General features: G+C 41.6%; 1 long non-coding RNA gene across 4 annotated transcripts; it reads left to right on the top strand.

The window, feature by feature from the left end:
- Positions 1 to 24,967: 24,967 nt before the first annotated feature.
- On the top strand, positions 24,968 to 129,916 carry LOC112944827. Of its 4 annotated transcripts, XR_003248852.1 has the most exons (4): positions 24,968 to 25,061; positions 34,527 to 34,643; positions 108,407 to 108,583; positions 115,477 to 115,972. It is a non-coding gene; the product is annotated as an uncharacterized LOC112944827 (long non-coding RNA). The 4 variants fall into 4 exon arrangements; XR_003248853.1 differs by lacking the exons at positions 24,968 to 25,061; positions 34,527 to 34,643; positions 115,477 to 115,972 and adding exons at positions 104,753 to 104,813; positions 129,894 to 129,916; XR_003248850.1 differs by lacking the exons at positions 24,968 to 25,061; positions 34,527 to 34,643 and adding an exon at positions 104,753 to 104,813.
- Positions 129,917 to 144,179: the final 14,263 nt, after the last annotated feature.

Below are 144,179 nucleotides of genomic sequence, written 5' to 3'. Positions count from 1 at the left end.
CAAATTTATTATGTAGAACAGTTGGCCCAAGATCAGCATTCTCTTCATTTTGAGTAGATCTGACCTTAAATCACTTTCAGTATTTGATCTGAAATTCAGAGACAATCAGTCTAGGTAATTGGCTGCCCATCAAATACACTGGGAATTTAGAAAAGGAAATTGCATAGGTAGTCTCTTTGTGGTTCTGAGGGCAAATGAAAAAAGTCATCAAGAGAAAGCTTTAGAATATTCTTGTTGGCTTAATTTTGACATGGGATTACTCAAGAATATTCAATTTTGTGATAAAACTTCTTTTTCAGACTGTTTCAAAATTGGGAAAGGGGTGGAAACTGTAATATTATATTCACCTGTGCTCTTAGCTCTCTGTGACCCCAGTGCTGCATCTGGGTTGCAATTGGACAATATTCTCAGCGTAGGCTAATGATTAAAACCAGACCTGACCTTCTTGTCTGAGGGAGAATTGTGTTAGCTTTTATTAGCTCACCATTATTAATTTCCCAGGTTACAAAGGAACTATTGATGTGAGACTATATTTTTAGATTTCAAAATGTAAATGCGTTCTAAGCCTATGCTCCACCAAGAAGAGCACGGTAAATGTAGCTGTTTCTTTATTAAGCTTTTCATTAAGTGTGTGCCTTTAAAAAGATGGGTCCAGCCACCTAATGCTGATCATATGAAACTTTTCTTTGAGAGCACTCAAATCTGCTGCTTTTGAAAGGCTGCTGAGTGCTGTAGTGCCTATGGAAGTCTGAAGGGCCTTGGCCACCAGGCTGAGGGCCTGTAACTCTCTTCTGGCCACCTCCTTTGTGCCTCCCCTGGAAGAGGTTGCGGATGGTCCCCGAGGTGCTGATCTCTCCAAGAGCTTTTGTACCTATGCTGAAATCCATCTAGCTCCGGGGTTTTCTGCGAGTTCCCATTCCTATTTCTTCTGGAGGAGGCGGATATATCTTCTTGGAATGAATCTGGAAAAACTCCGTGAAGAGGGCTAACCCATTGCTTAAACACTGTTTATGAAGAAACTTCTTCAATTTTTTGTAGGCAATTATAAAGAAAACCGAACCGCAGAGAAAATAGTGTAGGAAATAATTAATTGACCAACTTTTTCCACATCTCACAAACACCACCTCAAAAACACCACCACGTTTGAGGGAGTTAAATTTTCTCATCAAGCTAGCATGACAACAGTTTTCTGTTGGAAAGAAGAAAAGAAAGAAATTTAAAATGAGCATTTAATTGTTTATTATCTTAACAAAATTCTCCATGGAAAATGCCTACAAAACCACTCTTCTTTGAACTGGCTTTTCTGTCAGTGGCCAACAATTTAATTTCCCTCCAGTTTCAAAGGGTTAGATTAGGAGGCTTCGAGTTCAGCTGATGGGAGAGTGTTGTCAACTACTGGCCAGGACTGGGGCTGCTGCCTCCGACAGCGGCATGAAGCTGGCGCAGACAAAGACCCGTGTCCCCACCGCCCAGCAAAGTGACCCTGTCTGATGTCCCCCCACCAAATATTGGGCTCTGATCTCTGACAGGTGGCCACATAGGGATTCTGGTTTCGTGGGGCTTCTGGCCATCGTCTTTCTTTGACCTGCCTATCAGTTTGCATGTCAGACCACTAAGTCAAGTCATTAAAAAATGAGCAAAGAATTCTATAGGAAACACCAATTCTGTAGACAGCATGTAGGACATCAGGTACCCTTCCAAAATTAATGGGCTTCAGTAGCTGGATGCTTCAGGTGTCCAAATACCTTTGCGGGGAGCATCTACTTTGGTTCCTATCTACCAAAGGTCTTTTGAAAAATTGCAGTCTGGATCTTGGAGTAAAATGAAAGCTGCTACCTTAACCAACTGTTTCTAACCTGATATAAATGAACATTTTTTCCCTGTTATTTTTAAAATAAATTATATCCATAAATGCATAATGTGAATAAGTTGCACACAGAATTTTAGTGCTTTCGTATGAAAAATTACGATGCCCAGTAGCAGCTTATGTGAATGGACAACACTTGAAAGACTTTCAGTCAATATTGTTCAGCATGAGAAATTTATATGACAGAACAAGTGTCAACACCTTCTTGGGGCCTCGTTCTTCAGAGTTATTCTCAGTGATTAGAAGAGGGTGCTTGAGTGAAACGCCTGTCAAACCTCATCTGGAAAGCATCGCTCGGAACGAGCTGGGGAGATGATAGCTTGGCAGTCACGCAGCGCACGATGGACGTGGCGCTCCCTCGCACGTGGAAAGTGCCTGGTGATCGCTGCCACTGCAGGGCAGCATGAGAAAGAACAGAAGAAACAGACTTCCACAACAGCTTTATAAAGCTGCTGTGGGGCATTTTACCTGGTGCTATCCTTGCACTCAGTCTGTCTCAGTTACTTTCCTTCCCCTGTCATTTCCGCAGTCACTTTTTCTCCACAGGCCTCTGAGTTTGGGAATCTTCCTTTTGCCTTTTGGAAGCTGTTGCAGTTGCTTTGCAAGAGCAGAAAGAGCTCCCCAGGTCCTGTGCCTGGCCCTGTGTCCTGACGGTCCTCCCATCCACGTGAGTGGAGTAGGAGCCTCCCCCTCTGCCTTCTTTTCTGTGGGAAGGAAAACTAATGCAGTGACCAAGGGCCCACGTTTTCAGAGAAATCTAAGTACCTCAGTTCTGGTGTCTGATTCCTCCTTATTGCAGCCTGAATTGACACCGCATCTCAAACACACACGTCATGGAGCCAGTGATGGAATTATATCAGACTGTCGGCACGGCATCTTCTGCAGTAGTAAACCAAGAGGCAATGATGAAAGTTGAAAGCATAGTAGTAATGGGACTTGGTTACCGTGTTTAAAGCAAGAGACAAACATAGACTAATGAGAAACAGAGTGGCCTGCAAGGAAGGGCAAAACAATGCTTGTACTATGGGGGGAAACATGAGAAAGGCAAAGAAGTTGCCAGCTGCGTGAGCTTATTGCAAAGCAAAAAAAAGCCCCATTTTGCAAACAGTGACAGAAACAGTCTGAAAGCCTTTGCCAAGTGAGAGCGACAGTGGGATCTCCTTGGATGATATTGTTTTCACTGCATCCCACCACGCTGCAGCCTTGAGGAGCAAAGCACCAATCTTGTTTGTGCTGCGTCGAAGCATGTGTTTGTTAAGCAAACCTCACACCTGGGCAGCGTAGTGGGGTTTAAAAATCAATTCTTAGCGCACATCTGCCTTCCACGAACAGTTAGGACTAAGCAAACGGGTAGAATTTGGTGAGGCTGAGGTGCAGCCACAGTGTTTGCTACCATTCAGAGCCCTGCTCACAGAGCACTGCCTGCCACGGGCAAGAGGGGGGGACACAGAAGAACAGAGTGTGACCAAAGCAGTTCTGAACTACAGGCAGATAAATAAACAGATAGTGTTTACATTAGGAATCAGCGGGTGGCGTTCAGAATATGTGATTCCTGTAAATCCAGAAAAGATTTGTGCACTTTCTCCATGGGGTCCTTTTCACCAGCTCCCAATACCGCCATTTTCTGATATGAATGTTCAGAAAGGAAAAAAAAAAAAAAAAGAAAAAAAGGATTTGATCAATTTTCTTGCGTCCTTCATAATCTTAAAAGGTTTTGCTCAAGGTCCCACTAAATCTGGTTTGTATTTACCTCAAAGGCTTTCAGGAGGGCAGCTCCTTAACTGCAAGCTTCCTTATTATATTAGCACTTCAGCACCACAAGTGGGCCCACGGCTCCCTCCGCTCCCGCTTTCCCCTTGGAGCTGTGTCGTGCAGTTTCTATGTCAGTCCTTGTCAGCTGCATTTCCTCAAGGATCTTTCTTTGTTCAAATGTAGTCGCCAGAAGTATGTGAGTCTATTCCTTTAGTCGGAGCTATTATCATGACATGTCCTCAAAGGATGGAGCTCTGAGCTGCTCTGCTCACTCTCCACTTTCATCTTTTGTGCTGTCAAATTGTTTTCACCCATGATGGCCCTTGTCCATCAAACGTCCTCTCCCTGTAAATACCCTCAGGCAGGAAACCCATTAGTAGATGGACTCCTTGACCTTCTTCAGAAAGCAATGGGTTTACAGCTGTGTGCAGTATGCAGAAGCAAGGCAAGGTTTATTTATTTTGCTTCGATTTAAGATTTTGTTTTCTTCTGTGTGACATAATTCTTTGTGCTCTGAGGCAAGAATCATTTCTCTGCTTTCCTTTCTTCACCTGGTTATCAGCTCTTAGCTTAGGAACTGCTATGATAAAGAAATCTGCATTTCAGGGACCGAGCACTAACAGAAGATGCTTCTTCAGGGGTCCTATTTGAGGTGCTACTAAAACATAATGCTAGGATTAGTGTGAAATCCTGTATCTAGGAGGTGGAGAGCTGTCTCTGCTCGGGGAAAAGATGGAAAAGCAAGAATGCTTCTCTTCAAAGTACTCGGTGGCTGCAGTGATTCTGCTACATCTGAAAAATCTTTAGCCCATCCCCAGCTCCTCAGAGCTGCCTCCTCGCTCAGGTTTTCACCTCTGAAGCTCTGATAGTGCTTGTGTGTCTGCCCAACTTACTTGCGTTGAAACCAAGTGGGCAGCGAAGGCCTGCTGTGGGGCCGGAGCAGCACGAGCAGCAGCAGGGCAGCTGTGCAGACAGCAACGTCAGGGAGGGGCTGCAGGCAGCCAAAGCCACATTTGCAGCTGCTCTGGGAGGAAGAGGGGAGGAACAGTTTTTAGGATGGATCCTTGCCGGAAAACGTTTTGAACAGAAAATCTTGTCTCCTGCTGGTCGAGCACAATGGGGGAAGGGAAGCAGGGCTTTGTACATTCTCTTCAGAAAAATAGGAGCGCATCAGAGAAATATCTGATTTCTTCATCAATTACTTCTCCTAATGGAAACAACGTGTTTGTCCCCAAATTTTGGCTAACTGCTCGGATCAAAAATGGGTGGCAGTGCTACAATATCATCCCACGGAGCTCACTTTTCAGTGCTGCAGAGAGCCACAGACTTTGTGTTCTGTGCTGGCTAGGTTCGCTTATCCACAGAAGAAAGAAATCCCTTTATCCTGTTACTGCTCTTCAGCGACCAGACAGTGAGTGGCAGAATGACAGGAGCCAGGACGGCTCTGTGGCCGGGTTGCTCTGCTCTCCTTCCCGCTGTCAGAGCTGTAGCCGCATGGGCTGCTGCTCAGCGCTGTCGGGTCTGACACCTCCTTTTGTTCTGAGAAGCCTGTTTGGAGTGACACTTGTAGCCATGCAGGGAGCGCTGCACTGTATGTTGGCATGTGCATATGCACGTTACATGTACGAACGTGTGCATGGAGGCGGTTCCTTCTTGGGTCGTGTGTCCGGTTCCAGCGCTCCGTTGTCACTGCCGCTCTGCGGGTCCCCGCTCCCCCCGTGCTCGCCGCAGTCACCACGTGCTCGGATCTGCAGCAAGTTTCCTCTGAACGGTGCTTCCGACAGCCTGGCCCAGAGCCGTTTGTGCTCCTGGCCCCTTGGAGAGCAAGAGGTCACACACAGCTGCCTTGGGCTGTCACCAGGGAACTTCTAATGAAAACGTGTGCCCAGCTTTACACTGCATACATTTCACGGAAAAAAAGAAGATAGCATGGCATGAAGGACACAAAGGAGACCTGCTTCTGCCTTCTTGAAGGCAATGGGGACAGTATCTAACACAACATAGTTGTGTTATCTATAAAATATAACACAACATAGTTGTGTTATCTATAAAATATCAGAAAGATATTTTATGATAATGCATACGACAGTAAAATTTCAAATAATGCCCTTATTTAAATATACAAGATGTATTCAGGGCATCACAACAATCTAGCCTGATTTCTGTAAATTATAGTGGTATTAAAGTATTTGATGACCAATATTTTATTTTAATTTCCTCCTGGCCTCTTCCATGATAGTGCATGAATTACTGAAATACTGGCACAGCACGTTCTTTCTTAAAAAAAAAAGAAAAGAAAACTTGCAATTTAAACTGAAAAATATTGCGATGAACGGTTTGCTTTGTTGCTTTTTAACAGAATTCTGAACTGGAAGCTTTTGCAATAGTCTGTTGACAAGACACCCATATTTATTAGGAGCAAAGATGCTACCTAGCAGTCGAATCTCTCGTGCTGCAGGAAGGACAGAGCCCTGGGCCCCGCAGCTGCAGGCAGCAGAGGGCATCAGCAGCCTGCGTTTAGAGCGCAGCTTGGTGGGGGAGCCTTTGCTAGCAGAGCTTAACAGGACAATGTTGTTTTAACTAGTGCGTGGAAACCCTTAAAGCAACCCTCCAGCAGTGCCAATTTAGTGTGCTGAAGCCTTTTGTACTGCCGTAGCTCCAAAAAAAAAAAAAAAAAAAAAAAAAAAAAAAACGAATAGAAATGAAGCAAACAATGACCTGGCACCAGAAGCCAATATCTAATGGCTGTGATAAAGCAGGCAGGTCACTTTGCTGCACCATCGGGCTGCCTCTCCAGCTGGAGCCAAGGGTGCGCTCTGGATTAAGCAAAGCCATGTGCTGTTTACAATGTGGTTTGAGTTTGTGCTCGCGGAGGCTTGTAGTGCCCTGCTGGAACAATAGCTCGCTGAGCAGGGCAAATGCAGAACAGCTCACGAACAATGAGCAAACAGTAAGAGGGAACTGGCTTGTTTTAATTTGCATCCAAAACTCAAGGCAATTGATTTCTTAACGGAAAATAAAAAGCTTATGAAGCTGCTGGTACATTGTCACCAGGCGAGCAACCATTCAGCATTCTGGAAATTGGATTCAGATTTTTGGGAAGCTTCCTGGAATAATGGATGGAGCAACACTGGGTTGTGCCAATCTTCTCTCACATTGTGGTCTTTACTATTTACTTTAAAGGATTTTGTCAGAAATGGAGGCTCTAAAATGGCTGCAGTCTTCAACAGAAGACAACCCCACCTATCTAGCTCTGAGTAAGGAAGCCGGGAGAAACAAAATCCAGGAGAACTGGGACTTTCCTCTTCCATGAACGCCTTTTCTCATGTTTCATATCCTCGAAATTAGAATAGGACTTGACCATTTCAGAATCCAGTATTTCCCCAGTGCAAATTGCAACGTTCCCAGAGCCCGAGAACAAGCTTTGTCATCACCAGGAAGATGAGGAACCTTGACTCAGATTTGAAAGGCAGTGAAATTCCTCTTGAAAGTGGTGACCTTGGCCTTTCATTGCAATAGATTTATCTTACTCTTACGGGTAGAGATAGTTACTTACTTACCTTGCTTTTTTTTCCCCTGCATTTCAGAGAAAAGGCAAACGGGTTTGCTGGAATACTAACCCCATTGTAAGAAGATAGAGGTTTTAGCTTCTTTTTACTTTTTTTCTGATTATAAAACCCTAGAAACTGATGGCTTAACTGCAAAGATGATGCTCTGTGAGGAAACAAATTGGATTAAGATGTAATTAGAAGTGCAAATCATGGCTGAAATGCTAACTATCTTCACTTGCATGGAAGTTTGAAGAAGCTTCCATGAACACATGAATTCTCCTTACATTTCATATTTGAGGATCTCATTTGGTCACAAAGTTTACTTTTATCAACGATAAGTCCTGGTTTTCTTAAGAAGCTGAAGTGCCAAAGCGGGAGTGTAGAGGAAGCAGTAGTGTGTGGGAAGCTCAGTTAACCTTGCTGGTGTCTGTGCATGCTGCCTCTCTCTCTCACTTCCAATGGCAAACAGAAAGTCATAGTTTCAGGATATTAAGCTCCCTGCTTGAGGGTAGTACAGCAACGCACTGTAACAGCTCAAAATCATGCCAAACAAGCCTTTCACTCTGGGCTGTTTAGTTTTATTCCTCAAAAAGCTCTTATTCCAAGCTTATTTTTATGCACCTTACAAGTATGTAGCACCATGGCTTCCACCTACCGAATATAAATAGCTCCCTCTCAACTCATTAGCTGACAAACAGTCGTGTCTCTGCTTGAATGAGCTTCTCCCACAAGTTCTGGGCTGCCATGCAGGGCGTTTGGCTACCTGGCTGAGCCCAGGCCACGGCCTTGAGAAGAAGTTCTAAGATACTTGCCATGAGTCAAGCTCAAGGCTGGCACTTGGATAAAGCACACAATTTCTTGGATGTTTCATCGGGAAGAAATAAAGGCAGATGTAGGATCAAGAGCAGAAAAAGCATGCCAAGATTTGTTTCAGAATTCCAGTAGATCTTCCTTAGACACTTATTAACTCTACATCTTCAGGGCATGTGCGTACTTGAGTACTCTCCAGATTTAGAAAAAAAAAAAAGAAGACTTTCAGTTTTTTGAACACATGGGAAAGATTATGTCAGGCTGAAGATGTGGGCCTCACTGAATCCGGGAAGGAAGTAAAAGCCAGCATATTTTCCAGAGGTGTGGGGCAGTGAGAAGATTTCATGCAGTTCATGTCAGTCATTACCTTTTATCTACGCTGGAAAGCAAAGTGCCAGTAAAATGGATGTGCTAAGTTTAAACACTTTTCCAGAAAGCTAAGTTTATCCAGAGGGGATTTCTTTTTCCTTGAAGCAATGATCAGTAATAACTTTTGGAGGAATTTTTCAGCTCCTTTTATTGTAGCTGAGCCTTCTTCCTTTTTTTCTGCCACTATTTTCTCCAACAGAACTACATCTATAAAGACTATTTTGAAAGGTTTTCACAATGGATTTCTACAGAGGAAACTCCCCCATAGATATTCTAGTTAACTCCAGGGTATATTTTTATAGTAGTTTGGTTTGATTGACTTTTTCCTTCTACAGAAGGTAAAAGCACTGACTAGGGGAAGACAATTTTTGACCATGGTAATGAAAACAAGAGTTAAGTGGAAAAAAAAGAAAAGCTCCAAACCAGACGTTAGGTTGTGTTATCTGGGTGCATTCTGCTGTTTCTTCGCCAAATTATCTTGAATTCAGGTATTTTTATCAGGGTGTTTTAATGCTGGACTTCTGAAAGGTGCTGAGATCCAAAATCTGGGAGACTGATGTTTCCTCTTTCTTCAGTAGTGCACAGAGCACAGCCCTGAATTTGAGTGTGCTTCAGGCTGTAGTTGGAAATGAAAGCTCCATCAACAGCTCATTCACTTGTTGGCCCCTCTGCCAGGGTCCCCTGGAAGGTCCCCTGAAATTCCACTCAGGGGAACATTTACACGATTTTTTTTTTCATGTTTTAATTTAAAATACAAAATACAGTAAAAAAGGCTAAGCTGAACAGGCGTCAGATCTTTAGCTTTGCTGATTAGCAATAGGGTATTTTGCAGGATAACGATAGGACCTTGGTTTTGGACTGTGCAAAACCTCTGTATTCTGACCTCCCATCTTGAGAAACAAATCACTCTCCTTCATGAATTATCAAATCTGACCCACGGTGCGCCCCAGAATATTTTTAACAAAAAATAATAAAGAAAAGAAAAAACGGGGTAAAAAGAAGGCAAAATAAATTGAAATTCACTTTGCGTTATGCTGGTCTACTAATTTTTCTAGAAACAACATTGTGGATATGAATGGATTAGCACATAATTCTGGAATATTGTGACTCTGCTGACATCTCATTGTTTCTCTCGGGAAGTAGTTTGTCATTGTTACAAAAATGTAAGATGCCTGTTTCAAAGTTAATTGAATGTGTCGCAAGATTTTTCGAAATCTCAAGTAAACCCATTGGTCTATACACAGCTGTAGCCCCCTGCGTGGCAAGGCCTTCCCATATGGGAATGGGAAAACCACCAAAAAACTTGTAGATAAATGCAGTCAGTCTTAAAGTGTGGGATTAATGGAGTGCTTGTGCCCCAAAGGGCCACCAATACTGCCAGGATAGTGAGAGAAGCGGTCTATGTATTCGCTGTATGGAAGGAAACTGATAAAAAAAAAATAACAAAGCTCTTTCCAGCCCTCCTTGTCCCAGGCGGCAGTTCTGGATGGGTTTCTGGAAGCAAATTTCAGCATTACTGTAGTCACTGAATCTGAGCAAGAACGACTCTTTAATGTGATGCCACCACTTTAAAACCCTCTGATCCAGGCACTGTCTCAGTGAAGAGACCTTTAGGGCCTCCTTGGAGGCCGTTTATCCCGCCCCAAGAAGGAGGTTCCTGCTAGGCAGGTGGGTCCTAAATTGGGCAGAGGGGCCCTGAGTCTGACTTAAGCACAGCTCATTTGAACAATGTTAACTGTGTTTTCTAGGGGTCCAAGTGCAAAGCAGCAGCCCTGACGCCATGAAAAGGCCTCCTTTGCAAATCCAGCCCATGGTTTAAGCACAGGATGGGTGTAAACAATCCAGTGTTGTGAAAACCCAGTCAATCAGGCCTAAGAAGGAAGTTAGTTAATTAAGGACTTTGGGTTAAATGGCAGCTTTGGGAATTCCAGTGACTTTTAATAATAGTTGTAGTGGCCTGAGAACTCCTGAAGGAATCTCCGTCTCCTCTGGGAACCAAGCCCTGTGATACTGAGTCACCAAGAAGGTGGGGAGGACTTGGGAGAACTGGTTTATAGATTTAGCCTATGTAGTGAATTCCCAGGTGACTGCATCTCTTCTTTAAGTCTGCGAGCAGTTCAGAGCTGATCTTGTTTCGCTCTGTGCAAAAATTATCAGAACTGTTTACTGAACCTTTCAGTGTGTTTAAGTCCGCTGAGTTAAGAATCACTAGGTGCTCATTTCCTATGGTCTGTGGCAGGCCGGCCACACTCAAAATGTCCGGGAGCGCTTTCGTGTAGGCCCCGCCTGACCCCCACACAGGGCCAGGCCGCCTGCCAGGCGTGTGCCGTGGGGAGACACCTGCAGGTGCAGCTGGTCATGGCACCAGGAAGGGCTGCCCACACTGTGGGGAATGTGCTGGGATGCACAACTGTTGGGGGGACAGCCCGAGTCCAGCCTCCATAGATGTCAAGAGGGTGGGTGGCATGCTGCTTCTCTGGACCCTCAATGTGTATTTCCTTGGGCAGTGAGTTTTGTTGGGTCTCCTTTTCCATCTCTGGCTTAGTTTGCATGTTCTCTTCCTCAAAAAGTGCTAGAAAATTCTTACGCTGTGTAGTACCGTTCTACATTTTTCAAGCATCCAAACTGATTCTTGACATAAAAGTGTCAGACATAAAAGTGCCAGTGAGTTGCTGCTAATCCTGTAAGCACCCTGGCTTCGATTGCTCTAACCTCAAGAGGAAGCAGCAGTCGCCTTCAAACAAGATGCTTTAAGTAGGTTTTCCTCATTATTTCACAACTGAAGTGAGATTTGCTAGCCGTATTCAAAACATGCTCAATTCATCCAGGGGGAACTGCGTGTCTGCTCCTGGAAAATGCCAATGCTTAGCCATCAATATAAGCGACCAGGTTCTAGTCCCTTCTCTCCCTCATTTTCAGCGAGCATTTGAATGCATTCCTACATCCCAGGCGAATGCTCCAATGGTTACTTAGACTATTGGTTATTCAAAGTGGGTTTCTCTCATTGTGTTCTGGCAGAGACCGTCTGCTCGGCATAAATAAATGGAGTCCCATGACTAGGCATGTTAGCATATGGCTGAGGTCCAGTACATTGTTTGTTATGCAAAACTGAACGGCTCCGGGAAAGAGAGAAAACCAAGAGACAGCTGATCAGGGCCCTCACCTGGGATGTGAATCCGGGAGATGTCTTCCCACTAATGACACAAGGGACTGGGACTCTTTCGCATCCCTGTTAATTGCAGCTATCAGATGTCTTGAGCCTTAAATTTCTGGGCTTTTGGAAGACAAAAACCACCATAAAATGTCTCTGGCTTCCTGATCTGGAAGTTGCAGTGATTCTGAAATGAAAAATTGTAACTGACAGGGAAATCTATTTTCATATTTCTGTTTGCATTCAGATTTGTTAGGAAAATTAATTAACCCCCCTCCTTAAAGTTAGTAAGTATAAAAAGTATGTATTTTACAGGTGGGAAAACTCACATAAGAAGCTAAGTGGCTATGGAAGATACCTGTGTCAGAATTTTCAAACAACATGGCTATGGCAAAGGTAAATTTTAACCTTGTTTATTGTTTTTAAATGATATTACTCAAGTCATCACCATCATACAGATGGAAAATGTACGTTAAATGCAAAGTGGACATTTTGATTTTCTCGGTGATTAAGAGTGGCAATGAATGCTGAAGGCAGTTTCTTCAGTAACATTTAAATGCCTTCTTCCATAGTTGACTTTCATACTAAAATAATAAAAATAGTTTAAATAAAGAGGAGGACAAGAAGCTTTTCTTAGGTGGAGTATTATTTTGCTGATGATGTCAACCTGACTGACATCAAGAAGTCCTTATATCTGCCTGCCACATGCTGATAACCGGCCACTGTTCCTTCAGCCATGGCTAAAAAGAAGGAGTTTTAGTTCTATGCTTTCTGTATTGCACATGGGGCTGTAATTGAGATAAATGGTATGAAAGCGGGGCCTGACCCCTGGATACTGAATTAATTTGAATGGTTAAATGGACATACAAAGAAAGAATGGAAATCCATAGCAGCTAGGACATCTAAAACTAGGCGTGACACCATACTAATAAAAAACAATATGCCACAAAATGACCTATCATTCAATATTTATTTATACATATTTAATACATATATATAATACATATTTACATATACATAATACATATTTATTGTTCAATACAGAACAATATGGCTTGGGAGATCAGTACTACAGCAGCAAAACACACTTACCATAGTTTGATTAGATACATTTTACTTGCCAAATAGAAGGAGCTTGAGTTTTGTTTCCCTCAGAAAAACAGTGATTATTAAAAATCCAAGTTTGGGAGATGCAGGACCATAAAACAGCAAAAGGCAAAGGAGAAATTAGGTATTTATGCCTGTGTTAGGAAGCCAAGAGGGCTAGTGAACCGAACAGGTTGGCTGATGCTCATGCTGATCTAACTACAGGGAACAAGAAATACATGAACACTGTTAATTGTAGACTCCAGGAACAATGACGATTTTTTCTATTAGAAGCTGATTTGGCTACTGAGCAAAACGTAGTCATGGCTGCCCCTTGAGTTTTTAAGGGTTTTTGTTTTCTTGTTCTTTTTTCTTTCCTTTTTCCCTTTCCCTAGGGCTTCAGGGGATATTCTGTTCGGGGAGATTGCTTTGAAGCATTTCACATGGTCGAATCCTGTGGAAATGTATTGTAATCAGGAAAAGGGGTGGAGTGGGGAGAAGAAAATAGAATCACATGAGTTTTCTTCCAAATCCTTTTCCAGGTTTATTCTCCTGCTTTAGTTTTCATGGGAAAATCCCTCTATGTGGTTATGCATCTATTTTAGTGTTTTTACTTGTCAGCAATTTGTTTTTGTAGTTGAATTGGATCTTTTAGCTTAGAAACTGTTATGTTGTTTGTTGCTGGAGAAAGAAATGGCATTGGGCATTACAGTGATGTAACAGTTGGAGAGGCTGCAAGGAAGAACCCCGTTTCCTTCCTCGGTGCTGGTCACTGCAGAGACCAGGGTTACCAGTGCTCAGTGCTGAGGAAGCTGGGCGCTTTTCTGTCATCTCCTGGTATCAGGGAAGCTTCAGGATGGTTTGAAGCACGTGATGGGGTGATGGGCTAACAGCCTGCATGGGGTGTCCAAATCCCCCTGGGAGAAGGGGAGGCTCAAGGGTCGCTGTATCAGGCAATTTGAAGAATGAAATTCAGAGCAGAGGCTTCTCTCAGTGAGAGAAGTGAGGATGTAGGAGACACTCTACTTGCCTCAACATGGAGCATATGTTAAACCTTTTTCCAAGGGAACCTCACCTACTAAACAATCTGTTAAAGTGAACTTATTTTTTAGTAGCATGGCACTTCTTTAACCCCACCTGAGTATATGAGATTAATTCTTCCATTTTTCCCCCTCCACAAAAACAAAAGGGTAATATTAAATAGTTAGGCATTTGTGTTGATGAGAAAAGATAATAAGACTTTTTCCATGGGATCAAATGCCCAAGTTTAACAGTAAGAAAATACCAGAGCCCTCCATTCCTACAATTCATCACAGTGGAAAAGCTTACTCTGGCTAAGACAGTAACTGTAATTTTCTAGAGTGCAACTGAATTTAGGGGCAGAGTTGAATGCAAGCCTGGGCATTACTTAAAGAAGACTGAGAAATGATTCACCAATTGTACCAACATTTTTTCTCAAGGTCTGATCCCAGCTCTGGGGTGAATGTGGCTACGCTTTGGGGATTAGAAGTTGCTGAGGAGAAAGTGACAAGGATGTTTCGGGACATGGAAAATGCCCCTGTGATGGGAGATGGACTAGCATGACAGTGTTTGTGTTAGGAAAGAGAGGAATAATGAGGAAAATCATAAAGAAAGGAAAAGAACCTAAAGTTCAGAGAAGGATGTTGAGAATTCCTGAGAGCCTCCACACTCCCATTTTTATAACAGAGCAAGGAGGAGGCACTCAGTTCTGACGCAGCCATATTTTAATTTCACACATACAAATAAAGAATTTATTTTTTTCTGTAGCATGTCCATGTTTTGTTCTGTAGCATGGTGGTCACTGCCACTGCCAAGTCCAGAAATCAGAAAAGATGGTTTTGGTCAGTTCTGTAGAAATTATTTTGGAGTCACATCCTTTGGAGAAGACAGTAAAGATTCTAGAGGTTTTTCTAGAGGAATTTTTCATGCCTCACCATTAATAAGAAAGAGACTTTTGCTCAGCAAATCACCCATCTGGGCCCTGCATAACAGATTGTGAATATTGTGTTTAAGTATTTGGTGCTTGTCCAATTCCTCATATTATGAAAATTTCTAGGCCTTTAAATATTATTATTTGCTTCTGTCTTCATTGTATTCCTTGTAAAATCAGTGGGATTTTTAGCTCAAGAGAAAAAAAAGGATTAACTGGATTCTAGTTCATTTAATAATGATTTTTAAATGCAACAGCTTGGATGTTGCTTCCCAGCTCTTGTTTTGAAGTCTTTTATGGATTATATTCACTGAACAGATGTGTTTATACTGCAATTCTATCTGTTGTGGATGCCCCTTTACTGATTCATGCTGGGGTGAGCCTACATATGGCTGCAGATGATGGGGCAGCTTTCTACCTCTGCTCTCCTTATTTTTTTGCCTTTTAAATTGTAAATGGTGTTATTAAAGTGTGGGCTGAGTTCCCTAAGCTGTTGGTGGCTTGGGTTTGGTTATAGCACAACGGTTGTTGGACTGCGGTTGAATTTACAGAGATGCTTTTATCCTGCATAGCAGGTTTCTTTACCTCTCTGCCTGCTATTAAAATAAATGCAAATGTAGTACAGTGGTAGTGACAGCCAAATCCCACTGCGTGTTGTACAGGACGGCGATATGTGATTAAGTCGGAGCCTATCTAGTGATGATTAATGATATCTTCAGCATTCACCCAACACTGCACTTTAAGGCACACAAAAATGTGGTTTAAGTGATGGAAGCTAATTAATAATTGCAAGCTCTGATTACCCTGGCCCATGCCTCCCATTTGGCCACTGGAGTGATAATGTTTTTAACAGAGACATCTGGCTCTGTGAGAGCACAAATGAATCAGGGCTGGAGCCACACAGAGGTTCGTTCTCTTCTCCCTCCTTCCCATTCCCTTTGCAGGCTTGTGAAAACCTGCTCAAATTTGTAAGCTGAAATTTCTACAGTCAAACACTGTTGACAGGGATAGATATTGGGGAATAGAACTGGGGCTGACAGTTTTATAATCTGTTTGTGTTGAAATATAACATTGTCAGTTCTATTATTTAGAAGAAAATACGCAGTTTGACTTAGAAGATGAAGATTTATTGAGCAAAAAAGTTGAAATGTCAGTGTCTGAGAAGACAATGTGTGTAAGTGATACGCCTGGCGCGCTGGCGGGTCCTGCGTAAGTGAATGATTGCCTGTGTATGGGCTTCAGCAGAGCTCCGCATCAAAGCAGTGTTTTGGTGAGCTCCACCGATCAGCTGTTGCCCCCATTTTCAGGAAAAGGAGGAAGACAGAAACATTTCTGCAAGGTTTTGTTCATATAAGTATGAGTATCTTGATATGAATATGCATCTAGGAAGTGTTTAATCACAAAGTGCTCCGTCCCATCCTTGTAGTGGCACACAGACCCTTGGGTTTGTCTCTGCTCTCCAGAAGCCTCCAAGATGAGAGTCTCTCCACAGCAGCTCATGTGAAGCTGATGGGGCAGGTGTAGAGCTCCCTGTCTGGGACAAGGGGCTGAAACCTCTGAAGCAGGCGCAGACCTGAGGCCACATGCTAATCTCACTCAAATCCTTGGGGATTTATCTGCCTACTGTGAACACACCAGCACAGCAGGAGAAGAACTTGGCCTCTGTTTGTGTAGTAGGTGCAAAAGGTGTTGAGTTCTACTGCAGAAAGAGGAGAGAGTGACCTCTTTTCTAAGCCTGTACTACTGTTAGATACTGCTCAGTACCTCTAAAGTACACTTTCCTTGAAAGCTTATTGCAGCTATATCTGTATCTATCCATCTATTTATGTATAAGGACATACACACTTACAGGCTGACATTCACGCACCAGATATTATGACCGTTGCACCCTACTAAAACTGGTCCTGGGAGTTTTATTAAAAGATACGATAGAAGAGCTGTGAAATCCAGTAGTCCCTGAAGCATTTCTTGAACACACAGTATATCTGGAACGTCAAAATGGTCCTTGGAGATATGCAGACTAATAACCAGGCGGACAGTCATATCACATTTATGATTGTACATATTCCTCCATGAAATAAAACTGCAGTTGTGACTGGAGGCAGAGAATTATCAGCTGGAAACAGCTGTGCTGCTGAAAGGCCCGGTGGCAGCCTATGTAAATATTAACAGAGATACCCCAAACTCTGCTGTGTCTGTATTTATATATGTTTTGTTGCCAGCTGAGGTGGCTGTCAAGAGGGTTGACTTTGGGGGAATGGATGTGAGTTGGGAATTGGAGTTTGAAGCTTTTCTATACATTTTGCATGTCTATTAGCATATAAAAATACATATTGAAGGGATCCATCCGGCATACAAAGCTACATACTGTGGAAAGCCTCTTCAAGTGCCACAAGATGATTTTTTTAAGCAGGCTTTTAAAGATGATAAACAATCTGTTTCGGGGCAGAATGATTCTGAGTAGGTTTTATTATAGGGAAACTCTTCATTTACAAAGCTGTGATAAGTCAGAACATTACAGGAATACAGTTAAACTTTATGAGATCCTGCACAGGGACCGTCCCTTTGCTTACACTGGTGAAAAACAGGAGCATGTCCCCTGGAATGAATGGAGTTGTGTTGCATAAAAATGGCATGGAAAGAGACCCGAGCTTCTTGTGTCCCTGCAGCTTTTCTGATGGCAACAGAAGCCATCAGACCCCACCAGCAGTGCCTGCCTGAGCTCTAGCCCTGTGCGACACGCGAGCAGGAAGGCATGGGGCGCCCCAGGAACCCCAGGGATGGATCCGACTCTGCAGTGATGGGTGTTGAAAGCCATTTCCTCTCTCCTCTGTTATTTAGGATGTTTCTTAGCCTGAAATACAGGATGAAAACTTGCTATTCCTGGCTCTAGTTCATATGTTGAAGATCTATTCTCACTAGACGTGTTCTCTGCAGTTACTGGTTACAAACGCTTTTTTATCCATTTTGATTTTACAAGTGCCTCACTGCTCTATTCTTTGTGAAGAAAGGATTCACATTCTGCCCAGCTCTGATACTTTCCCCTCCCCAAATAACTGGCTTTGCTACTTACCCAGGGGAAGCTTGCTGCACATCACAAGGGGCTTCGATGTGTCAATATTTCATTTTATTGTGAGTAACACAAAACACTGAAAATTTTTGGTGAAGGACAATGATTAGAAAAACTATTTTGGTCTGCCTAAAGCCTTTTGCTCACACGATTTTCTTTCAGTTTTGAGCTTTTCTTGCTAACAGCACAAACAGTCCATACTAGGCAGTGAAATCATCTACTCTGGTAATTTCAAAGAGGGTACTTCAGTGTGGCTGGAGATTTTTGTCGTCTTCTACCTAAAATCCCACTTGATTTGTCTGAGTTGCTGAGGGGTTCCGAGCCGGGCTCTGCTGAGACTGGCTAATCAGCAGTCACAGCTGCATTCTCAGTGAGAACAAAAGCCCCTGATGAATTCCAGCACCACGCTTCAGGATAATTATACTCTTTTGCTATTAAAAAAAAAAGCCTGAAGCCCGGCTGCCTTTGGATTTCCACTCCAATGTCAGCATTTGGAGCTGCCAAGTAAGCAGTGTGAGAGGTGGCTGGCGAGGTGGACACCCGAGTAATGTCTGTGAGTGTTGTCAGGTGTCACATGAACCTTGAGGTTGCACCTAGATGCTCTTCTGGTAAGGGCTTGTTTTAGCATGAGATTCTACCCTAAGGCAGAATACTGTGCAGTGAACAGAGTGTAGGTGAAGCAAGAAGGAAGAAAGAGCTAACTCTATTCTTTGCATAAAAATAATAGTGTCTTCTTCTAGGAGCCTTCTTATGTGGCTTCTTCAAATTTCTTTTGGGTCTTTTATGATTTAAAATGCTTGGAAAACACTGTGGAAAGATACCAGTTGGTAAACTCTTACAGATACCAATATTGTCTTATGAGATACTTGAATTCATTTTGAGGTTAACGTGTATTTGGTTTGCCATTCACTTTGCTGGAGTTTGAATGCTTTCTAGGTTGAAAAATAGACCCAAATAATGTATATGGACTGTTTTATTAATATTATTGTTATTAATAAAAGGGTGTTGCATGTGGCTTTATCCTGAAGTTAGAGGGAAGAATCAGCCCCCAAAACATTAGACTGTTGAGCTGCTAGAAATTTTTTCTCACTTGAACAAGTAAGATTGTGATCCAGCAAAGACCCAGGAGAAAGCTTAACGTTCACTAGCCACAAATGCTTCAAATTAATTACATATTTGACTGTTCTGCATATTTAAAAGAGCATAAATGTGCTTCAAGAGAACAATTCTGAGAGTTAATTCTGATCTGGGAACTAGCACCACAGGAAAGTACCTTGACAACTAACTGCACATGAGTGACTGAGCTTATATGAAGAAATTATAACGACACAGGCTTGCCAGATGTGTGCTCCTGCTTCTATTCAAAATGATGCATAATTCAGAATTACACATAGATTATTTACACAATTCAGTAAAGATTAGTAAATGAAAAACAGAGACAAGAGAACTGAGACAAGAGGCCAAGCCTCTGACAAGCAAAGGTACGCTCAGGGTAATTTAAGCAGCCTGTATTAGGCACATGGATGAAGGAGCTGGCCGTGTTTCAAGTGTTTGCAAGATGTGTTTGTTTTCTCAAATCTCCAATTTACTCTAATAGGCATATTATGTTCAGGCATGAACAACTAAATCCCATGTGGGGGTTGTAGAATGAAAATGCTCAAAATACACGGTAGAGTCAGCTTGGGTATATTTCAGCGTATGACGAACTTGGGTTTTGTCTATTAAAGTTTGCAGTAAAGCCAAGGTTTACATGGAGTAAGTTTGTCCTGTTTAAACACAGATGTCTAGTGGCTGAGGTTACCCACCTCAAAAGCAAGGCTATTATCCATCTGGACGTCTTGATAGCCAGTAGAGACGGGGGCAATTCAACCCTTGGAAGATAGGTAGAAGGAATTCCCTTGGATCAAAGAAGGAAGGTCTTTGGATCGATGGCCTGCTTTTTCTATTGCCTAAAGAGATAATTTAGTTGACAGACACATTGCAGCTTAAATAGTATGAGGTGAATTTTACCTGGGACGTAAGTTTTGGGTTGACTCAGCTTCTTTCCCTCTTTTCTTCACTTGCTTTTGTCTGTGTTGTCCATCCAAAAGAAGTCCATTAGGGCTTGTATCGTCTTGCCCATGTTGTTGTACACTCAAAACTTAGTTATGCATTCATATAACACAAAATCCCAGGAATAACAACAATAGTTGTGCAAGGACTGACTCGATATGGGAGGAGCATGAGATGGAAAGTAAGCATGTGAAGACACTGGACAGCAGAACGAATGGCTGAATCAAGTGCTGCAGGTGCTAGTGCATCATTCCACGTCACCCTGTCATTGTAATTGCTCTGGGTTTTTATAAAAATAAAATTATAAGCAATTATAAAGCATTATAAGAAATATCAGTTCAGTTATGACTACTTAATTGCAAACTCAATTGCATAGAAGGCAACTATGTCTATAGAATAAAAGTGACACCTTACTCTGATGTCCTGGGAACCCTTAGAAGTAGAGAGCATTGAATTCTGGTTCTTGCTTCCAGGAATGGCTTCATAGAACTATTATGCAAAAATATGCATAAATAGAGATAGTAAAAAGAGCAGAATACAGATATGCTAATACTTTATTTTCCAACATAACACTGATTATTATTAGGTATGCTCTAGCAGTGAATTTTGTTAAGTGGTTTCTTCCTGCAAGTGTGAAACAATTACAGAGAACATGGTAGTTCTATGGTGTAGTTCTAATAGAGGATTTCAGGAACACAAGGAGTAAAAGGACCAGAGAGGTTACCAGAGAGGTAAAAGGTTCATGTGTGATGCTGTATAGGATTGGTCCTGGTAGGACCAGGAGAACAGAGTATCCTTGGAATTATGTGTCCTTCAAAACTCTCTGACAAGCAAATCTTTTGCTCTGTGATCATGAATGTGGATCATGGTTGACCATACATCAACATGGTTCAACCCATGAGTGGTAGCTCACTTAGTGAAACTGCGCAGGTTTACTAAGTACTAACTAATTTCACTTTCAGGTATGGTAATAATTATTTTCCTTTCCTTCCACCGATACCACTTCTCTGATACTTTTTTGTATCTTCTTCATTTAACTGGCATAAATGCCACCAGTTGTTACCATCTGGTCTGCAGTATAAAATCATCTCTGCTACCATTCTGTAATTACTTTTCATGTGTTAAGAACTAATGGAAATGATTTTAGTGTGGATTCAGGCAACAGTTCCAGCTTTACTAGTCCTAAGCTTCAGGTTTTCCCTAATAGTAGAAAAGAGAGTGGGCACTTTTGGGTCTGTCTAGACATGGCTCTCCTAAGTGCATGTCTGGTCAAATGAGTTACTCACTTTAGTAATATTAATAAATGAGACCAAGTCAAATAAAAGACAGTTCCATTAAATTCTGTGAGCTCATAGGGTGGTTATAAAGTCAACACAATGTGCTGTGTTAACATCTGACCAGTGAAATAGTGGTTTCCTGATCCCAGCTTTGGCTTTCAGCCACAAAAAACACCAGACAGATGTTATGCTTTAGTAGGGTCAGGGTTATCAAAGGGATGTGATTAATATAGTTACTTTGCTTTTTGACACTTTTGTTCTGTTGATTGCAAAGAACTCACAGCCATGATTTTTCGTTGATTTGGTGAACTGTAGGAGAGATGAGAAGAACAGAAGAACCACTCTGAATCAGAACTGTTCCTGAAAAAATATAGTCATAGGTGCAGCGTGGAGTGCTAGTTTGCTTAGGGCTTGTTTGATGTGGATGCTACTGATACTGGTATCTCAGAGGGCAAAGGTGCTAATGCCTCCTCCTGGAGGTAACAGCTGTAAATGCAAACAAGGTGTTCTCAGCTATTTAATGATTCCCTATCAGGCAAAAATGTTGGAGAACTGAAAACACTGACTTAAAAATGCATCAAAGTAGTTTGTTGGTCTTTGAAGTAGAAAGTTATTTATAATGCAGAGTGTTCTCTGATAGGATGATAAGCTTGCAGTGTACATGAGTGATCTGAATTTGAAGGAGGTTTATAAAAGGTTATCGGAATGTTGTAACTTGAGGTTGTGACTGGATTATTGCCTCAAATATGGATATGCTCTTGTTACTACTTTGATATATCTTCAGTTTTCCTTCTTATGCACATAGTGTCCCCCCTTAAAGGCAAACTGGGCAACACTGATTTCCCTGAAAATGAGCAACACTGATTTCGCTGATATGAGTGATGTGTGAAAAATAAGACCCTGAAGGGCTACACTCTCAATCCATTATCACTGTTGAATAGAAAAGATAACTCACCAGGCAGAACACTAGTGAATGAATTGAAAGCAGTGCATATTGCTTAGTTTGGATATATCAATAAGGGGCTGTCATTATATGAGGCTCTTCCAAGGTTCCCAAGTATTCGGATGAGTAAGGATTTGATATTGATGTTCAGAGTTATGCTGACTGCAGAAAACTGTCAAAGATTTAGCTTGCAAGTCATTCTTTTCTGGTATCTGCAGAATGCCAGAAGGATTGTTGCCCTTTCTTTTCTACTTTTATTGCTCTCCCTTTTATATTTGATACCAGAAAACATATATGGGCATTAATATAGTCTGACATAGGCTGTGCTGTGCCAGTGTTTTAGCCCTTCAGTGAGTGAACCCTGCTTTTGAGGCACCTCCTTGCCCTGACTGCTGTCTGCAGGTGGAATGAACATGGCAGCACTGGATGCAGTTGCCCTTTCCCTTGGGCTTCCTTTGCTTGCAATTTGCTACACCAAATAATAGGTAAGTAGAGAAGGAGGGAAGGCATGGGTGGCTTACTGACAACCCTGAAGAGCAGAAAGGTTCTGTCTAGGGAATCTTGTTGACTGACACTGAAGATTTGAACCAGACCCCTAAGCTGAGAGCCGAAAGTAGTCTTATTACCTATCATAATAATACCTATTACCTAGTAATATCATAACTCTATGTTAAATACAACAGTAGGTATTTTCTTGGCCTAGGAGATAGTGTGGCAGAAGTATTTTAATAAATATTATTTCCAAAGAATTTAAATAGATTGTTGTTTTCTTAGGAGGTTGGTATTTTCAAAAATGAATTAAGATATATTTGTGTAACTAACTGATCTTGGTATCTTAGAAGATTTCAGTTCAGGATTTTAATGTGTTATCTTTCACTTGAACTGTTTTGTGTTCACACTGTTCACAAACAAACACTTCCTGTGTTTGTTTGGTTTTTGTTAGGAGAGATTATCAGTGGGCAGAATTTTTCCTCCTAAGTAAAAATATGCTTTTACTAGTAATTGCCTGAGCTCTACTATGTTTGTTATGTTTGTAATTGCTGATCTCTTGATGCAGATTGTCATCTTTTTGGTCCTAATGGCCAAGAATGAGTCACAAGGACAACAAAAGATAACTTCGTGGTGATACTGCTTGGAAAGAACAATGATCTACAGAATTATTTTGCCCATTTGCTCTTTTCCCCGTCTTAAATTAGATAAAATGCTGATTTGTCACAAGAAAAGTTGAGTAACAGGTTGATCTGGATGTCGAGAGGAGTAATTTATAAGCCCCGTGGCTTGGACCTGGAGCCGCTGCCTAATCTTGTGGTTCCGCAAATGGCATTAAATAAAATTCATTTCAGTAGGTACCCGGAAAATGAATTAGCTTCAATTCTTGTGAATGAATACTTCAGATTTATTAAAAAATGGAAAAGGAATTTATGAAATAAGAAGAGATTCCTTTTATTTAACAGTGGGAGAAATGATAGAGAAAAATTAAAAAGACCCTAAAGTGTAAAGTATAAAATGTAAAGGGTTAAAAATTGAAAGAACTGAAGGAAATGTTAGGATATTGTTAGCTTATTTTGCTTGAAGAGAATAGTCTGTTGTGAAGTTAGGATTAAGTATTTGCTAAAAGCAATAATAGAAACCATCAGAGATCTGAAAGAAAAAGGTCCAAAATATTAGTAAAAACCTTAGGTTGCAAGGACAAGACAAAATGCCTATTCCAGTAATAAGTGTATAGAAAATAGGGTAGAGAAAAGTGGGTAGGAAAACGGTGCTTTGTAGGGCACTACACCAAGAGAGTTTTGCTTGGCCTGACCAAAGACTAAAAATGTATTTTATGGGCTTAAAGAGATTAAGAGAGTCAGATGGCATCTCTGTATTTCTAAATGGAAAAAAATAGCAGGAGCTGCTCATAAAGAGGAATCGGAGAAGAAGCCTGGGCTGGAGACGGTGCTCAGAGACACATGGCAAGCGCAGAGAGGCCTCGGTCGTGCCGGGCGTCCCGCGCCTCGGCTGCGCTGCGCAGGCCGCTCTGCGCTGCGGACGCTGTGTCTGGCGCTGCCCGCGGCCGCTCCTCCACACCCGGGGCTGGATCCGCAGAGCAGACGGACGTGCCCAGAGGCCTAGCTGGGAGCGGGTCTGTGCCAGGCACCGCGCGGGCGGCCTGCAGGCCCGGCGAGCGCCGAGCTCCCTTCCAGGCTGCCGGCTCTCTGACGGTGCGGGCGGCCTGCAGCCCTGCGAGCGCCGAGCTCCCTTCCATGCTCCCAGCTCTCCCACCCTAACTGCAGGTCGCTTTTTGCGGTTCGTACAAGGGGGCTGAGCGCAGGCAGAACTTGGCGCCCATGCGGTGAGATCATACCAGGAAAGATTAAGATCATACAAATAAAAGCGTCCCCACAGACGGAGAAATGTCTGCTGAGAGCAGGCCGTGGGCTTTCCTCTTGCAGCCAAACAAACTCAAGCGACTGCCCCTCGGGAGAGCTTAGCTGTCAGTAGGATTTTTAAGCAACAGTCAGCACTGGGAAGGCATTTGTCATCATCAGTGACACTGAATAGGCAGGAGCTGGGAGTGAGACAGAAAGGGAGACAGTGAAATAAAAGAAATGTCAGTGCCCTCACTGCGCTGCTGGCCGGGCTGCGGTGCTGCCCCTGGGGCTGGACTGCAGCGGTGGCTGCGGCCGAGTGGCCAGTGCAGCTGCAGAGCCTGCAGGCTGCTGGCTGCAGCTGCATCAGCGCTTGCCCCGGTGCAGCATCGCTGATCAAACCCTCAGTTCCCTCATGAGAGCCGTAGAGAGGCTCTCATGAGGGCAAGGAAAGCAAATACCCCACCTGATCTTAGCCTCACACTCGGCACCAGATGCTTTTGGTTGCATGACAGCACTGAGCCCAGCACGGGTGTAACGAGGGTCAGGCAGCAAGGCCCTGGTGTGGGGGCCTGGCCAGTAGCCCCATGTGCAGCTGGGGTGGTGGTTCTGCCTGAGCTGCAGGTGAGGGTTGATGAGACTGCCAGGTGCATCTCATACTGGTGGGCAGAAAGGGGGCAGGGGCCATAGGCTGCTTAGCTGAGAGGTAGAGTGGGTGGAGGTTGTTGCCATAGGTAGGGTCTTCTGACTAGAGCTGCCTGAAATGCTCTTGGGTGCCTCTGGTAGTCCCTTCAGGAATCCCCAAGGATGCTGAGGGTGCAAGTGTACAAGGTAGGTGTGTGAGGCAGCTACTTACCCTTGGTTGAAGGGGTCTGGGGGCAGCGGGAGAGGAGCAGGATGGAGCTGCCTGCCTGTTGGCTTTTTGGGCTCGTGCAGGTGTGGTGGTACTCTTGGCATTGGGAAGGCTGTCTGTCCTTGCTGTATGTTGTGTGAATGGGGAGTGTGCTAGGTATCTCAACAACAAAAATAAAAAAAACTTTAAGCAGGGAGAGACAAGAAATAAATGGTGTTTCTTCCCAGGCTCTGTGTTATCCTTCTATGTATCATTTTCCAGGATAAATATTGCTTGCTTTTTATGATGATCTGGAAAGTTTTGGTCCACTGTGGAGTAAGAAACACTGATAAAATCTGTTTATTACTGTGTCTGTTTGTGTCTGTTGCCTTTGTTAGTGGGTTTTTTTTTTCCCTTATGTAGTCTTTTAGCAGTCTGAAGTTCTTGAAAACAAGGAATCTAACTGCAGATTATAAGGTGCAAATGTATATCCTTTTTGGCCCAAAGACTTGATTGATACGTGCGAACCTGCAGATTGCCTATGTTAAGAAGCCAGTTTCAGATAATCTTCATCATCCCCAAGGAAGGGACACAAAACCCTGACACCCCAGCAAAGAAATGGGCAATTTCCTTGTTCAGAGATCCAAATCTCTGGACTGGTAGCTGCTTGTGGTAGCTCTGGCCTTTGCCTCCCTATTTAGGCTACACAAACACTTATTTTCTGGTGGCCTTTCCTGTCATCTGGACTCCTCTTTTCTTGTTCTCTGCTGTGACGGGAGTGCTTTGTGCTGGCACTGTGCAAGCCTTTGCTGGCAACAGCTTTGCAAATTCAGCCTGTGCCTTTCTGTCTATCCTGAGAACTAGTGTGCAGTGATCAATTCTTTCTTTTTTTTTTTTTTTTTGTAGCTATCATTCAAGCAAAGTTATCAAAAAGATGTTTTTCCTCATTAAAGCAGAACGTGTGGCTCGTGTATCTATTTCTGTTGTTTAGTAAGTGGATGTAAGGAACTGTGAGCTTGACCTAGTTCCTAGGGGCAGTCCAATACAGACAGATAACAGTAACAGATTCTTGTTGAATTTGAAGAGAAGTTCTTGGCTGGTGTCTGAAACAGAAAATGAGGTGTTACTACAAAATTCCCTTCAGGGGAGGGAAGGAAAAATCCCTCTTTTTCACCACAGAAGTAGTGTCCTGTCCCTGCGGTGTCCATGTCCTCTGCTATGAAACCCTCTGCAATGGCATACTGAGCTGGAGACAAGTGTGAGCAATCTCAAAAAGGGGATATAGGAATCCAGCAGATGCAAGTCGCTTGTTGTAGTTTTCAGTTTGGGAAGTCACACAGAGAATGAATTTGGGGAAGGTTGAGCTAATGAAGTATAATGTTCATATGTGTCCAAGTGTTTTGCAACACAGGCAGTTCCATCTCCATGTGAGGAGGAACTTCTTCACTGTGAGGGTGACAGAGCCCTGGAACAGGCTGCCCAGGGAGGCTGTGGAGTCTCCTTCTCTGGAGGTCCTCCAAACCCACCTGGATGCTGCCCTATGCCCCGTGCTCTGGGTGTCCCTGCTGGAGCAGGAGGGCTGGATTAGATGATTTCTAGAGGTCCCTTCCAACCTCAATGATTCTGTGATTTTTTTTTTTTTTTTTTTTTTTTTTTTTTTTAGGTGCTGCTGAGTTCAGGGTATTGGGCTCGAGGGTCCAATATGGCAATTCCTTTGCCCTGTGCGATGTTCTCCAATGTGGTTTGTAGCTGTGTCCCTACTGCTGCCATAGAAGTTGTTCTCCCTTTTTGCTGCCTCATCCAGCTGCCTCTAGTGTCTCTTCATGTGTGGCCTACTTGGATGCCAAAAGGGGTTAATCAGGCTGATGATGACTGGGTAAGTTTTAAAACTGATTGCCGAGAAATTGGAAAGGAAGTCAAGACATAATCAAGCTCAGCATCAAATGTCAAACAGAATGTAACAAACCCTTGGAAGAACATTCAGCCCACTAAGTTAGTTAAGGGAAAGGACCAAGTCTATGGTTTTTAACTGGCCAATGCTGATCAGACAGGACTGTAGTCAGCTCTGTGGTCAGTGGTGTGTGGCCACTGCCAGAGCTTGCTCACTGCTCAGAGGAGCAGTAGCCTGTGTGCTTTCCTCTGTTGTTCTTTGCTAGTCCTGGTTCGTGCTTGATCATTCTCTGCTCTGCTTTCCAAGGAAGTATTTAAGCTAGTGTCACAAGATTTACTCCCTTTGAAAGGAAGGTGATGGAGCTTCTGCTTTACGGCAAGGTAGAACTACTAGGAAGTGCTCCAGAGCAGGCTGTGCTGGGAGAATGATGATGTCATCATAAAAATCTTGTTTCTCCAGAATAAATGAACATCATCATGAAACTCCAGGAGGAAAAGTTTAGCTGTGGTGAAGTTATGGAGCTATTAAAGTAGCTGAGGCTGAGGTTTGCAGTTAAGTCAGGGGTTATTTGGAGGTTGTCATCTTGCACTTTTATTTGGAGTCCTAAATATGTATTTAAGTGCCTCGCTAAAATAAATCTGCCATAATGGGGTTGGTTTGCCTCCTCTTCACTGAAATATTATAAAATGAATGTGTTATTGAACCATGGCAAATTTTTAAAAATTCTAAAGATTTAGAGAAATAATTTCTCAGGTATATATTTTATAGTGTGTACAAAATGCAAGCTCTAGCATGAAATCAATGTCCTGAGATGGACTGTCTCTTCTCCCTTACGAGAACCCCCTTAGGTTCAGCAGCTGTCCATCCTTTGAAGCACAGCACGAGATTTGTATCAAAAGCAAGAATTTCCAAGATGCTTTTCTTAATACTGCAGTGCTGGCCTAATGCTGCGGTTCCCAAGCTCTCTAGTTAGGTGAATGATGACACTACATGCACTGCTTGTGCACATCTCTGCCTTTCTTTCACTCTGTGCTGTAGCAGGAACACAGTTTTCCATAAGACACTGGATGGTGGCTGCGTGTTGCATTTGACAAGCATTGCCTGTTGTTCTCTATGAAGATGTAGTTGAAAAGTTGCACAGTTTTATGTACCAGGGAAATATTTATATCCTAGTTCTTTTGAAAGTTTTAGATGTCCGTACTTGGGTTTCCTACTGATTGAAAGAATACTGGAAATAATCAGCTAACTTACACCTCTCAATATATCATTTAGCTAGTGCATGCTAGAGGTCTTTTCTTATTTGAGCTTTCTTTAGGTGCACTGTAGTTTCATAAAGTATCTTCTCCTCTAACAGTGTGAAGACTTGTGTTATCATTCGTAACTTTGAGTATCCCAGATATTAGCTGTTCTTTGCTTGTGTCTGTACCTTTATAAAACAGCAAACAGTTGTTTGTCTTCTGTAGCTGTTAATTTTATCATCAGTCACAGTTATAGGAAAATCTTTGCTTCCATTGAAACGATTATGTCTTTGGTGATTCAGTAGGCTTTAGATGGAAAACTTGACCTTGGATCATATATCTGGAAACAGTCATAAAAAAGCTAAATTCACCTTAAAAGAAGGGCCCCAAAAAAAGGGGGAAGGGGAAGGCTGTTTTGGAATACTTGGATGGTAATACACTATGTTTGTACATCTCTTCCAGTGTAGTGTTCAGGTTGTAGGGCTTCATGGAAACCTTGCTTGATCTTCTACTTTGTTGGCTTTCACCTGGATGATGAATTCCACACCCATCTCCTTCCTCAGCTGAGCTTTAATGGCATCTGATTGATCAACTAAGTTGCTTATTCTTATTTGGTCAGAAAAAAATCATGCCTAGAAGGGACCTGAAGAAGTCACTTAGCCTATTCTGCCCTTTTTAGTCCTCTACAAACAAGTGTAGCTAATATCCTGTGTACCATCTTATCCTAAAGCTGTCGCCAATAGGAATATGTGTATATATGCGTAAATATTTTTACTTAAACATTTATTTACATAATATTTTTAAGCAAGTTTACAACCCCTTGTTAAGCACTGAGAGAAACCAAATTTATTTCACATTTTCTGCATGTCTTTCTGTTTCTTTTTTCCCTCTTGCAGCAGTTAGTCACACCTAAAATTAAGCATTTTGCACTATCTGATAACTATGACTTAAAATGGTAGATCTGGACTTCAGATGCATCCTTTTGCTAGGTAAAGGATACCATGAGGCCCTTAAGGGTGTCTCATTCCTACTGTGTCCTTTTGCGCAATAGGATGGGAGTTGCAGTTGTGCTGTGAAGCGTTTGGAAGTTGTAATAACTCACGGATATGGTAAGAGAAATTGCTGACATGGTCTATTTTCCAAGCCTTGACAGTTTTATTGCCTTGTGGTTACCATAGACTTTTCTAGCAGTCTTAAAACTGTTTCTCTCCTGCTGTGTTCCTGTCTACTGCCCACCATTGTCCACTGTGTGTACAAAGGGGGCCCTGTTTTTGGCTCTCCTACCCAGTTCCAGAGTTAAGATTGGAAACCTGGGTAGGCCTCAGCTTAAGGAAGCTGGATTCTGATCTGAGATCAGTCTATCACCAAACATGGTGAACAGCCTGAAAAAGCAAAGCCCGAGTATGTGAAGTAACCGATGGGTTATAGAGCTCCTCATTTGATGGAGGATTCTTCAAAAACCAGACAAAATGCAGTCTTCTGTTAATAACCTCTTCTAGCTTGATTGGGCTGACGGAGACTGTGGTCCTTGCAGGCCACATACTGCATCTTGGCCTTTGGGAGGTTGTTGTAGGCAGTGGTGTGAAAACAAGCTCCTCCTTGGTGGTTTTGTTGGCTCTTGGTGCTGGGGTGCAGGAAGCCCCTTCTGAAGGGCTGTGTGCTGCCTGGTGTGGTGAGGGCTCCACGCTGCAATGAGCTTGGGGCACAGGGAGCTCGGAGCGAGCGGGATTCCTTGGCCGTCCCTGCCAGGGCTCCCCAGCTCTCCTGCCCTTTCTGCCTTGGCCTAGCTCCAACACAATCCCTCTTCCACACCATGAGCTTTATCCCAGTTTTATATTTCCTAGTTTTTGATGTCTCCACTGCTGACTTTATATTGCTTTCAATTTGACATGTGGCAGACAGGCAGAAGGGAAATCTGCTCGTAAGAACACGGAATAACGGGAGTACTTTGTGGAGCTCATGTCGCATATATTGGATGGTGGAAAATAGTCAGCTCCTGCAGTTCTTTCTCCCTCATCCATCTCCATGTCACGAATGCACACTTAGCTCATTGTTCATTTTTTTGGTCTCCCCAGGATTATGCATCTCAAACTTGTGCTTGGGATGATCTGTTTTTGGAGACTTAACTCTGCCTGGTGTACTTCAAACCCTACCTCAGAGCTGATGCTTACAGTCAACAAATCTACTTAAAGTTCACAGCTAGTTTTTAGGCAAAAATATAGGATACCAGACAGACCTCTAATATTAACTTAAAAAGTGCCAGTGATGTGATGACCAGTCTTGCAAAGCATTCGTCATGTGCTTGTAGCTACTGATTTGCTATGGGGAAATAAGAGATGATCTTGTCTAAACAAATGAATTGCTGCACACGCTATGTATTTGCTTAATACCATATATAATGAGAGAAATAGAACTTGATTTCTTTGGTAATTTTTGATATACATGGATAAATTCTATCAATAAATTTATCCATATATCAATATATATCAATAAATTTATCCATATATCAATATATATCAATAAATTTATCCATATATCAATAAATTTATCCATATATCAAATTTTGATATATATGAATATACTGCATTCTGTGTTGTGTAGGACCTGGCTTGTCCTTATATGGATGCATAATATTTTCCTAGGTTAATATAAGTAATTTGCATACATTGGTATATGTACTTTTATCACCATCAGGGATGAAAGGGCATAGGGAATATTTGGGGGCCCTCCAGAACCTGGGAGCATCAACCTTGGCAGGGATGAGCCGTGCCCTCCATAAATACTACCTCAGTGGATTCTTAGGAGAGTTGCACTGAACTCTGCATGCGACAGATGATGCTTCTTGCCAGCAGTGTGATTTAACAGTTGTGCTTCACATTCTGCAACTCTCCAAGACGGAAATTTGGATGATAAATGGTGCAATAAACACTGGAGAGGCATCACATTCCAGGGAAGTTACTATTGCTGCAATTATATAAAACTAAATGAGGAAAAACTATATTGCACTAACCTTTCCTAAGCTGACACCTAAGGATACACACTGAAACGTGGTTGGATGGCAGTCAGCCTTTCTTTCTAATTCTTTCACAGGCTCTTTTGTTAGGGCCGCTCAGATTAGATTAGAGCAGTTCTTGTAAGAATCGTAACTGGGCCCCAGTAGCCCCTTGGCACGGAGCGCTGGTTTGTGAGGACTTGGTCACTGTCCCTTTTCAGACAGGCGCTCGCCCATCTCCACCCACCTAAATGCACACCTGAACACGTGTGCTAACCTGGTCCAGCCGGGAGGAATTGTCCCTTGAAGCGAGGCTGGCTCTTCCTGGAGGGGTTGGGCACTGCGCTGCTCGTTGGCGACCAAGCCAATGGCTTTACATGGCAAATGGCGCCTGGGGTGAAATAACACAAATACTGAGGCCCACTTTCCACTATGTGTTCTTTAAAACTCCTCCCCGAGTTGGGAGAGTGACCTTTGGTGAACAAACGTTCTTTTACCTTCAGCGTTCAAAACTGTTAATGTTTTAATATGCTTACGTGATTAATTCACATACTTTCTTTTCAATGCAGTAATTTCCGGACTCTGCCTTTCTTGTGGCTGCAGTTTTGAGGCAATTTGTTCTGCAAGTCTGTCAATGGTTGATGCTGTATATACCTGTTTGAGTCTGTTGTTAATAGTTACTGAGCAAGGGTTACATTCAGCTGCTTTGGTTTTAGCTGGAATAACCTCTCCAAAGAGGAGTCCAGTCACGCTGTTCCATAATGCTGAACCCCTGCAGCTGACCTGGCTTGCTGAAGATCCTGTGGGCTAGGAAGTTTCATCAGTATCATATTGAATTGACAGCAGTCTGGGTCATTTGTGGGTTTGCGTGGCAATAAGTCTTATTATGAAGCCTTCTCTTATGTTCCAAGTACTGTAAAAGCTCCTAGAATGAAAGCTCCAGTGTAGTTGGGGTGTGTGTGTATCTATATTTTTTTTTGAAAAAGGACTTTCTTATGCCTGAGCCATAGGGGCAAAAGACCTGCCTAGCTAATGCACTAACTTTAGTTAGTGTAATATCTGCCCTGCTTCCTGTTCCAATTAGTATGAATCTAACTCAAAGTTTGCCTTTAGATGTGACAACTGTTTACTCTGTGACCGACTTGAGCATTTACTACCCATTTGGTAGGACAGCTGAAAGACAGGGTTTTCATACATAGGGTTTTGCCTCCGAGTTAATTCTAGACTAACAAAAAGATTGCTTGGGTTTCTTGCCATAGAAATCATTAGATTCCTTCTGAAAGCTCCCAGAGAATAGCTCAGAAAACTTCAACTTGGCCCAGATATTTTCTTTGCTGACTTATGTGTTGCCGTTAATGAACTCGCTCCTACTCTTTGGCTGAGGTGGTGATTACTCTGAGGTTTTTCTTCTGTGGAAAAAATCCTGTATAATTCCTTTCCTTCCCACAGCTTTGCTCAGGAGGGTGTAGAACACCTTGCTCTGTTCACTTGAGGTGTATTTGTGATGAATCCCCATCAACTGGACTGCTGGCTTTCCAGATCCTGTGTATATTCATCTTACGTGTATCTTGTATTTTATGGAGTCATCAGAGTCACTGGTAGATGTGGTGTCATTTCCCTCTTAGGAAACATTTGCATCTTGCTTAACCTAAAATCTGTGATGAGAAGATATCTGCAGTGTTTCTGTATATGCAATGTCAGAAATAATTCTGACTGTTCTGTGGGAAATTCTGAAACACTTCCAAATAAAATGGAACAGACCTGATCCCAGTATATCCCTTATCCTTTTAAGCCCTTGTCCCAGGCATCTAGCTGGTTTTTATTGCACAAGCTGGAGCCCGGGCTTCGAGATGTCTGGGCCCCGGCCTCTTGGTGAGCTGAGGGAAGGTGTCCCGAGGGCTTCAGCTGGTGTCCTGCGGCTCCCGGCGCTGCCGGCAAGGTGGGCTCCTGGACAGCGAGGAGGGTGTGTGGAACCAGGCAGCCGCCTCCTTCCTAATGGCTTTGTGGAATAGCCTGTACTGTGGGAACGTGCTGAGTTCATGGAATTGGCGGGGGGTTTTAAAAAGCTGAAAAGTTTAGGTTGGAAAATTTCTGTCCATCTCTAATTGTAATGTTTCTCCCTAGACCACAGCTTTCGGTTTTTCCTGTGGGAATGATGGAAGCTTCATCGTTGACAGAGAGGATAGTTTTAAAATGGAAAGGGCTAAAATCACTGCATACGTAATGTATGCTACCTATCCCCCCACATTCCTAGGATATGATGAATAGTTGTTATCCACTTAAGCTGCTGAGAACTTAAGGCCCTTAACAGTACTGCAGATTCTATGAGCAGAAAAAGCCTCCTCTCCTCTCGCTGTTTGCTCGAGGGTCCCTTTCTTGTCCAACAGCCATTCTAATCGTAGCGAGTGCTCCCTGCTCCTCTCCTCCCTCAGTAGGATTACTGAGCGTCTCGGCTCCAGCAAGGGCAGCAGGAACAGGGAGCAAAGTACACTGTAGTCCTGCCAGGCTATTTTGAGCTCTGGGCTCTGTGTGATGTTGGTAAAGAAAGGAAAACACCAAGTGTCTTAACAGCTGCCTTCGCTTCTCTTGCGATCCCCCTGTGCAGATGGTTTACAAATGCTGCAGGAGGATGAGGAAGGGCTCCGGCCTGACCTGTCTGCGCTGATGAGCAGGGTGGAGTGTCGTCCGCTCCTACGATAGAGCGGACTTGAACACATATGGAAACCAATATTTTCTGTTGGGAGAAGTTCAGCATGTATGTAGGGGATAGAAAAGAAAACTTAAATCGAGACGTTGTGTTTTGAGAGTTAAAGCTAGCTTCCTAGGTCAATATTTTTTTTTGTTTAAAAATGTAATCTAACTGCAGAATGACATTGAAGGGAAAATATGGTCCAAAGGGTGGTGAATGATGCATATGTTTCTGCTTACCTGAAAAGCTTTTTTTGTACTGTGAAATTCTGTCTCTCTTTCGTGAATAAAGTAGATAAAACATTCAAAATTGTTAGATGAAAAATGACTTCTTTCCTTTATCTGGTCTGGCTATACTTTATTATGTGTTCCTCTAAGAGTATCAGGAAAAGCTGTGTGACTCGAATATACCTCCCAGATGGAACATTTTTGGGAGTGGGATAATTTAAACAGAAATCCTGAACAAGCAGTATGTAAAGATGCATTCTACAGCAACTTCTCCAAATAGATGTTCCCTTTTATGCATGCACATGACGTGAAGTAGCAAAAGTTTGATTTAAAACTAAAACAGAAAGAGTAAAGTGTAATTGCTGACTCTTTCAACCTAATACCAAATAGGAATTGTCTTCTCACAACTGCTCTCCTCTCTGTTTAGGACAGAGCAATCTGTGCTTGGGGAAATGCTGGTGTGCTTCAGAAATGGGAAGATGCTCGACTTTGAAGAGAGGGAGTTTCCTACATCCTAGCCGACTGCTCCTCGTATGCCTTCAAGGTAAGCTGCAGATGTGCTCCCTCTGGGCACCTGTGTTCCCAGCACAGCTGGGGGCAAGGCCACAACCTGACAATCTGCTGGATATGAATCGCTCGTGGCTGCTCTCCATTGCTTGGGGTTGTTGTGTTGCTCAAGGAAGTGATTGATCCTTGAGGTGTTGGGGAAAGAAATCACTGCGGGGTGGAGTGAAAAGCTTGCAAAACTGAAATCCAAAATAATTTGGATTAGAATATGTAGTGTACTTAATCCATGAGCTACCTAGGCGTAAAGAGTAAATAGAACCACATAAAACTGGAGAAGTGCAAAATTCACAGATGATGCCGGAAGGCAACAGTTTTGAATGGAGCATGCACTTGGGGTAAGTTTGATCTCTGTTTTCCTTTAGTAGTATTGCTTATGTGAGATCAGTCCCTGAATATAAGGAGTAAACAAACATGTGATCCTGTAGCTGTGTTAGTACAGAAGGGTATGTAAAACCAACTTGTGAAATGGAAGTGCTGTGTAAATGTAAGAGCTTCAAGAAATGCCATCCTTTTATTCAAAGCATACATCAAAATAAAGAACATAAGCTGGAAGTCCTTAGTAGCCCTGTGTCTGGAGGAGTGCATTGGTGCCCCCAGGAATTTTGCCAGGCTCTGAGGATAACTGACATGGAGAATTTGCTGAGCAAACTCTTCCTTTTGGCTCTGGGGCAGGGTTAGTGTGCAGGAATGGCCTGCAGGATATGGCCCATGGGATGATCCCCCTCCTGAACTCTGCCTGGGAGACCTGCTGGAAAGCAGCATGTTCTGGGCTTTTCCAAGGGCTTAGCAGTACAGATAATAGAGTTCCAATGTCAGAATATTCTGGAACAATGTTTTATTTAGTAGTAGGCTCTGAAGTTTCCTAATCTATGAAACCCCACAGCCTCACCAAATGAAGGTAGGATTGGATCATTATGACCCTAAATACAGTAACTCTCAACTTGTGCTAATTGTCATTGCAACTTGCTTTTGCCGAGAAAAGTATGCAATAAAAATGCTGCCCTGGAGTGGCTAAGTGTTGAAGGCAGTTTTGATTTATGATTTTTGCTTTCTGTTTTTATGCAAGAAAAAAATGATGAAGCTCTTATGGGTAATAATATTTAAACCTTAACTTGACTGTATAGGATATTCTCCTCATGTTTGTCTTTCCCTTTTAACAAAGTTTCAGTAAGGAGCTAGAACTTGTGCTGTCCACTTCTTGAGCACAAAATCACTGCAGTTTCAAGACTTTCTGCTCCTGTTTGAAAGCTTGATTTTTTTTGTACATTAGACTATCTTTCTACAGAAGTATTTTGCATATTTTTAATTGTTACTTATAGCTTTGAGGTATGAAGGAGGCAGGCAAGCTTTCCCTAAAACCAGGCTCTACATGTCACTTTGTGCAGGTGGGAAGTGAGCCCTGCCCTGTGGCTTGATGTGTGCAAGATAGGCCCGTAGGGTTGAGGAAACAACATGCAATTTGGGGAACTGTGTGACTTTCTGTGATTCTGCCTACTAGGTGAAAGCACCAGAGGACTGTGCTGACTTTCCAGAGCAGCAACTGGAAGTTAAGGGTGGAGACCAAGTCCTTGGGTGCTTTTTTGGAAAATATTGCAGCAGTAACAGGATTACGTTTTCTGTCTGTGCTTACATAACCTCTAGTGTCCCTGTCTCAATTTTATCTGAACTTTTTTCTTTTTCCCTGGCTACCTTCTTTTTGAATAACTGGAGAAAGGAGGCATCTTAATTACTTTCATTCTTCTATTACCAGGAACAAGAGCAACTATAATATCATTATGACAGTTTCTGGGAACACTCTATTAATTCGTACAACTTTGAAGACTGAAATTTCTTTCATGGAAGCCAGTTTTCTACTCCTACTTGATTATTTTTATTTATTGTGTAGCAGTTGTGTGTTATCTAGGTATACCCAGGGGATCTAGAAAACTCCTAGTTTACAAAGGGAGATTAGTAAAGAAACTGAACAGTAATAAGGTCAGTAAAAATGCTGTGTTTGAATAAGAGTACATATTTTTCTCCTGGAGGCAACTGGTTTTAGAAAGAAAAAATATTTTTCTGTTTGGTAACTCACAGTTTTCATGGAAGACTGAAAGGTGCTGTCCTGAAAAAACACGAGCTGGAAAGCCTTTTGCCACAGTGCGTATTTGCTGATGTGTGCTGACTTGGGGCTTTTTCCACATTCTTATGTCTTACAAGAAGACAAAGGCAGCTCAGTGATGTTGAATATTAGGTTTGTTCTTTAATGTGCTGGTCCTCTTCGCAGTGTCCACACTTGCCTTTTGACACTTTCTGTGTAGCAGCAATTCTTATTCCTTAAGAGGATTTAATTCCTTCGATGCTGCTGTTATTGAGGGTGAGGGGAAGCTGGCCTAGATCTACAGGCCTGTGCCTGTTGGGCGGGTGTGGAGATGCAGCCTGCTTCAGGCAGCCAGGATGGCTGATTTGGAGTACACAGGGTGATATTGTGAGCCTGAAGGCTGCTTGTAGGCTTCCAACATGAGTTTTAGAAATGCAAACATTAAAATGCTTTTTAGATATTTCAGCCCTGGCAATTTGGGAAGATGCATCTGTTCAGTAACTGCTACATATCCTAGGGACAAAGGAGGCCTATCAGTATAAATCTGTAGGAATATTTGCAAACATAATAAATTAAAAATGACACCTCATAGCCTTTTAGCAGCAACAAAAATGGGACAATACTGGAGTTGTGCTGGATTCCTTTAAAACCCTCTTTATGGAATGATTCATGGTTTGCTCAGTCCTTCCTGCTTCAGTACATCTGGCACTAACTGTGATTTCTGACATTAAGTGTTTAAAAAGCCACTTTCCATTTTATATCTCTTTTTGTATCTCTTTCTTGTGGCTACAGAACAGCAGACTGCTTCATACCTGTTGCTTTTCATAGGGAAAGTGTCTTCATGATTCTTCAGGGTGTTGAGTATTTGCATCTTTGCTAAGATGGAGTTCAGCAACACCAGCAGCTTGCTAAAATGAAGAATAAACTTTTTTGTATATTAGTTCACATAGATTGCACTGTACAACTGCAGGCTTCCTGTCACTTCCATTCCTAGTCCCCACCTGCTTGTCAGTGGTGGCTAAACCCTATTTGGAGACCTGCATTTGAATTCTTGAACTTGACTGTGATCTTCGTGCTTATGAGCAAATGCTGCCTCTTCCATGGGTGGAATCCAAGCAGTGATGGGTAAAGCAGGTAGCTGATGTGCTATGCTGGGGTTAACACTGAGAGGTGCAAACTGCTCTCACACATGGTGCATGGAAGCCTTGAAGAAAGACGTTTAGAGACTCTACAGGGGCGTGTGTGCCTTAATGGAAGGGAGGGCTTTAGCTACAGTGGGGCTTCTTTCCTTTCAGAAAGAGCAGCATAGAGGTAGCAATTCTCCAGAGGCTGTGTCTCTTTGGACCAAGGCTGACCCTTAAAGAGTATTCCATCAATGAGTTTTGTATGTGGTTTATTGTGCAGTCTACGCAAGCGCTATTAACCATGTGCTTTTCATGGAGAGTTGCTGAGCTGGAGTATTGAAAGGTTGGAAATGTCCATTAGTGGATGTATTGTATAAAACAATGCAGTTATTCCTCTTCCATAACTTCCTAGCGTGAGGTGCCAGGTGTTGGGGCTGTAGGCCAGGAGGTGATCTCTGCCTTCCCGTCCCCATGGAGCGACTGCTGTTGGAGCAAAGGCTCCTGGCAGCGCTCCCTGCTCCTGCATCCTCCCCTCAATCTGTTGGGAAGATGAGCAGGTCAGGGCAGCAGAAGCCACAGAGGCCACACGCGTACCGTGATGTGGCTCTGCTGCTGCCTGTGGGGAAGGGGCAGCACGAGTGGAAGGCCTGATCTGTAACCTGTTCAACAGCAGCCTGCTCCAATGATTTTTTGCTTGTATTAGGCCATGTGTCTACTATCCTTTCATACAGCAACACCAGGGCACTACTCAGTCCTCTATCACTTACAGTGATAGTAAAGAGGAATAAAATTTACCTTGTAAATGGCTTAATCTAGTTAAAGGGCTAGGAGAGGAGTCCTGTCACCAGTTCTGTGCAAATCAAGTCTCAAGTGACACAACTGTTTGCAGAAGAAAATGTTTGAATGAATTTCTGCAAAGTTATATGCAAGACTATCATGTTTGCCTGTAGGGCTCTTAGACAGTTGATTTGGTTTCTGTGCCTATAAAAGAGGGAACTGGAATACTTGTGTGCCTTTCTCCCAATGCATAGCACATTGATTTCATGTGGAGTATGATTAAAAAGAAAAGCATGTGTTAGTTTTTTCACTCACTTCTAGGAGCATTGGAGTTTATTGTGGAAGATGTGTTCAATCTGGGCCTCTGGTGTGGAAATGAGGTCTTGAGTTCCCTTTATACTTGGTTCATTTTGTATCCCTTGAGAAGTAAACATGCCATAAAGTGTTCATAAATGTGACTACAGTGTTTAAGGCTGCTCTAAATATAAAAGTGGTAGCAACGCTTATGCTCAAAATACAAATCTTGTCCAATATCTTAGCTTTTGTGATTTCATTTCTTTTTAAGTATGGGAGAGCCATTTTTCTTCCCAGTTGAAGTAAGTAGCAAGGGATGGCATGTAAGAAAAATGGCCTGCAGCCTTAGGCTGATCAGATGAACCTTTTATGCAGATCACTCGAGTGCCCCATCCTTCTTTTCCCTCTCCTCAGCTACTCCTGTCTCACTCTTATTCCCCCGCTGTGTGCTCAGTTATAATACACCTGCACATCACTTGCAAGTGATGCAGAGGCTCCGGAGCTGCTGTGAGCAGCTCAGCCCCAGGACACGGGCTGACGGTGCACTAGTCATCTCGGCCGAGCGCGTGGCAGCTCTCGCCGTCAGGCTGCGCGGATTCCAGGAGTGCCCAGCAGCCAGAGTGGGGCCGTTGGGGCAAGTCCAGGCTGCAGAGCAGCTTCTCCTTGCGCTGATGTTGCTGCACGCTCCTCTGTGCCCTGATGGGATAGAGCTGGCATGGGGCTCCGTGCGGCAGCCCAGCTGAGGTGCAGGAACCTTCTCTGGGGCTTGTGCTCGTTGCACCTCTCTAACAGCAGAACTGTCGCACCCTTGTCCTTTGTGCTCCAGCACTTACGTGGCTGGGATCCTGGACCTCAAACAGCTTTTGTTGGATTCCCCCGGAGCAGCCTAGATGTTTTGGTGCACTCCCAAGTGCTTGGAGTTAACAACACTTCTAGCTGTCTAATTGGGATCAAAACATTCCCGACAAAGTGTGTGCAAAATAGTTATTTTTTCTGTTTCTACCCAGCATACTTATCCAAAACTGTCTTCGTTGTTTTGTTTTTATTTTGTTTCGGCTCTCACAGATGAGAAGACTAGGTTACTAGGTTTGCTCTAAGCTATCTTTTAAAAAAGACTTTCTGTGAATGTGTCCTACAGGGCGTGATAAATAAAATTTGGTATATCTATGCCAAAATAAACTCTGCAGCATTGAAACCTTTCAAACTGTTGGAATCATCACCGGAGAAGCCTTCCAAAAGTGCCAGAAAGTTTTATGTTTGTCAGATTAACCCTGCCTGAGCAGCAAAAGCATTAGAAGATGATTAGTTGCAATGCTGTTCTACACTTTGGATTTTGTTTTTAATCAGTTTTATAGGTGTATTATGATGTGCTAAGGTTATTTGCTATAAGCATCAGTGTTTCTGCATCAAGTGTGGAACCCAAATTTTTAGGTTCTTCTCTGTGAATAAAAGTCTTGCATTGTCTGTGCATGTCCTGCCTTCAGAGCTTGATTGCCTCCGTAATATCTTTGTGCCTGAACTAGTGGGAGGGATGTGTAGGAAGGGAATATTGCCCTCTCATTAGGGTGGCAAGTTAGGAAGTGTCCAAGCGGGTCTGGATTAGTACTTTTCCAGGATGTAGTGTGACAACCTGAGGATATTGATTTGAGTTTTTATTCTGTTTTCTGCATTCATTACTAAATGCTAAAAGAATGGAAATGGAAAACAAGATTGCATTCACCTTTAGTGAAAAGTATCTCATAGCTAAATTCAGGAGTGCTTTTTTTGTCTGGCATCTAGGGTGCTGTGGAATCAGTTGCACGTCTCAGAATGACATAGTCTCATCAATTTACCTTACTCTGTATGTTCAAAATAAGGGATTCTGGCTCTTTTCTGTGGTTAGACCAGTGAAGAAAATAATTGTTAACCAGGGCTGAATTTAACCTGTTTTTCATGCCCTTGACAGAGGTGTTGCTTGTTTGGCCTCCCTTTTTATTGGAGTGCTTAGTTTTTGTTTTTTGCAGAGTTTAACTTTGGGCGTACATGGCAATTCTTTAGTCATTGCTGCAGCTTAAAAGAGGAGGGCAGAAGTGGGAAATGGGAAGTGTATAAGCTCCTCACTGAATCCTTTCGATGGTTTCTGTCCCATTCTCTAGAACAACATTGCTTCTTCCCTATTAATTTCAACACCAGCACAAGCTTGATTTTTTTTTTTTGTACTCCATCTCGGAAGATTATTTCTTGCTGGGAAAACACTAATATTAGATGAACCATGTGTGTTTTGCTAGAAAAGTGTTATCCTGTTGCTGAAGGACAAGTGAATTATGATTGCTTTTCTTCTATGAAGGATTTGGAAGAAGAATTGTAAGTGTTGTCTTTGAGCGCAGATGAGAGGAGATATCAGAAGGTCTCACACTTAGGTGATGTTATTGTATCTTTCTTTTTGAGTACTTCTCATTTGGGAGCATTTTAGCTAATGAGCTAAAGCACCCTGTGCTCTCTGTAGCTGAGAGCAGGAGTGGAGGTTCTTAATTTGACAATTATATCCCTTTCCTAAGGGCTTCTTGCTGATTTTTGAAGTCTTCACTCACTTGGTAGTTTAGTGCCTACCCTAGCATCATAGCTTTATAGGCCTAAAGCACGAGACATCAATGAGAAAAATGAACTATTTGAGCTCAAATTGCAGTCTTTTCTCCTCATGTAAATGGTGTTATAGTACTTGGTTATGATTAAAATTCAGCCTGAGGTTTGACATCTGCATGCCGTAATATTGTGTTGTATCTGACACCGTATAATGCGAGCCTCCAGACAGACAGCGGCCTGGAGCGATAGCAGACTTTGAAAGCAGGTTGAAACTCTGAAATGAGAGACTTCCTCTCTTCGAGAGTACTACCAGTTTTGATAACAGTTGCTACCTGAAAACACTGTGTTTGCTGTGGAATTGTTATTTTGAGAGTGACTGTCATGATGGCAACAGCAACAAGAAAAGAGGCTCTCTAACAGAACTCAAACTTCTAGTCCTGTGAATAACGAATGAAACTTGTCTCTCCAGAGCGCTACAACTCTAACAGCATTTTTCCCATTTCTGGCTTGGAAATTGATGAAGATATTGGCAATATTTACTGAAAAGATCCCTCCTTTTGCTGGGTGCCAAACCTTGTTTTTATGATTTGTTGAATGGTTGCCTTGCTAGAGTATCACCTATGCTTCTTCTTGGGTTGAATAGAGTAAGGAAGTTCCTTTTAAAGGTAAAGAATCTAAGCCTCTGTACTTCACCTTGGATGACATTTAGTTTGGAGAGTTAAAGGACTTCTTAGGACCTTTCTGAGGACATTAATTTTGATTAGGATTCCTCCCGAGTTTCCAGCATGTGGATAGTGCCACACACAAGTTGCATAATTCTGCTGCATCGGAGTGCTGATATGAGCAATCAGTACTCCTGGATTTTCACTCCCCAGGGCCTGATAGTGAAAATGTTTTGCAGAAAATTCATTCATGAAGCCCTTTAGTTCAGGATTCTCCTGCTGCTTCAAGTAACTCTCAGCTTTTTTTCATCAGTGACTTACTCAAGGGTCTAATGTACCAAATGTAAGCTGTTGCATGCTGTCATTTGCCCATATTTTTTTCTGCCGAAGCTTAGCATTAATGCATTATCTTTACATAATTTAATATATATTATATATTAAAAAAAAGGAACACAGCCCCTAGGAAAGTAGACCGTGGAATTGGTGATGTTCTAAATTTTGTTTAGGATGGGAACATGTTTCCATGGATGTCAAAGTGTGAGAGGATGATTTGTTAACTGAGCAGGGAATGTCTATGCAACCCATTAAATACACTCCTGTGGCAGAAATTTGATGTGGAATAGGACCATAGCTAGGGAGCATAAATTTTTATCTCCAAAGGTATATGGAGTAAGACATTTCCTTGTGTTTCCTTTGGTAAGGTCCTGGTATTTAAAGGGGGCTAACATACCGAAACTTATGTTTATAAAGAGATCCAGATTTCTATCAGCAGGGCTAGGATCCTTCAGTTTAGCATAACTTCATTGGTGACATTTATGTGTTACTGAGTTTGCTAGACCAACTGTACTTCTCACTTAAAGTGTTTGTAGGTTTGGAGCAGTGGCAGTGAGTTTGGAAGGCTGCCACGGGCATTTACAAGTTAGATGGGAGACTTGGCCTTGCTGAGCTCTTTGTTGCTGTACAATCTTCATTACGTGCAAGATGCTGAAGTCAATGTCCTATAATCTTTGAAGCTGCTGAAAAAGGGAGGAATTCTTCTGATGACAAAAGCAGCAGCCCCAGCTATAACATTAATGTTTTTCAATATTAAAACTCTGTAGTCTACAACATAAGCAGCCCAGGTCAGAGTCATCAGAGTTGGGTACCTTGACAGCTGTGGAATGGGCTTTGGTAAAAGTGTGGAACTTGCCAACAACATCCTGGAGATAAGTGTATTTATATATGCAGGTATGGGGGGAAGAGCTAGAGGGAAAAAACATGTCATGGACAAAGAAGGAGAAAAATTTCTTGGCCTAGGATCCATTTTTTGTCATATTCCTTATGGGAGGAATAATGATCCCTTAAGACATAAGGCGTCTACTAACAAAGCAGCGGTATTGATTTCTAGGAGTATATGGTTGTAGACTCATGGAATGATCAAGAACTAGAGAGCATCAGGAGCAGTGATAGGATAGTGCCCAAGCTTGGGACAGAGTGAGTGAACGGATACGTAGTCTGATGCTCTTTGTGCTGGAATACAGAAAATTGCTAACTACTGAGCTGATTTTACTTTTATGTATACTATAAATTTGTGGTGGTTTTGGTGGCTTTTGTGGGGCAGTGAGGGGATGGGAGCTGCCAATTAGTATTTTCTGCTTTGTAGGAAAATTGATCTCCTTATGGAAAGTGAATTGTGGACAGACCATTCTTAATAAATGTTTCCATTTTTATAGGAATATTTATAACTAAAATAATATTTTCAAGCCTTTTTAGGTAAATACTTTTAAAATACTTTTAAAAACTGAGATTGCTGCATTACTCTGACAAAATACAGCTGTGGGCATTATACTCCTTTGTGAATAGTTCTCAGTATCTCTGAGACTAGTCGTTAGTCAAAAGACTAAGCAAGCTGGGCCTGTTTAAGCCTGGAGAAGAGAAGGCTGAGAGGGGATCTGATTAACATGTATAAGTTCATGTATAAGATTAACATGTATAAGGGGGAATGCAGGGAGGAAAGGGCCAAGCTCTTAGTTGTGGCCACTGACAGGACGAGGGGCAATGGGTGTAAGTTGAAACACTCAGGTTTGGACTGGATGTTCTCTAGAAGTCCCTTCCAACCTCAACCATTCTGAGAAACTACCAGAACTTGACTGATACCTACCCTTGTAATCCTTCTCCAGACTGGAATGTTCACAGGTTTTTCTTCCTCTACTTCTATCTACAGCAGACTTCTTGTAAGAAGATCTCTAATAGGTGACTGGCAACAGTCTCTTCCTTTCAGCCTTGTAAAAGCCTTTATAAATTATTCCTAGCATTTTTTCTCTAAGTTGTGGTTATTTAATTTAGTGTAGCTGTATGTATTTTTATACTTAGCGTTCTTTCAATTAGCAATTATTTATTTTCAAGTTTTCAAGAATGTTTTTAGGAAATACATGGGCCACAGTTAAAAATGCATTTACACTTGTGCTCATGAGCACTCTTCCATGTTGGCAGTAAGTGTTTCTGCCGTTGTACTGCTATGTCTTATCACCCGGTAACTCAGGTCATCCGTGTCACTCTGCTTTTATAAAGCTGCATTATATTTACAGTTTCCTTAGTAGTATGTCAGACATTGTTACTCTGCAGGAAAATTGAAGCTCTTTTCATGTTAGTGATTTCTTGCTAGCATGTGTGTTTAAGTCTAAACCATGGAATCTGGGAAATAAATGTTACTGCAGAGCAGTGGATTTCTTACTAAGCTGGTGTTGAGAGCCTCTTATGACTGAGCTTCTTGTCTCTGCCGCTAGCGTAGACAAGCAGTTGTAGTACAGAAAAATCTCATGTACTTAATGCAACAGGTAGTTGAGCGAGTGTTGTGCAGAATACTTAGAGGAATCTCTGAAACTGAGGTATAGCAGATGCCTCAAAGGCTAACTGCTATCTTGAGGAGGGGGGAAGGCAAACAAAAGACACCCCCTTGCTGCCCCCCACAAAAACGCTCCTGCCCCAAACCCTCAAACTAACCAGCAACTCTAATTTGTGTTGAAAAAAAATCCCTCTCTGTTCTATGTGGTAAATGGGTAATTTATGCAGAGTGCTCAAGGCTTTGTATTGTTTATTAGTTATAACTATTCTGTCTTGGGCAAGTGTAAATGACTTACCTATTTTTTGGCTATTTTTAATTGCAATAATATCTCTAAGTTAGAATTTTATAATGCACTGTTCAAAATATTTCTTATGATCTATTTGAAGAAACTTTGTTTATTAGAGTGCGTAGTGCCTTGCTGTGCTCTATATAGTAAGTTTTACATTGATTGTTCCTGTTTAGGTGTTTAAAAATTGCAAAAGGCCAGGAATAGGATTTGCAGTATCCAGATCATAAAATCCTGATTAATACTTGTCAGCTGTATTTCAGAGTGTAAGTCCTTTAACTTGTCAGAACACTTCGGCACCTTATAGTCCAAAATCAACAGGCTGTTTGGCCCTTCATGCATAACTTGAAAGCCAATGCTTTAAGTTTGTTAAAATCTGGTGGGCTGTGGTGAGTCACAAGAATAAACAGTACTTGGAATTTGTTAAACACTCATTAAAAGTTAATTCATATTAACATTAATATTTTCTTTCAATTATTCAATATTTAGACTTGAATTCATGACAATGTCAACTGAAATAAATGCTGAATATTATTTTTCTTTCAATAATGAAATATCTTGCAAGACATGCATAGGATCCAGAGATTTTTTGAGTTGAGATGCTATAAAAAGAAGTTTTACTTCTATGGGGCTTCATCCTGAGCCAGCCTGGGTCTCCATTGAACACAATGTCAGTAGGCCAGGTGTGTTCTTTTCTAAACTGATCTAACAAATTGCTCAAGTGTCAGATAGCTCAGCCCTGTGTGTGTCTGTTTTGGCTTTCCTTTCAAAGGAAGAAAAAAGTCCTCAAAGATGGACTTCACAGGAGAAAATAATGGTAAATATCGTGGCTGAAAAGGATATGGAAAAAACTTTTGGGGTTTACAAGGGTCCAAAGGTGACAAAGACCAGTGATCTCGGGAAGTTACAACTAGCCTTCTGGTGGATGTGAGCGAGTTAAACCACCACAATGGTGGTGGTTACTGTACAGAAGCTCTCATCAGATAAGACACATCTTGCTGGATTATGACTAAAAGTGACTGTGGTAGGTCACAGGAGAGTAACTCCATCCTAATTGAATAAATGGATTCAGAAATGAAAGACAAGACAAGGGGTTTGTGAAGATAACTCTTATTTTCATTTAGTCTAACTTTAGTGAGGCAGCTTACCACTGGAAATGTCATATTAGAAGCGAATATTGCAGCCTACACCCTCCATGTTGAAGTGTCCATCTGCATTTTGTTAACAAGACCAGAATACGGTTTTGGCAGGGTGCTTAGAAATGTTTTCAGCTAAAAGTGGAGAATACAACAACACATCATAAACAAAGATAATCCTTTTTCCTGTGCATGTTCTCTCTCCAACATAAAAGTGACAATTTCTCTCTTTTTATGTATGAGAATAGAAGAGTTATGAATTAGAATGTGCTACTTTAATAAAATGGTTCATAATTTTGAAGAAGCTAATGGTATTTCCTTTTGAGTTGTGAAGATTTAATTCATTCATTTTTGTAAAATGCCTTGGAAAACGCAAGGATAAAATGTAGAAAACCAAACTGTTCTTTGTGCCAAGGTGAAGGACTGCAGAGATGAGTTCAAGTCTCTTTGTTTAATGGATTGATATTTGCTGGCATGGAATCAGTTACTCTAATTGCTTTGTGTATCCATCTTTGGAATGGGATGGTGGGATAGGGTATCCTGAAGTTCAGTTTTCACTGTTAAAATATAAAATACAGTTTAGGAAACTCCTAGGCCTGAGATATCTATCTCCAAAGTAGATAAACTTGCCCAGGGTACTTCTAAGTTTGTATTGGCTTTCCAGTGTGGGAAACTAATATGGGCTGAAGTGAAAAGAGACAGATGTTACTGCAGTGGAGACTGGAGGATCTGACTGACTATCAGCACACCAGGGGCCAGAAAACTGATGATGACTGGAATGAGTTCCTGTGAATTTGAGGTTTGTCGTAGTTTGGCTTGGGTATGTTTGCATGTGCTCTAGTCTCGCTTTAAATTCCATTGCTTTGGGAATGGAACACTGGAGTGCTTTAGAGTAAACTGTTCCGAGGATAATCCTGATCTTAGAGAGTATCACAGGGACTGATAAAACTGGTACAGAAAAATAGTCAGATGAGAGGTCATCTGCTCAGTTTGGAGAGATAAGCTGTAAGTTCATATCTGGGCAGCATGTTGCCTGTCAGAGTTCTACCCTGAAAGCTATTTCTGCCTACTTCAAAGGCTGAAGGCAGGCTAGGTGGCTTCTTGGGCCTTTGGCCTGTTCACTTCAGCTTGGTCTTGAATTGCAGCACTATTTAATCCTGTGTGCTCTGTTTTGCCTTGATATATTTTATTACAGTAGCGATGAGTTTTCTCTGTGTGTGTGTGTGTATGAGATGTATTGCACTACTTGGGACTGGGGAGTGGTAAGAAACTTGAGTAGATCTTACTTTGGTCAGCTGAACAGGCCTTAAACAAGTATCTCCTTGGACCCAGTGCCTTCCCATGTTGGTGTTGTGCGTTCCCCATCCTTACCTCTGAGCTAGGCTGGACTCAATACTTTGCTCTTTAAGCATGGTATTGATGGACTTTTTTAAAATGTTGTTGAAGACTTGAACTTGGACAAATGTTTGCCTTCCCTTTTTTCAGGGTTTGAAGGCTAGTGTATATGGTAGGATGAAGGAAACTCATGCTATGAGGCAGTGCAGATGGAAGTGGGCTAAGGCTTAGCAAGAGTGTAGAATCTCTCATTTTACTGCAGACTTGAGATTTTTTGGTTTTGTTTGAAATGTGTCCGGGGGAAACAGAGTGGCTAGAGCTAGAAAATACAAGTAGCATAAATGGTATACTATAGTAACAGATCTGAAAAAGTACTCTAGAGAATGGAAACTAGTAATGTGTTAGGTGCAGTAAAATAAGTTATGGCAATGTTAAGACTTCCCTTTCCCTGTAACTGTTAAGAGTTGTAACAGAAAATGAGAAGTCTTGTATTAAACACAGGAAAGTTTTTGGTTAATTTATATAAAGTTATTATTTTGGAGGCTTTATTCTTAATGAATCCAAGATTGCTAATTATTGCCTAAGATAAGCCTGAGATCTGGAGGTTATCAAATAAATGGCCTGAGTGAGAAGAAAAGGTTGCAGAAATGGAGTTGATCTGGGCCTTCCTTGGAACTTGTTGATCTTGACCTCCTTGGCAAACCCCTGGCAACAGTTTTGGAGGGAGAAGAGACATTTACGACAAACAGGGTCAACTGCTTCCAAACCTCTCCTCCAGTCGGAAAATGGGAATGTCTGTGTTCCCTTCTGGTGCTTGTGCAAATCTGTCTGCTGCCTCCCAGCAATCCAGAGGCAGGCTTGTTGTCTTGGCTGCTTGAATGTGACTAAATCATGGGGTTAGTGGGTGAACTCCTGAAGAAAATACCTTCCAGAGCCGAGAGGGAAGGAGCATTGTCCCCCTTCCAACCAGTTACTTGAAAACACAACAAAACAAGAAACAGCAAAAAGCACAACCTGCGAGAGTAAAGAGTACTCTCGCTATGCTTGTTGGTTCAGTTTATTGAGGAGGAAAAAAGAAATCTGATTATGCTTTACAACCTTGCACTATGAGCAAAAGACAATTCAATTCTATTTTATCTTACTAATGAAGATCCTGTTCTTAGATATCTTGGCCGAAGAAAAGATAGGCAGTAGGCCTGCATGTTTCAAACATCCAAATGCTGCTCGCTGCAGTGAACCCTAATGCCTGACACTTGCAGTTGCCAAAGGGAAGTGCCAAGTCTTTAAGCTCTATAGAAAGTTTCTTAGCATACAGCCAGCTGGAGTCTCTCCTATGCTCTGGAGCTTTAAAAAAAAAAAAAAAAAAAAAAGTTTAAATGTAAAGGCTTGTTATTTTTAAGCCATTATTGTTTATTTGGTGTGCTTTGGGGGAAATGACAACCTGTCTCAAAATACATAAGACATCAAAATACTTTGACCATCAATTTATTCATATGAAACTTGAATGTTTTGTCCCTTTCTGAAGGTTCAGAGGCAGAAGGTACAAGTTTTCAGTTCTGTTCAGATGGACTGTTTTAAAGTTTGGGGTTAATCTGTTTCTGTGACTTGAGTATCAATGCTGGCACTGACATGTTTATTCTTCACAATGTAACCCCTTTGACACCTTGCAAGTTTGATTGTGTAACAAGTTGTCAGTTACAAGGATGAAAAGCAGGAGTGTGTTGTAAGGGCTGAGGGAGATCTGTTGACCTGGAACCAGTCACATCTGTAGAAGCATTTAGACAGAGATCTTCATAAGCCAGGAGTACTACTTAAAGTGTAAGTTAAACTTGGAAGTCATCAGCTTACTGAATGGTAAGGCCTGTCTAGAGTATCTGTGATTACTAACTTAAAAGCATTTAACGCTCCAAAATGAGGCTTGACTTGAAAGCAAGATCTCATGGCTTTTAAAAATGCGTACAATTCGGTTACAGCACATTGTTGTGCAAGTGCAACTTGCTGTACAAGTACAGTATCAGCAAGCCTATGAAAATCAGGGCCGACTTTGATACACACTTTCAAATTGTGACATGTAAAGAAACCTTATTGTTTCCTTTGTTATAATGACAGTTCACTTCTATGAACTATTAATGATTTATGGGAATAGACACCTTTAACTTACAACGTAGAGTCTGAACTTCTGATACCTCATGAATTATGGAGCGAAGATTTTGTTTTGGGGCTGTATCATTTGGGGCCATTATCTTGCATTTTGCAGAGGTCAGAACTTGGTTTGTTTATTAGCAATAGTAGTAGAACTGACTCTGATCTTAGTTCAGAAGACATGTTTCTCTCTCCAGTAGCCTATAGGTGAAACAAATCTCTGAAGACTTCTACCTTCTGAAGACTTCTACCTTGTTGTAATAAGGATTGCTGGTGGGCTATGTTGTCACAGCAGCTTGCAGGTAAACACATAATCACTCTCAAATGTGAACACCATATTTAGAGTATCTTTTCTTTTCTCTCTTCCCTCCTCACACAGGCTTGGTAGAAGTAGGGGGGTCTCAGCTCTCTACCTTACATACCATAACAAAGGTGGTTCTTTGGTGCCCTATTTGCTGTCCTGGTGCTTGACTGCTATTGATTAGTGAAGTTTTTGGCCATGTCAGGTCTTAATCCAGTTGCACTATCTGGATTCTGATGTCCTACATCCCCCTTCATCTCCAAACATTTGATGTCTCCTAGAGTAGTACCTGGAGTATGTACCTCTCTCGCCTCAGCCTTGCCTTGTTACTCATCCAAAACCAAAATGATAGTTGGCAAGCTCAGCCCTTCTAGGATGGGAGAATGAACACAAACTGCAACTACAGATTGCAGATTGCTTCCCTAAACAGATTGATGCTGAGTGGCTCTGTGCTAGGAGCAGCTCAGCTCTTGTCAGTAGGGAGCTGGTTATAGAGATAAGTTGCTCTGGGGCTGCAGGAAAAAAAATGGACTAGAGGAAGGGAGGAAGAATTGGGGGGGGGGAGAAGAGTTTTTATCTGCATTCAGAGGTAAATAGTGGCCAGCACCACTAGTTGTCCCTCGCTGCTGTCTACTAATCCACTGCCTACTGGAACAGCACTGGATTCTGCTGGGTCGTTTGTAACACTTCAGGAGTTAAGTGCCCTAGAAAAAACCCTAGAAAAGTCAAGTAGAGGTCTCTTGCCTCAAATTTAGGAAGGATTTTGAAATTACGATTTCCTAGAACTTTATAAGTTGTCTTCTGGAATGTGTTATGGATTCCTTTGGATATTAGAAGTAAGCCCTCAAGAATACATCTTATTTAAGATTAATCTTCTGTAGTGCAATTTGTAGTGTGGTTATAAAGGCTGTTTCTGTGCAGCTGATTGCTTCAGAAGGAGCATGTTGAGGATGCTACAGTTGATTGAACTGCAGTGATCTGGGATGGGGCGGGGGGGAGTCACATCCTTTGGCTACATGAACCTGCTAAAACTGGAGTGCTTTAAAAGAGAGGAAGGGGAGCATCCCCTTGTCCTATCTGTGCGAAGGAACCACTGGTTCACAGGGAGGCAGTGAGAGTTAAATCGTTCTTTCCAAAATGTTCCAAAGTTTTGGGGCAAGAATTGCTGTGGGAGTGGGACTGAAATCAGTATCACCTTAACAAGTCCAAGGTATCGATCTTGGAAAAGTGGAGATGGAAGGAGATTTTTAGAGTTGTTTGTTGTAGGTGTCTCCTCGACCTGGGAGATCCTGTTCCTGGTGCTTAAGGTTAATGTGTTTACTTTGTAGTAGTTTATATCTTTAGTATCAGTGAAAAATTAGCAAAGAGGAAAAGCAGTTGGTGTGTACCTTCTCTAATGTGTATACACATAATTAATCATTTTCTGCAAACGGAGGAAATTGCACAGAAAAGGTGCAGTTACAGGAACAGGAAATGGGCCATTTTAAGAGGACTTTGTGCTTTTCCAGTGTGTGGAGTGACTTTAAATGGGGAAGACTTATTAAATTAATAACTCAGGAAACAGTAAATAAATAAAATGTGAGACAGTTAATCTAAATTTAAGTGCCAGGGCTTGGATCCAACTTTGGAGGATAACACAGGAAACTTGAAAGCACGGAGCGCTTTTTGCGAGGCAAGTTTATCTCCATCCCGCTGCCTGGCAGTGAGGGATGGGAGCCCAGGGGCTAATGGCTCTCGCTGTCAGGGCAGTGCAGATGGGAGGGCTCCTCAGCGGGGCCTGGGCCGCCCTGCCCCGCGCCGAGGCCGGCGGCCATAGGCTGTGCGGCCTGCATGGCGGCCTTGGCGCGGGAGGGTTCCGGAAAGTTCCCCAGGCCCTGCCATGTGTGGGGTGCGAGCGCTGCTTGTGGGGAAGGGCTAAGGGAGGGCCCTCTGCTGGGGCTGAGATCACCTTGGCTTTTCCAGGATGTGCTTTAGGCAATAAATAAGGCCAGCAATAAAACATACACGGTTGACTTTGTGCTGAGAACATGAATGATGAACGCTTAATAGTTCAGGAGCCCAAACGCACTGGCTTTAATGAGATCTGGGCTTGTGCATAACAAAGCAAGCGATGAAACTTCCTAGAAAAAAAAATGTAATGTTCAATATGAATGATGCGTTAGCTAGAGCCAGGCACTTCTGAGAGCTAATTGCAAGTATAATTAAACTCTTGAAAGTAATGACTCACAAAGGACTAACCTCCTCTAAAGAGGAAAGATTTTACACTCCCTCCTCCCATTTAAGAAGTCTCAAGTATACTTTATATATGTCTTTCAGGCTGTTCTTTGGCCAGCAATCATATGTAATCCAGTACTCTTCATCTGATCAAGGTCTTTACACGGAAATGTATATATTGATTTGCTTTTAGACCATGCGTGATCTATAGTTATTGACTGAGTGAGGTGGTTCAAATGTGTTATTAATTTGGGGATGGCCAGCTGATGTTACCTGGACATTGGCATAATAATGAGGTTTCTGAAAATAATAGGAGTAGTGTAGTAAATAGGAATAGTGATAAGAAACTGCTAGAGTCCAATATGGATCCCTCAATAAAAGCAGATGATAAATATTTTGTAAAATACTTAAATATTTTGTAGATAACTTCATTAAAATAAGTATGTTTGAATGAGGAAGAAGTTCAAAGACTTGTTTCAATCCCTAAATCTGTAATCTCTCTCTCTCTCTCTGCCTCCCTCCCTCTCTCTCTCTTTCTCTCTCTCTCTCTCTCTATATATATATATATTTTTTTTTCCCCAAACTGTGTGGTATTTTTTAACCTCATCCAGGTTTTTCTTTTCTTCCCTCGATTTCTTGGATCAGTTATCCTTGCTTCCCACTTGGACTTTTTGGTTGATATTTTTTCACAGAACAAAATTCAAGTTCACTTTTTCTTTGAAAATGAGATTCCTTTTGGGTTTGCTTCATGGAAGTCTGCAAGGTGCTATATAATGAGTAGAGGAATGTGGGTCAGTAGACTTTCTAAAGAAAGGTTTTCAAGATCTAGCTATAAAGGTGCCACACAATCATGCCCTTTTTCTTTGTTTTTCTGATGCTATTTCTAGGTGACTTTGATTTTACCTATGTCCCCTATATTTGTGTACATTTATAAATACAGTCACAAACACTTGTTTATGCACCCATACCTAGTAAGTATATAGCATAGATAACATAAAGGGTACCAGTTATACTAAGGTATGTATGTTGTCTGTAGCTAAATTCAGCCTTGGACTTTTGGCCATCTTGTATATTCTACCTGCCTTACACAGACATTCTTTCACTATTGTTTTTGAAGCTGTAGTTGCTGTTGGATAATATGATTCATTCCCTCTCTCCTAAGACTGAAAGCTGCTTGATCTCTTGGAGGTTATATTTTGAAGCCACAGTAGTTCCTGAGAGAAAAATGTACTGTTTTGCTTTACAGATTTGGAACTCATTTTTGTAAAATATCTGCCAACACTTAATTAAAAAATACTTCAAACATTATGTACTGATTTTCTGGGACTCTTCCAGCTGATGTGAATGCTTTTTCAGATGCATTACTTCCAATTTTGGAAATATATTTCACTAGTGATTTTGTAGGTAAGATCTATCAGAATTGTAACCATAAGTGAGAATACACACCTTTCTGGCACATCTTGTTGATAGTAGCCCTATAACATTAGGACAGACTCTTCTATTGTGGCTCCCTTCCCCTTTTTCACCATAGGACTTCTGAGTCTTGAGTCACCAAGCCTTGATTCTCCTACAAAAAAAAAAAAAAAAAAGTTAGCCTTTCACTGCCTGTGTTCCTGCATGAAATAAACTTCAGGGGAACAGAAGCTGTTAAATGTGCTTTATGCTTGTGTTGGGCAGACAAATGTTTTTGATTTCCTTTGCTGTTATGTGACATAGGCCCAAAATAAATTTAAAGGGAAAGACTTAGCTTATTAGACTCACTTCATTATTTTCTTCTCTATAAAAGAGTGCTACTTTTTATTGAATCTAGTTTTTTTTTTTTTTGCTGCTTTTCTGGCTCTGTTTTCTGCTCTTAGGGACTTTTTTTTTCAGATGGACAATGAGAAGAATAAAGTGGTAATGCATAAGCATGACCCTGCATTCCCAGAGCTCCTTTGTTTGCAGGATCTCTAAGTGTGCGGCCCTAGTTTGATATCAGTCTTATTGTTTGAAATTACATTAGGGCTTTCCATGCTCACCAGAACTTTCCTCATTTTTATTGCAAGTAAAATGAAACAAAGCAAAACAGTTTCTCTTGGAAGAGAATTTAATTCTCATCTTCAGGCTGCCTATATCTTTGCAAGACCTATGACTTTATCATACAAAGCATAGATTGTTCTTTAGACCTACTCAGCTATAGGATCTGTCTGCAGTAAAATTGTTCCATGTGTGAAGTGTTTAAGGGCATAATTTAGACAATTATGTTAATATTTATCTTGAATAAAACTATAGGTTTAGTTTATGTAGACTCTTCTTTGTCAGATACTAAGAACATCCAAAGTAGGTTTTTTGTAGAGCAAAATGATTGCTTATGTAGAATAGTATCTCAGAGGTAGCAGACTGCTGGCAAACTACTTACATGCACTGTAAATTAAACTAAAAATTCCATGTACTCTTGTTTAATGGGTAAATATTGGCTTTATATAGCACTAAGGTTTGTGAGTCTACTACTCCCTTGTTAAATAAAGATTTTTCGTGGTTAATCACAGGGGCTGTAGCGAACCAGAAGTTGCTGCTTATCTGTTGTCGTTGCAATCGGAATAGCAGCAGTATGACAAGATCACATAATGAGGCAGTAGCAGCACTGGGGAGAAGACTTAGGCATCTCCAGATTCTCAATGATCTCCTTCATTTTTTTTCAAATTATTTGCAGACAAAGCAAATAAAAATATTAACCAAACCTAAAGAGCAACTTGAACAGAGTAAAATGGGAATATGACTAAAAGCATACATAACTGACACAAAGATGAAAAGTAGTTATGCTAAGTTGTAGTTGCCCTGTAAGCCAAGTTTTACAACGCTGGGAAAATGGAGGTGCAGAGAACTGAAAAGGTCTCTAGATACAAACTTACTATCCCATCTATAAATCAGTTGAAGACAAACTTGACCATCTGTTTAATGATACTATGAGAGAAATTAATGGGAAAAATATCCTTTTCTTGGTTTGGATATTGGGGGGACTCATCTAGTAGCACAAACTTGCATTGTGATAAGAGCTATGTAACTTGAGTTTTATACTCTAAAACTATAGACTAAACTTATAACTTAACAGCAGTGTAGCTGCTTGTCATGGCTGTGCTTATATGGATATCCAAGGCAATTGAGTCATTAGTTCCCTGAAACTCCCCATGTAAACATCTGAACAGAGGAAATAACTGCTGGTTTGAAATGGGGGACTGACTAGATATCAGATGCTAGACATCTTCCAACTACAGTGTCAAAATAACTTGAGGGAAGCTTTCCAGGTAGGCATATTGGACTGTCCTGAAGGTTCCCTCAGGGTATTGACACAATTAAGAATATTAATTCAGAAACTAAGTGGAGAATCTACCCTAGAGACCCCCTGCATAGTTTCTGGTGTTCAAATCGTGTTCAAATCGTGAAAGGTCAAAAACTGTTCCAGCAGATGCACAAGGAGTTATGCAAGATAATATTTTGTATATTGTTTGGATAGCTGGGAATGTTTTGTATGTAGCTTACAGAAAATCAGGTGATGCATCATGGATATGCTGTAGCAGTGATGTAAGACCACTCTCCACTTGGATTTTAATAATTCAGTCTAACTTGATCAAACTGAAGATGATGTTAAAAGGACTCTCTCTCTAAGTGAGATTCCCATTGTTTTCCCTGGAAGTCATTCTGTTTCAAAGACTCGATTTGCCATGTAAATATATCATCTTATGCTGTGATCCCAGTAAGTTAGTGCTTGTTTGCTTTAAGCTGCTGTTCATGAGCATCCATGCAGCAGTATAAATCATTCCGTATTCTAGAGCCTTAGTAAGTACACTGTTATAAGCCAGGGTTGAGATCATTGTGTTCAAGGGACAAATATGTAAATGGTGCAAAGCTTTATGCTAAGATTTGTTTTCCTCTTCAGGTATTCTTCAGTTGGAGTTGCAGATGTAGCACTGGAATATGAGTCTGTGAAATGGTTTAGCCAAAGTTGTAATCCTTCAGGAGGATGTGCAAAAGAGATGCTAATTAATGAGAGAGACTTTATAAAGCAAGTACCTGGAGAGGCAGATTTTCTTCAGAGCATAGTTAAGTATGGAGAGAGAGAGATGTGTTCCATGTAACAATATCAGATTTGTATAAGCCTGACTCCTGTCACTTCTGACATGGCCATAAGGCATTATGTTTCCACTGGCTTTTCTTGGAACTGGTACCAAGATGCTGATTGTGTGTTTGGGCTTTTTGTTATTTTTTAGTTTTTATTCCTCTTCTTATTGAGGAAGGATGAGGACTTTTCCGTGAATGAAGGTCTATATTGTTATGCATCAAAGCAAGGGCTAATTCTTCTCTCTGTATGTTATCTTAGATTATTTAAATAATGATCTACAGCAATTTTACATAGATGTCTAATATGAAAGCTGGCAAATATAAATGGTCTACTTGCAAATGTAGTCAAGGGAAGAGAATCTCTTTCAATAAAGTAAAACTATTTAACCTCTGTGGTGTTTCCAAAAAGTGCTTCCTCTATATTGGCTCTTCTAGAATTTTGGTTGTCAGGTTTTCACATGATTTATGGAGGCTTATTTCTTAGCTTACAAGTCATTTGTGGCTCATTGATGGAAGTGGAATTTTTATGTTCTATCATTGGCATCCGATTTCCTAGCTGTAGATGACATAGAAGAGGGAGCCAAGTTCCATATGTTCACCAGCATTAAGTGTAGTCTACTCCAACAATGGGAAAACTCTTTATAACACACAATCTATCAGTAGTCTTGTGTGAATTCAGAAACTTGTTACGGAAGTCTTTAAAGACGATAAGTGTTATATTTGCCTCATATCTTATTACAATTTTTTTCTCTGTTATATTTAAATTACTCAGCAAATTAAAGCATTGTAGTTAGTCATTGAATAAAAACTTTCTAAATAGATGTCTAAGCATGTATCATTTGCTCTGTTATCATATTATCAACATAGGCTTGTCAGATACTGAGAATTGCCAGCTATGGGGTGAGTGTGCTTAAAACTTGCGCTGTGTTCATCTTAATTTCTTGCTTTTGTTGTAATAGGGATTTGAACAACTGCCTTGAGTTAAAAAAGCTGATGAACTCAAAATTAGGAATGGATATATTCAGTTTGTTTAGTTTCTAATGCACCTGAGCAAAAGGAGTTTGAAAGTTCAGCTGAAATATGAATGTTCTTAAACTTCTGTTTTACATTAAAGCAAGTAAAAGGTTATATGCACCATCTAGTATGCAGATAAAAGTGGATTGGAAAGGTGATTGGGTGGGGAGGGAATGATTTTCCCCTTCTGCATAGAAACAAGTAGGAAGAAAAAAGATAAATTCATGGAAAATTAAATGTATGTGGCATTCTCTTTTACTGCAGCATAGCCCTCTTGAAGGACTATGTATGGTATTACTTACCTCACTTAGATATTTAGGCTTTTTCTTGGTTTGAAAATGTCTATTTTAAAATCAGACTGCTCTTGGGAAAGAAAAGTATTTAAATTAAAGGAATGCAATTTTATAGGCTCATACTACTTTGCAAACCCAAACAATTGTCTAATAGGATTGCAAGCCCTGGACTTTGTAGTGCTCGCCCACTCTGTTAGTGATTATTGTAAGCCCTAGGGAATTCAGGCATGGTCAGAAATACTAAAGGAAACCAGAGTTTTGGCGTAGAACTGCTAGAAAAATGGACAATAGTGACAGGGGTTGAATGTGGTTTATTCCTTTTGAAAATATTTGGCTATGTTTTTCCTCATCAGCTGACTCATCATTGTTGGTGTTAGAGATATCTCAATATTCTGCTGAAAGTGCTTTGTTTGTTAGGGCACAGTCAGCAGAGAATTTCAAGGCTGAGTGTGCCCACCTTATGGTGGTGGACAGCGTGTTGCACAGAATGAGATTACAGTATCTTGTCCTGATCCTCCCGTTCTCCTGACAAAAGCTGTCGCAGTAATCTTTGTTTAGTTTTCATTCTGGTCTTAGCTGCTGCATAGGCTTCTGATGCTAAATGTGATTTCTTTCCTAGCTCTACCAGAAGGAAAGGCAGTTAAACTGAGAATTAACTTCTGCATCTAACTCCTAATTAGAACTGGGCTATGAAAGGATATGCCCAAAAACATTATAACATGCTTCATTAAAAGAGAAGAGTTTGCTTATCCACATGTAAATGTCTTTCAAGTTTAGCAATATTACAAACTAGCTTCACTGAAGAAAATACATTTCTCTACAATAAGTTATGGTTCATGTAGTAGTTCTCATCACCACCCTCTTTGGATGATGACCACAAAGGTAGCCACAGCAGAGGAGGTGGAATGTGACTGCTGTCATCTGTTAGGTTTCGAGTGGCTGCTGTGAAGCTGCTGCAACATGGAACGGTTGCGTTTCCTTTCCAGAAGCTGTGTTCCATACCTCACGTACGGAGCCGGGAACGTTCAGCCAAGCACTGAGTTCATTGCTGCTCCAAGATATACTTTGGAATTTGCTGTACATTTCTTCTTGGCTATGGAATGGGTTTCAGAGGAGCAGTACTCACTAATTTTCCTCCCACAGTTTTATCTGTCTCTGCTCAGCAACCGTGCGGTTTCCCTTTCGAAGTCAACTGCTTAATTGGCTTTGAAACGGCCCGTGTGGGGTACTGAACGCCAGACCAGAGGAGCTGCCGCCACGACCCGGCTTTTGCCAAGTTTGAATGCCTTGCTCTGAGTGATACTGAGTCATGGGAAACAGCAACGTGATTTTAAGTTGGTGGTTGGTGGATAAATGGTTGTTTGTGATGCCGTAAAACTGAAAACCTCAATATCCCCCCACCTTGAGCCTACTTGTCACCTCTGTTCATAGGAGGCCTACCTGACACACAACCAGATGTAGCCAAAAAGGTGCCGTGGCCCAACAGTGGGAGCCTCGGGAGCTCCTCGGAGGACAGAAACTTTGTTGGCTGTGACAAGAAGTGCGGCTGAGTTAGAGATGAGTCTCTGTTGGTCTTTGGGCAAATGGAGGAGACTTTTATGTTTGCTAATATCAAATTAAATCTGGAAGGTAGATTTGGATCAACTTTGCTTTTTTTGGTTTGCAAAAGAACAGGTGATGAATGCAGATCAGATATGGAGAAAGGGAGGTATTTCTCAAGGATTTACTTTATTTTCTGCCTCTTTTAGCTGAATTCCTGATACTGTTGCAGTTTCACTGATTTAGTGTTTTCACGCTACAGGATTCTTACCGAAATCAGCTTTGGCAAGATAAATCAACAGAGTTGAGTCATTAATCCTATTGTCAACCACAAAAGGTATTGAATAAATAAAATGAAACTGCTACGTGAAGAGCAAAGAACATTTTAAGAGTATTTTTTTTTTGTTGTTACAAACCTAGCAGGAAAGGCTCAGAGCAGGGCCACCTCATACCCGAGGAAAACACTTGTCAGGTTCAAATAAAATATCAGCACGTCTTCACAAAAACATATAGCTCTTAAATTTATATTGTTGGTGAATAAAGTCTGTAACAACACTATATAGACTGATACAGAATTTTCCATGGTTACTCCTGTATTTTCTCCAAGACTCTTCATTCTGTAATTGTTCCATTCAACTGCTATACTTGGCCAAAAAACCTAATAGTTTTGTAAACTCAATGTCTTAGTTAATGCACTTTTGATAAATACCTATAGTTTCAGTCCTGTAATAAATTAATGGAAGTTTAAAGGCACCTATAGATTAGTAAGAGTGAATGCAATGTGGTTTATGCAATAGTAGTAAAGCCAGATAATTCCTGCAGCATGAACTAAATGCTATGATCTGTGTAGGGGTTGTGCATGTTGTGTATTTAAAAGAAAAAAATCATTTTGTTTCATGGAATGTGAGAGTAATTAATGAAGTCTTTCTAAATTGCATTTCCAAACCACATTGATTAGTGATATATTTGAGGTGTCTAGTGTTGGCTCATCACAACATGCCTGATGTTTCCAGTTCATAGTTGGTGATTTTAGAAAAATCCCTCATTGGAAGGATTCTTCTAAGGCAAAAGAAAATGACATTTAGACTGCAAACCTTTCCCCTGCTTTTTCAGTGATGTTGGAAGGCTCACTGCTAACATGTACTGTGGTTTGTGGCTTGGGTTTCAGTGCATTTTTGTGCTGCTTTATTTTTTTTTCTTAGTAGCCTTTCATGATTCTAGAAAACTGTATATGGATTTTTGATACTGGTGTAGGGCACAGGGATAAGAATGGATGCTGTCCATTGCTTCAGAAGGTAAATAAGTGGAATTTCATCAAATACACTAGACATAAGTTTTTAACAAGAATTGGAAGGTTTTGTCTATGAGAACGTGATGTTTCTCTAGCAAACGAGAGGTGGATGTTCCTTGGCTTGGATTAATTGGTTGTACCCACAGTTATGTGTCCTTGCATCTTAAAGTTACAAGAAAGTGTCTTAGTGAACCAGGGTTTTATTTACTTAGTCTTTATGAGGAAGATTTAAAAGTTACTTCTCAAGTTATTGTGAGTTACTTCTAGGAGTTTGGGAGGAATTGTAGGAAAATTGTGCTCATGAAGAGGGTGTGAGCCTGGAGAATGAAAGCAGAATCTAATGCTCAGGTTTCCAATGAGATCTACATGTGTTTACTCTTTCCTTTGTCGCACTATTTACTTAAATCATGGCTTCATTCTCAAGGTATGCATTACAAAGACTCTTTTGATATTTTCTAAATCTGCTGTTCTTAAAGTTCAATATTAAAATTTATTTCCTAAATTAAATTGCATTTGCAGAAGGTTTGATAAGAAAACTGCTCTCTATTTTTAGTGAAAATGTAAATACATAAAAAAAATCTTTTTATTAAGTATAACTCATATCCTTTCTTTCTCAGTTCTCATCACATCAGTGACTTGCCTGCCAGCAATCCCCTATACATTACTATGTGGTTTATAATGATTCTATGATATTTTCCTTCGCTTAGACTGACAAATGCCCCTTTTAAGATATGGAGGATTCAAATGAAGCATGAAACAAAAATGAAACAAAGAAACCTTTTGCCCTGGCTCCCCTTTTGGCCCCTTTTTCTCTATCTTTTATCTCCTAGATGGCTGTTGCAGTTGAGAACAATTGATATAGGAAAGGTGCAGGCTATACTCAATGATGAGAGACTTTGCTTGTAGTGTTAGGAGAAAGGAACATGGAAGTTAGTGTTTTTTGGCTTAAAATGAGAATTAAAACAACCTATAGTGAATTCTTACCATTTTTGACTGTGTCCTCTTTTGTGTGAAAGAAACCTTTAGATGTGGTAACACAGACAGTGGGTGTAAGTTGCACAGCAGTGCAACGTGAGGACTGTTGCTGTAACTGCTATTGAAGTTGTGATTAAAAAAAAAAAAGAATTAAATCCTAGTAGGTAGTGCTTTTTCATGCATTGAGTATGTAGCAATAAGACAGCTGTTGTAGTGGGTCTGTTTATAACATGCAATTATAGTTAGCTTAATCAGTTATACTTGTAATCTCAGTTACAAAATTAAGTTGATCTGATAAGATTGGTTTTTCAAAAGCAAGCTGACTGGCATTAATTATCAGTGTGGCTTTCTAAATGACTGCTGCTCATATCAGCCTTTCCAATATTTTATTTAAATCGAAACTGTGCTCACTGGGCTACAATTTTCCATGTTGCATATGCTTATGAAATTCTTAAACTATTATTCTTTCCTAAACATTAGAAATGTCATCAGGCAGCCTGCTGCACAGACAAATCATTGTCTATTGCATAAATAACTGTTATTCTGTTAATGATATGAACGTTGTAAAAATGTGTAACAGTTTTTTCTTAATGGCCTACATGACTTACGATAGAACAGAAAACACCATCTTACTCTCATTAGATAACATGGAAATCTTTCCCCCTGAACTGTGATGGACAAGAAATTGCCCTCATTTACAATTAGATGTAGTCATCAAGTAAGGCTTTATTTTAGAAGTCCCCAACCTAACCTACCTGGCTTTCTGCTTTTTATTTATTAATTTCTTAGTTCTTCCTGTCAACTGGCTACATCTTCCTATTGGCTATTGCTATCAGCACCCCGGTGTGTTAAAATGCTTATTCTAACTTCTCACTTATGTGGTTGTTATTTTAAAAAGAGTTCAGAGAGTTAAAAACATAGACTCTCTAAGTCACCTGGACTTACAGAAATGTGCAAATTCTTCAAACTCTAGCTGAAAGATCTTGGTATTGACAGGCTTTTCTTTTAGGTTCCATTTAAAAAAAATCATTTGTTTTAATAGAGCGTATTACTATATTTCTTTCCTTTGTTCACTGTCCAACCCTTTACAATAATTTCCCAGCTATGTCATGGCTGGGTCAGCTAAGACATTTGGGGCTGCATTTAGAACAATTTGGACTCATCTGAAAAACGTGCTGATAGCAGCTTCAAGTCCTGTATGTTATTGGAGCTGCAAATGATCTGCAATTTGAAAATCCAATAACATGGCAGAAATCTTCTCTGCTTTATTTTTTTTATTATGTCATGATGCTATAATAGCTCAACAAAACTTGGTACCACTGTGGCGGTGTGATCAGTAACTTGATGAGCTTTTGTACATTGCGTGAAAATTGCTGAGTTTTTTCTTTATTTTGTTTTGTTTCCCTCCAGAAAAATTTTTAAAAAATAAATGCTGAGCTGCTTAAGACTTTCACATGAGCACAGAATGTGTAGTATGGCTGGAATCGGAGCAGATTTCACCTTTTGGGAACTGTCTCAATCCCTTCTCAGTGTACAAGCAAATTTATTTGTGTTTTTCCATCGTAGCCATCTCTCACAGTAGCTCTGCTAATTAGCACAATGTCAGCTTGACTCCCGCGCTCTCTCTCTATACACACACACATTTATATATTTGAGGTATATAATGTGTGATTGTAAAATGAAATACTGTGGCATATACTTCATAAAGTATGCTTATTATTTCCGAGTCTCTGGCACTATTAAGGTAGGTACAGGCTAGGATGGCTTAGTGGCTGCACTAAGGACCCAGTGGCTTACAAACGGAGATGTAGAACAAGGTGGATGAAAACCCACCTGTGGTGTGAGACCTGATGATTTCTTTCACAGAAATGCAGCATTCCTGTGTTAGCAGGCATGCTGATAAGATCTATTAGCTGTTTTATCTATATAAACTGTCAGCCCATTTGAGAGCCAGCAGAGCTCAAATAACTGGAAAAAAAAACAAGACAAAACAACCCCACCTGTGTTTGCCACATCTGTAATCAGTGCATTTTGACCTAGGAGGAAGTGTACCCTACTTAATGAGGTTTTAGTACTATTGGCAATTTTGGTAGGTATCTCTTCTGCCTTATTATATTTTACTAGCTTCTTAAAAATCCTCAGTATTTCAAAACTGCTACTTAGTTGCCTTTTTTGTTTTTTCTCCGCTTTCCCTAAAGAGATGGCATTTCCTTCTGGGGTTGGTAGTGTAATGGCTTATTTGTTTAAATATATTCCTTCAAGATTAAAAGGGGAAGAAAAATCACCTGCAGGACAGATTTTCTGCCATAGCTTATATGAAGAGCCCTGTGTTAGGATATAGTTCTTGGTGCAAACTGGTGGCCCGGTCTCAGCAATTAGTTGCACAAGTCCCTTAATGAGCAGCCACAGTTGGAAAGAACAAGTGCACCTAGGTGTTAATTATTCAGTGAGAGAGATGTGATGGAGTAAAGCCTGTTGTGGAAGTAAGTTTCTGTCTTTCTGCTGTTTTGGGGTTAGCAATCTTTGCTGGGAATCTCATCCTTTCTGAAGCTGCCTTGCTCTGAGGGAGCCCCTAAGGCAGGTGCCGGAGCAGAGCCAGGCACACAGCTCTGCCCCCTCTGCCCAGCTCCCCTGCTTAATTTGCACATACTTAATCTGAGGAGCTGCTGAGGTCCTCTCTGTCACGGCATCCTGCACACAGAAATGGGGCAAATTTAAGCAGAAAGGGGAAGAAAAAGAAATGGCAGTCAGCTGGATGATACCAGGAGTGCAGGCCAGGCTAGTTAGTCCTCAGTAACGTGCTGATGTTGTGGTCTGCTAGAAGGAGAGCTGGAAGCTCAGCATGCAATTTGTGCTGGTTGGAATGGGGAACATCTATTGTGCCCTTGGAAGAGGGGAAAAAATGACAACAAAAAATCTGTGCAAAAAGCACAGATTCTGGAATGATTATCAACCCTGATTATGATATCACTCTTGCAAAGAAAATGCAAAATATAGCAGAAAATAAATATAGCAGAAGATAAACAATGGCTTCAGGAGTTGCTCAAAAAGCTAGCAGCTTAAAAACAGCTCAGTGTAACAATATAGAAAAAGAAAATCCGTTCAAATTGGAAACAAAGAAGAGGTGCGACACCTAAAAATCTTATAACTTCAGTTTTGAATTTGCAGGAGAAGTCTGTTATCAGAAGCGACTGCATTTCTAATATGGTTCTATTTAAAAGGTTTTAAAGAAGGTTATAGGGAAGAAAAAAGAAAGCAAAAGAAACCCTGCTACTCAGCTTGACCTCAGCTCGGTGTGTTAGCAGTGCACATGGTAGGAGGCCTTCTTGGTAACGAGAAGCAGCTGTTACTGCCCTCAGCACATAGTCTACAAAGCTTCTCAGTGGAAGTGAATAACTATTTATTATCCCTTTTCTTGCAAAACTTTTAGGACTAAACAGTAGGCTCATAAGCTTGCCAGAAATAGCACCTCATTTTCCATTCAATAAGGTCAGAACAAGCCATTGAAAACTGATGATCACCTACTTTAGGAAACAAGAAATGCATAAAATATCTGATGCAAGGCAACCACACATAGATATCTCACTGTCCTGTACTGCAAAGAGGGTAACTACTTGTACCCAATTGCCACTTGCTGTTGGAATTTTTTTGTAAATGATGTTGCTGTTGAATTTACCATTTGGTAAGTGGTACATCTCCTAATCTTGAAATTCTGCAAAGAAATGGCAGAGGAAAAAAATGAAAAGATGATAGACAAAACTGGCTCTCAGAGTCAAGACCAAGGGTTCATTTCAGCAAAGTCATAGACATACTTCCTCGGTTTTCCCTTTTCCTTGATAATGTAACTGAGACTTTATAATGTCTTGATAAAGGTTTAATAATGTTTAATAATGATATGAAACATTAGTCTGATGTTTGATCCACAAGCATTATACTCTGCCATTTGTAGTCTGTATCAAAATTGGGTCGACACGTGGGACTTTCCCATTATGGGTTGTAGCGCTCTCTTCAGAGAGTCACCTTGAAGCAATAGTTTGCCTTGTTCTGTCAGGCCAGGCTTCTTCAACCCAGGTGTAAAAAGGATGAAAACTGGTAAAATAACTGCTGATATCATTGCATGAAGATTATGCTGTCCTGACTTACAAATATTACAAATATTGCTCCAGATGAGCATAACAGTGCACTGCAATAGGGTCTAAGAGTCCTTAGCACACTGCAAATTACAGTCAGAAAGCAATGAGGTTTATATTGCTCATGTGCTGTTAAAATCCTCAGAAATATGCAAATGTCATTTTCAACATTTCATAAATTTTGCCTGAGTTAATGGTCACATTTGGGGAAAAAAAAATGAGACAGGAAATACCCTTAATGTGACCGATTCTCTATTCTATTATTGTTGAGTGTTCATTGGAGTCCAGTATACAGAGCTATATCAGCTGTAAATTTATTATCCAGTGCTGACTACTTTTAGAGGCAAGTTGTGGACAGTGTGACTCGCTGAGGAAGAGTACAAAGGCACTAGGTGGGAAGCCAAGTAAGAGGGGGGGATTTGCATCCTTTCCTGACAATGAAGCCGTCAGTTATAAGGCTTTAAAATTAGAGATGTGGGTTAAAATCACGATTATCCATTGCAATATTTGCTGCTTCTGACAAAAGAACATAGGTAGAGAAAATAGATTCCTCAAAGCAATTCTGTTGTTGTTTTCCTTCTAAAGTAAAGGAGAAAACTCACTGAAATGTAAGTATATTTCTGTACCTAACGCAGAGTAAACTTGAAAACATCTGCCTTGCGTAGCAATGTTCAAATACTCTTTGTGAGCAGTAGGGACAAAGTCTCAGATACAAGAGAATCTGGTAAGTCAGGTCTGCAGGTTTAAATAGAAAAATTTTAAAAAGACAACCTGCTCTGCAGACTCCTTATTTATCTTTGTTTTTGTTTTTGCTTTCTAGATTGCTGTTGACTTTGCACATCCTAAATCTGAAATAAATACTTAATGTATTTAAATAGTGGAGGGTTTTTTTGTTTTGTTGTGGATTATAATTATTATGAGATTTTGGTACAACGAGTTTGTTTCCACAGTAGTTACCACAGAAACATGACCCAACTCTAACCTTAAATACTGTAGAATAAGTATGAAAATCCTTAAAGACAGAGCAGTACTTTCCATTTAATAGTTCTGAGAAAATTGGAAGCATATGCTTAAGCTGGGCCACTTCTCTTTTTGTTTATCTGATAAAATTTAAATGAGAACAGGTCAGGCCTTATTAGGTCTTGCAACAGTTAAAGGATTCCTATATATATCCATATGCTTTTGTTTTCATATTTCTACAGTTACCTAGCTTAGTAAGAAGAAATCCCTCTGTGCGTAGGTGGTATCTCTACCTGCACCACTGAATTTCTGCTGGTTTTAGCAGAGCTGCTCTAGACTTAGCTCAGTGTAAGTGGGAGGAGAAATGGGTCCAAGTGCTTCAGAAGACACCAGGGTGTCCCTGGAGCTGGGTGTCACTAGCAGGAGCGCCCTGCGCCTCTCCCACGTAGGGCTCCAGCAGCTTTCCTAATGGAGCTGACTCATCCTGTGCCCCTGTTGGGCAAAGCACTGTCAAACCCTAAGGGGAATAAGGCGCCTTTTCAATTGTTATAGCTTTGTTTTGTTATAGTTACCTTCTATGTTAGGTTGAACTCTGTCGGTATTTCATTATTAATGAAGTAAGGTTTTATTCCGAGCTTTGGTGGGTTTTAATGATAAGCATTCTAGGGTATGAACAGGCTGTGTAGCTCCTCGGGGACTCCAGGGTCTCGTTAAGCTCTCTAAGGAGCATCAATTAGTGAAATAACAATTTGTGAAGCTGTTTAAGGGAGATGCCCATCCTCTTGTGGAAGCTCAGGCGAGCAGCGAGTGTTCCCGCTGCGAGAGCCACGTAGGGCTGTGGCCTTGGCCATGTCACGGCTGCTTCAGAAGCTGCTAACGGGAAAACCCTCTCCCTTTACTTGATCTCAATCCAGGTCGTTAATATAGAAGAAAAACACACCTGGACTGTGAGACGGGCCCTACTGTTATTAGCAATGTGTGGAAAAGGGGCTGTTTCTAATGAATGCTCAACAACTACCTTGACAAAAGTGCAAGAAGGAGCAAAGCCACGCACAAGTATTTGGTATGGGCAGATATTTTAGCTGTTGTTCTTGAGCTGCGTGTGCACAAGGGATTGGGTCCCCGCAGCTGCAGCGCAGTGCCCCAGGGCGAGTTTCAGCACTCAGTGGTTTGCCCCTCTCTGAGCTCATGGGGACCCTCCGTCCTCTCTAGTGAGAGGAGCTGGTGCCTCCAGTGCTAGAAGCTCATCACTTGTACACACAGCCCCAGTTACTCTGTGTGTGTGTGTGTGTGTGTAACTCACCTTAGCTGCTAGGGAGTTGCTGGCATCTCCTGAAAGTTTCAAAGTTCTGGGTGTAGGTGTCATGCTATGTGGAGTTGTCTTTATTCCTAATTTTATTTTTTTTGTGCCGGTTTAGAGACTATAGCACTAGGGCTACAAACTTTACACTTTTGTGCAATTTTCAGATGGCAAACTGATGGAATGAGTTAATAGATCTTTTCTTTTGACATGTGTCTGCTCTTAGAAAATGTTCTTTAGACAACTTTTTTTAAGTAGTGGGGGGAACATTTTGAAATCAGGTCTGGAGTTCTGGGCAAGATGCTGCATCCAGGAGTTTTGTCTGAGGGCACCACTACCTGCTCTTCTTGTGTGAATATAATAGATTTGCTGCTCTGTCTCCTGTTAGTCTGTCCACTAGTAGAAAGCAATAGAATTGCCTGATGTTGCAGATATGCAGTAGTCCAATACAGGTAATGTTTTCCAAGCAGGAGTGGTGTACAGAAAACCTGTTTTCTGTAGATTCTCCTTCAGCTGTTTTGGCACCACAGAGCAATGCACCAAACCTGCTCTGTGGGCCGGGAGCTGAGTGCCGTGCGAGGGGACGGGGCGCATGTGCTCCGCTCTCAGAGACTGTCAAAGTCACTACTGAGAGCTGAAGTTCTCTAAGGCTCTATCTTGTATGTGTGTTCTTTTTGTTAGTGGTATGTGGTTTCTTTGGCCAGTATTTATTTTTTAGATTTTGTTTATTTTTATTTTATTTCTGAGCTCTTAACTTTTCAGAGGAGACTTGACTGGCAGAACAGCTCAGTGAGCTGAGTCCCAAATCCCTCACACCGATGTCTGCTTTTCAGGTATCAAACAGACGCATGTTTAAAGAACAGAGCCCTTCAGGCTGGAAAAATAAACATTCAGATGAGACCCTTTTCCCTCTGCTACCACAGCCCTAACTCGTAGACAAATGAAAACCTGATGAAGGATATATGACAGGGTCTACTCCACTCCCCCTCAATGACCTCAATCTATCATGAACACAACTGGCCTCTATCATGGCAAGCAACCCAGGCAACTGTCAGTGGTGTCAATAAATCATCGTGGTCCTGAAGTTATGAACTCCCCACAAACGTTGCTATAACTCTTGATGTTCAAGTAGTCACATGCCTTGGGGTTGCAAAAGATTTGAACAAGGTTCACTCATGTTGCTGTTACGCTCTGCAGATCAAAAAGAAACCTTCTCTGCTCCAGAGGAAGGACCAGGAGCAAGTTTATTGTTGCTTTGCTCGCGGGGCAAAATGCCTCCTTTGTTCCCTTGCCTGTAACAAGCCCCTGCCATCCCGAGCAGCGTATGACAGATGCCTTTCATTCGTAGAGGAACAGAAGGTGTGCTGAAAAAAGCGGCGCTTGTGCTTCCTCTGAGGTGGTTGTCGTTCAACAGTGGCTGCTCGGACTCTGTGCTACAGGCAGCTTCCAGCCTGCTGGGCACGAGTGCTCGTGTCGGGGACAGTTTGGGGTAGTTCCTGTCCTCTTGGATATTCCGTCTCATCTTTCTCTTCCGTGTTATCTGCCGTGCAACAAGGCAATTTGCAGAAATGGTGAGGTTTTTTTCTTGCAGTTCTGCTACTGATTCCCTGTGTTCTGTGTAGAGAGGATGCACGTAGCAGTAGAGTAGCTTCATTCTCAGATTTCTCCAGTGTCAATACGAGGCCAGTCTGGTCAAGCACAGCTCTATTTAGTGCAATTGGGCCCAGAAAGTGTCCTGTGAAGAGGTGCAAGCAAAGTTCCTGGTACAATACGGCTTCACGTGATGGCACAGAGCCACGCAGCCTCACTTGGAGCAGTGGAAGGCCAGGAACAGAACGCTCTCCTCTTCCGTCATTCCAAACAGCAGCTGTTGCATCACAGATTCCCTTTTTTAAAATTTTTTTGCAGTGGAATGATATAGCTGTTACTTCTGCACTAAGAAAACAGGTGCCTGTGGCTGATACTGCTGATCAATTTCTTAATTTTTCCTCTGCTTTTCTATTTCAGAAGCTTTATGCTCAAAGACAGCCCATCTTTTGATATCCCAGCCCTGTGTGCTGACTGTCAGTTTGGTCTTTATACTTCCTTTGAAATCACAGATATGTTTCCTCTAAGAAAGCAAAGGCTTCACATCAATCAGTTAAATGCAATATTGCTTTGACTGAGTAAAGTATATGTTTGTTGGCACATCGCAGAATAAAAAGGCTAAAAAAAAGTTTTATTTTTACTAAGTGGGACTTTTTGGATCCTCTTTAAACACCTACGTTTTGTTAGAATCAGGAACTTACCTGCATTTTTAAAATGTGCTTTGAAATGCATTAGAAATAGGGTTGGGGATGAAAAATGAGTCCAAACTTGTAGGGAGGAGCCTTTCTTAAATCAACTGGTATAGTACTAAAAACAAACAAGCTCGAGGGGCAAAAAAATCCTTTTTTGGTTCTAGTCTGAAGGTCACGTACCAAGTACGAAATGCAGGAAAGATGCTCTGAATCTGACTTGATTTCAGTAATCGTTCTCCCATTTGAGAGGAGAGCTGCAACATCAGGGAATTTAGGTAGCAAAAAATCTAGTCAAATATTCCTTCTGGATGATCTTCTATGATATGGTGGTGAAATTATTGCACACAGAAGCTAGTGTGTAGTCCCTTGGTTTAAATATGTAATGAGTGTGTTATTTTTTTTAAGTCATCTTCCTCTACTTGAAAAGAAAACACTTTTCTCATGTCCCGTCCTGCAACAAAGATGTTATCAAACAGACTAAAAAAACCCAAATACAGAGATAACAAAATGTCATCTGTTCTGCTTCAAGACTCAGAGTTCCCCTTCTTCATGTTTTGTCTGTTTTTCTCACTTTGACTTTTGATTAATCATCGTAACTCTCCAAATATCTTGTCTTTAATCTCCTAGAAGGCCCATACTGGGATGGATGTACACATTTAACCAGAGGCCCTTAGTGTCCATGGGCATCTACAAATTAAATGTGTAAAACGCAGCAGGGTCAGGCACGTAGTGACAGCTGTGGCTGAAGTCTCCAATTGCTTTGCCCCCAACACATGGTTCTGTGTGTAAAAGCTGTGCCTTGCCAGCAATGGAGCCCCAATGAAGCTGGGATGCTCCAATATTCTGGTAGTTTTGGTGTGGGCCTTGTCAGGGATGCAAAGACTGATGGATTTCCCTGGGGTTGTGAGGCAAGTTGGTCCATAAAAGGCCTTGCTGTAGGTGAAAGAAACCATTTCCCCCAGCACCCGTCTTGTCCTATTCTTGTCCTGCTACTACTGGATAAAATAGTTAATTTTTACGCCTCTTGTTATTCAGATCCTATTCCATATGTCCTCATTAACCCTGTCTTATTCTTGGTAAAGATTTCTGTTAACACCTTCTTTTCAGTATTTCTTGCATGCTGAATAAACAGTCTCATGCACAAGGTCTCATTAACACGCAAATGCCTAAGTTACGCTTGCGGTTGAACTTCATTAGTATGGAAAGATGCTTTTCCCGATGGGAGCTCAGTTGGACAAGACTGTGTATAATTGCATGATTTTAGTGACAGCTTAATATCAGATGGATGAATATTGCAGCATTCACTCTGGCATGTTTGCTTTAGAGGAAAATGAGTTTTCTTTGAGCTCGTTTGTGTGACTTGTCATGTTAGGAAATTGCAAACAATTTTCAGTTCAACATAAAAGAATTAAGTTCATACTTTAAAATCTAAAAGATTTTTAATTTATTAACACAAATAAGGATAAATTGATTAATATTGCAGTTTTATTATTCAAATTTCTTTTCCATGTGTGTTGTTTATCATAAATTATTTGCTTGGTTGTGGGAAATATAAATCATCAATATGTATTACCTTTATTGTAGCTGATAGATGTTTACATTGCCATATTCATTTTGATTTGTTGTAAATAAATATTCATTTTAATCTGTGGAAGTTACAAAGAAAGTCTTGGTTTCAGCAGTGTTCTCGGTGATCAATCTACCAATGACCACATATATTCATGGGAAGTTAGGAAATGAGTGGTGTGCTAAATTAAGAGTTCAGTAAAAGTGGTTTTTGTTTCATAGCCATGATTTTTAACTTGCAACATGGAGCTGGACAGCAAGGTGAAAACACTGAAGCTTTAATTATACCTGCGTAAAGCTTATTTGAAAGGAGAGGTGGGGCTGGATGGCAGTTGTGGTTCTGTGTTAGGTATATTGAGTTGTGTTGACTATGGGAGTGGAGTCTGTTATGTTTCCTGGCCTTGTCGAGCTGAAGAACCACGTTCCCATAACTTCCTGTAGAGCTGCCTGAGAAAGCTTGTGTTTTTAGAAGTGTTTCTCTCAAATCAGGAGAAATAAAAAGAAGAGCAAAAAATGTGAGGAAGGAATTCTTCCTTCTTTGTGAGGAAGAATTTCTGAGGAAAAAATGGAGTGCCAGTGTGGAGAGCCACTCTCTTCCAGCTGCCCAATGGACAGGTCAGTGGGGCAGGCTGCTTAGGGGAGCTTGGGGCTTTCCCCAAGGAAAGGGGACAGAGGACCAGACTGTGGTTTGAGTGGTCGTGGCTTGCTCCCAGGATTCGAACCCCTGACAATTACGTTGCACAGACAGCAGGCTGCAGGTTATCACTAGCACCATCGCTGATAAGGCCTTCCTTGAAGGTTGCACAAACTATTCAAGTGTGGACAGCTACTATCATCCTATGATGATGATAGTGTAACAACTATAGCAACCCTAGACATTTTTGTTCCTATAGTCTCTTTTGGCTTGTTACCTTGTAACAAGCTTCATAGCTTAATTATTGTTTTGTGTAAAATAATCCTTTTCAGCCTGTATTAACTGCAATTCGGTCATTGAATAGCCTCTTGTTTTGTATACTGGGAAAGCAGAAAAAAAAAAAGAAAAAAAGACTTAATTTTTGGAAGTTTTGAGGGTTTGTTGGAGTCTCAGTTTTTGAAAAATGACTATCAGTTCTTCTGAGTGTTCTCTGTAAATAAATAATGTGAAGTATTTCCAGTTTCTTTGCTTATGGAAGTCTTTTCATGTTGTTGCACCATTCTTTTGAGACCCTTCTATTGTTACTGCATCTCTTTTGCAATAGCCAGCATTGCACTGATTTAATGAGTGTCTCTATAATCCTTTTGCTGTTATTCCAAGCACATATGCTTTATATATACTTAAAACCCACATCTCTCCCTGCACAGTACAAAATGCATATTTGCACAAACCTCTCCATAATGTCATCAGAGATTTTTATGAATGGTTTGGTTCTTGTAGAAGAGATTATTTCTTACAATATGCAGATTTTTCATGTGTTTTTGTCTGCCAGGTTGATGCATAGCTGTCTACCTTTTTCAGGTCTTCTGAAATTCTTCATGCTATTCTTTCACTTCAACTAAGAGAAATAATTCTGCCTGTATTTATCATTGTTTTCCTCTTTTCCTAACCCCTTATGGCATTGCTGAATTCCTGTTTGAGATGCTCTTGAAAAGCTCTTTATTGCCAAATGTAATGGATTTGCAGCACAGCATCTATTTCTTACAGTCATTTCTGGATCTATCTTGGTGTTCCTATGAAAAAACATCTGTATCTCTTAAAACATTAAATATTTCTAACATGTGAAATTAGATAGTTGTTCTGCTCAAAGTAGTTGCTTCTTTGTTTTATACCATCCATATTCCGATTTGTCAGAACAGCGTGTGGTATATGAGACATAAGAATTGTTTTCAGAAGGTGGGAAAAGGAGAGGTTGCTTTTCAAATAAAATACCAGTGTTCTATATAGAATGAAGATAGATTTTTTTTTTTTAATAGACTTAACTGGAAGCTCAGTATGAGGATGAAAAACCATCATACCTTCAGTATGATCAGTACAGGGATTTTGTAGTAAGTTGATGTAGTGTCTCGTAGAAAGGTTTGTGTTAAACTCTGTGTGTCAGGGCCAGAAAGCTTTTGTTTGTGGGCAGAATATTTGGACTGCTAGTATAAAATAGAGTTATCTCCTTAACAGAGCATGGAAATCTGTGCTGAATGAGGAAGCCATGGGAAAAAGATTGGGGAAAGATTGCAAGAACTCCCAAATGTAATATGCTTCAGTGGGAAAAGAAGCAAAGCTGAAGAATCTTCTAGATGAAAATGGAGGAACACGAGCATGTAAAATAAAATGAAATTCCATAGCAGACAAGTTAAGAAAGATCTTGAGGGATGCGTAGTGTTTGCCGTTTGCTCCAGTGCTGTGTAAACAGTCAGTTTAGTTGAGAAAGGAGCGGGTGCCCGAGCAATGACATCGTGAGAGGTTTTGGTGCTGTCCTCTTCACCGAGTCACACCTGCCTCGGCATTGAGCTGCAGTTATTGCATCTTTTGATATATTATGTTATTTTGATACAAGCCTCTGGAGTGTCTTTCTGTGTCTTTAGACTGGGGTTGTACCTCAGGTAGTGACAATGGCATTTGTCATTACCTGGAATAAATGGTCAGAATTTGGAGGCAGAGGAAAGAGAGACAAAGAGACAGAGGGGCATATCTAAGTTCTCTACTTAATTACAAGTTCTTAATTTAAAGTTGTTTTAAAGAAGTTCCGAATGGAAAGTCTGAGTTAAACTCTAAATCTGAGTTTAATTTTTTTCTTAAAAATACAAAAATTTCACACTAAGTGGTAATTTTAAATGCAGTCAATGTCAGAATCATAGTTATTGTTTAGGAAAGGGATATTGAAACATAGTGTGCACTGAAGGTAAGATGTTGGCATTTAATGCACAATTCAATGTGCAACTTTCCAAGGATTTTAGTAGGGCCAGGATTTCATTGCTACTTTTTAGGTTTACTTCTATTTTTTTCCCCTCCTTTAACAGATAAGACTAATCAAATTTCTGGAAAAAAAGATATGGGAGAAACCAGCCTCTGAGCCTTTTCCCAATCAGGCAGCAACAGCCCCACAGGGAGTCAGCACCGGTGTGGTTCCCTACTTGTCCCTGTTCCCTACTCTAACACAGGAGCTGCTCTAAACATGCTGCATTTGCAAGTGCCCTCTCCCTGGTAACACCATTTTCTTCTTAAAAAGCTGTTCAAGAACAATTTATTGATAACAACCTTGTCTGATGCATGGATAAAGCTAGTATAGAGATAAACCAAGATTATGAAATCAGCTTTAAATTTAATCTTCTCTATTTAGAAAAAAAAAAAAAATCCTGTGTTCACCTACTGATATGGCTCAGCATCTTTTCATTCCCATCAGGCTGGGTAGGTAGTATTTAGGTAGTAAGGTTCAAATGTTTGTATATTACTTAGCATACCTCACTGAGGTCCTCACTGTGCTTTTTGATGGTGGAGGGAAGAAGAACCAAACCTTTCTAAGTTACAGGAGCACCTTATTTCTATCATTTAATGTCATAATAATTGTATAATACATTTGTTTACTCTATATAATTTGCATTTTGAAGTGAATGAAATGGCATGTTCTGTTCTTTAGAGTCATTTGGCTACTAGCAGAGTATATATAGTACCTCATAACAGACTGCAGACAGGATAATATATTTGAATTACCATTTCATTTTATTCCATCTTTAAAATGCTATTTTGCCAAGCAGGGTTTTTCTCCCTTCACTAAGTATAGTGCAAAAATTTTATTCCTTGTAAAGTTACCAAGAGCACATTAAATAGCTTTACCTTTTAATAGATTTATTTCAGCTGTACAATATGGAAATTTGTATGAATTCCATTCAGCTTAAACAGAAAGAACAACAAACGCTTAGAATATCATATGGCGCTTAATGCTAAACGCAGTTGAAGAGAGGCTGACTTGTGCACTAGGGCAGCAGCCTGTGCTGCAGTCCTGCTGCAGTTTGGGCACATCATGTTCTGGCTTCAGCCGTCTGCAAGTGCGTAAAGAGCCAAAACGAGAACTTGGCCAGGGTACCTTGGATGAGCCTCCAGCTGAATCTGGCCTTTTCCATATTTCTCTGTTACTGTAGGCTTGGAATAGTACCAACCAAGCAGTGTCCGCTTCTGTGATTCAGCATTTGCTGTGCTAAGCTCTCATCCTGCCAAGGATTTGGAGGGGATCAGCTAGACCCATCTTCAATTCCGTGTGTGCCCTGCAATCTCAGTGTGATACGTGGGAATGAGAAGGAAAAATGGACTGGAGCTGGGCTCTGCTGTGAAGAACTGAGAGGTTGATTTGCCTTTCTGTGGCCAGGCTGAGAGGTGGCAGCCCAAAGGCTTTGCAGGCTCTGCTGACCTGAACCTATTTGAATATTTCAAGTGAAATGAGAAATCTGTTTTGTCTTAGCTCAAGCAGAAACTTGTGGTGTCTGTATTAAATGTAAAAGAACAAAACAAGAAGACAAGGGAAAATTTGTATTTAAAAGTGAAAAATGCATTTTTTTCTACTAGAAAAAGAAGTATTCAAAAATTGAAATTGTTTTTTTTCCTTTGCTTTTTATTGGTGAAAAGCATAAAATAGTCAGCATTAAACCGCATAATTTAACCCAGTCCTGTATTTTCCATTGTGTGTTAGGACACAAGTCTAGGACACAAGTTTAGTCCCACTGATGCACAAATTGTACAGTAGGAAAGGGGAGACTTGGACTATGTTTTGAGTGTGATTGACAGGAAGTTCTGTTTTAAAGAACAGAGAATCTGATCTGGAGGGACACTCAGTAGCCCGGAAACAATGGAAACAACTTCAGTGATTTGAACAAAATAAGACAGTTAACAAAAATTCATCTTATGGCCTTATGTACCTTTTGACTGGACAAAGGTTTTGAACCTTTGGGCCTGTGTAATGCTTACAAAGACACGTCTGAAATTAGCCTTTTTAAATGATTTTGAAGCCAATTGAATAATAGAATGTAATCCTTTGTATCCCCAGGTTTTCATTTAATGTATCTGATTTCCACAGATGTATTCTTTATTTATGCACTGTGACCACACTGGTGGCACAATGGACACAAGTTATAGGGGAAATATGACTATTGCTACGGATATCAAGTGTCTTTAGTAGTTTACATCACTCAGGGCATTTAGCTCCTTAACTGGCTTTTAAAAACCTATATATTTAGCCCTTCCTGTTTAAGTTATTGCATTTAAGCCCTCTTATGTTGTACAGTCAAAGCAGTAAGAAAGCATAGCATATAGAAAAAAAAATATTCCAAGTTTGTTACTCTAGCGTACCTTAAAAATTCAGGTTTGTTCTTTGGTCAAGTTGGGGAGTAACGAAGAGTCATAAGTTTTTGCTTTATTGTGCTTTGTGGGCCTTTATTCAAAGTTACAACCTATATGCTTTCTCACAGGCTTTCATCCAAGCAGCTGTCTCAGGACAATTAGTCAAGTATTCATTTGGAGTATACATTATGAGGCAATTAAATAAGAGCAGCCTCTCCTCGGAGAGGAGATGGAGTGAGATTTGGGACATGAATTACCAAAATGTCATGAGAAACTCGAGTGAAGTAAGTGATGTGGTTCCAGCTTGAGTTTGCAGCCAAAGTGCAAGTTCACCGCAACTTGATAGGGCAGCAGAGCTTCAGTGACAGCCCCGTGCTCAGCCCTGGGTGCGTGTGCTGGCTAGGGAGAGGAGGGAGAAGGGAGCAAGGAGAAGAAACTGTGCTCCTAGGAATTCTGAGATGTGGGAGCTGTTCGTAAGCCAATAAAGCAGTGTTCATTAAGCCCCTGGAAAGAAAATGAGGGGGCTACTGAAACTTCCCATTAATTTTGGTGCTAGTTACAGAAAGGGTCTAAATAGCTATTTGACATTATAAGTATCCAAGTCCTGCGGTTTAGTAAAGTTGGAATAGCTTTGTTACATGCACACACTGGTGTTATGGTTAATAATCTGAAATAATTGATTTGTTTCCTGAGTTAATCAGAATTTTAATTTAGTTAGTCTTTAGTTTAAAATAAAATCTAGAATCTCAATTTACTGAGAATTCCTGTCTGACACAGAGGTGTTGTGACTCCATGTGTCATGACTCCACCTCACCATGGTTCACTCCATGGTGAGGTCTGAAGCAATGAGAAAGCAGCTGTAAAACTGATTATTAATTTCATGCTTTCCAAGCCAGCCCTATAATTTTACTAATGAGAAGGATAGGACCGACTTGTGATTTCAGGGGCTTCTCACCAGGAACAGTGTGACAAGAGGGTGGCCGCAGCAGCCACCTGAAGGTGTTGGTGTTTGAGCAGGGGAAGAGATTGCAATGGATGATGCTGCAGTTGGAGCACCCGGGCAGGCTGGTCAGCAGCTCTTGGGATATGGGGGTAGGGAACGTGCTACAACTAACACACAACTGGTGTCAAGGCCAGAGAACAGGCTGCTGCTGCAGGGGTCTGGGCAGGATTCGGGGTGTGTTGCACAGGCCTCTCGAGAGGCCTTGTTTGTTTGGGCACCAGCAGACACATATCTGTAATGTCTTTAAGTGTCTTCCAGGCTTCAGTTGGCTTGGGTCTACCTACTGTGGAGATTTAACACTTGCCTGTCAGTATTTCTCCTTATAGGCTGTCTCTGAGGTGGAATGGGCTTAAATTAAGGCATGGACAGGAAGGGTACGTTTTCAGAAGCTAGGGGTGACAGGAGAAGGGCATGGTCTGGAGAAATGGACTGAGGAAAATGCCTAGATTATGGGCTGGAGCAATTGTCTAGGAAGGTGGGGAATTATCCATGATGGTAAAGGAAATTTAGCTGACAGGAAGGTCGGGGAGGAAGGAATTCAAGTCTGCTTGTGTTGGGTTTCAGTTGTGAGCTCTGTGGGCACCAGGCGATGCCGTCAGAGGGAAGAGCTGTGGAAGAGCAGAGCTACAGCAGGCAATGGGGGACAGGACTTGAGGAAGTAGAGGGTAGTACTGTTGCCAAAGATGCCTCATCATCTAACAACCTCTCCTGGACAAATGGGGACGTGGCTCTTGTGTGAGAACAGAGGGGAGCAGGAGCAGAAGGATAACGAAGAAATCTGCTCGATTCCTGTGTGTTTTGGTTTCCTTGTATTTTTGCTTACTGAACTTGCCCTGCACGTTGGGTGCACACAGAAATGGAGGGTTCATCTGAGAAATTTGCTGGGCCAACATCCTCATGTGTTTCTGGTTCGATTGCCTCTTGGTGCCATGCAGCTGAACTAAATCTTTGTTTGTAGGCAAATACTGTGAGAAGACTGACTGCAGCCCAAATCTGAGTGCGAACATATGATTAGCTGACACTGCCAGCAGAGCCAACAAGCGGAAAAGGGAAGAATCTAATGGCCTTTATTTAATGTCTGGAAGCTGTTTTCTATAAAAACCAGCAAAGCATCAGGAGAGCAGATGCATTTAACAGGCCCTGCAAGAAACAGCTTTCCCTTGTGGAGAAGCGCCTGTGCGCTACAGCCGGAGGTAGTTCCTAATTGGCGGCTCGGAAGTGTGATCTGGTCCTGGTGTTTGCTCTGCTCGCAGCCGGGGCGGCTCCGGCAGCGGCGCAGCCGGCACATTTGCAGTGCTGCCCGCCTGAGTGAGACCCATTGCTCCCACTGTGCAGCCCCAGCGTAGCCTTCGGGCCAGCTCTTGAGCCCAGCTGAGTTGTGTTTTAAACTAGGCTTGTGCTTTTTCCCTTGGGCAAGGCAAGGACAAAGCCAGGCTTGGATAAAAGTCAAGGCTGCCCAGAGTTGCTCTTAATCCGATCCAGCGCTTGGCTGCGCACTGGTGCTCTCATGACGAGTGAAGATGACTGTGGACACTTTTCTTCTCATTATTTTGGGACAGGGTGAGGGATCAACATAAAGGACTTTATGCATTCCTAGAGACACAAGTATTTCCCATATGAAGGAATATTCTCATTCTGCTGGAACAACCACTTTGGCAACTGAGGAATGTGCAGGGGCGTGATGGAAAAAGCAATGGGCTGAAGGGCAGTGAACTGGGGTTAAGGGTTGTGGGTGCTGTGAAACTCTGCTACCTAATTCTGCACCAGGGAGTGTCTTTGCTATTTTTAATTTTTTTTTTTTTTTTTTACTTTAAAGCAGAAAAATCATCTTGATCAGGTTTTCAGAAACATTAGCTGTGGGTAGCTGCTTACCCTTGTCCTTAAGCTTAATTCAGAGAGATGGATGGAAAAAAAGATCTTACAAGCTCATGGCGCAGCTTTCTCTCCTGGTAGGTTGGGGTAAAAAGAAAAGAATCTTGGAAGCCCACAGATATTTGTATTTAGCAATTCAGTGGTTTTATCTCTGCATGAAACCAGGCAGGGGATAGGGAATGCCTTGGAAACACAGAATAAAACAGTTCTTTAAATAGTGATTCCCAACCCCCTTCCTGAAAAATTCTCATGGCAATTTAATAAGAATCAGTGGAAGAGTCTAACACCTCTGAAACTCACAGGTGTTGCTGCCTAGATCTGATCTTTGTTTATGCAATAAGGCTGAATACACAGATTCTGAGCACAAATATAGTTTATCATTGTATCAAACTAATTAAAAATGTATTTTTTATTTTTGAAGTCTCCATCTAGGAAAGCCAGTGGGATACATTGCAAAACATTTAAAGCAGTCCAGAAAGTCCATCCAGTGAACAAGCAGCCTTCAAACTAAGCCTAAAACTAATTTGCAGCGTGACAAGTTATCCAATTAATTGCACTCTCCCTTTGCTAGCAAATGAGCTTTAAAGACATCCTTTACTACTTGCTGAGTAAATTTCTGAAGTCTGTGTAGTGTGTTACTGCCCAATATTGTGACTTTCAGAGCAAACCACTGCAAAATGGGCTGTTTGTCCAGACTTTTCGTAGCAAACAGCAGAATGTCAAAAACCAGCTATAGCCAGCACTGGCTGGGCCAGGTTTCGTGGTGTGAATTCATGGTGAGAGTTAGGAGCTCTGTGCTGCAGAGCAGCTAACGTATCCCGTGTAGTGGGCAGTGTGGCAGGAAGCGGGTACGGAGGAGATGGGCAAGGACCTATTAAGAGAGCTCTGTCTTAAGGTACGGGGAGTGCTGGGACTGCATCTCCCTCCCCTGGGGTTGTGGAGGCTGCTGGAGAGGCTGCTAATTTAGATAACTTGGGTGAGATTGTAACTGCAGTGGCCTAGGCTGGATGGGATTGAAACTTGCTCTCAAAACCTAAACCCAGCTTAAATTTAGGCTGAAAGGACAGCATAACTCAAAAGCTATGTCATCTCCTATACCCATAATACCCATAATATGTAAAAGCTTTAAGTGAGTTTGAATGAAAATTCATAACCCAGTATGACTTTTGCCCATCACCAACCTATTTTCTTTTCCTGTTTAATTTTCTTTTATTTCTTAGTTACATCCTAAGAAGATGGGGTTTGGTTATACAGAATAATGCAGCACTTCCTCATGTTTTCAGATGTCAGAATTTGTGTGTAAAATGTCATAGCCTTTGGACCACATCTAATGCTTTAGTTTTGTGTTGCTTTTTCTCAGGAAATTGTCCTGTGTTATTTTTAAAGCCGTAAGATTCTTTTAAAAGTGGAAATGACCAGTCTAGAAATAGAGGAAAATGTTAATTTAACAATATACCTTGATATAACAATGAACTTTGCCGATAATGTTCCACAAACAGAGTCACTGCAGTGCCATGTTGCTAATGGTTATATTTCAGTGGCTCTTTTAACTTGACACTTACCATGAATAAGTTACATATCAATTGGATACAAGAGAGGTGGTGTAAAACTTGGGATTTTTTTAATCCCGTGTGGAAAATGGTTAGTCACCAAAAACGCAATTTGTGAAAACTGAACCTGCCACCAGAGCGAGCCATGGACTGGTAATAAATGCCAGTGATGTAGCTTCAGCCTTGACTAATCTTGTTTGTAAGGATCTAAGACTGAGTTGAAAGAGGAAAAAAAAAAACTAATGGAAGTGCCCGAGGATTATAAAACTCAGGAAAAAAAAACTGCTGATGCAAAGGAAAATATGAAATTATTTCCACATAGATCTGTAAGGACATACATACAAAGGAACTGAACAATAGTGGATGTACTTGCACATCCAGTGTGAACAGTAACAAATAATTTTAGACAAAAAATGAAAAGCTGAAAAGACTTAAAAATGGGCAGCAGCATGAAACATCTTATTGCTTCAAATCCAAGCCTCTTTCATTAATAGCCAAAATACGTCATCATATAATACTTCGCTGACATAATAGGAAATTTTGACTACACTGAATGCTCTGGTTCCTGCACAGGAGGCAGAGAGAGAAACACACACAGGCTTGAACCCACAACATCCATTTCTGCCTTCTGTATTATTATTGGATTGTTATTATAATCTGACAGGAATTTAAGAAAACACACTGTAAAGCTCCTTTACTGAGCCACATAGCCTAAACAATTAGAAGTCACCAACCAAAACCATAATGGGAATATGCTGATGGAAAAGCTTTAATGAAAGAGATTAGTTTTGTTTCAAAAACATTTGAAACCCTTTTTCTCATTGCGAATAAGATTCACCCTCCTACCTCCAGATGCTGATGTTTAACATGGAATGGGAATGTCAAGTATTAAGCATCTTGAGTGATTTAAATTGGTAGTGTGAACAGAGACTGTCTTCTACTAAAGAAGCCATGACTTAGTCAAACCTTTGTAAATATATAGATTTTACCCAACTGCTATAACCAATGTTCATAATTTCTCTTATTCAGGAAAAGAAATGATTGACGATAGCATTTTGTTTAATCTCTTGAGCCAACAGAAGACATTATTATCATTGCTTCTTTCCCCATTAATTCTGGTGAGAGCAAAGTGAGAATATCCCAGGTATAGTCTTTATTAGTCAACTTCAGGATAATTATAACTATTTTTTTGTTTGTGTAACATGAGTGGCCAGGAGTCTTCCTCATTAGCTAGATCACTTTTGTTTGGAAAGCATCCCACACGACAGAATAAAAAGATGATCCCTCCTTCCAAAAGCCTGCAGCCAGGAAACAATAGGGCTGTGTTACTTGGCAGCAGCCACTGTAATCACAGCACTTCAGGAACTGCGTTCATAGCAAGTGACTTTTATGTGATTTCCTTAGGAGGAAAGAGTGTCTGTGAAGTATTAACAATCTATCTGTCTCCATTTACACTTTTTCTGTCTTGGCCAAACACATAGCACTCAGTCAACTTCACGGTACCTTGCTTGCCTCAACTGCGAGAGCACTAACACTTGCACTCTTCTGGCTCGTTTTGATAGCTCAGAATAAGACCTTTTTTAATTCTGGAAAAGAACCCTGAGTGATGTGAAATTCCTATCTGAAGTAAAAATATTACTTTGAGAGCTGCATTAGATCCTCCTTATAACACTCAACATTTCTCTGCAACCTGTTCTCATTTAACTTGAGCCAGTATTATCTGGAGAGGAAGTCAAGCTCCTGTCTGCATAGAGGAGATGCACATGTGTGTATGTGTTCAAACTCTGTGCGCTTCCTCCCTCTCTCTCTTTGGATTTACAGCAGGCAGATTATCCATTAAAAAAGCATTAAACATTATCACTGCCAGTGGAAAGCAGCTGTTAGACCTAGCTGTGTACAAGAGAAGGGGCTGTTGGAGAGGAATTCTGATTAGTTATATGGAAAATAATTGATGGATCTAAAAAGAGAGTCCTTTTTCACTATTCCAAAGAAACTTTAACAATTCCAAAATTCACTGCATAAAAATATGTACATATGATTGTAAAATAGAGAAAATCCTATTGCTTATCTCGCCCAAAGTTGTGTCTGAGCAAATAGGGGAAAAATGCACTGCAAGCAGCTCCATCTGCATGGTGCAGTCCAGAGAATTGGGGTGTCAGCAGAGCATTTTAGGCTGTAAATATGTGCCAGTGACCTTCAATACTGATATTTGCATATGTATGGGCAAGGTCAGCTTTAGCCAGGTAAATGTTTGCTCTGCGGGGACATAAACTGGGCTGTTCACATTGACAGGTGAGAAACCTTTTGTTCAGCTCAAATGGATGAAGGCTAACTTTAAAAATGGGAAAAAAAAAAAGTTGAAATCTGGAATGCTTTCCCTATTTCCTATTCTTCCTACAGAAAATTGGAATAATGTAGGTTGCTCTTGGTACACGAAGTCAAAACTTTGGCTATTGTATTTCAGTAAGTATTCCCTTTGGTACCAAGGACACTTTGGAAAACCGCATGGGCGGGAGTATTCTCACATCAGTCTTCAGCTGACTGAATAGGCAATGTTTCCTTCTGAAAGGATAGTTCTTTGCCCAAGTTGGATAGACTAAAACTATTAAACAATAGCTTTTGTTCTCAGGTACCCAAAAAAAAAAGCTGTTAATTTACCAAATTTCCCATTGAGCCTACATGGGTAGATATACAATACACATCTTTTTTTGAGGATTTACCTGTGTGAGAAATGGCTTTTTGTTATGATATAGATCTGAATCTTGGAGTTTGAGCTCTGTGTTGGAGTAAACAAAAAAAAAAAAAAAATTCAATTTTGGATCTCTCTATCTTCATCTTGGACTTGGTTGAAAACTCCCCTGTTTTGGAACATAAATGCAGCCTTATGAGAGAAAATTTAACAGAAGAAGCACAGGATTATTGGGAAGAGCTGCCTTTGTATTTCAAGCTAAGTAGAAAGCACTATGAGTGTGTCTACATGGGTCCTGCTTTTGAACAGTAGGGAATCAAACCTATATACATTTAGCCATATTCCTGTAGAAGCAGCTAATGTCTTGTTCTTCAATAATTACATTTACTTGGGCATCTACCAGTTTGTGTTCTATTCTAAAGCTAAATTTCCCTCAAGAAACAGAAGCCTCCCCAGTTCTCAAATGTGCTTACAATTTAGCTCAATGTTATCAATAGGCTGACTCTTCAGGCTGGCTTAAGCCTTTCTTTCAACCAAGCTATCTAAAATGGTCAATTAAATGCTACAAGCTAAAAGAATTTGGGAGCTGGCCTCCAATGGGTTTTTGAACCTGAATGAATACATTTTAAAATAATTTATGAAAATGAAATACAGTTGAAAAAATACTCACCTTGTTCTCAACTATACAATTTTGTACTCTGCAGCACATGGATATTACTCTTCTCTGCTTCGCTAAAATGCTCAGCGAGTTCAAATGACTCTCAAATCTACTGAGACAGTTGAATTATTGCAAAAATCTGTCTAGGGCTGTGGCCGTATTCCTTTGACTCCCCCTCCATCCTACTGAAAAATAAACTACTGTTCTTCATGGCTTATTTTGTCTCTGTCAGGGAAACTTTCTGCTCTCCTCTCAGGAGACTTGTAGTAGAGCAATCTGATCCTGACCTTTCTACCTCTTCCTTGAATAACAGATGAAAATTGGACAGTGAAAAGTGGTGTATGCTCCATAACTTGTACGCCAGACACAATCTAATGACACTTTCCTTCTAGTAAAAACAATAGTTGCCACAAAGGTTAAGGTAAATAAGTTAGCTAATTACCTCTTAATCAAATCCAGTTATAATTTACTGTTGTCCTCTGAAACTCTGTGCCTATTAAACTACTGAGAGTGGTTGGATTAGCTTATCTCTGATAAATGCAGTGTGATTAATTTCTCCCACAGTACAGCAGCATGTAAACATCAAACAGAAATAAAATATGACCAAATAAACCCGAGTCAGACTATCACAGCAGAACTCTCCAAGGCTCTCATGTACCAGGCACTGAAATTGAATCCTTTCTTGCAGGAGATGCTGGGGGGAAAGCCATTTTTATTATTTTTGTCACAGAGACCAAGACGAGAACATGAAAAGTGAGGTGCTGCTATTCTTGTGCTGCGGCAGGTCATACTCCATGCCCATAACATGCACCTTTGTGCGTGCAAATCTTCACTATAGGCGTGTAACCCACGTGCATGCATATGAATGCAGTCATCGTTTGTCATACTAAGTTCTGAAAATGTGCCTCTGAATGCCCAAAGTGACTCATTTTTAAGCTGTCTTTTCAGAAAGTGAACTAATCTGTTTTTCAAGTGGGAGGAAATAAGCAGAGCCTAATTAAAAACCCATTTGAAATGTTTATGTGATATCTGAAACTGTATTCACTTCTTGACTTTATACTTTTTTTTAAAGCTCAAACTGGCTTAATCAAAGCATTTGCCAAATTTTGAACGAACTTGAGACAGCTTTTTAAAGAAGCTACTTTATGGTGTGGTTCTATATCAAAATAATAAGGAAGTCTCAGTTTTCAGGGGCTTTTTTGAGCCGCATGAAATGCAATAGTTGAATATATAAAAAGTGAAAATCTCTCTATATTACTGGATAGATTAATAGTCACTACTACCCTTTGATTTGCTGCCTTTGTGTCCCTCTCTGTTTGTTCTTCCATTGTCTATTTAGTGAAAATAGACCTTAAGTCTAGGATTTCATGAAGTGGTCGGATTTTTCTCAAGCTATTGCAGTCCTACCTGGTAAGGAAAGAGCCCCAGACTACAGAGCAAGGTGATTCCATCACCACCAGAGCAAGGCAAAATGCTTAAGACAAACTATGAAGCCGAGGAAATCTGCAGCTCTGAATCAAATGGGGACCATTCAGGAATTCAATAGCATTAAAGGTGGATTAAGAGGCATTTTTAGAGCTCAGGATGCACTTCAATGTGTGTAAGAGATTGTTCATACTTCTTACAACTTGGCCTCAGGTCTTTTGTTCACTGATGCATCCAGCGTGAACTCTTAAGAGTGATTCTGATATGTGAATTTGAATTTTCCCATTTGAATTCATTTTACATAGGTTGTAATTTTATCAATGTGATTGCTACATGAAGTGATGTTGTTGGGAAATGTTTTTATACCATACTGTAGTTCAGGAAAGCATGGTCTGCTGAGAGCAGAGGTCTGGGCTCAGTGTGTTAAGCTTTTGGTAGCTGCAGAGTGCTGCATGGAGCTTTTGGAATTGCCTGCCCACCAAGGTAGACCTGACTGCTGCTTCTACTTCCTTGTATAGCACACAACAGTATATATAACACAGTACAAAACTTGTGCACACACTCAAGGAGCTGCTTTTTGTTTTCCCCCTGCAGGGCTGCCATCTCTCTGGCTGAGTGATACAAATCTTTAGATGGTTTAGACAGAAGAACTGTATCTTCTCCATAGCTTGTAGGCCTCAGATCAGCAGTTATTTAAGACTTGCTTCCATTCAAGGAAGGTCCAGGCAGCTCCAGGAAAATAGGCAAGAACATAAGCTAGCTTTGGGGTGAGAACAGCTGTGGGCCTTCACTGCAATTGTAATTTGGCACCTTAAATTCATGACCCTTTAAATTCAGTGTCATGTGAACCCTGATTACTCATCCCCTGAGGGAGAGGGGGGCTATTTGAGAATCTCTCTCACTTTCAAACTGCCTCGCATCTTTGTGGCTTGAAGCCACATTAAAGTAAAAATCATTCCATCAGCTATTGCTGAGTGGCTGTTGAAAAGTGCTTGAAATAGAACTTACTCAGCAGCTTCGTATACGGCTCAATCTCTTATTTTTACAGTGTTTGTGGATTGAAACATGAATGCAATTATTCTGTCTGAGACCTATGCCTCTCCACAATTCTTTTTAATATCAGATCTCAAACTCTTTGATTGTCTGTTGTGGATTGTCAGCTGTCTCCATTCTTCCAGGATGTAGTCCTGGAATATTGTTCATGTTTCAAAAAAGCATTTATTGTGTGTTTGCTTGCCCAGACTGCCTAATATACCCAGGCTAGATGATATGCAAAATGCTGACTGTTCTAGTCATGCCTTTGTAGATCTTTTTTTCCTAATGGAAACTGACTTATTTAATGATTCTACCTTAATTTAGCTTATTTAGCTTCCCCTTTAGTCAATGTATAGAGGAAGCTGTATGTAAGGGATTATTCAGGACCTTCAAGATCTATTTTACTGTATAAATGTAAGATGTTAAGAATTGATGGTACAGGACACTGTCAAACTCTGTGTGTCTGCAGGATGGATTTCTGTGTGTAAACTGGTCATTTTAGACATTTGATAGAATGAAGGGAGAGGAAAAGGTCGTTCATTTCCTGACTGACACTGGCGAGACAAATCCTGCTGTTTTGTGTCCCCAGGACACAGTGCAATGCACACCTGCAAGGAGACAGAGGTGTGAGGTGGCTGGATGAATCCCATCTTGGAGAGCCTCTGCTTTAGTCTTAGGAGCCTCTGTGCAAATCCTAAATTACTTAGGATGAGCCAAGACAAAGTCATCCCGGACTAGAAAACTCTACCTCTATAGTGGAATCAATTCCTTTAAGCAATATTGGGTTTGTTTAAATGATAATTTGTGAGGGATATTAAGAAAGGAAGTGTTGCAAACTGCTTGCATTGAAAGGTGGAATCTTATTGAGCTAAGCAATTTTCATCTCTTTTCATTAGTGCGTAGAGAGAAATTCTGTGCAGCAGAGCTAGCTCTATCTTACCGTTTTTGAAACATAATTTGTAAGATGTGAAAAGATTGTCAGCTGCCTGTGAAACTCTGGTGAATTAGGAAGCCCTAATAACTGTAAAGTGCTCGGGGAGGGCTGTGTTATGTCGCAACTATGCATTGAGAATTCCTGATTCACAGCCAGTTTGGAAGCCTACTGGCAGTGACACGAGCTCTGAAGGGTCTTTGCACATTTGAAAGAGAGTAGAATCTACTTCTAGTATCTCCTGTGAAAGCACCCATTAAAGTATAGAATTAATAACACCCACTTTTATAGGAAGGCATTTTGCTTGTAGCTTTTATGAGCAATGAGAGAAAATGCTGTAGCCCTAGCTGTGTGATACTGATCTCAGTCACTCAGTTGTCAACTGATCAAACCCACTGCATTAGTTGTGCATAGTGGTCAGTGCTCCAGAGAGAATATGGGCATTTTTCCTGTTCAGGTTCCCACCCTAGCACTGCAGAGGGATAATACTCCAAACACTTTTCTCAAGCTGATGCTTACATTTCTCATCATCATGTCCAATGCTGGCTAGCTATAGTAAAGGATAATGGAAAGTGAAAAGGTTATTTAAGCTGTCAGTTTTGTCTGACAGTTTTGTTTGTGCCAATGAAAGCTTCCTGGGTCTGGAGGCTCATCTGTCAGCATGTTGGCTTTCATAGATCCCACTCTCCCTTAGAAAACTCTCCTCCTGTATTATATGAGGAACCTGAACACTAAATCCGAAGCTGGGAGATGCCTAGAAGTGCTGAGACTAAATGGGCTTTGTGGATCCTTCACCTTTGCGAATGGCAGCTGTGCTTGATCATTTGACTTAGGATTTTAAAATCCCTTTGTAGATCTAGCCCTTAGGCACCTTTGAGAAGGTCACCAAAGGAAATGAGCTTTTTTTTTTTTTTCACCCTAAGTGTGAAATGGGGTGTAACTCTTACTGCTTTTAGTACAACTAAGATTGCGTAGCACTTTTTTATAGACTGCCAAAGGGTCTAAATATGGTCAGTAAACCAGAAGGTGTTTTAAGAGAAGCAGACATAAAGGGACTACATCTGCATGGGCTCATTGCCATCTGTATTTAAAACACAGCAGGGACTCTGACGCCTTTTGGGAAGAATGCAGCTTTTTGCACTTTATTTTTGTAATTTGAGTGCTGAGTCCCTGGAGCTGAGGAGAGATGATCCTCTTTCCTTTCCTTTTTCTTTTGCTATTTATTTATTTATTTTTACTCTGAACATTCAGGTAAATAAATAATGAAACTTTGTTCAGTGCTCCACTGAACAAAAAATTCATTCAGTGAAGAGCACGATCCTTCAGTGCTTATTTGTATTTCTAATTCATTATTTTAAAGAGGCTGAATTTTCATAACAAAATTGACTGGGAACCATTGAGAACTGTGGACTGAAAAAATGCCACATCACCACCATCTCTCTGCAGTGGCATGAGTATGTATTTTGATGTAGTTGAAGGCTCTTATAAGCAGTTTACTGCCATATACGTTTTGGGGCCTGAAACTCATGTTGTGGGTCCGGCAGAGACAATTGCATTTGTTTTGGGAAGGGAAATTATATAATAATTTATTTGTTTAAGGAAAAAGCACCCTGTGAAGTGGACTCCTGGGGAATAGCAATTTTACTGTACAGACTCCAGTCTTCAACTCTTAGAAGTTTGGGATGGTTTATAGTCTACAAATGCACTGACAAATGTGTGATTTAATGTGGAGGAAAACTAGCACAATGATCCTTTCATAGACCTCTTAAACATTATTGTTTCCTGTCTTCTGGAGGTCACTCCTGGCAACTTGAATGTAATGCTGAACCCTCCAATGGTTTTAATGTGATCTTCACATAACTACTCCCTTTAGGAGGAAGATGCACAGGTGTTAATCTACTTAAGTGTTTCAGTTGGGTTATTGTGTTAATGTAGGCTGTGAGAAAATGGTCTCTGTCGTTTGAGTTCACCAACTTGCTTTCCCTTGTTACAAAAGCGTTATGTGAGTACAGCTAAAGAGCTTTCTCCTGTAAGTTGAACTGCTCTTGAAGTTTCCAAGGAATTATTTAATGTGTTTTATTCTGGATAGCTTGGTTACGGGAGAGCAGGGCCAAAAATATAAGCTGTGAGTTTTGCCTTGAATTAAACTGATGTTTTCTGGAAGAGATTTCCTGATACCGGAACTGGAATATAGCAAAACTTTATTTTGTACTTGCACAAGGTCTCATTCGTGAGACTCCAGTGCATCCCACTTGGAATCCTTGATTATTCCGTTTCCTAGGTGGCAGAGTCCATGAGGGTCTACTTAAAGCAGTCACTTTCAGCACCATCTACATAACTCAGCTAAGGAGATGCTCTTGGTTTTTTTACTTCAAATGTTAAGTTCAGCAGGCGCGTGCCCTGCAGCTCTGCAGTGGTATGTTATGTGTGTTCATTTTTCTTTTGTGCTAGTTAAAAATGCGTTTGTCATTTAAGGGAAAGATGGTGTTTTTAACTGCTGAGGTGTAAAGTTCTCAAATCAGAGTCCTTCAGCAGAACTAATGAAACGCGCATCGCTGCGCTTTGGAGTTGGTGGAGCTCTCATCACAATTTCCAGGGCAGCACAAGGTCCTTTCCAAGTAGCCTGTGGCTGAGCGGGGCTGCTGATGGGCAAAGGCAGATGGTGGCAAGGGACACCTAGGGCACAATAGTGTGCCCTGCAGCTGGACTTGCAAACCACATCTTCTGTGAGGGTGCACCAAACTCCACTGATACCTGAAGTGCAGCGTGTTTTGAGGTGCCAGAGCAATTGTTTGAATTGCTTGCTTGCTGTTGGGCTTTTTTTCCCACCAGTTTGCCGCCTCAGAGGTTTTTCGACCTCGTATTCACCATCTGCAGTTGCACAGCCCCTCCTTCTGTAGCCTCTCCTTCTCCAACATCTGCTCGATTTGCCAGGACCTGGTTAGATAGATGAGGTGCGATTGCTGCCGAGCCCTTTGGAGCAAAGCAGCTTGTCAGGGAGGTCACGCTGTGGCTTTCAGATCCTGACCGTCCTGGCCGTTGTTATCAAGACCTGGACTTTCTACGATTGCATATCATATTGACACTACTGTTTCCTTGATTTATCTCTGTAGTTCACACTTTTCCATTTCTGTTGCTTTTCTGTGAGATACAAATGTTACTGCTAACCTAAGGGCAGAGAAGAATTAAGCAGAAAAAGATGTATTATTCTCCAAGTGTTTCAATGTGAGGTTTTTACTTTTGTGCTTTCTGCTGATTCAATGAGTTAGTCAAAAAGAATCATTTTAAAAAAAATATTTGAACAACTTGCCCTCTGCCCTATGCTCTGACTGTCTTGCCAGGAAAACATAGTGAAGCCTGACATCGAGTTCATTGATAACTCCTTGTGACTTTGAAGCTGTGTTTGTTGAAAACCCGGGAAGCCTCCTTTGGAATTGCTTTAATAAACATTTGCCTTTACGTTTTAAATTGAAGATGCAAGGATAGAGAGGTCAGAACAGGCGTTTCACAAATGTAGAAATCAATATAATTGTCAGTGGCAGCTGAAGAGACTTCCTTTTCTATACACAATCTGTGTGTAATGAAGTTAATTAAATGTGGGTGTTAATTGGAACCTCAACTAAGGCGTTAACAGCTTTTACTGTCACATGACAGTTCTAGATATGTGAGAAATAGGAATGAGTAGGGACTCATGAGCTTTGTGTGAGCTTTCAGCATTAGCTTTCCTTGTAACGCTACCCACAGTAGCAGATGTACTTTGGCAGTCCTGCTGGAAGAGGCAGTCCCGTCCTCTGCCTGCTCCTGGCAGCCTTTTCTCGCTCATTCCCAGCAGTTTTCAGCCAGTCGGGAAGGAGGAGAGAAGCTACGTTTTCAAGGAACCATAACTTTATTTTCTATTCAGTTCTTTGGTTCCTCTTACCAATCTGGCCTCGTGTTTTAGAGCCAGTGATGTGGGGACACAACGACTAGCTGGGGACTGAGGGGAGCACAGGACTAACCCCTTGTCTGCAGCCAGGCCAGGGAACCCCTTCCCTGGGGCATTAGCAACCTTTCTGTGTTAGACTGTTGAAGGGAGCTGTGTCCTGGGACCTAGCACTGTGAAAGCCATCCTGATAGTGATTATTGCTGTTATTGCTTGGCATCATCGTGATCGTGGGACCAGAAACATACTGCTCTGGGCATTGCACTGCCACAGAAAGGGAAAACAGTCTGTGCCCCAAACCAGTGTAAAATCTTGACTCTTATGACAAAAGACCACAAGTGAAAGAGAATTAAGGGAAGGAGCCATATAGGATATGCGAATAAGGAATGCAGAATTTTTTTTTTCGGGGTCAGTGTTCAGGTATTTGACAGGGAGGCAAGAATGTAAAATTACATTGCAGTAATGGAAATTAAAAAAAAAAAAAAAAGTGAATGGAGAGGGAAAGCCCTGTCTTATGTTATGCTGGACATGACACAGTCATCTGCAACAGAGGACACAGATGTCTGGTTCAAGGCACCTAATCATGACGCTAGGAGACAGGCCAGCCTGGCGGGCAGTTCAGGTAGTTGGCGTGAGCGGGGAGAGAAGATTCAGTTTTGTTGTAGCTACGTTAAGGTTGACAAGAGGTATCAGAGTAGTTGCCTTAAAAAAAAAGTCTAATTAGCCAAAGAAGGCAGTTCAGAGCAGAGAAGATCTGTCAGGAATCTGCATAGAAATGGCAGTGGGATTTGAGTGATGGATGTTCAGGGGGGAAAATAAAAGTTCCTTAATACTGAATGAGAATTTTTAATGTGGTAAATGTGTGTATGTGTGTATAAATTATATAAAATTACCATTGCAAGATTCCTCTTTTCTCAAACTATGTAAAAATGAGTGCTCTGACATTGTAGGTGCTGTGGTGAAGATGTCTTCAGGGAGAAATGGAGGTTTGTAGTCAGCTATGCTACATTTTTTTTTCTATTTTTTTTTTTTTTGGCACAAACGCTACCATGTATCTGTTATAGTCCTTGGTTTATTAAATGGGCTCTTTATACATGCAGTTTCACTGTTGTTAGGCACAGGAGAAATAGCATAACTATTTTGTCAGATGAGATAACACAATCTTTTTATTATTCCAAACAGCACTCTGTTATTACTGTGCAACCTTGGAGGTAGTTAATTTTTTGTCATGTTTTATGGAAATAGAGACAAAGTCAAAATATATTTCTAGTATTGAATTACTTTTCCATTTATCACAAATTAAAAATACTAATTACTATCTCTATTTTTACAGCCTCCTTTGATTATATTAACCTAAGAAAAGGGCAGCCAACTTTCACGATTAAATTTCAAGATAATGCTATTAAACTGAAAAGACTAACTCCATCTCTTTTCCCATCTCTTCTGCCTTTTGGCTGATTTTCTTTATTTCCTTTATAAGGTTCCCATTAGTTCATAAATTATTCCAACACAGAATCCAACCTGTATATGGGATTTTGTTTGAAATAATCTTGTATTAAAGAGCTGACTTCAGAGCTGTATATTGCCCAAGGAAAGCAGAAGAATGCAAATAATGAACTAAAATTCATAAAAAGACATAGAGAAGTAGGAGAGTCTGCTGTGAGGAATCCATTCTGGAATGGACAAGTAGAGGGATACAACCCACGGTTTTGGGAGCTGGAGCTACACCCAAGGAACATTCTGACAGGTAGAACTGGTGAGCAGTGTGCTCAACAAATTGTCCAAGGGTTGTCTCTGAACAGGGGCCTATGATACTTTCTTTGCCTGTGGGATACCTGGCCTACTATTAAGGCAGAGAGTGACTGTAGTCTTATCAGTTTGAGGATGAAGGACTCAGCCTGGAGCTGAAAAATATGATCAGATCAGAAACTCTGCTTATGTTTGGTAGGATTGGTACTAGGGATTTTTTTTTTTTCTTTTATAAAATTTTGCTGAACTATAACTATGGAAGGAACCAGTATCACTTGGAAATGCATTTCAGTCCCTGCCTCCTGGCCATTTATGTGCAACATTCTGCAAGATTGGAAGATGCCCCATAGTGCCGCTATTTGACTGTGAGGCACTTGATACTGCCACGGGTCAGAGCTCTGCGTTGATGGGAAGGTGTACAGTGGGCCTTGTGTCAGGACAGTTATGGGGCCTGGGGATAGCGTCGGGCTCAGCTGTGCTGCTGAGGGGCAGCCCTCCCTGCACTACAGTGAGCAGCCCCTCACGAGTGGGATGGGTAGCAAGCAGCCTGCAGCAGGCAAATGCTGCACTTCTCTGGGATGCTCTGGAGAGGGTAGGTCTGCCCCTTGCTACGAGGCAGGGGCTTCTAGAACCTTTTAAGTGATATGGTGACCTAAGGACTTCAGCAGCTCTCTCTTCTGCGGGAAAAGGTGGCATTTCAGCCAGCAGACATGGTTTTTGTGTCATCCCATCCATATCTAAACCATCCCACCTATATCTAAAACAAGAGACAGGCACAAGTTATTCCCAAAGGGGAATATGATGGAGGTATCCCTTGCAAAAGGGAATTTGAAGAAATAGATCTACCTGGAAATGGTTGAGTTGGAGTATCTTCTCCCAGGCATTGCCACATGGGACACTAATCCATTCTGCAAGACAAAGAACAAGCAAAGAATAAATCAAAGGAAGGGAAATGAAGGTATCGTTCAGTCCAAAGTTTCATAACTAAACAGGAGTTGGTCCTTCAGAAGCAGACATTATCCTTGCTTGGAGTTGATGATGTCTATTTTGACCTGGAAATCCGAGGCTTCAACTCTCCATCATATCACTAGCTCAGTAGAACACAGAGTTCAAATTAAGCTCTTGGTGAAGCTTTGGATCAGTGTTTATCACTTGATGACTAGATTTTCAACTGACTAGGATTCTGTCCTGCAAGTGGCTTCAAATCCCCAGTGTTTGGAAGAGTCTACTATATGCATGTGTGCACTTCTTTAATGGACATGGGTAGGAATTCCTACAGAGAAAAATTCATGGTATTGACTTAGTGGAGAAACAACTATAGGAAAAAGTAGTAAGGATCAGTGGGCTCCCAGTGTGCTGTGAGAGAAAAATGTGCAGGAAAAGGAGCGGGCTCTCCTTAGGCTTGCCAGCTCTGTAGTACTTTGCATAGCCGTGTTATTGAAGATTTGGGACTTAGTTCCTCCCCAGAAGGACCAAGCGACACCTGTGCGTGCAGAGAGGGCAAGGCTCTGTTTCATATTGCCACGTGAAATAATCCCTCTTCAAGAGAGACCAAGCTTTGGCTAGCGCACACACTCAGCACATGTTTACAAGAAAGAGGAACATTTAGTTCTTTTGCTACTCGGGCACAATGGGATCACCAAATTATATATTGTCTACTACGTATTATATCTCGAGTACTTTATCTCAGCTGCTATAAATGAAAAAGTGACTGAGAAAATGTTTACTATAGAAGAGCTAAACCAACTTGAGTGCTCAAAAAATCTAAATCTCTTCTAGTGAAGGTTCATTTATTTGGCTTACTGTCCTTTATGAAAAATATGACAAATCCGTTCTCACAGGAAAACTCTTAAACGTGGAGTTATACACAACTCTTACCTCCTGGTATCCTTCTTCCCTTGCCATGACAGAAGAAAGGAGACCTCTTTGGTCAACAATAGTTGTGTGCACTGCAAGTAACAGGCATTACGGGGGTGAGATTCTTTTCTGCTAAAGTCAGTCAGATGAATTGCACAACACAAGTGCCTATTTCCTCCTGTGGGCGATGATGAGGAGAGTCTGGGGAATGAGCTGAGGCAGAGATGACTTTTTTTGGAGATGACGGAAGCGGGATGGACACAGCCTGCTGACCCCTTGAGAGAAAGGGTGCTCCTTGCTGTGGTCATGCTGTTGACCAAAGGCTTGGCTGTGCTGCCCTTGGGGCTGCCCTCCGGATGAGATTCGCTGCCCTAACTACTTGTGTGGCTGCCCCCAAGTCGTTTCAACCAAACTGAATTAACCAAAAGAGTGTGGTAAGTTATTAGCCCAACTTCCCTTGTCTGAAATGCATTTTAAGGGGGTGCTCAGGCCGTGCAGTAACTAGAGAGGGATGTGGTGACGGGAAGCTGGGGGTGGTCGGGCCTTGCGACGTCCTCAGCAAGCGTGGCTGTTGCGGGGACAGAGCCTAGGCCTAGGCCTGGGCCGGGGCTAGCCTGGGGGCTGCAGCCGCTGCTCGTGGCCTCTCTTGGGAACGCTGCCTACCGAAGGCATGGGGAAAGAACCCAGGATGATCTACACTAAATGTTTTAAGTGATTTTACTCATATGAAAACAAGGTCAGATAGAGGGTTTTGGTGTGGTTTTCACTGTTCTGGCCTAGTGGAAAGGATAAATAATTGTTATGGATTTTGAAAGAGGAGTAGGGGAATTGGAGGAGGCAGATTCCTCCGAATGAGTGACTACGTGTGCTCGCTGGCTTCCCTGGCAGAAACTGGAAACAATCTGTCCCTCTCTAGATGTTCCAAAAACCTACTTAAAAAATCAAACACTGAAGCTGATTTTAGTTCGAAGTTTTGAAGGAGATCCAGTTCATATTTTCAAAAGGATTTGATGTCTGTATACATTTATGTGGCTTTATATTAAGTATTATCTAAAATAAAAATGGAGTGAAAGCCCTACTGAATTGATGGCAGAGTTCACTGGTTTAGCAACAGTCCTTTGTGTTGTTATACCTAAAAAGATGAGGAAACAGAAAGTAAAAACGTCTGTAACAGTATGAGTGCTCTCATAACATAATACTTTTTTACCTGAGCTGCTCCACCAAAAATTCAAGGAGAGAGTATAATGTGTGCTTTTGGGTCTCTGAGTTTTATAAGCTTCCTTCCCAGATTAGCTGGGTTCGCTTTTGTTCTTCTCATTACAGTAACTGCTGACCTGTGCGTTGCTACAATGAGCCACAAATCTTGGCGCTGAAACCTCAGTTGTTGTAAATCCAGATCCTCCTTTCACAGATATGTGCTTTACCCAAAGCATATATAATTTATTCAGCACTATCATGTTTGTTAGATGCGCCCAGAATGTGTAGACATCCTTGACTTTAAGCAGGAGGCAGTTATGTATTTGTGTACGTATGAAGCCCACTTGGCCTACAGATGTGCAAGCTGGGCCTTAAAATAAAGAACTCGGTGCCCTAAATCGTGGTTCTGTTGAAATTGCATGCAATGTTTCTACTGTTCCAGAAAAGCACATTTCTGCTTGCTTTTTACATTGTAAGTTGATGTAGCAAAACACAGAGCAGAGCATCTCTGACAGGCTGCTGCTCACACAGCCTTCTGAGTACTGGCTGCAGCACCACCCGTGATTGACCTGCCAAGGGTTCTTCTAGGGCTGGTGGTAGGAGCCAGGTCTTTGACTTTGCAGAGCACTAGAGGGCAGGCTAACCTAGATAGTTCCCTACCAAAATGAAGAATAAGAGAAATGAAGTTCCCAATTCTATTCAGAAATGTAACTTAAAAGAAAACCTCACACTGCACCCTAAGTCTTTAACAGGAATTAGGCCACTTTAGCAGCAAATACTTCTTGTTTTCATTGGAGAGCTGTATTTCCAAGGCCAAGTGATATGTGGCTGTGGGGCGAAGCAGACTTGAATCATCCAGAGCTAGGTTTGTAGGTCCCTGCAGTGCTGAGGGAACAGTCTGCACCCGCAGGCCCTTGGGGATCCCACAGAGCTGTGCTCTTCCCAGGCCTACAGCTCAGGGTTATGCTCCTGGCTCCTTCCGAGGACACGCCAAGTGCCTGCACCTCTACCCGCACCTCTACCTGTGCGTCTGGTCCCACGCTGCGGCCAGCTGAGTGGTGCCTGCAGGGTGATATACAACTAAAACTCATCCTAGGAGTTAAATATATATATATGTATATGTATATTTTTTTGTGGCACTCCTCCACTGTGTGCTTGGATACATGGTGAGCGCCTCGGTATTCCATGCTAGCTAGCAACAACTGCAGATGCACTGTGTTTCGTGGTGGCTGCTGGACCAAGGCATTGGCTTCTGTGCCAGTAATGGCCTGGCTCTGCAAGCTTTTCTAACGTGGAGCAGTATTTGCTTCTGGGCTCTTCAGCCATTAGCCCAGAGCGAGATCAGGGATCAGCAAGACGGGCTGAAGAGCTCAGCCCTCAGCTACTCTACAAGAAAGAGCTGCTAGTATTTTAGCTCTGCAGAACCCAAAGGCACTAAGAGGTCCTGATGGCCTCCTCCATGCCTTGATTTGATTAATTTTCATTGCCATTTAATGATTCACAGGCTCAGAGCTGCTCAGGGTGAAGCAGACTGGCTCAGTGGCACAGAGCCACTGACGGAGATAAAATCCTGCTGTGAATAAATCAGCTCTGGAGCTGGACGCATGCAAGGTACAGAGTTTTAATAGATACGTGTATTTTGTTTTAGCACTCTTACATTTCTTTGTCCTGTATCATTTACCATCCAGATTAGCCTACTACTCTTAATTATATGAATGATATGAATTATATGAACTTTATTATATGAATGATATGAATTATATGAACTTTAAGCCTATTAATGTAATATTTCAAGTAAGCTGTGTAAAAACAACTGCATCAGCTGTCTAGAAGGTGTCTTAGGTTGTTTTGTCCGTTTCTTGGTCTAGGGAGATTCTTTTTTATAGTGTGTTTTTCACCACTTCATACAGTATGAAAATGTCTTTTATTGAAAAATCTTTTTCAGGATACTTGATGCCAAGTTTATCCCTGGTATAACTCCAGTGTATTTCAATCAGTCTGATCTCTGGTCAGTGTAAATCCCTATAGAAGTACTCTGTAATATGATTATTACTGATTTCAAGGTATTTTTCCTGATTCTTTACAATATTCTTCACAACATATCCAAGTGCTACTCAGCATAACTAGGCTATAAAGTCCTCTTTCACTCTTCCAGTACCAAGTTGGGATAGTTTACCTGAAGGGCAAACAAAATTAATGAACAAGTATAAAGCTATTAAGAGCACATGTTTGGGAAAGTACCTTGGCCTATATTGCTTTCTCTGACACAGCAGTCATGGATTGAAGGAGATGAAAGGAATTATTAGTCCCTGCCTGTATGGCAGTCCTTAAGATTTTTCTTTCTGAGTTGAACAAATCCAGAGTTCCTAGGGTAAACAGAAATTTGGCTGACCACCAGCCAAATAAAACCTCCCCAAACACGTCGGGGTTGCGTCCTGCCTGAGCCAGCAGGCTGGAGGGAGCTGCGTGGAGCAGTGTGCTGTGAGCTGACCTTGTGCCACTGCGGCGGATGGCGCTTGCTATTGATTGCAGCAGAGCTGGGTCACACCAGCGCTGACTCCCTGCGTGTTGCAGCGTGGGTTTATAATGGAACACCCTGTGCTAATGAGAACCCGAGCCAGGCTCTGTCTCACCTTCATTTAGTCCAAAGTGAAGAGGTTGAAGTTTGATGGGGAATTTCTGTGCTCTCAGGAGTCCCAGAGCTGCTTCAGGGCTGTCCATGGCTGCTTATTACTCGGTTACCATGTTATTTTACATTGTCTGTGAGTGCCTCCTGAGAGATAGCCAGGCCACTGGAAGCGGCTTTCCTTGGTTTTAATAAGAGATGGAGAGAGGTGGAGTGTCAGCCAGTTCCCTTTCTCCACCTAAGGACATATTAAAGTTCCATTTCTTTGTCCTCCACAGAAATTTGATTATAGAATCGAGAAGGTAAAAGAACATACAGCATAGAAAGCATATGGTCAAGTCCACTAGAGGATTTGGTAATATTCTCTCTGCTTTTGAATCTGTCTTGAAACACGCGAAAGCAATATCACTGCTTCACTTGTGAGTTAGGTCTGCCCAGACCTCACTGTGCTGCACAGCTCCAGTGTGGATTGAAAAGCTGAACATGACCAGAATACACGTATTTTCTGTATTACAGACCTCCAGGGAATATTAGAAAGGAGAGTCTTTTGTCAGCTAGCTGCCCTATGGCTCTTATGTTATAACTTGTGGTAGTGTCCTGAAATTTTGTACAAACACAGTTGATCTGTATTATTTCCTTTGTGTATGGAACAGTATGTACCTTTTTTTTTTTTTTTTTTTTCTTCCCCCTTCTTTCTTCTGTCAAAGAGATACAGCTTCTACTGCCAGTGTACGTGATGGCAAGACAGGAGGTTGGAGCTACAGGCAGAGCATCTGGAGCATTCCTGTTGCCCAGACTGGGATTGAGAAGTACTTAGCTTAGGCATCTGAGGGCCACAGCAGTGGGAAGACCTGAGAATTTTATCCTAAGCAGAGCTTTAATCTGCTACCTTATGTTTTAGCCCACCTCAAAACCAACAGATCGTCTAAGCTGCTTCTCTGAACAGAAAGGCCAAGGCTGTTAGAGTTGGAGTTTTTACCCCATTGCTGGAGTCTGGCTACAGCTTGTGTATTGGTTAATATATGGTGATGTTTTGTTATGTTTTTTAAGCCATTCTGAAATTCATCTACATAACCCGACATGCAAATTTAAAGGGAGCATGTCTGCTAAAAGCCTAATTTCAACAGAACATTTAGGCATGTGCTTAACTTGACATCTTTAATGAGATTTAACCACATATTTGTGCTGCTGAATTGAGACCAAAATTACATTCATTACAGCTCTGATTTCATGAAGCAGTAGGGAGGTTGTGACCCCTGTTTTACATTGAATGAGCACAGAATTTTGTGATTATTTATTGCATGCAGCATTACACCTATGGCTAGGCAAAACTCCTGACATAGCCTAAAGCTACAAAAATAAAGGGCATTGTTTTGGGACAATGACAATTTTATTTCTTTTTTTCTTGTATAGTGTGATCTTTTTTAAAAGATTACCAGCACAAAATAGGACTGGGAGTACGCATTTGATAAAAGTGGGTTTACAGAGAAGGGTGGTATGGCACTAGCTTCTGTTGCTTGATCCCCTGCCTCAACCCAAGGAGCCCGAGTGCTCCCGGGCAGCCCTGCACCCCGACACAATAGATGCCTGCCCAAGTACAGGATCCAAAGCACAGGTAAGGCTCAGCCTTCCTATTCCCCTCTACCCTATGTCTGTCCCTGGCATTTTGAAGAGAAAGTTGATTTCGACCAATGTTTATGTCCTTTGAAAGCTCTGGCAGCAATGTAGCTATAAGAATGTTCTATAAAAGTTCTATGGATTTTATCTGACACATTTGACAGAGCAATCAGTGTGTCTTGAAATTCATTTTCTGAATTGTTCCCTTTACAGTTAATAAGTTTCCTGATCTGAATACAGTTATTGTCAGTGAAGAAACATCTCTCATCCAAGCAATTTTTAAAATGTGCACAAATTGTGTTTTACATAGGGAATTATTTTTGCTATCTGGACTCTTATTTCTCCATTTTGAAGTCAAAACTGTTATTCTTGAAGTCATAAATTAGAAGCTTTTTAATTCTATTACTTTTAGTTAAAAATATTTAAATATATTTTTTTCAATAGTGTGTGTGTGTATATATATATATGTAAAAATAGTTTATTTCCATTTTATTTGCTCTGTTTCATGAACCTTCCACACAGATAATCTAGAGATAATGGTTTTGGTATTGAATACATGTGATCATTAGAACAAGTACACATTATATAAGTAATGATTTGAAGTATATTGGGTATATAGAATATAATCTTAAATAAATTTGTAAAATGTTATTTGTATCTATAAGGACAATTTCCTTTAGGAAACACAATCTTTCAGGACAGGAGTCAATTCAGAGCTAAAACTGAGCAGGTGACTTCATATTCCCCCATACTGCTGAAATGCTGAGTGATTCAGGAGCAAATCTGGGAACCGGTGGCCTTGACACTAGGAAAAGTTACTCACACCCGGTAAAAGGCACAGAAGGATGAACCCTGCAATAAGGTCTAGTCCCAACAGGGACTTCAGTGTAGAAAATGAGTGACTGGTGATAACAAAAGTGTGTTTCTTGTGTTATGATCGATTTTTCTCTGTTTTTGTTGTGAATACATGGAAGCTGGTCAGCCAGTGAGTAAATCCATCGCGGTTTGCCATAAAAGACCAAACCTGTGGGAAATGAGTTAAACCGCAGTCCAGTTAAACCGCAGGGGCTGCCTGGGGACAGGGCTGTGCTTGGAGAGGGCAGGCTGCAAGGCACCACTTCAGACAGCTAAAGGCCTCAGAGCAGGGATTTGATTAACCAGAGCTGCAAGCTAAATGGTACTTTGCCAGCTATGATTTGAGCACTATGAAGTTTCAAGCATATAATGAGCAAGGCACTTTACATGCTTTTTATTTACATTATGACAGTGCCCAAAAGTGTCAAGAATACAGTAATTTTGAGGGCAATTTAATCTTAATCTCCATGTGCCTCAGTTTCATTGTTAGTAAGAGGTGAGTGATATTAAGACATTGCTGGAGTGTTGTAAATAGTAGAAAAGGATTTAAAAATATTTTTTCAGTAAAATTGCATTTACAAATGTCTCCTGAAGGGAAAAGCTGTTATTATGTTATAGTAGTTTTTAAGCAAAGAATCAGAATTATGTTTCATTTTTATGTTTCAGGTCAATTTTTCAATTTTAGCTGTGCAAGAAATGTCAGTGATTTTCTTTTTATACTATTTTGTAACAGAAATAATGGAAATATCAAAATTTCATGAGGGAATGGCAAATGCCAACCTTCTTCTGTCCTCTTTCTCTCCTCAGCTCCTGCTGGGGAGCAGCATGTTCCCGAGGTTCTGCTCCTTAATGAGCTGATATCCTTCGATGGAAAAGTGCCCAATTATCACTGTTATGTAAATTGTACCATATTTTAATTCATTATTTTACTGTGTTCTAGAAAAGGGCTTCAAAATGCCTCTGTTTATATATATATATATGTAATATATATATAAAAATATCTAAATATAAAATATATATATATATAGAGAGAGAGAGAGTATTTACCAGGAAGTTTCTTAGAAGAAATGCTGTTTAAATTCTTTTTTTTTTCATGCTTTACTGTTTTCAAAGGGTTTCAAATTTTTATTTCAAGCACTTAGGTTTTGAACACAGGACTCCAGCCACTCCTGGTAAAATGCACTGGTTCAGATTAAGTTACTGTCTGTAGGCCTCAGAGGCAGGAGCACCGCTGTGCTGGGAACTGCAAAACCACTCCGAGCTCCACACGGGCCCCTTAGAGCCAGCGGCAGAAATCCCGTTCACTGCCATGGGGACGGGAGTCGGGTTTTGCCCACAGGAAAGAGCCAGGCTGAGTCTAGAAGCTTTAGGCCTCGCTGCCCTCGAGCCTTGGCGAGGGAGGCGGGAACTCTCTCCAGTCACTGCTGTGCCCAATGGCGGCTCCGGGAGGCTCCTATCGATAGGCCTTGAACACAAACAAACAAACAAACACAAAACAAGGATGCAGCTCAGGCAACAGGAGTTCCTTTGTCTCTCGTTCTGGAAGTTGCCAGAGGCCCTTCCATCTCCAATTGAAAATCTGTGAAATGCCAGTGCGGTTATTGTCTCCCCATTGTGTTTCTAGGCAGAGGCAAGGGCTGGTATGTGTCAGTATCGGCAGCTCACAGTTGGACAGAGAGATGCAGACTTCATTTAGGGCTGAGTACAATTCTTCCGGGAGTTTATTATTATTATTATTGCATTATATTTATTTTTCATAGAATCAAAACTGGGACTTCCTTCTTTCGGTTCTGATTTTGGAAATATCTTCACCACAGCAGTCTTCCAAGATCATAATCTCTATAGTTTTCTTGGACTCTCAGGTTTTCAGCATGTCTCATTTTTAAGCTTGGATAATTCTGCTGAGTCAGAAAAATAAGGGGTGGACTGTTTTTGCTTCACCTTCACATCTTTCTTACATGAGGCATATAGGGCTTCTAGAAGATGAGGGAGAGGTTGAAGGCAGTTGAAGTCTTGGCCAAAGTAACACAATGCCTTTTTTTTTTTCTTCTTTTTTTTTTTCTTTTTTTTTCTTTTCTTTTTTTTTTTTCTTATTCATTTTTTTTTTTTTTTTTTTTTTTTGCTTCTCCTGAACCAATTCACTTCAGGGGAAGCAGAACAACTCTAGTGCTTAAATGGCTATGCAATGACTATTCATCAGAAAAAAATAGTCTGGATCTGAAATATACAGAAAGCAAACTTTTATTTACAGAAATGAATTTAAATCTGCAGCAGATTTGCAGGGGGAGGTAATATTAAAAGTTGCTGTCAGGAAAAAAATCAAGATTTCAAGTTAACTGGCTATATTAGTTATCTTAAGAAATGCTATTGCTCTTCCTTGGAAAGCCTGTCTTGTTTATAACCTTAGAGCATCACACTCACTAGTTAAAATGCCTGTACTGACCGTCTCTCTGTCCGTGTATACTCTTCCTCATGAATTTCTGAAATGAGCACTGGGGAGAACTAGTAAGCTCATTGTATGGTGTGTAAAATGGTTTGATGCATGTTTTAAGAGTAGACTGTAAAAAGGTAAGGCTGTAATTTATCTAATCTACTTCCCTTTGCAGGAGGCCAAAAGACATCCTTGGGCTTTTTGACTGATACATTTTGCCTGATTTATGCTGTATCATATTTCCAAGTTGAGGTTTGTAAAGCTTTAAAAGAACGGATTACTGAAAGTTTTAAAACTGTTTTTTATCACCTCTTATTCTGTCACCAGATTTCACATTTCATTAGGCTTCTTCCCATTTCAGTTCCATCATTGTTCTCAGAGTTCAAGGGAAGAGAGCCAGAGAAGACTGACGAACATAAAAGGAAAATATGAACAAAATAAGCATCTTCAGCCAAGTGTTGGTGGGAGGTGCTATGCATAATAGGGCAATCCCATGCTCCTGCAATAAAAGAATCACATGATGGAGGATAAAGAAGAGTCACAAATAATGGTGGGAAAGTCTTCTATAAAGAGCTTCAAGAACAAATATAATTACCAAATGCATTATTAACTGGGGAGAAAAACACTGACCAGCCTTTCATATGATTTAGAATGTTTACCAATAGTGCATCCCTAATTTGCCGAGCCAATAAAAGGCAAAGACTACAAAAAATGTGAGCAGAGACAGGGAGGAGACTGCGTGTTGGGCCTCAGAGGGCATTTCGGTAGCTCTGAGCAATGTTTATAATTCACTCGGGCATGATTTGCCCTTGTGCCAGGAGCAGCATCTGCTGTAGCTTTGCCAGCCTGCGCTGCCTGCAGCAGATTTTGCCCGTCTCGGTTCTACCTGCGGTGTCTACCGTGCGTGTCCTTCTCGCTCCCAGCATCACAACTGGGAGGTCCTCACAAGATGAACATGCTGCTTTCTTACACAGTCCTGCCCTAGATGTCTCGTGCAAGGAGCAATGTCCCTGTGCATGCGCTGGAGCTTCGTGTTCCTGGGCACAAGAAGCCAAGGCGAGGCTGGAGCCCTTGCCTGGCGCAGAGGGCCTGGAGACCAGAGAGCAGCCGGAGCTGCCCAGCTAAACACGGCGCGATTGCATGGTGACCGCTCTGACACGTCATCAAAACCTATGCAGAGAGGAGAGAGGAGAAGAGTTTGCTATTGACTGAATACTAAACTGTCATAACTGCAACCTTTATAAAAATAATCTTTCTGTTACTGTTGAGGGTGTCTCTTAGAGATATAGAAGAAAAACTCTGTTCAGGCTAGTCTTCAGATGACACTGCCTTCAAACTTCTAAAAGGCCGGTGCCAAAAGCCCTCCGTAGGGATTTGGCCTGTAAAAGCTCCAGGACTAATTATGTGGGACCAAGGGGCGGTTTGCAGATCCCTGAAGTGTTCCATCATGTTAAGACCTGTGTTGATATGACAAGGGCTATGTTAGTTTTCACTAGCTGGAATCAATGTTTTTATTTGTGTCATAGTTGTCACAATGATATATGAATATCTCTGGAAGTCTAAAAATACTTACATAGCAGAAATGGAAGAATATTTCTCTTTTTTTTTTTTTTTTCTTTCTTTTCGAGTGTGATGGTCTAAAATTATTCTGGTCATAACTAGAGACAAGTTAGCAAAAAAAGGAAGTGGAGTCACAGGAGAGTTAAAAGCAAGCTAAAATGGCACCTGAGACAGAAAGAGAAGGAAGATCTCATTGAAGAAATGTATAGTAAATACTGCCTCTAGTCTAGTGACTAGAAATTTGAAAGCTTTGTAGTGTACAGTTCTCCAGCTTCTTTAAAAGCTTTTGAATTTAAATTCCTTTTAAGATGTTTTTAAAAAATTAAAGGTTCTTCTTGATTTAAATATGTAAATCTTATTTAATATAGAGCCTACTAGTTCCTCAAGCTAAATCATTCTTGGTTCTGTTGCACATCCCACAGCGGAAATGTGCTTATAGATAGCTAAGTTATCACTGTAAAATGATGAGTAGACCTAGGCACTGACCATGATGTCTCCAGGAACCCCTGTCTGCAAAAGTGACTTTTTCCTGTTTGCTAGGATTACCTTACATGTCAAAAGCCCCTTGTGGTTTCCCTGGAAAAGTCTGTAGAGATCCTATCCTCTAGTCTGAAAGTCCGAGCAGTCACTAGTATTTATCTCTGAGTCTCTTATTTAGTCTTAGTGTACAATCAGGCAAGAAGAGTGAAACACACAACTTCATAAGAACTGAGACACATTGGATATTTTAGCATTAAACTTTCAATTTTCCAGCTGTGCCAAGTCAAGAAACAAGCTAGGAAAAGAAACATTTGTATAATTAAGACTTTTTTCTATTTTTTTTTTTTGGGATTTTTCAGTTGACTTTATTCTTCATCTCTCTGTCTTGAGAAGTTGCTTTGTTTTTATTTTATTTCTTTTAAATGAGCTTTCTCACCAAACAGGTTTAAGTTCTCACCGTTCTGATTATTATTAGCAAAACAGTTCTGCTTTCAAATACTAGGCCAGAAGAAGAGTTTCTTGGTTGGAAAAGGGAAATGGGAATGCAGCACTAATATTTATTTTATTTCTGTTGATGCTGTATTTTGAGTGTTGTTACACAGCACTCAAAGTGAGTGGAATTGCTATAGGGAAAGGGCAGAGAACACACTAATAACAAAAATTCTTGGACACTGCAAAATGTCATAATTACTGAGGAGTAGTAGGCAGGGAGGCGTAATCCAGAATAAGGCATTTGGGAATATAAAAGTAAAGAAACTTCTAACATAAGATGAAATGACTCATAGAGATCTATGAAATTATCAATATAACTGTGATCCCTGAGATCCTAGATAGTCTCAGCAGTATATTTACATTGTTTTATTTACATTGTTTTTCTTTCCTGTCTGTTGTGCTAGGAAATTTTTGTCATTTTGCTTATTTCTCAAAGAAAATGCCAGTTTGCATTAGCTGACAGTTAGGATGTCTGGATCTTAAATATATGGCCTTATTTAAAATGACTGTGCAGGTGAAATCCAGGGAATAGTTCTGGGAACTGACTGTAGCTTCTTGTGGGAATAACGTTAGTCACAGGTCCATGCTGTGTTCATAGGGCTCAAAGGCTGTTATTTCTTTGTGAAGCCAGAAATACGGTTTTCTGCCTTGGAGAAAGGCAGGCACTGTGGCTGTGTTCATATTAGTAAACAAAATGAACCAGAGCTTGTTTTCTGCCCCCAAGGCTAAGAAGCAAGACGCGTCTAGGTCCATACACCTGCAGCTCCTCCACGCCCTGGCACAAGACTGGGCTTTTCTGCCCTGGCTCCCAGGAGTCGTCCCAAGCTGGCATTTCCTGCAAACCCTCCGGAGCTGTTGCCAATGGGAGAGGACTGATGGCCAGAGGCTAGTCAAGCTGCTGCATGTGTGGAGAGCTGAACCACACGGATAATGCTGGCTTCTTGCTCAGGCCTTTGCTCTGCCTTGGTGTATAGAGCACTGCAGAGGTGGTTTGGAGAGCAATGGCAGTGCCTTCAGGCCCCCTGAATAGGTATAGGTAGGCAGCAGGGTTGTGTCTTATGGGAAGATGTTTTATGCTTTGTTTCATGCATCAATTGGTGCTACATTACACTTAAGTAAGGTTTGAGATTCCGTTAGATGTGCAAGAGATCAAGACCCTTCTTTTCCAGAACAATAAGCATCATCTTGAAACCCTCAGCCAAAACATTTTCAAGCCCATTAAAAAGAAAAGGGTCTTTTTTACATACACAAAGTCTTAGGCAAGAGACTGGTGTTGGTAATTTTTTTTCTTTTGCTTTATATGTTTTCTACAGGGAACAGAATTCTGAAGCTTGCAACACAAACTGGAAAGACAGTTGCAGTTTTAGACAATGAACAACAGTGGAGAGGACTGTATTCACAGAACGAGTCAGGAGGGGCAGTTTTGCCACCAGAGAAGAATTCCTCTTCACCAGCTGTGATATCATTTAACAATGACAGCTCTCCAGTTTGTAAGTGCTGCATGTGTTTTCAATGCCTTATTTGCAACTGTGTTTTTGAGATAATGATTTGGAGTCACATCCTGCTTGCTTGAGCTGCCTTTAGATTTTGTTCCTTTGACAAGACAATTGCCAAGAGTAAGGTGAATAGGCTTTTGATCTCCAAGGAAAAATTCCTTCAGACCGTGGATCCATCCTTAACTTGTACAAATGAAGGATAAGCTTGTTCTGTGGGTGGCCTGAGCAGCCACCTCTTTCTTTGAAGTGCACCATGCTGGCCACAGTTGGTGACAAGGCATGAGATGAGGCAGCAGTTTCTGTGTTCATAAACCATCCCCAATGTCTTGCTCTGAAGGCATCACAGCTACCTTGTTTAATAACATTTTACACGAACTGTTTTGGGAAGGGATTAGAGATGTTCCCATGAACTTTCTTACCCCTGGCCCTCCCCATGAAATCTAAGTCTTAGAGCAGCTAGCATATGGCTGATGAAAAGCCACTAATGTATATTCCCATCTTGCACAACTGAGATGAAGCTGGGTATTTACATGGCTTGAGGAATGCTTGGTCTTTCTCAGGGCCAAGAAAAATAAAGTTGCCAACCGCCCCCCATAATGAAAAATGAAGTGCTGCTCCCAGCCACATGTAGCAAGCCTTGCTGCATTGCTTGTTCATTTGTTTTATTTATTTTCTTCTTAAAGTTAGAAAACTTGGTCCACGTTATTTTGTTTTCAGAGCCTTTGCCCCTAAAGAGACAAAGGACTTTTATAAAAACAATATATATGGGGACATCTGTGCATAATTTTTTAAAGACCATGGTACAGGAGAAAGCAGGTTAGTTTGGGACAGGCTGGAACTACATGCTGACAGCAGGAGATGCAAAGAGGCCTATTGTCTTTGTTAAAAATAAATAAATGAAAGCTGGAAAAAATTCTTTCATTAAATTGGAAACAGCATTATCCAAGGAGCTTGCAGTATTAATTAGATCACGTAGCACTCAAATACAACATTTGCCATGATGGCATTTCATCAAGGGCTCGGGCTAGAGATAGTAGCACATGCATAATCTGATCCTTACCCTGAGGACAGGAAGATGTGGGTATGTTTGAACAAAGGATTACCATTTATGAAAGTCTCAGACAGGGGGAGGTGGAGGGATCCCCCCTTGTCAGTGAAAGGGGAAATGGTTATCACTGCAAAACACTGCTTTGCCCTGGGCTTGGCTACGGAGGGGGAAGACTCCCTGCAAAACATACAGGGATCTGCAACAAGAGTGGTTCTAGGAGTCATGATGAGCTGTGTTTGCAGAAAGGTAGACACTTCTGTATAAGACAGTTGTTTGTTCAGTCTAGAAACGCCTTTCTGATACTGATAGTATGAATTGGTTCTTGAGTAGATATGAAAATCCCCAATGCAGAAAATTAAGAATAACCATAGATTTGAGAGATTCTGATTTTTGTATGACACACATTACCTTGTGGCAGGAAAAAAAAGTGCTGAAGCAGATAGCTTTGTAGACTCAAATTATAGGAAACAAGGGTTCTGAAGAAAATAAAAGCTTTTAAAAGGTTTACATTTGGAAATGGTAAAACATTTCACTGAATGCTTAATCCACCTCTATCTGTGCAGCCATGGTGACTCAGAAGTATTTTGGTGCAGATGTGTCTTGCTTTTGTGGACTGGACGCCAAAGCTTGGTGCGTGTCCTAAAATGTGTATCTCTGAATCTGTGCTAGTACACAATGGGAAGGTAATCTGTGTTTCGTAGGAAATAGAGACCTGCACGGCAGCTGAGCACGAGAGAAATGTTCAGATCCTGTGAAAACTGTTCACGTTGGTTTTGAAAAAAAGCAAACGTTATTGAGAGAACAACCCTGCCTCTGTAGAAAGTTCCTCAACAACTCCAGTATTTGGTTGTTGCACTGGGGTGAAGTTTTATTTAATTTCTGAAAAAGTCTGTCTTTTATGCAACTTGAGATTTGCTTGCTATGTAAAATTGTTAGAATCTTCCTAAAACACGGCCTGGATATTTCTTGAGTTGTCAAAGGGGGAAGAATGGACACAACACATAACTGACCACTATTTTGCTTTCCCAAAGGATACGGTGAATTTGCCGTCACATAAGTGCTTCTAGTGAAATTGATGGTTTCCCTAGCAGGGACACTCTCATCTAGCTACTACTTGTTGCAGTCAGTGCAGGAATTACTGAAGGTCAAAAGAAACACATTAAAGGAACTATAATGCTCTGTTCTGCCTGTGTGAAAATATATCTACCACGCTCATGAGCTTTTCCCTTTTACTCTGTGTTCCTCTCTATAGGAATCTTTCTCAGAAGAGACGTTCAGGAGAACTAAATTGTTCATTGTGAGTCTTAGGACTGCAATAGGCAGAGTGCTGTACCATTAACCTTTTTTTCACACATCCCCCTGTTTTCTACTGTATTTTGAAAGTTGCCTAATGAAATTACATGAGCCAAGAGCTGTGTGTAACAGCTGTATGAGGTGACTACCCACACGTGATGTCTTAGCTCCCTGTCACAGTGAATTCGCAGTACATGAGGCAGTTCTAGTGCTTTACCCAACCATATCTCTTTGGAACGTCTTGTATTTTCTCTTGACCTTCTCATAGGTTGCTTTTTGTTGAGTTTGTAATGCTCTGATTTGCGATCCATCTGATTTTTTTATTTTTTTAATTGCTGTTCCTTGGCTCTGTTTACATCACCTAGTTTCCAACATCTTACCTAATTAGACTGTGGCTGTGAGTCTGAATTGACTAAGCCTACCCTTATCCCGTGGGAAAGCTATTATAAGATATAACTTGTAATGTAGTTAGATGTTATATATTTGTCCTTATGGATATAGTTTCAAGAGATGTGCTGTCAACATCTTGACTTGATATTTAGCAAATGAGACGGGACCTGATTACTATGTTTAAGTACATGAAGGGAGAATGTAGGGAGGAAGGGGCCAAGCTCTTCTCAGTGGTGGCCAGTGGCAGGACAAGGGGCAAGGGGTACAAGTTGCAACACAGGCAGTTCCATCTCCATGTGAGGAGGAACTTCTTCACTGGGAGGGTGACAGAGCCCTGGAACAAGCTGCCCAGGGAGGTTGTGGAGTCTCCTTCTCTGGAGGTCTTCAAAACCCACCTGGATGCTCCCCTGTGCCCCGTGCATTGGGTGTCCCTACTGGAGCAGGGGGGTTGGACCACATCATCTCTAGAGGTCCCTTCCAACCTTAACCACTCTGTGATTCTGTGAAATGTATGCATCGTGTGTATCTAGATTCAAATGCATTCCTGCAAAAGTTAACAAATGTAGACCTAATTCATCAGCTCCTTGTCTGTGAAGTCTACTAAAGGTTATTATCCTGTGGCACAAAGATAATATTCTTCAGTAGATTTTAGAAGGTTTTTAATTGTAGCATTTTACTTAAATCTTCCATAATTTACTATAAAACAATTTCTGCATTATTATTAAATCAAATGAGGGTTAGAGATCATATAATTATGCTATTCTGTATGCCAGATTAACTCAGCTGTCAAGGATGTGCTTGCTTCTAGTAGAAGGTAAAATTTGTGGTACAATATGAGCATGTCAATGACATAATTGGAAAGCAAATTTCTAGAATATATTAAATAGATTGTGCTGCTGTAAAACATGAGGGATGGGAAGTGAAGGTAATGAGTTCCAACACAGAGCAGGCGAGCCCTGTGCCTTCTGCTTGGCACTAGGATTTGTGCGTGTGGAGCAGAGGAGTAAAGGGAACAGCAAGAACCTGACATTTGTGAATGACATTCAAATTGCCCTGTTATTTCCTCTTCTCAGGAATAAACAAGCTACTTTTCTCCGTACCCAAGTTGCCATGAAAATGAAAATTATGAGCAGAGGAAAATGATAGATGCTGTGTTTCTGAAACTCCAGTTTAGTAAAAGGAGAGATGAAGGGCAATAATGACTCCTGCAGTGAGAAATATGCATACCGTTTCTCATAGGCCGCTTGTTTAAAAAGTTACTGCCATGGTTAGTGCTAAGTTTTCATTTTCACTGTGCCCAGTTATTCGTGGTAACCGGATGGGCACTCACGGGTGACCGCAGACACGCACGGGAAGCTTGTCCTGGTACGTGCAGGAGCGGTGTGAGGGGCAGGAGGGGCACATGGGGTAGGAGGGGCACACGGGGCACCAAAGCGTGGCCACCTCACGCCTGCCTGCGGTGCCCAGCGCCATCACGGAGGCACCGGCCATGTTTCTGTGGAGAGTTTAATCAGTGCCTTTCTGCGTGGCCGTTGCTCCTACAAACTGGCATGTGAACATGGGGCAAGGTGAGGGGGCGGCGGTGGCTGCCAGCAGCCGAGCCGCAGGCCCAGGCACTGCGGGGCCTGCTCTGCCCGTGTCCTCGGCCCTCAGCAAGCCTGCCGTGCTAGGCCTCACGCAGCCGCCGCCTCAGCTCGCGGCCGCCATCTCAGCTCGCGGCCGAGGTCGGCGCAGAGGGAAGCGCCACGGCCTTCCTGCGGCTCCTCCACCCAGCAGTCGGCTGCCTCCGCCTCTTCGCCCAACGCGAGTCTTTCACAACAGCGTCTGGTTGAATGAAAAGAGATAAATCACCGCTTGGGTGACACAAGAACAATAAACGGATGTCACATTTGCTGTAATAGTTAAGGCCTTAATTGCATTCCCCCTCTTAAAAGTGAGGGGACGCGGTTAAGGGATAACGGCGTGTTTATCTTTCGTTTGTCAGCAATTAGCCCGAGAAGGTGCTTGTCCTGACACTTGTCTGATCGCGGGCCAGGGAGCAAGGGAAGGTCTTTTGTCACCGTGCCTTTTCTTACTGCTGTTAATCCGCTCTCTTTGATTGATTATTGCCCATATGGGCTGTTACCAACATGGGATTATGTACAGTACTGAGCGGGGAAAGCAGAGGAGATCTGGTTTATTTCTTGCTTGATTTAAAGATGAGAGTCAAGTTAGGGGAGAGGGAGGAGTGCAGGACGTGTTGCCTTGTGAAGGTCCAGCTGCAAGCAGAGCTGTTTGCTCCGTGATTAATACGTCGGAGCCTAGTGCATCCAGCACTCACCTCCCTGCTTCAGCCATATACAACCACAAGCAAAAGGGCCACCACAAAAAGGATTACATCAGTTTTCCCTAAATTTCTTAAGTGGTCCTATTAACATGACCGAGCAGGGACCTCACAGATTAGAGGTGCTTTTCAAAGGCAGGGAAAACTGTAGGGAGGCAGGTGATGTTTTGGAGATGAAGTATTTTGAGCTCTCTCATGCTGTTAAATCATAAAGGCATGGTACCAGCTTTTTATTTCTCCCCTTTCTAAATTTCAATCTGAAAGGCCCTTACTGATGCATATTGCACTGCATGTTTTCCACTTGTTTTAATGGTTGCCTGTCTGACATAGTTGAGAATATTTATGAGTGTTAGAACAGTGGCTCTTGCATTGCCTGACGATGAGGTCCAGGTGACATCAGTGCAAATACTGCCTGGACGGGTGGAAAATCCAACCCGCACGTCATGTTGTGGGCAACCTTTGTGAAACCAGGTGAGGTAGCCAAAAGCTTGAAGTGTTTTCATCCTTTCCAGAAGCCTCTGGATCCAGGATCCTCTGGAGAGAAGTTCATGATCCCTAAGATTCAGGTTAGCTGTTTTCAAGAAAATCAAGAGATTTTCTGATTAATGTTTAGGGGAAAATTTACGATAAACAAAGACATTAACAAAATGTAGAATCCTTCTTTTGTGGTTCTGTGTGGTCACATGATAGTGCTTAGTGAATTTGTTTGATATTATTTATTTCAGGTGAGAAAAAAGAAATGTATGACATTCTTTCAGAATTTATGCTATGTATTTACCTGATATTCCTAAAACAACCTGGGTTAAAGGGTTCAGTTTTAGAAATTAGGATTGGAAAATACTGAGAATCATCCTGTTGACATCATATATAGTGTTTGCAAAGATTTCAGCTTAGTATTTCATTTTAAAATTACTTGGTGGTGTTTTATGTTAACACATGTTGGACTCTAGCTCTCGATTGCTGCTCTGAGAACTCTGAGCATTAATTCCCATCTGGTGGGTCACAGGTGAGTGAGTGGCTGAGACATGTATGAACAGTGGTCATGGGAATGACTTAGCTGGCTTTTGAAAGTGGTGTGGACTGACTAGCTAATGAGATTTCCAAGTTTAGATACACCTTATATGGATAAAACAATGTTTTCTTTAGTAATATTTGTACTGATTGCAGCAAGAAATCCAGCAGAGGTTTGTAAGCCTACTTTTCCATTAAGATAGCTACATTTATATCAGGAATTTGATAGGATAGAAATGTGCCAAGCCTCAGAAAATGCTTCTACCTTAAATAATTCAGTAGCTGAATAAAACAGAGTTGCAAGTAATTTTCAAGTGAGTTAGAGGGGCGTTTTATGTCATGACAAACTCCTAAAATAAACTCCTAATTTTTTTTTTTTCCCCAACTTGATACCACATGCTCTAGGGCTCTAGGTCCTTAGTTTCCCTAAACTTCCTTCTCTTTTAAGACCTTTTTGTGTTCTCTTCTCCCTGGAACGATTGTAGAAGCAATTTGGAAGGTTACTTTAGAAGGCAGAAAAGTGAGTTGAGTACGTAGAGTTATGCATGAAGCTGCTACCTGCGCACATGGATTTGAGATGCACGATTACTGAATAAGAGGTAGCTTAAATAAGGGGATAAGCAGGCGTAATGGGATGGGAATAATGGGAAATAAGAGTTGGAGGATTACGGATGTGTGTCAAGAGGAAAAGCTTCCTGATGTGTAGGATTGATTGTAAATCATCATTCAGAGGAGGCATTGCCCAGAATGTTCAACTTGATGCGACAGAGAAACCAGTCAAGGAATGAGTGAATCCAACAGAGCTTTTCTATCTCCTTACAGGCACCAAGAAATAGTGCTAAAAGAAAAATGAGGGGCAAACATTTTTGGATGAAGTTACTGGAAGTTCCTCCGCAGTATGCTGCTCCTGCTTCCGCAGATATCAATATCTAGCTTCAAAAAGAGGATTTATATGCAGGCCGAGGGACTGACCTCCAGTGGAGGTATGAAATGGAAAGTTTGAGGTTCTGTCCCAGGAACCATGCAGTTGAGATCCCATCATTACCATGTAGACTTTCTCAAGGAGTGGGGGCACACAGATCTCCTCAGGGAATGTCTTGACCAAAAAGTGGCTCTCTCTTTGCATTCCTTCTGGCCCCAGGAATGCTGCATTCCTCACCATGCAGCAGCCCAGTTTCAGGGGTGGTGATGTGTGGGTGGGAGTGCTTGTCCCTTGAGATAGCAAACTGCCTGGGACAGGCTCAGGGCAGGACTGATATGGGAGTTTTCTGCTGAAATCTAGGTCCTTTTCCTCTGAGGCACTAATGCAATGAACACTGTTTGTTTTAGATCTGTGCCATCCAGAAAGCGACTCAGTCATCATAGGTGTTTTAAAAATAAAGAGAATCTCTTTCTGGCTGCATTAGATGCTTTTGCTTTATATAAAAGAAAACCATGAGATCTGTGGCTGCGTCAGCGTGTGAAAGGACTGAGTCGAGCTAGTATGAAGTTTCAGCTCAACCTATGCTAGGAAATAGGACTGCCAACATAGATCGCCTTGGATTATAGATGGAGGACGGAGTGAGTTTAGCTGATGCTAGGGCTAACTGGCAGTTGAGCATGACAGGCCTTTTTTTTTTTTTTTTTTTTTTGGTAGATTTAGACCAGCTAAATTTTGCTGGGGAACTCAGGAGCATTACCATGTCTCCCCAAAGTGGGCACAGGGAATAAGGAAGACGCCCCATGGAATAAGTCTTCAGAATGCCCACATTGTAAAAAAGCACAAAGTTTGGGGTTTCAGATAAAGTTTTATCCTGAAGTTTTATTGACTGTGGAAATGACCTGTAACTTCTGCTCGATGTTATTTCTCTAACCAGTAGGGTAGCAATGGTCACTACCACTGGTAGGTAGTGACCATTGGATCTACCTCAGCAGAGAAGTCCCCATGCACCCTGGAGCGAATCCAACAGGATTCAGCCTTGGGAGCAGCCATGCTAATACCTCCCTCCTTCATGGCCTTAAGAGAATGTATAAAAGCAAACTGAAAACAAAACAAAACAAAACTATTGTAAACAAATGCCTGAACCATCTCTTCCTTAGTATCTTAGGTTAAGCATTTTAATCATTGGCATTGCACTTCCTTACAAAGGCTGCTAAGATGTTTTTTCTCATGTTTGAAACAAATGGGAGTTGTGTAGCTACAACCACACACAATGCGTTGGAAAGCTGCATGCTTAAATCTTTTGAGCTGAATTACAATGGGTTTATTAGAACAAAGAATTAAAGGCACAACTAATGCCTGAACACTGGAGACTTCTATAGCTTCACCATGCCCAATTTTTCACTTCATCTGTGTACAGCATTCATAGGGCTAAGGATAAAGCACAAGTGTAAGTACAGTGTGCTGTAGTCTAGGCCTTGCCTTTCTGCTCTGTGGTATGTTTTCAGCCACTGAAAAGGTGAGAATAGGAACGGGGAACTGTCTTTAATTAGGCAAACAACAAACAAGCAAAACCTCTCAAACCCGGTATTTCTAGCAAGGGAGCTGAAGATGATGTCAGAGACAAAAATTGCTTTTCCTGTAGAACCCTCTAGAAAGAACTCAGTTCTCCCTAATTATTATTCATAAAAAAATCAAGGCGTCTGGTAGAAAATGTTCTGAAAAGTTTTAGGAGAAGCTTAACATTTTATTACAGTGAATGCTAGGAAAAAGTTACATAGTTAAAAAAAAAAAAAGGATACCTTTATTTCAGCCCGTTGTGTTTTTTTTCAGTGTGTATTTGAAGTGGAAAAAGGTGATGAAAACTGTTTTCAAAATTCTTTTGCCCCTTCCATTTAGAGCACTCAAAACCGGATTATATGCAGTCTTTTTATTCCAATCATTAATTTTTATATGGGCCACAAACCTGAGGTCTTCACTGCATGAGAACATGTAAGATTTATTTCTCTCTGGCCTGCAAGAAAGACAAAGTTTCTTTCTCCATCCTAAACAATCTCCAGAAGCAGCTGGGCAGAGGTGCTGGGGAGGAGAGGAAGGTGGCAATAGATGTTGCCCCTGGTGTTTGCACAAAGAAGAAAAAGTATGAATGAAAATCGACACCTCATTTCAAAAGACTCTGCTGGTCAAAGAGGTTTCTTGCCCCTTGGTGTTCTATATGTGCTCATCATCACCTCTCCATCAGAGGTCAGCAGTGAAACAGTGAAACTGCTCCTCAACCCTCAGGTCACTGGAGGAACCTGGACATCCCTCCCTCGATTATTGTTTTTGATAGGAGATGTCAAAGGTTTAATCAAAACCCTCTTTGGATAGAACAGGCCAGTTTATGGATTTCATTAGAGGCACAGAGCATGAGCCAGGCTTTTTGAAATTTACAGTTTTCTGACAAATCTAACTAAACAGAGAGCAGAGGCTGATAGAATTTAAAGGTCAGCAAGAATTTTTATGACCATCCTGAGCTGGATGAACAGTTAGAATGAAAAAAAAAGATGTTAAAATGTGAATCTAGAAACAAAGAGAAACAAGAAAGTCATAATAAAAGAAAAAAATACTAATACAATGTTTGACTCTAAGGCAATCATATTTTAATGGAAGGTGCATTGTTTGCCATGTCTTGTGATGTATGAGAAGAGGACACATTCAAACGGCTGGTGCCTTATGTGTCAACCAGCTTTCTCAAACACGTTTTCTGATCTGTGCTATGGCAATCTGCAATATATTGTATCTATTGTCTCAGACCATCCTGATGAGGGATGAGAAAAGGTGAATGTACCACAAACCAGAAGCGAGAGCAAAAGCTGACCACATAGATGTCACAGTTAGGAAATAAGGCAAAAAATCTGTCTTAAATATGGACACAGGTCTTCTAAAACTTGTCTTTTTTGGCATCTCTTTAATAAAGATCACACAGCAGTCGATCTGTTATCTACATTAGGAGAAAGAATCAGTGTGAACCCACCCCAGTTCTGTGTTTTTTAGCTGGAGATAGAGCAGATCTGCAGAGATCTCCACAGCCCCTGTGATGGCTGAAGGAGTCCTGTGTACAGTGTTTTCAGAGCTGGGCTGGACAGGAAACAAGATAAGCCTTTGGGATACACAACTAATTCTCTCCCTTAGTAGGGAGAAGAACAAACTGCAGGGCTATTGTGCCAGCCCAAGGATAATAGTGTCCTTATACCTCTTCCAGAAGAATCTCAGTAAGTTTCCAAGTACTTTAGTCACTCCGTAAGAGCTTATAAAATTTTGGAAGAAAGAGAGAAAAACACAGGAAGTGCCAACTTGATGAAACTCTGTTTTGTGCATACTGGTAGGTGGGTACACCAAAACTAAGGGACCTGTTTACAAAGCACAGGGCACAACGTGTTGCTTTTAGCTATGGTCATCACTAAGAGTCAGACAGGAACATAAAGGGAGAATGTTGAGAAGGTGACGTGATATTGGTCTAGGAGGGACATGGGGACAGGCTGCCTCCCTGGTGCCCTTCTGAGGCATCATTCCTGTCAAGCTTCCCTCATGGAGGAGAGGAAAATTTACGCTGTTCTTTTGAAAGGTGAAAGGGACTTGAATTGCAGGGACTTGAATTGCAGAAGTGTGGGGACTGAGTGTAGCTGCTGGGACTGCAGCTTCCTCTCTGGGGAGCAGCTTCCCTGACGCAGAAGGGGTCTTGGTGTGCTCAGGTACCATGAGTCATGGGCAGGAAGCTTGCCTGCAGCAGAACCAGGACTCCCTGCCCAGTCGTGTTCCCACACTCTAGCGCTTTGAAAAATAATTTTGTTATGTGTTTTTCAGAAGTAAATATTAGTCAAATTCTGTCTTTTTCCTTCACTTAAGCGAACAAAAACATCACAGATACAGTCTTGGTGTATTTTTTCTGGGGGCAAAATTGGCACAGGAATCCATTCTAAACTGATATGTCAGAAAAGCCACACCAGGCAGTTTCACTTAGCAGGGCTTCCTGACATTATTCCTGGGTTTAGGTTATGGGCAGCTTTGAATTTGGATGCAAGCAAACCCAAAGCCATAAGCCATTTGAAATCGCTGAGCTCTGTCTGCTTTGTGTTTGTTTGTTTTGCTGATGCCATGGCAGAGTGTAAGCAATGAGCTGTTGTTCTGCGAGGCGGCAGCGCCCTCAGGTACCCTAACCCTTTGTCCCAAGTGCCCTGCAAAGGTTGCTGACCTCTCGCAAGCCTTGCGGGGCGCCTGCTCCAAGACTCGGGTGTGCGACCAAAGCAGGCTGTGCCACATGCCGTTCAGCAAGGTAAGGGCTTACAGAATTACTGTAGCCACAGCCAAACAAAGGAATCCCGCCTTTGAAAGACAACTGTTAATCCAGATCCTGTGAGTTAAGCCCCTGTTGGAGAAATACCTGGAGAATTCCCCGTGAGCTACATTTGGAGCTTAGAAGAGCATCTTTTGGCCTACTGTTTTTGCCACGCTTACAGGGAGGCTAAGATACTGGCTATCTGTTTTCAATTACCAAACTAAAATGCAATTAGCCACTCCAAGGGAACAAACAATGATTTCTTTAAAATTTCCTTTTTGAAATGTATAAATGTTTGTGGGAATCAAATTTCCGTGGCTAGGATGTTTTCACTTAAGGAACCCTCATATGAATTACCACTGAGAACAGGCACTTTTTTCTTTTCTTTTTTTTCTTTTTTTTTCTTTTTAATGAAGTTAGCACATTTCCAACTCTGCAGTGTATAGAATCATTTGTGTTAAGGAGAAGCAATCTTTGCTTTTATTGAAGTAATTTTTATGAGGCAGATCTTTAGACGATGTAAATGGCCCTAGTTCCGCTACAAAATGAAAGGAATACAATGGCAGCAGTTTCAGAGAGCAGAAACTGGCCGACTTTAAGTAAGTTTAAGTGTAAGTCTGAAACAGAAACTATTTTTAGCAGAATGATAAACTTGCACAATTAAATGCTTAGGATTTGAGCAGTCTGAAAATAAAAGGTTATTTGCAGATTAAAAAAAATGCCTGTGGTTATGGAACAGGCTGCAATAAACTGTTTTTAAATATTAGGAGTCTTCTGCATTGCTACCTGTGTTGGCTCTCGTTTGCACGGCACTAACTTTCTTGGCAATGGCTTTTTAGAAGGCCTTTTAAATAGGCATGAATTAGTTCTGCATGCCTTTAAAGACAGTTATGTCTTGCCAAAATGGTGTAGTATTGTGCAGAATTAGGCTTGGATGTGTCTGAGATAACATGCAATTATGCTGTTAGTGGCTTTATCCTAATGCATTTGTGCAGGGAAGCAGAGAGTAACTTGAGCAAGTTTCTGTGCCCAGTGCTTCTTTGCACATTTCCCAAAGTTTGCATTACTAAATATGAATCCTTAATATTGCGCTGCTGTATTATCTGTGCTTTGGAAGAAGGCATATTCTTACAAGATTGGAAGGATTTATTTTACATGAATTACTGAGGAACCTTAGATTTTGTTTGTTTGTTCGTTTGATTGCCAGCTTTTAATCAGATACCCCTTGGTGTTTTTACTAGAAATAGATCTGTCGGCATGTGACGTTTTGTAGAGTTGCCTGGGCTAGCGTGAACATGAGCAGCAGGAGAAGGCAGAAAGTTGTCCCTAAATACGCTGCTAAGAAGCAGGGCTGCCTTGTCTTGCGAAGAGCATCCTGCTGTCCTGTAGAGCAATAGGAGTCTGCTTTGTCCCTGTTACTGGAGTCTGTGTGCTCAGAGGTGATTTCTGGGATCGCACATTTGACACTGGGCTGTGCTCTGCACACACTCGGTTAAGTTGCCTTTGAGGAAAAGGTGCCCCTTACATACAGGGAAAAACTTTAAAAGCTCAATCCATTCATTGTATTAAAGAGCAGCAGGAAGTTGTGTCTTAAGACCTGGCTAAATCAGCACACACACACAAGATGTTGGTAGCACTGGGCCTTTTGATGCAGCTGAGCAAGTATACCAGGAGTCACTTGCTGAGAGCTGAAGTTAAACACGGGTTTCCTAGAACTAAAGCAAATGTTTCTGTCTGGGAAAGGGATGGATTTCCCTCCCTCTAATGTTTAAACTCATACTGGATGACTAATATATGTGCTCTGAGCCAGCTCAGCTAGAATCATGGCTTTGGCGGAGTAATGCCTGGGCCTGCTTCTGTAGGTGGTGTTATACATGTGGTACAAGTAACTTAAAGAAGGAAGATAGCGAAAGGGCAGGGAGTAGGGAGTCAGAGACCCTTTGACTTCCTATAAGTAATTTCTGCAACTGAGCTGAGATCCTGACATGTTTCCCAGTTCTTCTACCTCTCCCTCTGCTCTGTTGTTTTCTACCCCTTCTCCATCAACGTTATGTAACCAGGATCCCCTCCTCTGGTCCCCGCCGTGTGATCAGCTGGAATTTTTCCCTTTCAGGTGCTCTATTTTTGAAAACTCTTGCCTATGCTGCTCCAATAAAAGCTGGTGCTAACTTTACAGGAATCATACAGTTAGATATTAGGTACAGACACTGGCTTGTGGATTACTAGTGCCTCGTGCCATGATAGGTTAAACGTACATTTCCATACTGTGTGATGCAGCACAGGTATCTCCATGCGTGTTAGTTTGATAGATGTACAAATTAAAAAGCAAAACTAGAAAAATTAATATGAGCTATTACATAATCACTATTTCTTCCTTCTACATCCCCTTCTCTATGCCCTCAAATACGATTTTTTTTAAACATTAGGCATTTTCATCTACTTTAAGTTCTTAGAACTGCATCTTTAGTTGTTCTAAAGCCTGGGATCATTTCATAACTGGGATTATTTCAAGTAGCTCACACATGTCCTCCTGGATATCACAGGTTGTGAAGAAAAACTGGAAAGGTGTCAAATAATTGGACTTCAATTCCTGGCTAAATTTCAAGGTAAATAAATAAAAATTTAGCAAATGGGATTGGCTTACTCAAATTGAGGTTATTGACAATCATCTCAGTTGTTCAGATTCTGTTGCAGAGACAGATGTTATGGTCAGTCATCATATTCCAGTCACCTTTGGAAAACATCCAGACCTGCTGCTGATAGAGAGGAGGAGATGGGAATATCACCCTGTCTTTACTCGTATTTCCTGTGGTCTCCCAGGGTTATACAAACCCATCTGCACTCAGTGTGTGTGGCACCTCTACTGCAGGAATGTGACCTATATGAAGGAAGTTGACAGAAGAAGCATCTCCTAGCATTTCTTATATGCTTTGCTACTACATTGATACAAAAACCAGGGCAATTTGGTTGCTCAAGAACATGCTTGGGGATGCAGGGTGAATTTCCATGCATTCCCATGTAATCGTACTTACACTTCTGAGGAACCATTGCAGACTTTGCTGGAAAGGGGCACCCCCTCAAGCTGTCAATTTTATTTGCAAAGACAGACACCAGGGGACACATTTTCAGGTGCCTCGTGGGGCTTTAGCTGCATGAGTCCCCTCAACATCAATGGGAGTCACGCAGCCAAATCCACACGCGCTATACCGAAAATGTAGTCCCTGAGGGCCCAGTTCACAGCAGCAGAAACATCAGAAACCATTTCAGCCTCAGGTCTTTCACCTCCATGATCCATGAAGAGAGCAAAATACACTTTGTGGCTCATTAAACCTTTTCACAGCACACAAGTGAGCACACGTGGTTGGGTAATGGTTGGTGCTCTCCAATTCCTGTATGAGGAGCCAAGAAAGCCTGCTGTACTGGCGCTGTGTTCCCTGGGCGTCTAAATAGTGGACTGGGATTTTCCTTAAAGATGAAGACATATTAGTTATCTTGAAACCCCAGTGCTTTTAAAATACTTGCACCTTTCTCTACGGAAAAGCTTTTCAACTTTATATCTAACTGTTCAAGGGATCAGCAAATCCAACTTTTTTTTTTTTTTTTTTTTTTTTTTTTGCCATTTTATTTAATTTCATCATCATTTGGTGGGCTCTTTAAAAGGCTTAATTGCAATTTCTACTGTCATAGAAAAGGCTAAGTTAAGTGTGAAACTGCCTTGTGAAACATGAGTCTGCTTGTCTTGTCTGATATTTATTGACTTAAATGCATATATGACTCTGTAGGCAGCAACAACCCTAAACAAATGTATGTTACTGGCAAAGAAGTATGTAAGGTCTCCAAAACTGGTACTGAAAACTAAAGACCCTTCTCACTTCCAGTTCTGGTTATCATTTTCTGCAGTTCTACATTTGCTACAGTTCAGAAAAGGGCTTCAGCATTCAAATAAAGAGTTAACATTTATTCTTTCTTGAAATATAGGACCTTTTGTAAAAAATATCTGTTTCTTTCCTCCCCATGGCAATTTTTTTGGGGTAATTCTATCGGGTAATGTTGTAATGTAATAGCTGTGTTTATCCCATATAAGAAAGTAGGGAACCAGGCTTACAGGTCATTTATAAGCTACGCTGTGTTCCTGGGTGTCTCTGTCTATTGTGTCTTGACACTATAGGGGGAAAAACTGTTATTCAGGATGTTATTCGTAGTTTTGGGGCTAGAGTGAATTATCTGAGTTTTTTAAACAGCTGGGTTTTATAAAACAGTTGTAAGATGTTCTTCTTCTTTGGGAACCTGCTGGTAAGAGAGCTATATGCTGAGACCTAGAGTTCTGGTTTGGAAAAAGTCCATGATGAAAAAAGGCATTTCCATGTGTATCTGCTTGGTCCTAGTCCAGCTCTTAATGAATAGTGATCCATATAATAAAACCCATTGCCAGAAGCAGCAGTCCCAGCGGAGTGTCTAAGGACTAAAGTGCTTCCCAGTGCCTTTGCTCGTGGAAGGCAGTGCTGAGTCAGCACACGGAGGTGCTGTGTCCCTCCAAGTGGCATCTGTTCTGCATCGCCTGACAGGGTGGCAGTTAGCAGAGCTAGGCCCTGAGTCAGATCACAAGCAGTAGCTTAACTCTGAGCTGCCTTCTCTGTCCTTTGCAATATTTGAATATTGAGGTAGCTTAGTAATTAATAATGGCAGCTCTTGCAGGTTAGAGACTTGAATTAATAGTGGGAGTGTTTATTCTTTTTCCTTTATGTTTTCATGCAGATGTAGCATTTGTGAAATTTTCGCTGAGGGAATCTAGTCTCTTGCCGTATTCACAGGGCTGGTACCGGGCTCTGGCCAGCAGGCAGCGGGTGCAGTTCTCTGTGCAGCCTCAGCCTTGACCTACAACACAACCCTGAGGGCAAGGGCAGCCAAGGCTTCATTTGGTGCTCACTTTTAGGAGCAGCTCGTGCCAGTTCTCATTCCCTGAGGCGGTGGTAACAGGTGAGAAGCAGCAAATTCATTACCAGCTGCTACATCATCAGCTCCAAGCGTGTCACATAGTGGGCTTGCTTCCTGATGCCCGTTGAGCTCTGCTGGTCACTCCTGCAGCGTCCAGGTCATACAGCATCTTGTCAGCATGTCCTGTGCTCAGTGCAGCCCCCTGGAATGACTTATTTGGGAGTGGGGTCCCTGGGGTTCTGTAGAGCCGATATCCAGGATGGTAGGCAGGCCGCGTGGCAGCGGGAGAGGAGCCAGTGACAGAGGCAGAGGGCGCGGAAACCGTCCTGCACTCATCACTTCTCTGTTTTTCAGTGGCTGTGACACAATTAATACCGTATTTCCCAGCTTTTTGTTGCTTTGTTTCAACTGCAAGTCTCAGAGGGGAAAGCCAAAGCGATTTGCCAAAGCGATTAAAATCACAAGAGTGGCAAAGATCGACACTGGCTTTGAACCGGGGGTTGAGCACAGTGATTTACTGCCGCTGCTGAAGTGGGAGCACTTGTGTGGGGCTCTGCCTGCAGCGCATGTGCCATTCGCAGCAGCGCAGAACGTGTGGTCTGGGCCTCCTGGCCGCGCTCCAAGGCTGCCTCCCACACGCAGCGCGCTCCGACAATGCCAAGCACAAAGGCCGAGCTCATCACTCGGAGGAGGAAGAGCAGCAATGATAACTCGCTATTGAGCTCATCTTCACACCGGATCCATTGCAATCTGAGGAATGCCTGGAAAAGCTGCCACACGGTGGGAAGAAGTGTGTCTGTGCAAAGCAGAGGGCACAAGCTGAGTCCCACCGGTTTGTGCCATCGCACTAATGAGCTCCCAGTCCCCAGTTTGCCCGACTGGTGGCTGTTTGAATTGATCAGCTGGGAAGGTGTTTGTGCTGCCTCATGTACACCTGGGCTTAATAAAAAAAACAGATTATGTAATGTCTATAGGTGTGTTTTGATTGCAGCTTTGATATATATTTTACCCTCTAAAAAGGAGATTTTTCTGCAGTCAAAATACTTTAGGATCTCGAAAACCCCCACAGTAAGTAAAAAGGGAGGAAAACATCCGTATTTCATTAGTGGATGCTATTGTTTTTTCTACTGAGGGGAAAAAAACACCCAAAACTTATTTATCTCGTTGTTCACTTTGTTTAGTGCTGTGCTTTAGGAGTCAAGATTAATGTATTGATTTTTCTTGGACTTCATCTTTGTAAGCCTTCTACTCATCTCAATAAGAACAAAAATCCCACTCTGATTCAATGTAGGGTTACTCCTTCTGGGACAGCAGGAACATGTTGCTGAGAAACACATGGCTCTGCACGCTGGTTTTTACATTCACGGTCTCTTTTTCCTTTAGATGCTCATTCTTGCTCTATGCCTGAAAGCAGGTACAGGGCAGCACTGGAGGCTCTCTAGGGCACTAAGTTGAAGCAACTGAGGATTAAGAGAATTCCTGTCTGTCAGACAGAAGTAGAGGAGAAGGGAAAAAGGCTCTAGAGTTAGAGGAGGGATATGGCATCTTTCCCTCTTGCTGAGAGAAAGAGAGGCGACTTCTCAGGCAACTACTAGTATTTATCATTGGCTTTTTCTTCTTGGGTACATTTTATCTTGTGTATCTAATATATCTTAAATGCTTAAGTAGTGCCTAAGGCAAGCATCTTCAAAATATTAGTGCTGAAATTTCCCTACAGAGACAACATCTTGTGACACTAATAGTTATAATTTTGCTTCATTTTTATTGAATTTGTTATTTACTTCTCTGTTTCTTCTGGGTGCAGTTTTTATCTGTTCGAGTTCTGTGGTGCCTTTGTCACATCTCAGCCATGGGATGTTGCTAACTATAACCCTAACTGTGAATACTCACCTTGGTCTGCCTATTAATATCCCAAGTATCTTGGCAGAATTGCCTTCCAGTTTTACCCTTAGTTTTTCCCCTGCCTTCTGGTTTTACCCTTAGTAGAAGATACTGAGAATGTTTTTGCATTTTCTTGGACAATATTTCTGTGGCTCTAGGCATTGGCATGGTGAGCTCTGTGAGCGACAGAGACTATAGCTCTATGTAAATATTCAGCTTAAGTGAGATATCAATGTCTACCAGGCGGCTTAACAATCTAACAGATTGTGTGACTGACAGTGATGACTGGTCTTTCACTTGCTTTCTTGCTCTTTATTGTGCATTCTTTCAGGAAAGCAAGTGCTTGCCGGAGCTGCATTTGTGTATGGTGCATACATAAAGGCACAGCTGGCTGGGAGAACCAGTAATTGCTGCCTTTGCTCCCGATGACATGCTACAAATGCATGAGTAGTGGTAGGTGCTATAATAGAAGTTGGGGAGGGGGGAGTCCTGTGCTAACCATATGTTTTTGCATGACTGTCATTTTTTCTACACCATCTACAGCTCTTCCTTTGTATTTGGTTTACGTCTTCTTAACCAGCAGTGTGGGTGCTGGGCACGGTCACAATCCCACAACTCTTTTCAGAGTTGATCAGCACATGCTGATCTCTTGTTTCCTGACATTCTACTTCTGCGGACAAGAAACTCTCAAATATGACACTTTCCAGGATGCAGAAATATATATGTTTTTTGATCATTCCTGGCAATCTTTCTTTCTGCTTCTACTGTCATTATTGCGCAGAGCATGGAGCTACTTTTGCCCTGTTTCTACTCAGTGTCTGTTCTTTTATTTTTTCCTACTTGTATTCACCCCTTAGCAAAACTGTGGTCTCTCTTGGTATCTAATCAGCACTAATATCCCTTTTCATAACTATCAGCCTAGGGACTAGAATTTAGTTTATGTTATTGTTTTCTTAATCCGCACTTTGGGAAAGAATGACTTGAGCTGAAATCCCTTATTTGTAGGAGCCAACTTATTTGCAGTATCATGTGCTGTGCAATTACCATGTGCTGTGCAAAGACGGCCAAGATAATGCAACTTGTAGGCTTTGTTTCCTCATCCAAATAGACTGGATGAGAAAGCCTCTTTCAGTATGTAGCTCTTAAAAGGAAAATAATGCAGATGTCTGAATATTGATTCTGTATCAATAGTTGCCAGCATTGGTGTGTGAATGAAAATAAAGGTGAATCCTTCCCTGAAAAACTGTTTATCACGAACAAGGGCAGAACATCCACCTAGCAAGATCGGCCTCTAGTGTTGTGCTTAAAGCACTGGGAAATGGCAATTCCGTGTTAAGCACCTTGGAGATGGAGCAAGAACTGAGCCCAGTTCTCCTTCTTTCTCAGGTGAGTGCAGGAGTTCCCCAATAGCGATCCTCCTGAGCCTGTTTTTCTGGTTCTGATATTTTTGCCAATAAATAGCAGCTGCCAATACACTTGGAGGAGCCCAGACTCCTTTGTGCAGGATGGGCATGTTCTGGGATGTTGTACAAGGCAGGAAAATGGCTTGTTCCTGGATCCCCAGCTGCTCGCCCTAGATCTTGTCTGGGCAAATATGGAGCTAGAAGTGTGATGTGTGGGTGATGACTGAGTAGGGTCTTCTCTAAATTTCAGTTTTGGGTTCACTGGCTTCCTTGTACTTTGCACTGTTTCTTTTAAAAACAATGTAAGCAACATCTTTAATTTAGACATTGTCACATTTTACAAGAGGAAAGGTAGATTTTCAGCTTCGTAAGGAATAGCAGTTGCTGTGGGACAGCTTCTCATGAGAAGAGTGGTAACGCGTGTCTTGATTGCCCTGTCAACCATTTGTACATTATGTTCAGCTAATTCTAACAACACCTGTGAAAATCCAAGTGGAATCCTTGGTCCTGTCTGTGCTCTGCCAGCACGACTGCTGCGAGCGGCACATGGGAAGCAGAAGCCTGGAACTGACAGGGCTCTCCCGTTAAAGAGCTGAGGAGTTTCTTCTTCCAAAGCACAGGCTTACAGGGAGTGAAGCAGTCACTGTGGCAGAGCTGCCTCTTTGGGAGAATGACAGGCTCTGGAGCAGACATCTTCCAGATTGGTGTCTCTTCTGCAAATGTATGAAGAGCTGGCAACCCATTTTGCTTTCTTTAGATGGGGCTGCTTTCCCTATCCCATACCATTCCCAAAATACCCATACTCTCTCAGCTCTAAATCTGTAGTGTCTAAGGAAGAGTTCGGAATGTGCTGCCTAGGGAAGACCAGGCTGATCTAACGAGCGGTTCCAAGCTTCTCCCAAGGATCAGTTTATGTCTCAGGATATATCCATGTCCTCATGGCCTGGAGCTGGAGGAGCCCCTGCACCCTGGTGATGTCTGCACTGCAGGTCTCCTCCTGACAGTAGCGTTCCAGTGTTCTTATTGCAGTGGGAAGAATTGTTTTGTTGGCTGCTGAGTCTGATAAGGGAGCGCTCCTTGCTGCAGCACAGCCCCAGCCTGGGACTGGTGAAGTGGAGCTTTGTGTATGGAGTGAGAGGAGGAAGGGGACAGGGAGGCAATTTTCATTTTAAAGCAGTCAAATGTAGTGTATTTTAGATTAATTTCCTAGCAAATATAAACTCCCCAAATCAGAAAAGATGTGAAGAAATATCAGTTTAAACTGTGTTTTCGGATGCCAGGGACAGCTGAATGCTATTGCTGCAAACAGCAAAGCAGTGTCAGAGGAGTGAAATGATAGGAGAACGGCTGGATCACTAGGGGACTGTGAAAGGTGATGGCTCAAATGGCTCAATTTTTATTTTTTTTTTCCTTAATATTCTACAACATTCATACTGTGAAATTAAGGTACTTGCAACTCCTATATATAATGGTTTAGGGATGGTTTTATGCTTTGCATTTAACCAGGATTAATCCACTTTGGCTATTTCTTTGTGCTGCTTTGTGCTTCTTGCATCGTGTCTTACAAGACTGCATCTGCGGCGTGAGGTGCATTTGCTGGAGCCTTTCCCTTGCAGTAAGTGCCTTAAGGGGCTTTTAAATGCTAAAAGTCAGGGTTTATTTCAATCGTGCAAAAAACCCACATGCATCTTTTTAAACAGGGTAAACTTAACAGCTAGGGAAGACAGAGCAGAAGCAGAGAGATTTGTAAACAGCCCTGCCATTGCCCTGTCTGTTTCTGCAGAGTCCTGGCTTCTACCCAGCGCTGTGACTTCCCGCGTGGCAGTAAATGCTGCAGCTTCGCCCGGTCTGTGGGAAGGCCCTTTGCCTGTGTGCCGAGGCCAGTCCTGTGCCCTCCTCCTCCTGCCTGCAGCCTCGGCCTCCCCAGCTGCAGCCTCTGCCCTCCTTGCGCTGCTGCTCCTGCTTGACGCAGCCTCGGGGGCCTTTTTCCACTGAGCTTGCTCGGCAGAGCCCCGGCAAGGAGCTGCCTCTTCACCTCGCGCCCGCTTACAGGGATGCACCCCAAACTCCAAAGCCACGTGTGATGGACGTGGCGTTCCTCACAGATGTTGCTCCTGGAGAGACGCTCCTGAGCACAGTGGGAATGGCTTTTCATTTGTCTAAGGCTCAGGCTATCCTGTCCTTCTGCCACAAGCTTTCAAAGCTGACATTTTTTTCCCCCTTGTTCTTCTCCCGCTATGCTTATAAAATACTGCTGAAAACTGCACTGTACATGCAAAGAGTTGAATTTTTTTCCTGCTTAATGAGAATGAGAGCTTGGTGTTTCTCCTGCACTGCTCTTCAGCCCTTCCTATGTTAGAGGTCATTCAGCCCCTTGAAAATGCCACCTTTCCTGACATATAACACAGGAGAGATTTTGTATCAGGGTTCAATCAAAGCCTGCCTGACTCAGCCCGCTTTCCTGAGGTTCTGTGCCTCAGCTACGCCAGATACCCAGCTGTGAACTGCATGTGCCCTCTCTGACCACTTCAAGCATGAAGTAACATCTTAAACCCGAGTAAAAAAGGTGCCACCCCAGGTTTGACACATCTGTGATGGGCTAAGCACAGGGAAGAGCATCTCCCTGTGCTCCGGTAACTCCAGAGTGTTAGCAAGGCTGAGACCCTTGGTCATAACTGTCCAAATGCTCTTTAATAGAGGAAGCTGGAAGTTTAATATAAAGGACTTCTTTTTTTCTCCAGATGGAGAAGAGGTCCAGGACAGTTTCATATCCCAACTCCTGTACAAAGTAACACTACTTAGTTGATAACCATATGTGGTTAAGACGTTAGCTATAGGTACCATGTGAAAGATGAAACTTCCAGTAATGTACCTTTCCCCTCTACCACTAGGTATGAGAATTAAAAAAGCAACCAGAGCAAAAATTGTCCAGCTGCCATCACTCCTCACAGCACCAAAGTTTTCCTTGGCTATTCTTTTCCTGAATAATGCTCATCTCTAATCACATTTATTTTGAGTACTTTAGAGCCACAAGGCAATATGAGCAAATGCCAAATGTAGGAATATTAAGTCCCAGACAAGCTACTTTACCAAATAGGGTAATTCTTTTTCCTTAGAAGGCTTCCCCTATTTAGTCTTCAGCTTCATAATAGATAATCCCGGAGCCCAACAGCCAAAAGGTCTTCAAGAGTGAGGCGGGCTGTAGGGAAGAGATTAGAGGGATTGCTGGGTTTTAGGAAACTCCACAGAGCTAGTTTTAGAATGAGAGAACACTTCTATATAAGTAGTTTCTTTGCAGGCAATGATACAGGAAGTGATACGCTAAATTCTAGGCCTAATTTTATTTTTGTCTAGCTTCCATATTTTGCGAGCAACATAGACATACATACATATAGCTATATTATTTATTTATTTAGCTATGATGCCATTTTAGGAATGAGGCTTTCTGAAAATCCAGGGGAAAAAGGCAAATGTCAATAAAACTGTAAGGCTGAAACTAGGTGAGCTCCAAGTTTTCTGGAGACTCTATCTCCAGTTCTGGGGAGTTCAGGTTTCTTCTTAGGTCTATAAACCTTCCAGAGTTATCAACAAAACCTCTCCAAAACCAAAGAAATAATTGATTCACCTTCAAACCTTCCCAGAATAGGAGAGGAAAACGAGGCAGCCAAAACTTGGAGAACTCTGTATTTCCCATGAGACTGAAAGCCTATCAGGCTCCTCCAGCTGTCGTGTTTGAAGCTTTTCCCCTCAATCCGCAGCGTCTCCCAGGCGTGGTGGAACAAGACATAACAGAGCTCATTAACCCAGCAATGAATACTGGGGAGTCTGTCTCCCACAGTGTCCTTTCTTACCCTTTCCTGTGTCTCGTTCCTAAAAATACCATTTTTGAAGCAGAGGTGTTTGCAGTGCGTTTGCCAGAATATGACCCCGATGAAGCAGGGACTAATTATTGAGTGACCTCAAAGTGTTGACGCTTTCCTTCCATTCCCTCATGAGAGGTGCTAGATCTTAGACGTGCAAAGTGCTGAATGTTTAGATCTGTACAAGATGTAAGAACATGGTTAACTTTAAGCACATAGGTGGCCCAGCTGACTTTGTCTGAGAGATGCCAGAAAATATCAGCCCTTATGGATGTGAGTGAGCAGTTCCGAAGTCAGGCACATTTTTGACTGTCCATAGTAAATATATTGCAAAGGTATCATTTTGACAAAATTGTTTTCAAATTAGATCAAAATCATTGAACTTGCAGCCTTTTGGGAGGCAAAAGCATGAAAATTGTCCTCCAAAACCCAGAATCTGATTGTTTTAGCAAATGGGAAAAGACACCTTCTCAGAACTCTTATGCAAGTCATTCTTGTACTTCTTTGGGAGCCCAGAATTACGTCTTATTGTGGATACCAGAACAATAACTAAGGTTACAGAGATTAGGCAGGGTGGGAAAAAGGCTCTTGAGCTGGATGCTTAGTGGATACAAACTAAAATGAATTGTCTGAAATTGAGTAGATGTCTGACTTGTCATTTAAAACCTAGACATGCCATGTCTGATGTATTTCTGCATTTTCTTTCTCTTTTTTTTTTTTTTTTTTCAGATTGGATTAGAGAAATCCAGCTTTTCCAAATGGATTTCAAATCCCTTTGGAGAAGTCTGCAAAAATGACTTCCTTTGGGAATTCTAACAGGCAGTGGGAAGATCTAGTACAACAGAAAGTTTTATTGAATATCTTGGATTGAGTCCATAATTATAAAACATTGTAGAATTTTAAGTGGAAATATTTGAGGCACGAACTATATACTTACACAGGTCTGTGCACAACTGACACAGGGCCAGAAATATGGCAATGAACACATGTATTTTTTCATTTTTGACAAGACAATATTTAATTTTGATGTTTCCTGAAGTCTAAGTTAATCTCTCTGGATGTTTGGATATCTGCGGTGACAAACGAACATATATATCCACTGTGCCTGAAAATACTTTGGAGAGTTACCACTTAGCTCAAGAGGCTGGCTGACTAATAGGAAGCTAATGAAAATTCATCCCCCTAAAAAAAGGGAAAAGAAAAATATGTCTTTTTCTCTCGCGAACTGATGTGAAGGCTGCTGCCTTCTGTATGATTCATTGCTGTGATGGTTATTATTAAAATAAGCTTACTTGGGGATGTTGAAAAATAACAATATTTTGCTTTAATTAGAGATTAAATCAAATATTGGGCCCAATTCCACAGCAACTACTTTAGGAGATGTATGAACTGAGAATCCTGGTATGGATTAACCTTCCAATATCTCTTCTCCTGTCTGAGCTGCTTTTAGCTTAAAACATGACTTTTCTTCCTTTGCTATATCTCTTCTCATATCTGTGGTGTTAGGTCAGCAGAAGCATTTATGTTCCTGAAGGTGCAGTTAGACACTTATTGGGATTCAGAAAAATGGGGCATTTTTGCTCCATTGCCCCAAAATGCCCAACCTGGGGCATTTTTTTCAATGTTGTATTTGCATAACTCAAATGCTCTGCTTTTACTGAAATTATGACTAATGAGCTAATATTAAATGCTCAAAATGTGTTCTGGATTATGGAGTCTTTAAGTGCCTTTTACAAAAGAAGGTTGTCTAACACTACTGGATGATTTAAATAAAAGAATTAGTACGATACCGATGTTTTCATGTTATACAGAGGAGATTTTGGTTGCAATCATTATTTCAAAAATGCTTCAGATTTCTTCAGATTTGCTATCATTCAGTCTGTAACACAGATTATGTTGTTGGATGGTGAGATTGTTTCTTGACCTAATCTTTAATATTCACCATAGCTCATTTGGATAAACCTAGCCTGGGCCGGTATGTAGCTCTTCAACTTGAAATCATTCCTTTCTTTCACCAGGTATGTTTTTGATTAAATCCCAGCTTTATTGTTGGTGTGTATTTCCTGTTTCCCACCTATCTAAGTTCCCACGTGTCACATAGGGACCCCCCTAATATGATGGATTTACAGAGAGACCTGTTAACATAGCAATAACTGCAGCTTCCCTCTCAGCTACTGCCTGTCAGCGCACACACTGAAGTGGTACCTGATGATTCAGGTCGTGCTACTTCTCTTTCTCCTTGCTATGCCCCCCAACAAGGCTTCTGCAGAGGCACAGCTGAGATTCTTCAGTCTGCTGGACATAAGCTGAGCTGGGGGCTGATGTCTGCTGGTTGCAGCTGTAAGTTAGTTATGTGTGGCCAGACGGGGCAGAGGGACAGTTATTTGAGAATGCTTTCGACAGGACAGTGCTGCTTGAATGAAACTTTCCTCTTTCAGCAAGAATTCCTCATTGGGGAATTTACAGCCCCGCAAAAATCACAACAAATAAACAGTAGACATCAACAGTAATAGTGAGAATAATAAAAGTCAATTGTTGGCTGGCAGAGGTCTCTGATTACTGTGCTATAGTTGGCATGAAGGAAGCTTTATTTATTATTTGGTTCTCTTGCCTTTCTTAATCCACTTGATTCACATGGATTCAAATGCAAGTCCTGTATGCCAATGTCTTTGGGTTCTGAATCTACTTTAGGGCAGGATGAAAGAGAACTTGAGACAGTAAAGATCAAACAGTTGAGTGTAAAACACAGATAAGAGTGATGTGGATAGAAATGCAAAGAGATAATAAGAAAACAATGTAATTCTGTGGTGGAGATCCATTAATTTAAACAAACCTGTGCCGGCCTTACTTTGTAGGAGCTTTGTCCCATCTCTCATTCTGCCATAGACTGAACACAGAACTGTGTCAGATTTTGGCATACTTTTCTTGTCATAAAATACCCAAATTGCTGTTTGTGTTAAGTTGCTCTGAGTTAGGTTCTTGGGTGGTAGCTGGGATAGGTATCTGGACTTCCCTGTCATACTCTCAGCTGCCATCATTTGACTTTAGATGACCTAACTGCATGCTTCTACAATCCAACTGTTACAACAGAAAAAAAGAGATTTTGGAAAAAAACAGTCTAGACTTGGAAATGCTATGTATAAACTCCTGCAGCCCACCTCCTTTTGCTCATTCGAACCCAGAAAGTGACACGTCACTTGAGAGCAAATGGGAGTGTGCTCTGAGGGGGAACCCAGCAGAAGCTGGATCCTTAATTGCATGGTAGTACTACCGTTAGAAAGGATATGATGCCAATGTCACTTCATTATTTTTCCCACTTTTTTTTTTTTTTTGGATAAATAGGTGAGTAATCCATCTGACTAGTGTCAGATGTTACCTAACACAGTAAGCAGCAGTTTTTGATGTCTGGGAGAAAGTGCAATTGCGGACTACGCCAAAGGAGTGTTACTTGAAAACCTCATCACTGCCTTCATTTATCTTTGTGTTGCTAATTATTAGATCACTGCTGGAGGGAAGCTGTAACAAGTATTCTTAGTTAAGAGGATAAATCAGTCTTGTCATGAGTTAGCAGCACTGAGTTGTTTCAGGGGTCTTCCCTGCAGCGAGTTTCAGAAACGACTGCTGTGAAAGTCTCCTGTGTCTGTTCCTCTGTGCTATGGTTGAATGGAGCAATTTAGACCGACCTAAGAAAACTGGATGTGGGGCAGTGTAACTTATCTTTGAGCAGCTAAAAGACATGAACCAGATGGAAGATTTCATCACGGTGTTACTCTGGAGATAGCCTGAACACATTCATCTGCAAAGGAAACAAAGCGAACAGGCAGCCTGATAGTACCTCACAGTTTAAAGATTGATTCTAGATGAATGACCTACTTGTTTGCAAGTATAAGGCTGCTTCTCTTGCCTGTAATAAAAGTGCAGAACATATTTCTGCAAAGGGACTCTTTGCTTGATGATATCTGGTATGTGCTTAGAGTTCAGAAAAATATTCTTCTGTGCAGCTTTGTTGCATTGTTATTAATTGGAACAAAATCCAAAGACATAATTTACAGTCAACATATAGAGCTTAGTTCTTTATCTCACTTCATAAGCAAACTGTTTGAATATGTTTATTATGTATTTAAAGTAATTTGGTGAATGATTAATGTAAGCATGTACTAGCCCGGGGCCCCTCAACTTGTTTGTTAGGGTGATTCATTTGCTGTTCATAATTTGCTGATGATGCTCTGTAATTACCACTAGCTCACCTGTTATTCCTTTATATTCCATGTCTCTGTACTCCCCAGACCATAGTTGGTAAGAAGACGCTGGCCATGCAAGCCTCTCTTTGATGGTTCTCTGACTAAACATGCCCTCATCCAGGCACTCGTGCAAGTCGGCTTCAGGGAGCTGCCCTGCTCAGACAGTGCAGCACCACAAAGTTCTCTGGGAAAACGTGTATTGTTGTCAAGAGTTTGCCGGTTGACTGGCCAGGAAAGAGCTTTCAACAGAAGGTTTGCTGAATTTTCTGTCTTGGCTTGCTCGTAGGGCAGTAAAGCTGTCGGATGCAAGAGGAATCCATTTGCTTTCAGAGGAGCGGCTTACACCCAGTAGTGCTAAACAGTGCATTACTGTCGAGGTTACCTTCTACCACACTGGAGGCAATGCCTGGTGGCTTCTGGCCTTGTGTGAGCAGGGGTCAGTGCCCCAGCTGAGGCTGCCGAGCCCATCCAAGACCTTGAGGTAAAAGCCCCTGCAAGAGACATCTGAAAGTGCCCTACCACCCCCGTGCCTTCCCCGGGGCTGGTTTTCTGCCATGGAGGCTTACAGAAAAGTCCCTGGTTCCTCAGCTCTGCCTTTGGCCGTGTGGGGAGGGGGAGGAAGCTGGTGGGGAGGTTTCAGCAAGGTCCTGGTTTTTGTTTGCCTCGCAGCTCTGTTGATGATTTTTTTTTAGGGGGAATTTTTCGTCTGTTTTAATTTGTGGAATTATATATAAAGGAAGCACATTTGAAAGTTCCCCAAATCAATTTTGCGCTCCCGATAACATTTTACCCATATTAACATAAATATCTCCACTGTTACCGAGGCTGGCAGAGGTTTAGGAGCATTGGGCCCGCTGGGCAGCCTGCCCTCAGACCAACCGCCTCGGTAGCTCGGCTCGCATTGGTGAACTTTCCTGTAAACCTTAACAGCTAATTAGAATGCATTAAAAATGACAGTGCCTGTTGATTGTAGGGCTGAAACGCAGAGATTATAGTGTCATACAACACCAGGCAATATGCGAGTCGGGCGGCCCCTTTGAACCTTCTTCACATCTGGCTGGCAGTGAATGGAGCCACTGTCGGAGCGGCTGCTGTTGTCGTACCTGGTTCCTTATATACTAATTACAAGCTCTGAAGGCAGGAGTTAGGGGAGTCTGGGGACTTGTGGCTGCGGTTCACACGGGCTGGCTACACAAAGGACACCCTGTTCCTCATTATGCTCCTACACTTAATTAGGAAGTGAGTTTGTTGATCACCGGCTGCGTTAAGAATCACTCATTTATAGCAGGGTACTTCATGATTTTTGGGAAAGTTTATTTAAATGACATCTTACACTTTGGCCATAAGGGACGTGCCTTTATTTTATCTGAGCTTAAATACAGCTCTTGTAGTCCCTCGCCCTGACAGAAAGGGAAACAGGAGCGTTTTGTTTCATGGGGCAGGCGGGGAAGAGAGGGGGAGGGAGCAGGGGAAACATTTCATTGCAGGCCTCAGTTAATTGTTTGGGGATTGACACGTTGCCGTGTGAGTGCCAGCAAGCGATTTATAGATTTGTGCCTTGAATTTAGAGTAGGCTGCCTAGGATGGTGGTGCCTCCCTGCTGCCTTCTGGAGAGCAGTTCCAGGTCACAACGTTTCACGGGCCTCACAGTTTATGGTGCCGAGGGAGGCCGAGGAGGCCTGCCGGGCACGGGGCCTTCCCGCCTGCCTGCCTCGGGCTACCTGAGCTCCTGGCCACAACAGGACCTGCTGGTATGTGGAGATGTTTCCTCATCCAGGATGTCCTCACAACCCAAGACGCTGCAGGTTCCTGGTCTCTGGTGGAGATGAGCCACAGATCCTTCCCCTTGCTCAGGGGCAGAGCTCCTGGGTCTGACACACAGTAGCGGGGGCTTCATGAAAAGGCAGAGCAGAGAAAAGCTTTGCGAGAGGAGCCGAGGCTGAGATATAATGGAAAAAACAGAGCCCCGTCTGATTTTTTCCAGAGGAGCCCAAACTGGGATTAACTAGTCATTTCTGGAAATAAATTTACTGTGATCTTTGCTCAGACTCCATGCATCATTATTGGTCAATTAATGGAGATTTACCCAGGCACGGCTTGCTATCCGCTCTGACTCCCCAACCATTTAAGATGCCTCACATCTCAAAGCTATTATGTAAATTCTCTTGGCTGTATGTCTGCAGGAAAATCAGCAAGCAGTTATGCAGGGAAGCCTATAGATATTTCTCGGAAGTCTTCTTGTAAGACAGCTTAGGTTTATTGTATGTTAAATTAGTGCAGTAGGTTCAACAAGATGGTTCGGAGATTGGAAGAGGAGGAAAATCCCACATTGGTAAAAGGAACTCATCTTTCACTGTCTCCTTCCTAAACTGAATTAAATTAGATTTCTGTCATGTTCTGTAAATTCCTTCTGACTTTTTACAATCAGCTGATGGCAAAGACGGTTTTAATCTCGTCTTTGAAATGCTTACATTTCTTCCCTCCTCCACCCAAAATAATAAAAAGGAACCGATAACAGCTTCAGACCCAGCTGAAGGCAGCTAATGGCTGATGCTGAGCTGCTGCTCCCATAATATTTTCCAGATGAGAGAATGAAAGGTTTGCCTTGCTTAGAGGAAGCCATTCATTTCACCCATAAGAAGTGCCTGGCCACTACCCAGAAATGCGAGTGAATTTCTTCTTGTTGCTGTTGTGCCTTTCAAATGGCATCTAATTCTATATTGGGGTGAGTGGAGCAAAAATGAAATTAAAAATGAAGTCAGTGCTGTTAGTGCAGATGGTTAGCATAAAAGCCATTTTGAGGAATAAAACACTATAGTAGTCATGCAAAGTTAGGTGGCTGATATGGTGCTTCACTTCATTCAAATGCATGAAGCATTTGCAGATTATCACAAGGAATTATGCATAGCTAATAATTCACTAGGAAAAAAAATAGTGGAGTATGAGATTATTTTGCAAATGTCTTGCTTTCAAAAGAATTAAGTTCAGCCTGGAGTCTATAAACATTTACACAGGCATTTAACTTTATTAAATGGCAAACAGCTGTAACTTCCTCCCCAGTTATCCGCTGTTCTTCCGTTTGAAAGAGTTCTTTTGATCTCTAGGATGCATGGAGTTTAGATCTTCCTCAGGTCTGCTGCTGACCAGCAGAAAGGAGGAAATTCAGCCCTTTGATGAAAATGGAGTTAGAGGAGGGCTCGATGCTCCAAGCGCACTTTGTGTGCTTCACTTAATAACATGTTCCATTACACCTACACAGTGTGTCCCCAGTAATAAGTGAACATGAAATATATAAAGCGATTGAAGAAACAGAGGTAAAATCATGGAGGAGTTTCAAGACAAATCTTTAGAATTTTACTCTGTCTTTATGAAATAAATGTGTAGACATAGCTGAGGGCTTACAATTTTGACTCTCTTCAGTTATTACAGTGTACAGTGTGCCACTGATTCCCAAGCTGATGCTTTCTCTCAGGAAATTCCCTGCATTCAGGATACTTTAAATGTTGGCCTATTTCAGCATGAAGACCTCCATAATTTTGCATTACTTCTGTACTGAATCAGATGTGGATGAATCAAACCAAGATCCATTAAACTGTTATGTAATCTAAAAGGCTCCTAGATGAGACTGGTCAGGTGCTGATATTTATGAACAGATACTTATCTCTTCCTTCAAAATATATTCCCCATGATCTATCAGAGGAGACAGAGTGTTGACTGACCTCCAGATAACTATCCCGTTCAGATACTTAGAGCTGTTCCCACCGTTCTCATAGCTCTGTCATGTTTACTTAACTCAGTCATCAGCCGAACCATGGGACTGCTGCGCCTGGGCTGGAGTCTTCGGTCGGCAGGGAATGCCGTGGAGACACCAGCTGCACTCTTGGCTTCTTCTGACACTGTCCACCTAGCAAAATGACTTGCCTTTCTTGCTCTTCCTGTTTCTGGGCTGTTCGTAGACTGTTTGAAGCATATATAGTGTTGAAGATGCTCTTAAATTGGTGCTGCTGCCAAGTTTTATCTAATTCATATAATTCCTTTTTGGTACACCTGGAACAAAGGTCTCAGTCACAAATGTATTTGTGTTTCAATTCTTTTGGTATTCAATTTAAAACTACCTCTTTCATATATTTCTGTTTTTAATTTGAAGACAGTATTTCTCAGTTTCCCATAGTACAGTTCATTCTCTTCTCTGTCTCTGGATAGGACTTTGAAGCGATCCTCAGGGAGTTCCCTCACAGTTAGGTGCTCTTCTGGGATTAGCCTCTCTGTCTCAGTGGAAATGACTTGCTTGCTGCTCCGAAACAAAATCCAGTGTCTAAGGCTTTATTTTTCCATGATGTGCATGTAAGAAAATACCGTACCTTCAGGTCCCGTGTGGTTACCAAAGAAGACAGTGTAGTACCGATGTGATGGTTCTCTACACGTTTTTTGATTTATGGTTCTATGACTGCCACTTCTGAGAAGAGAAGCTATAGTCTGCAAGAACGGGCAGCGCCATTTCTCACATTTCTCTTAGCCGCCCTTTAACCTTGCATGCCATTTTCAGGCCAATCTTTTTTGTTGTTTGGCATTTCTGATTCTGAATTTAAGAGAAAGCTCTGCAAAAAATGTTAGATTTAAATCCTGTGTCACAACAGATATTTCTGTTATTTGATGGCCTTTGCTATTTTCTTTATTCCGTTTGTGGACAGTGGCCTTATGCGTTCATATTGTACATGTGCTTCAGGTAGCTCCCCCTGACATATTTAAGGGGTGTGCGTCTTGCTGCCACAAAGAAAATCTCAGCATCATCCATAGAATACAACCTCCCTTCTACTGGAGAATGACCTAAAGCTGCATCTCCCTGCAAACAGAATAGGAGATGGCCAGATTTCTGAAATGGTTCAGAGTATGATTTAAGGTTGGCTTCTAATGGATGGCTGATGTGTGCGAACCTGAGACTTGAGCCCTCAGTGAAATGTACTTTCACCAGAGAAACTTTTCCTTTCCGTCTGTGCCTTGGATTTAGGTTTCTAACATTTCATTGCGTTAGTATCACCATCCAGCACTGTGTCTGGCGTAGGCATTAAAATGTCTGGGTGCACAGGTTCTGTAATCCTACAGTTGGTTTTATCTTTCATAGGCTGAGTGTGATACTTGGTGTGCTATATTTTTATTGTTACCGCTGTAATTGTATTGCAGTTACTCTTAGTAAGAGTAAGAGGCTCTTAGTCTTAGCTCTGGCTTGTTAAATAAATAGAACATATCCTTGTGTCTTGGGCCTCTGTGTCTGGAAGGGATTTAAACTTCTCATGTAGCCTGAAGATTTTGGCTGGGCTGAAACTCTCTTGAAAGATTCTGCAAATTTTAGGGTATGTGTGTATTCTAAGGAGTTTGTTTAGTTAAGTTGTGAGTTATTATAGCTCTGTGATTTGGGGTGTAGGGAGTTACGGAGGCCAGATGCATTTTAGACACTCAAGAATACAAATGGCCCAGGAATATGTCCTGTGACTGATGTAGCTGCTGCTGCAGCTCTCGTGGGGTATCGCTCCCCATTGCCTTATGTTCTGAAGTGTGGGGTGGGTTTTATAGACTGTATCATCCTGCAGAGGCACCTTGTTAAAATTCAAGACGCAGGAAAAAGAGAGAGGGCTGCTTGAACACTGCAAAATAATAGCAGAGAATATTAATCTAAGTACTCACTTGCTGTATCTTTCAGCTGTGATCTGGCCTGCTTATTTTTAACCATTAGCCAGAATTCATCTGGGAAGGCTCTTTTTATATATCTAGATCTATATCTCTATATGAATATATAGGAGGGGTTCATTATTCCTATAAATTATTCATGTATGTATATGAATACACATATGTATATGTATACAAGACTTTTTTTCTGTGGAACTTGCTTTTGGTAAATGCCATGAAGTTATTCTAAGTTGTTGCTCAGCAAGAGGAAGCAGAGAAGTGAACTCAGTCATGAAGTCTGGTGGGGAAAAAATCAGGAAGTCCACCTCCTGTCTAAACAATATTTAAACTCTTCCCACTGATAATAGTCTAAACTGATTTTAACACCCTCGTGAGATGGCGTTTAGTCAAACTGTGTTAGTGATTAGTGAACTATATATATGAGAAAGTATTTCCTGGTGTCTTAGCGGCTGCGTTTTCCTTGCTGGGGTATAACTTCTTTTCCTGTGTGTAAGGGATAGGGGTAAGAGTAACGATAACTGCCTTTTAATGGCAAACCCGTGCATTAGGGAAGGCTTTTATCTTGCTGTGTTTTGGTCTCCTCTAGGCAGCAGCACTAGTTCTCCCAGCCTCTGCAACAGGCTGCACTCTGCAGATGTTGCAGCGCTCTTGATGCCATCCTCTGCACTTTTGCTGGTTAGTTGACATCCCTCTCAAAGCGTTGTGCATAAAAAGGGACACAAAGCTCCCTCTGCACCCTTATCAGGGCAGAGCGGGTTTGGGAATTACTTCATGTGCCTGGTCCTTGGCAGGCTCTTTGCACATCCCCCGGGGTGTCTTTCACCCAGCCACGTGGCACTGTTGACTCATCTTGAGCTGGGGTCCAGGGTAATCCAGTCCCTGTCTGCACAGCTGATCCCCTGCCGGTCATGCCCTAATTACTGTTTATACAGTTGATTTTTTGTATCTAACTGTGATACTTTACTGCTTCTTTGCATTATCTTCCTATTTCATGTTGCAGAGATCCTCTAAAACTGAATCCCAGTCTTACAAGCCAGCCCATTTACAGTCTGATGTAATCTGAAAATATGACTGAGATACCCAGCTCCAGTGGTTGGCACAGATGATGACAACAAATACTGCCAAACCCCACACAGCCTGTGAGCCCCGTTATAGCCGATTGCACATAGGTTTGTCCATGAGCTGTAAAGCATTTTGATACTTGAAATGAAAAATACGCAATATATATGCCACACATATATATGTACATATATATAGAAAAAAAGTCCAGCTTATCATTAAAATTTATTTATCAAACTGTTCCTTCTCCAAAACATTTACCTGTATTTTTCTTCCCTTCCATCTCTTTTCCTTTGCTGTCCCAATGTGGAGTGCGCTTTTTTTTCCTCTGTGTTTTTGGAAGCACTGCAGAGAGAACAGGGCATTTTTTCCTGTAGCCTTTTTGTGCTGACTGGATTGTAGATAGAGAGGATGAAGAAAGTTTCAAACTTCTTAAGAAGGAATTGGAGAGACTATAGATATAGGTCATTCTTTAACAGAGGAAATATTGCATGTTATGCTGAATATGAATTTCAGTTTTCTGGGCTCCCAGTTAAGACTGTAAATGCAGTAGCCCCATTAGTTTTCCAGTCTCCCTTCTCCCGCTTGGAGCCTGATGAACTAGAACTTTGCAGGCTCCCTCTTGCCAAATGTGTGCTTGGGACAAGGGAAACACCGGAGGTTTCTAGAGCACAGCTGCACCAATAATCCGTATATAAATACATGCCGAGCCGGTTCAAGGCGTCTCAGCACCACGTGCAAAACTGAACTTTCCTGCCCCCGGACTGTGGAGCCGAGGGCTGGTGAAGGCCATGGGGAGAGCAGGGGCTGCCTGCGCCGCTGTGGAGCTGCCTGCTCCTTAGGGAACTTCCCGCGTGGCTCCCAACCGGAGCGCTCCCTGCTCGTGCTTGGCCTTCCCGCACTGGCAGCAGCCCGGGAGCCCAAGGCAGGCCCCGGAGGCGGGGTGGGCACGAGCGTTTTGCAGCCCGCCGCCCTACGCCTGCCTCTGGATGGGCTGCACAACGTGCTGCCTTGCAAGCCAAAGTTCAGGTTAAATTGCGTGAGGGTTGGTAATGTGGTAAGAGCACTTTTATTATTGTCTGCTTGCACATTTGTGTTGTTTCATTTAATATATCCCGTTCGTAGGGATGTGAGCTGTGAAAAGCGTGTTCACTTTGTTTGAGTTTCCCTGGGTTTTGTTGGCTTGGCTGAAATGAGCTTGCCTGGACTTGGCCGAGCTCTCTT

The sequence above is a fragment of the Nothoprocta perdicaria genome, unplaced genomic scaffold, assembly GCF_003342845.1.
Source record: "Nothoprocta perdicaria isolate Ctin4 unplaced genomic scaffold, notPer1 scaffold_1, whole genome shotgun sequence".
NCBI lineage: Eukaryota > Metazoa > Chordata > Aves > Tinamiformes > Tinamidae > Nothoprocta > Nothoprocta perdicaria.
The sequence above is the reverse complement of the archived record's forward strand: the minus strand, read 5'-3'. Positions and strand labels throughout refer to the sequence as shown.